Genomic DNA, 144,179 nt, shown 5'->3' with positions numbered 1-144,179 from the left:
ACAATTTTCAAAAGTTTCCCACACATGATTTCGTATAATCCTATAATAACCCTTTTTTTCTCCTACTGCTATATTGTCCCTCCCGCTTTCCCTCTCCCCACTGGAAACCACCAGTTTATTCTCTGTATCTGTGCAGACTGCATCTATTGACTTTGAATTTGTCTCTAGTTATACTTGTCAACCTGAGAGACTCACAGCAGTCTCTGAAAAATAATGTAGAATTAGAAAGACCAACTATTACTCATATTGTTTTCAAAAGGAGAATAACTGAAAATCTAATTGTATGGTAAGTTATAGCAACTATTAAAGCTGCTGTCATGGATAATAAATTTAGAGTCAAGAAATATTAAAAAATAGTGTCTAGCAGAAATAGAGGAATTAATTGTAAATTGAGTGGACCTATTTTCAAGGCCATGAATTTTCTACACAGGGATTATTTCCAAGAATTATGACCAAGTAACACCACTGATTGTCAGTGTGCCTTAAAGCCCCAAATTTCAATGCTTAACACAGCAAAGGTTTATTTTTCACTCTTTTCACAGTCTAAATAAGGGTGGCAGTGAAAGTGACGTGGGTTGGGTAGGTTGAGGAATCTTCTCCCACAGTCACTCAGAGACCCAGGCTCCTTCGTCATGCGAGTCTGCCATCGCCCTAGACCTTGGAGACATTCACTGGATCCTGTGCAGCCAGTCAGATCCGGAAGCAGAAGGACTGAGACAGAGAGAATAGGGAAGGTTGTGCAGGGTTCCATTAGCCGGGCCTGGCAACAGTGCAGGTCATCTCTGCCCACATTCCACTGGCAAGGACTCAAGCATTTGGTCCCACTTCATCGCCGGAGGCTGGGGATGTGGCCCAGCATTGCGCCAAGCAGGGGGAGGTGACTATTACTGATGGACCACTAGACAGTCTCTTCCACTCTGTCCCTTCTCATTCTCTTCGACTTCCAATACAAGGATATGACAGTTGACAAAAATGTTTCTCGTTGCCATCATGAGCTCTATGTGGGATACTCTGTGTCTTACAGACCCTAGAATCACCTGCCCATGCATGTAAGGATTGCAGTCCTGTTAGTCATCCTGTTAGGCTCTAGGCTGGCTTCTGCAGTAGTTCATGACTTAATGCAAAAGTTTTGTTCTAGTATTGGAGAATGATACATGTGACAACTCTCTCGATATAGATCTTTCATTGGGTTCCCTTCGCTCTGAAGAGTGAGAGCAAAGAGAAGCCAACTATATGGTGAAACTGGAATTTGTCTTCCATTGTCCTCTGGTGTTGACTGAGCTCCTTCAGAGAATACAATCTAAATGTGTTCTCTTTTTTTTTTATATAGGAATGGGGGTTCCCAATACTTTTAGGATTTTATATGGGCATATTTTCATATTTAAAAGAAAATGTGCATTTTCCTGAAATGCCCCCTCAGGATCTGGGAAGGGTAGATAAATTTAATAGCTCTTCTATGGATGTTGTGTACACACCGATCTCCAACATAACCCAGCAGATAATGAATAAGACGGCATGTGCTCCCTTTTTGAAAGGTAGGTGTGCTGACGGCAAAAAAGTAGTACTGATTTTGTTTTAGATCTTTTTGAAAAAATGTGTACCTTTTTAATTTGAAGTCACAGTTATCCATTATGCTAATGATCTAGGTATCAGTATAGCACACAAATTTGGTCAGTTTTTTCTTTCTCTCATAACAATTAGCCTTTTAAACCCTTTCAGCTTGATGAGGGTCCACTTTAGGTAGACCTACATTTCTACTGGAATCTAAATAAAACAATAGATTTGTAATTTCAGATTTTCAGAATAATACCTAAGAGGAATAGGCTATTGGGGAGTGTGGGTGTTTTAACATGGAAATATAATGATTAAGATTTATAATTGAGGAAAAAACAAATAAATAAAAGAAATTAGGTCATGGTTATTATATATTAATTTCAGAACTATGAAGATTAAGGATGGATAATCTAAAGATACTCTGTCTGCATATGGTATAATTTGTAAGCATCTTTAAAGGTCTTCATTCTAAATGAGGTTTCTGTGTAACTGATATAAGCAGAATGTGCGTTTCACTCATGGGCAGGTTGGGTGCAGTCTGGTGAGCTACTCTTTAGTCCTCGATTTCCAGCAGGTACAATTGCTGGCTGTTACAAATAGAGTCACTTTGTGGCCTTGGTTCCTGCATAAGGCAAAGACCATATGAAGTGCCTTTGCTTTAGTAAATCTAAAACCTGGAGTCCTCTGACCACATAATAACTGCTACGGTTACCTCTGTTTCTGTATCCCAATTCCCTTATGCATACTACCTTGGCAAAATAGTTTTATATACCTAAAACTTGCTCTAATACCTGTCATTATTAAAAGAAAACATTTAATTCTCATGCATGTCTCCTGATTCTAGAATCTAAAACAACAAAAAATTTCCCTTTTTGCCTTTTGGGATAAGTTTAATTTAAAGGGAAAATGATTTTAGTTAATTCCAATGGAAATATGTGATGACAAAGTTGGATATCACAGTCTATTTTGGTGAAACTCTAACAATCCTCTGTGTCTATTTTTCACCATGCAATTCACAGGAAGAAGAGTCATCGGGGCACCAGATCAAAAATATATGGATAAAATACTTCTAGACAATTTCCCATACACCGTGGGAGTCATCTTTAATGACACTTTTTCTTATAAGTTAAAATTTTATCAGGGATATTATATTCCGATTTTGAAGGAAGATCTTTTCACAGGTGACTTTCCATATAAAATATCACTATGGCATTTTTCATGTTTTTAACACATGGAGTAGGATGGGATGGGCAACAAAGATTCTTTTGATGGCACAAGAGAAAATACACAAAACACATTTTATTGCTGAGCTTATTCCAAAGTCAATCATATCTTCCCCCTCGAGGAAGGCTTTCAAAAAGCCATTGAGTCATCCAACAGATACATAGTGAATTCCCAAGTGCATGTTGGAAAGGATGCACAGGTGACCACAACTGATAGGTCCCAGACTCAGTTGAGCGTCCAGGTTAGCAGGAAAGGCAGCCAGTGAACAAGTAACGACCCGTGCAAGACAAGGCGCTTGGGGGACTTAGACCAGGGCTTCCTAAGAAGCTGTGCGACTAGAGAAGTTCTGCCTGGAGAAGTGACGGTTACAGGAACGCCAGAGGAAATGGCATGTGTGGGGTGTGGAGGACATTGCATTCCAGACAGAAGAGGAAGCTGCGGGGGCCCAGGGGTGGGAGAGAGCCTCTGTGAGTTGGTATGGGAGAGCAGCAGTCCTGTACAGCTGGACAGAGCATGCAAAAAGGAATGGGCTGGGAGAAGGAGGCCGAAGTTACTCGAGGGCTAGACCCTGTGCCGTCTTGGAAACCTAAGGCAATGGAGAGCCATTGAGGTACTTTAATCAGGGCAGAGACATGATTAGGTTTCCAAGCCTAAGGGAGTGCTCTGGATTTAGCCCAGAGAACGGATTGCAGAGAATGCAGTGAAACATACTACTGGGCTGATGATGGCTTAGACCAGAATGGAGATTTTTTAAAATTGTGGCGGCCAGGAAAGACCTCTGTGAGGAGTTAACTTTTGAAAAGAGATCAGGATGGAGGGAAGGAGTGAGCCATGGATCTGTCTGGAGGGAGAGCCTTTGAACACAAAAGAAGTTCTAGTACTGCTGTGCGTTTGGCGTTCTGAGGCACAGCAAGGAGTCCAGGATGGTTCAAGCAGAGTGTTTGCTTTCATCTTCTTTTTATTTTCTAAGACTTTCTGTGCATACCATGTTTTCCATGAATCAAATTGCCACATTAGACACTTCATTTGCTCCTTTTATCTATGTGGTGAAGTCTCCTCTAGATCGTTCTCTCTTGGATTCTTGTTGCTTATTTTCCAATTGCCTTCATCCCATAATGTTGGTTCTGCTTTTTTCTTTGTGCTTATAGCTCATTGTTGGGGTGCAGATAATGAGTTTTCCTGTTCACTGGCTAAATACTGGAGTAGAGGATTCGTGACTTTACAAACTGCCATTAATGCTGCTATTATACAAGTAAGAAGAGTTCTAATAACTAATGTGAACTTATTCCAGAGGCATCAAGGTTTTGATCAAAGATGGTGTCTACTCACGTTTTCATGTATTTATATAATGAAGCAGGCATCCAAATGGTGAAATTGAATTTTAGGCAAAGGAGCACATTACTTTTTTTCTTAACCTTAAATTTTCAACTAGTTATAGAATGGCAGGAAATTTCAACAACAATGTACAAGGAGGCCCATGTGCCGTTCATCTAGTGTCTCCTGAAAGTAACATCTTGCATAACCACAGAACAGTATTAAAACCAGGAAATGTACGTTGGTACAATCCCCATAGCTTATTCAGATTTCACCAGTTTCTATACTTTAAGTAACAATTTTGTTCATTTGAACCCTTCTTTAGATCACGACGAATCACTATGTGATGGAGGAGTTGATGTCAGTTACTGCTATAAATATGAAGACATTACCCTTTATTTTTAAAGAGAACCTTCAAAATGAGATGTTCATTTTTTACTGCTTGCTTTACTTCTCCCCATTTATATATTTTTTATCACTCAATGTTACAAAAGAGAGAAAAAAGTATAAGGATTTGATGAAAATGATGGGTCTACAAGATTCAGCGTTCTGGTGAGTGACTGACTCAAGTAGTGCAAATGAGTAAACAGAGAAATTCGGAAGCAGTGAAAATGTGTTACTGTTCCAGAACACAATGATTTCAACTTGACACATTGCCTACTTTGCTGTTGGCGTTGTTCCGAATTTTCAGTTTAGTCTTTGTTAAGTTTTGCTCTGCAAGATCGTGATTATAATTTGCCCGGCACTTTTTCTGTGCCATAAGCATGTTAAGCCAATGCTATGATAGAGGTACCAGTAAGATCACAGAGAATGAAAAAGAGCTGCCCATTGTCAAATGGATGTTGTGTGCAGGGACTCAAACCCAGGAGCCCTAATTTTTTTAAAAATTTTTATTGGAGTGTAGTTGATTTACAGTGCTGTGTTAGTTTCAGGTGTGCAACAAAGTGAATCAGTTATACAGATACGGGTATCCACTCTTTTTTAGATTCTTTTCCCATATAGGTCATTACAGAGTACTGAGTAGAGTTCCCTGCACTCTACAGTAGGTCCTTATGAGTTACCTATTTTATATATAGTAGTGTGTGTATGTCAATCCCAGTCTCACAGGTTATACCCCCCCGCCCCCGCTTTTCCCCCTGGTAACCATAAGTTTGTTTTCTACGTCTGTGACTTTATTTCTGTTTTGTAAATAAGTTCATTTGTACCATTTTTCTAGATTCCACATATAAGCAATATCATATGATATTTGTCTTTCTCTTTCTGACTTACTTCACTCAGTATGACAATCTCTAGGTCCATCCATGTTGCTGCAAATGGCATTATTTCATTCTTTTTTATGGCTGAGTAATATTCCATTGTACCTACGTACCACATCTTCTTTATCCATTCCTCTGTCGATGGACATTTAGGTTGCTTCCATGACCTGGCTATTGTAACTAGTGCTACTGTGAACATTGGGGTGCATGTGTCTTTTTGAATTATGATTTTCTCTGGATATATGCCCAGGAGTGGGATTGCGGGATCATATGGCAACTCTATTTTTAGTTTTTTAAGAAACCTCCATACTGTTCTCCATAGTGGCTGTATCAATTTACATTCCCACCAACAGTGCAAGAGGGTTCCCTTGTCTCCACACCCTCTCCAGCATTTATTGTTTGTAGATTGTTTGGTGATGGCCATTCTGACTGGTGTCAGGTGATACCTCATTGTAGTTTTCATTTGCATTTCTCTAATAATTAGTGATGTGGAACATATTTTCATGTGCCCAGTGCCCTAATGTCAACTCTCCTGCTTGGTCTACCCATAGTTATCACTTGATTTCTCTACACTTCCTCTTGTTGAAGAAAGTATGATCCTATAATGGCAAGCCTCTGTTCCGAGATTGGGTAACTTGGGGTATATTTTTTGGAGCAACTAAATACCATATGTTGGAGTTGAGATAACCTATAAAGGTGCCCAGCACATAGGCTGGCATATAAGAAGCACTTAATAAGAGCATTTGCTTCATAAATTGATATATTTATATCATATCTTGCTCCATTTTACAAATGATTTAAAGTGATTTTAAAACATGTATTTCAACATATTTATCATGTATGTATGTATCTATGCATGTATTTGTATTATAATAAAAATAAATGATGAGTAGAAACAAAGATTTAGCAAAATAATAAATAGGTAATATTAACAGATAAATATGCAAATCATACAAGTTCTAAGCTTCTAAGAGGCCAAGGCAGAGAATTCTGCAATACCATCAGTCACAAAATTCATACTGTCTAGGAAAAGAAAAAAAGAAAAATAATCTGTTTGCTTTACCCTAAAAGAAACCTAGCATTTTCCATTGTTGAATCCTGGGAGATATTTCTTGTATACTCCCCATATCAAGAAAATACTCTTTATGGATGTGGTACTATCTGGAATGGATGAGGGACTATTTATTGAACAATCCTTTGCAAGATACATGTTCCCTGAAATAAAATTAAGGTCTAGGAAATTTAAAAATTCCTATGAAGTATATTTTATTAACAGAGAGAGTTTTAATTCTAATATAACTGAACTGTGAAATAGGAAAAGAGGAAACTGGGTCTTGAAATAAAAAAAGAGAGGAGAGGAGTGATTTTGCGGTGGAAGCTTGGGGAATACAAAGGAATGGTTGGCGTTTGTTAGGAGGGAAGAGAGAGCGGAACGATGGAAAAATGACCCTCTTTCAGCCCAGGGCTTGTCCTGTGGGACAGCATCCCTGCAGCCACCTTAGAACAGGAAGGCACAAGCCAACTCTAGATTAAAATCAGAAAGTACTGGTTATTTAGATGTGGATTCCTTCTCAGGATAAATGCTTCTTAGTATGCATGTAACCTAAAATTTAGCAAAATGAATATATGTCCTTAAAACTAAGAAGGAAAAAAATTCTGAAACGTTTTTATTAAGTACAGAGTGTCTACTGGAAATAAGTTTTGCAGCACACCACCCCCGGTTTTGTTTCGTTTTGTTTTTTACTAATGCCATAAATGTGAAATGTAGTCAATATTTATTCTATAAATGTGATATCTGAAATTGTTTTATCCTGAAGATTTTCATAGATTTATTAACATCCCCTCAACTCTCTGCAATAAGTTCCTTTTTCTAGGTAATGTTTTAACTTCCTTCATTTGTAGTTCCCTTACCCTATGGTTTTTCAGTTCCTACCTATGGCAGTTCCCTTCTTTACTCAGAAAGTGAATTCTGCAGACTGCGGCGTGCTTTTCCAAGAACGCCGATGTTCTAACACAGTCTGAATCATTGTAATGACATGAAATTTTAAAAAGAAGTCAAATAAGGAATAATTAAACATGTTCTATTGGAACATATTAATGCAAGTTCCTGGTTTAATACTTTTGCGGTTTTTTCCAGCAGTTGAATTATTATTAGACAATTTTATGTAGAAGAAAGAGCTCTGGGCTGAACGAAAGCCTACAGCTGCTATCTTAGCTTTGTTATTGATTTACGTTGTTGACCTTGAGTATGCCCATTAACTAGGAATACAAACTGCAGTTTACTCATCTGTAAAATGAGAAGCTTGGACTAAAACACCCTGTAGGCCTCTTAGAATGACTGCTGTTTCTAATAACCACTTCATAAACATGTGAACACTAGCACATTTAAAGCAAAACAGTGCGAACACTTAAGGGTGTGCCATAAGCTATATTGGTTTAAATAAAGCAGTCATGAATAGGAATAGGAAGACTGGAATGGGCTTAGTACAGTTATGAAATTTCAGTTTTCTGCAGCTAGGGAGGGTGGAGGTGCTGCTGGCTGAGGTCGTCAAGAATGGTCAAGTGATCATCTGCCCCCAGTACATCCATGGTTACTTGATTGATCAGAAGTTGTTAAGTTTCCTTCCAATTTTATAATTAGAACACTTTGGTAATATAATAAAGCTGAAGGTACAAAAATGCTAATCTCCTTTATTTCAGCAATTTCACCTTAAAGAAATTATTTTGTGTACTTTCCCCAAAAAGGCAAATACAAGAATATTTTTAGCAACATTGCATTAGAAATAAAAATTGGAAACAACCTAAATGTCCATGGGCAGGAGAACACTGAGATATATTTATACAATGAAATGTTATACTGCAGTGTGTAATAGTGTACATGTTGTGGATAAAGGCAAGTTGCAGGAGAATACAGACAAGATGATACTGTTTATGTATGTTCACATTATTTATATAATACTTGAATAGAGAGCTGATACCTAGCCATGGCACCAGCACAGCCATTGTAATATTAGTAATATTCTAGTTATTAATCTAGGTGGCAGGTACCATGGTAATCATTGTATTATTCTTTAGATATTTTTGTATGTTTTAAATATTTCATAATAAAGTTAAAACAACTGAAATAATATTTGTCTTTATTTAGGCTCTCCTGGGGTTTAATCTATGCTGGTTTCATCTTCATTACTTCTATAATCATTACAATTATCATAATATCTACCCAAATTATCGTCATGACGGGCTTCGTGGTTATATTTACCCTCTTTTTCTTATATGGCTTATCTTTGGTAAGTTCATACATTTATTACCATTTTCTCTGCTTTAGGTCTTAGTTATATATAGCAAAAATTAATGTCTCAGCAGGCAACTATAGCAGCTTCTTTCATGTGTGTGCATGTGCGTGCATGTGTGTGTGTGTGTGTGTTTGCTTGAGAAAGTCTTTATGAGTATGAGAAAATGATGTAACCTAAATAAAATTGGGCCTATTTTTTGCATCAAGGTCTGAATTAATGAAATTATGCATCTAAAAATTATTTTGACTGTAAAACTATCTAGGACTTTTCTAGATGATTAATAAGGATGCTCTTAACGGCTGGATCCATCTTTTTTCCCAGTGGTTCCCCATCATGTGGTAGTTTTTCACACCTCTTTGCCCTGTTCACCCTGCTCTGACTTCCCATGTAACCCCCTCTTCCTTCTCTGAACAAGAGCCTCTAATTTCTCCCACCCTCCAGGGTGTTTTCTGCAGAGCGTATGTAGACGCTCTTTGTTAACATATTAATTTAGTTTCTGTCTGTCTTTCCAAGTCTGCATTTCTAACCTTTCCTCAGCTCTTCCTGCAGCTTTCCCCGCTCTTTCCTTGGCAACAAAAACCCAGCGTTTGAGTAGGGCAAATAAGGATTCTCTTTACAAAGAGGTTGAGAGAAGGACTGAGCATAATTATACCTTAATATTGTTCATCGCTGTCTCCGTGATAAATACTTATGTTACGATATGAAGATCCTTATTTTAAGGTGCTACCAATGACTGTCAGTCTATGTAATGCCTTCTCTCTCTTTCAGATAGCTTTGGCATTCCTGATGACTGTGCTGTTAAAGAAAACTATCCTCACCAGTTTGCTTGTGTTTGTCCTCACTCTCTTTTGGGGGGGTGTGGGATTCACTGCATTTTATAGACAACTGCCGTCACCTTTGGAATGGATTTTCAGTATTTGTAGCCCCTTTGCCTTCACTGCTGGAATTAACCAGGTGAGATCATAGTTAATTGGTTTATTATTGAATTTTCAAAAGAACTAGACACTTCATGATCTTCATAATCAGTACTTTCAGATTAAGAGCTTTTATTCTAAACAATTCTACTCTAAAGCTAAATTTGAAAATGTTATTATTACATTGCAGAAAAATTGTCATCTCACAAGGAAACTTGAAGAAAAAATTCTTTCAGATAATTCTTCCAGATTTTCCTTTCTCAGATGTATTTTCACTTTGAAGTACTTTCTTCTAGCGTTTTTTCCTATATGTAAATATTGACCTTTCTTCTCTTATCACATAATGAAAGCATTCTGCTAGTTTGTTAAGAATTGTTGTTTAAGCCTCTTTTTGAAACCTCAAATATGAAAAACTTTCAAGACATAAATTTACAGTTTAATAAATAATTTAAGTGAATCAAAGTACTCATGAACTCGATCAAGAAATAGAATGTGGACAAAACCCCAGAAGCATTTCTAAACACTCCTTCCTCCTAAATAGTAGAAGGTTTATGATAATCACCACCTTGTTTTTCATTATCATCTAAGTATGTGTTCCTAAATACAATTTTTTAGTTTTGCCTATTTTTAACTTTATATAGGTGATATTGTACAAAGTGATTTTTGAAGATCTGGCTTTTTTCACTCAACATTATGTTTTTACATATACAATTTATGTGTAGCTGTAGTATGGTTTTTATAGTATTCTATTGTGTGAATATACTATTTTCTTTTGATGGACAAAAATATTTTCCAGCTTCTGACTGTTATTAATAACTTGCCAATAAATTCTTACACATATTTCCTAGTAAATATGTGTATTCAATTCTGTTTGGTATATGTTTGGGAGTTGAACAGTGTATGTATATCTAGCGCTAGAGTATGAATCTCCTAATCTTCATAGTTACTATCAAATATTTTTCCAAAGTGATTGCAGTTCTTTACTTTTGCACCAACAGTGTTTCAGAGTTTCATTTGCTCCAAATCTTCACCAACATTTGGTATTGTTAGTCTTTGAAATTTTAGCCATTCTGACGGATAAGTAATGATATATCATTGTGGTGTTAATTTGCATTTTCCTGATTGTTGATGAAGTTGCGTGAACTGCAGTATTTCCTTTGTCACAACTGAACCAATCATGTCCTGACCCATCTGTCTATCCTTGCACTGATACCACATTGTCTCAATTGTTTTGCTTTATAATATGTCTTGATATCTGGTGGTAACAATTTTACTTTCTTTTCTTTTTAAAAGAAAATCTTATTTTCTTTTTCAAGAGAGCGTCTTCTAGGTTCTTAGAAATGATGAAAATTTTAGAATTAACTTAACAAGTTATATATATATATATATATATATATATATATATATATATATATATACACACACACACACACACACATATACACACAGTAGATGTGCTCAAAGCTGTTGGGATTTTGGTGCAGTTGAATTTTTCAATCGCTTTGAGGAAACTGACACTTGTTTTTGGTCATGAACACATTTTATCTTCACATTCATTTCTCCTTAGTAACTGTTTCAGTTTTCTGTATAGATCCTTGCCCTTTTTTGCTTGATTTATTCCAAAGGTTGTTTTTTGATACTTCTAATGCCATTATAGATAGCGTTTATGTTTAAATTCTTACTTTTAAATGTTTGTTGCTAATGTAGAGAGATGCAATTGATTTCTGTACATTGGTATTGTGTCCACTATCATTGCTATATTCTTTTTTTTTTAACATCTTTATTGGAGTATAATTGCTTTACAATGGTGTGTTAGTTTCTGCTGTATAACGTAGTTCTTTTGTTAAATCTAGTATTTTTCTGGGTTTTATCTTGGGATTTCCTTATTTTTAGTCATGATGTCTACAAATAATGATGGTTTATTTTGTCCTTATGCCATTTATTTATTTTTCTTGCCTTACTGCACAGGTTGGGACCTTTAGTATATACAACATTGAATAGAAATGCAGGGGGGAAAAAAGATTTCAACATTTCACAGTTAAGCATGGTTTTTGGTGTTGGTCTTCCTACATTGAATTCACCAGATTAAAGAAGACCTCCTATCTTCTTAGTTTGTAAAGAGACTTTATTATAAGTGGACACTGAATTTTGTCAGTTGCTTTTTCTGCCGTTATTAGATTAATTACATTATTTCTGCTTCAGTCTGTTTTATTTTGAATTACATTGATTGATCTTCAAATGTTGATCCACCCTTGCATTCCTAGAATAAACTCAATTTTGTCATGAAATGTTAACAATCTTAACATAAACTGAGAAGTTGTAGAGTATCTAGGGTGAGGAACTAGGCTTGGGAGCTGGACTTCCTGTATTCTGAGTCCAGCTTTATCACTCTTCACTATGTGATTTTGACCTCATCTGGCTAATCTACCCAACTTCTCTGTGCCTCAGTTTCATCATATGTAAAATGCAGATGAGAAATAATAAGTCCTATCTTATATGATTATAATGAAGATTAAATGGGATAATATAAAAAGCACTTAGAACAGTGCCTAGAACATGGTACTATTATTACATGGCAAAATTATAAATACAAATCTTTATTTATAGTAATAACTAGAAAAAGAGATAGATCTCTTATCATCCTAATAAGAAACTTCAAAGAATTCTTCATATTCTTTCTAAAATTTATATTTCTTTGTTGCATGGAGTAGATAGTTTGCAATACTGTGATGGCTTTATGAAAAAAACAAAGGTATTATAAATTAAATTCCTGTTACTAAAACACCGTATTTTTAAAAATCGGTATTTCCTTCTAATATTCCTTTGATTACTGTAAAATAGAAATAGTTTCACTAATAGCTTCATTATGAGGGCTTCTTGAAAAAGCTACTTAATAAAATGATAATTCTTGCTGCTACACTGAATTATTTTTATTTAATTTAAATATTTATTATTATTCTGTTTGAATCTTAGATTATCCACCTGGATTATAATATGAATGGTGTAATTTTTCCTGACACTTCAGGGGACTCATATATAATGATAGCAACTTTTTCCATATTGGCTTTTGATGCTCTTTTGTACTTGGTGTTGGCGTTATACTTTGACAAAATCTTACCCTGTAAGTAATAATGGGTTTTACTCTGACATCCTCAGATATTGAGCACATTGAAGATTTTTTTGTTAAGGTTATATAAATATATTTTAAGAAATGAAGAATGACAAATATTTCCCATCACAGGCTGAATGAGTTCTTTCTACTTCTTAGTTTTAATGGTCTGAAGGAACTGTTATATAAAAATAATTATTCTTCTGAATGTAATATAGTGGTATACAGTAGTGATAATTTTAATGCATATTATAATTATATAGTGTTAAATAATGTTAATCTTTTCAAGGATCCCTGAAAGTGTTTTCAAAGAATGATATTTAGGATTTGTATCAGAACGAGTGGAAATAAATTAGTTCTTAAGATGATTTTGATTAGCGTAGGGCCATTGTATGGTGAAATTGCTTCCTAATAAGAATTTGTTCCTCTTACAAGAAGAAGGGTAGATTGTAAACTAAGTGCAGCTGGACAGGACCTAAGGTGGAAAATAATCAGTGTTTTCCTCACTCGCCTCTGTTTATGGGAGGGCCATTTGTGCATCATTTATTTTAAGGAGATAACAAATGAAAATTACAGAGGATGATTTCATCATTATTCTTTAAACTTTCCATATATTGCTCATATTTACAGAAGTATATTACCCAGTTAGATTTTCTTTATCTTGTAAACAACTAAAAATTTCACATAAGCCTAGAATTCCTGCACATATACTAGAATCAGAATGCTTTTTCCTTGCAAAATCTTACTTATATATCTTATTTTTTATGTTCCTTCCACTTTGACTGTATTTAAGTTTGTCGTATGTATTTCTGTCTTTTTATCACTTCTGGTTAATATCTGAAAACCCTTAATAATAAATACTATTTCATTTTTTAAAATCTAGAGCATGACCATATATTCATCCTGAACAAATTAATTTCCCCACGTACTTTTTATTCATATACCATATAGATTTCCGTATTATGTTCAATCATATTGTTGGGTCAAGTGATTTCTTAAGTTCACAAACATATTTAAAATTATTTTTATGTGCCATATTAAGGCTTTTCCCGGCCAATGTTTGATTTAATCATAATTCTAAACACCTTTTAGAACACATTTTATTCCAACCTTTGATTTATACTTCATCAAAAGTTCTATTATATTGTTTAACTTTTGTAATAATTTTAATTTTCATTGTTTTCTTCACTCTCAAGCTTTCTTCTCAATAATAGGAAGTTAGAAAGCAAAGAATTTCTTTATGATGCTTAAACATCCAAGACATTCTATACTGTTCTGAATAAGGCTTCCTTGCTCATTGTTTTCATGTTACTGAACAAACATTTTATTGCCTCTTGATTAATTAGATGGAAATGAGCACCGTTACTCTCCATTATTTTTCCTGAACTCATCATCTTGTTTCCAACACCAAAGGACTGATAGTAAGGTCATTCAGAAAGAAGTAGATCCTGAGTTCCCCTCTGATGATTATTTTGAACCAGTAGCTCCAGAATTCCAAGGAAAAGAAGCCATCAGGTAATCACACATACACTAATATACGGGCACAAGGTGAATGAATTTTTCAAAAATTTTATTGAAATCTAGTTAATTTACAATGTTGTGTTAATTTCTGCTGTACAGCAAAGTGATTCACTTCTACGTATATATACCCTCTTTTTCACGTTCCCTTCCGTTTTGGTTTATCCCAGGATATTGAACATAGTTCCCTATTACCACTTCACCCTCCGTCTTGTCTCCTCCCTGTTTCTGTCTCTTGTCCCCCACCTCTGTTTTATTGCTGCTCTTTTCTTTCTCTGAATCCCTTCCTTCATAGTTTTGTCTGGCTTATATGGTCTAATGGAAGAAGTAAGAAATTTGGAATCAACATTTCTTAGATCTTAATACCACGCTCCCCTCTCATTTGATGTGGAATCTTGTAGAAATGAGTTAGTTTCTCTGAGTCTCTGTGTCCTTTATGAAACAAGAGTAACATCTACTTTATAGGGTTGTTTGTAACAGACTTATATGAGGAGCTTTTCACGTATCTCTGCTGTCAGACCCTACCTCCAGGGATTCTAATTCAGGGACAGTGGGCTTGAACCCAAGTATCTGTGGATTTTAAAGAGCCCTGTAGATCTTCCTAATGTGCACTGAAGTTAAAGAATGAGAACGTTTTAAACATTAAGCATTTATTTAGCAGATATTCACATAGTGCTTACTATGTACTGGACATGCATTTAATTCTCACAAAAAGCTTATAAGGCAGGCACTTCTATTTTGCCCATTTTACAAATGAGAGAAGTGAAGTACTGAGAGGTTGACTCTTGCCCAATGTCACACACTCTGTCAACCTAACAGAGGAGCTGAGGTTGGAATCCAGTCAGGCTCCAGAGTCTATACTCGCAAGCTGTAGCTACTGAGGAGATGTCCGGAGGCAAAGGAAGATGAAGAAAAGGGACTATAGCTGGGAAGTGAAGTGTTTCTAGGAGCGTGGTTGAACCTATGTATCTAAGCTTCATCCTTCTAATTCTGAGCCTATTGTTTGTTAAGTGTTCTGCGGGGCTACAGCCCCTCCCAATCCGGGCTTGATGGAAAGCATCCATCCAAGAGAAGAGCCAAGTGAGGGACAGTCTCCCCAGACGCGGTGTCATCAGTCCCTCTCTACCAGTAGAGAACACAAAATATAAAATTATATTACTATTCAAATGACAATAACTTTCAGATTCAGTCTCCTAAGAGAGCCTTAAGGTTAGTTTACATAGATCAAAAAAATGCTTGTTCTTTGACTTCTGTGAAGGAGAGCAAAGCAAAATGTCCTCACCCTTACCCCGCAACCCTGACCAATCTGTGTGGTGTTGATTCTGGACATCCTGTCTGTTTGCTGGATTCTTCGCTAACATGGAGGTCTGGGGCAGGAAGGGAAAGTCATCTGATCCAAAGCCTGTTCACTCAAGCTTTTGGCTCCGTTGTGCAGCTGCTCACCCCAGATCCACACCAAAGCAGCAAAGTCGGGTTCGGTGCCCCACAGGATAGCTCTTCCGTGACCAATGCTGCATCTTCAGTCACTGCTGAAGCAGGTTCTGGGACTGCAAGACGGCCTGCAATTGACCTTCCCAATCCACAAGTCTTACCACGTCTTTCTTCACAGAGACCTTTTCTTAGGAAAATCATTGCCCTTCCCCTCTGCTAGACAAGTGTCAAGTCTACTGCAATCTATCCCAACACGTGAATTTGATTTTGCACGGATATAGAAGGTACTAAGATACTGATTCCCTTTTTCCCAGGCGTCCCTGCTTTATATACTAAGGACCTCTTCCTCTTTCCTGAGTAGCCCTTCAGCTCTGTGTATCTGTAAGTGTGGAGGAAAGCTTGCAGAGTTCTAACCAGAATCAAGATCTTCATTCTGTAAAAAAAAATCTATTTTTCATTCACAACTTGCTCCCTCTCACCCACAACCCCCACCCAGTCCTTCTTCTCTGGGGGCATTTGTTTGCACATCTGTCCATTTCTGTAACTACACCATTCATGCAACATGCCCAGAACACAGGCAGGATGTCTGCTCCAAACATGAATGGCTACCGTCATCTCTGAAATCCAAAAAGAGCCAGCCGCTCCCAGGTAGAAGTTTATTATTTAAAATAAAACACTAAAGCCTCACTTCAATGGCGTCCCACTACACAAAGAAAGGCAGAAATAAAATACCCTGTCGGATTTAGCAGTTTTGAAGCCTTTTTCTTTTAAATCTCCAGACTCTTGGCTGTAACCCTGCCCATCACCTGCATCCTGATTGAATAAATGTCCTTACCTTTATTCTGATTCAGGCTCAGAAAAGAGGGTGACTAAACTCTGTTTCCCTTTGACTCGAAGATTCATCGTATATGATCTTACATGGTTGTGACATCGCTAATCTGTCTGAGCCTGGTTCCTGCTTCATCCTGTATCAGTTTCTTTTGAAATTCCAATGTGCATTCAACTTTGGTAGTCATTGATTTAGAGGGGTGTGTATGTGTGTGTGTGTGTGTGTGTGTGTGTGTGTGTGTGTATGTTTGGATGAAGCAATCCAGCAAACCTTTAGATGTGTGAGCCTAAAGCCCAGGGAAAAGGATGGTGTCAGTTTTAGGTTGGTGTTGAAACCGTGAGAACCAATGAAATAGCCCATCGACAGAGTCTAGAAGGAGAAGACCCATAATATACACAGAGAACCCCGTGGAATAGCAAGGTGCTGTCTGGTGAAAGAAGAGTACTCTACAAGGAAACAGAGAAGGAACTTTTGGAAAAATAGGAAGAAAAAAATTAAAGTTGAACGTTACCTTGAAAGTAGACACTTTCAACAAGGAAAATTAGGAGTCCTCAATAGCGACCCCTACTCCAATAAGTAAGGATGGAAAAGTATTTGTTGCATTTGGCCATCAGGAGGACATGAATGTTTTCAGTAGGAAGAGGTTGCTTCCCACTGAAGCAACCAGGGGAGTGGGGTCAGAAGCCAGCGTGACCGAGGAGGAAGTGACACGTGAGGGAGAGGAGATGGCAAGTTTACATTTTAGCTTGAAAAATTGTCTTAAGGGGAGGCGGGAGATTTGACTGTATCTAAAGCAGAGTTTGAAGCCAAAGAGAAGCTCTCAGGGAGGAAACTATGGAAAATGCAGGTGACAGAGGGTCTGATTAATGACCAAGATTGAAGGGGATGGGAGATGATGCTTAAAGAGTGCAGATAAATGAGTGCCTCTTGCACAGGGGAAGAAACACCAAATGTTCTAAGACTCGGGGAAGAAAGTGAGGGTAATTACAGAGCATTCTACTTTTCCAAGTGAAACACTAGTAATTTAATTGTAACTTTCTAGAGGGACTCTTAATTTTCTCCCCCAGGGGAAACGTTTAATTAGAAATGAGTCTTGGTCTTTCTAAGTGGGCTGTTATATGTCATCCCTTATTTCACATAAAGTTGGCTGCATCTCTCTCACTCGGGGTGTTCACGAGCTGTACTATTCTTACTTTCCTGTTGTCTAAGTAAGTGCCCATTTTGTTATTTCAGAATCAGAAATGTTAAAAAAGAATATAAAGAAAAAACTGGAAAAGTGGAAGTATTGAAAGGTAAAGAAAAACATTTCATTGACTTCTTTATTACAAAAAATGGAGAAAATTCAATGTGAATAATTAGAGAATATGGATAAGCAAAACAGAAAAAAACACAAACAGCCTAACTCCACCACCTGGAAATTAACCATGATTAAGAACTGGAGGTAAAATCCTTCCAGATGTTTCATGGATCTATTAATCTACAAAAATGGAATCATACAGTGAAAAATGCCTCTTCATTTTTAAAGAAGAATTTGCTATAAGCAATATTTTATTGTATTTGCACTATGAGGAACTAATGTTTAGACTTAAAATGGATACATTTTTTTTATACTAGCCAGGGAATTTACATAGTTTACGTGTACTGGTGAGATTAACACAAAGACGTGTAACACCTTTGACCATGAATTAAATTTCACAAGTCAATACCCTACGACAAACATGGTTTATAATTTCTAGTGAACCAACATATTTGAAACTGAGTGTTCTCACAAATGTAGTTTTTTTATTTAAAAACATTTTAAGCAAGCATCAGAGTTAGTGGTTATATTTCATAGAGGACAGCTTGCTCTTATGAATAATGATTTTTAGAAGGAATGTAATGTATTTTTAGAAGAGACAGAAACCTTAAAATTTAAAAAAGGAGGAGCCATAGACCCTCTCAAAGGTTGAGAGTTCTTTGGTCCATTTTGCTTACATTGCAATTATTTTCTAACAAGTGCAGATCCCTTAACTCAATTTTACTTATTCCTTTGAGATTACGTCTTTCCTTTGGGAATTTAATGTACTTGTGTAAGCAAGTTGGTTTTTGGGGTTTTTTCCTAGTTGATAAAATTTTATTATTATTCACATTCCCTTCTGCATCTTTTAAAAATGTCACCTTATATTATGTATTTAACATGGATAAGTGGAAAGACTCCCATATGTATTTCTATCTGACAGTTTAAATTTAAGTTTATTCTTATCAAATACTATCTAGGTCTGTGGTTTCATTTTTTTAATTTTAGCCAAAGATACGTTAAATATTTTAAAATATATCATTTCAGTTTCCAGAGCGCGTTATGAACTACTTTTGCCCTCATCAATATGTCTAAATAGTTTCAACTTCTGCAGGATTTCTTATATTTTTAAAAGTAGCAGAACCTTAAAAACTTTAAAAACATTGAGCATCGGTAGATGTGAAAACATGTGAAACAACCAGCTGGAGTTACTCTTTGGAAAGTAAGGACGGGAGCTGCCCCCTCACCCCGTGAAGCTGGTGCCTGTGGCCACTTGGAACATTCTTGAAAATGTGCCTTTGAGTCCCTTGTCTGCAGCCTGTTAGCTAAACAGGGCTAAATAGCACTCCATTGTATGGACCCCGTGATTTAGTTAACTAACACGCTGGTATAGGAAATTCCGTTTGTTTCCAATTTTTTCACTCTCATAAAAAGAGCTATAATGCACCTTCTTGCTCAATCTTTGTAAAGATCATTAATTATTTGCTGAATAAAAATTTCTAGAAGCAGAATTATTCAAATGGGGCTATATTCTTAAGATTCTTGGTTCATATATCAAATTATTTCCTTCCAAGGTTATAAAAATTCATACTCCCATAAGCAGTAATTAACAACAACAGTAAGAATAGCAACAAACGTTTAACGTTTATTGAGTACTTAGTGTATGCTGGGAACTATGCTAAATGACATACATGGACTTTTTTTCCTTTTTTCCCTTTAATCCTATGAGATCCATAATGTCTCTCCCACTTTGCATATGAGGAAACTGAGGCTTATATTTCTTTTTTCAGTTAATACATGTCATTTCCAAGATAGCTAGTGTCACTTTTCTCTTATCCTTGAAAACATTTTTGTTTCCAATTTAAAAACAAACATAAAAGTCGTTAATGTAACTTGTTTAGTTGTCCCAATATTGTTTATTAATTAACTCATCTTTTTGATGAATTTGAAAGGTTGTTTCATTAATCTTTATTTCTTATCTTTACTTTGGTTCCTTTTAGGTTTCTATTCTTGTTCTATTGGTCAGTGTATCCTGGACCAGTAATATATTATTTTAGTTATTATATTTGCTCCACTGCTATGGCTGTTACTAATATTTTAATTATCATGGTTTTCCAATATATTTTAATATCTTGTAGCCAAGACTGATTTCATACTGTTCTTTAAATTTTCTTAATTATTTGAGTTTATTCTTCCGATGATCTTTAGAATCTTTTAGTCCAATTGTAAACGAGGGTTTTAATGCATTGGATTACAACAGGAAGAATTTTCCCTTTACTTATAATTATTTTTACTAGCACATTTAATAGCTGAGTAAACCAAACCTTATAGAATTTCATTTATCCAAGATCATCCAGATAGAAAATAGATGAACTGAAATTTCAGCCCAGTCATTAATTTCAATAACATTAGAAAGTAGGTTACTTAATTTAATTGAAAGGATTTGATCGTTTAGATATAATGTATTATAAGATTCTTAAGAATTTCATCTTACTCTGTTCAACAACTTTCCATAACAAAGTTTGATTTTTCACTTGGTGGTAAGACAAACGAACAAAAAATAATACCTCAAAGTATTCTTAGCTAAATGATTTTTCTATTGACATGTAAATGCAAAACATTTATAACAAAAGAATAGAAAAATGGGCTCAGGGAGAAATATAAATTTTTGGTGAATATATTTTAGAAGGTAATTAATGCCATGGAAAATGTTTATGATTTAATATTTGAAAAGGTAGGCTAGGAAAAAATAGAGTATGATCAAAGTTTATGAATATATATTTACATATTCATATATGCAAATGCAAGGATGTAAGTTTATTACAATGTTAATATTTGGAATTATCCTTGATTTTATCTTCCAAAGTGATTGTATTTATTTCTCAAATATTCTACAGTAAGCATGTTCTTTTAGCAACCAGGAGAATACCGAATATTATATATTTTAAACTATTGAAGTGCTTCAGAATACACAATTAAAATAAATTGTCTTGTTCTGTTTTTAGAAACAGCCCTGTCTATTGCCCTCTTGTTTATAATGTTAATATTTTATTCTAAAAACAGGCTTGTTCTTTGACATATACGAAGGTCAAATCACAGCAATTCTGGGTCACAGTGGAGCTGGCAAATCTTCCTTGCTAAACATCCTCAATGGATTGTCTGTTCCAACAGAAGGTGGGCAAAAAGATATTTCCCAAAGGCAAGATGTCTGATAATAGAATGAGGGCATATGTATGCCTTTCTCATTTTAAGGTTTAAATTTAACTGCTTAAGAGGAAATAATGTTTGTTTATCTAAAGCTGTTTATCAGATCTGTAAGGTTTTATATATATTTTGTATTTCCCAAATTTTTGTGGAAATCGTTATCTTTATTCCATTGCTGTGTGATACTCCAGGGAAATATACACTATTCTGAGCATCTATTTATGTTAAGACTAATTAGTAGTTGTTAATAAATTACAAAGTCATTATTTTAGATATTTCTGAATATATGCCAATATATTCCTGAATAAGATCTCCAAACATTAATAAATCGTGTTATCTTGCCAATGTTAAATTATTTTTAACTTCCATTCTTAGGATCAGTTACCATCTATAATAAAAATCTCTCTGAAATGCAAGACTTGGAGGAAATCCAAAAGATAACTGGTGTTTGTCCTCAATTCAATGTTCAGTTTGACATGCTCACTGTGAAGGAAAACCTCAGGCTGTTTGCTAAAATAAAAGGGATTCCGCCACAGGAAGTGGAACAAGAGGTAGACGGGTGTGCTCGGGGTTCACTGAACTGTCAACCATTTGCCATGTTAAATCAGTGATTTACTGCCCTGTTATGAATAAAATTTAGGCAATGAGGTCCTTTAAAATGTACATACTACTTTAACAGATGGTTAAAATTGCATAATATGCATCATCTTGGATTACAAGGTTTATATCTTTCTGGTCTAGGTACAAAGAATTTTATTGGAGTTGGACATACAGAACATTCAGAATAATATTGCTACACATTTAAGTGAAGGTCAGAAAAGAAAGCTGACCATTGGGATTGCCATTTTAGGAGACCCTCAAGTAAGTGCGATTATACATATGGAGGAATGCAGACTGAGTATCAGGAAAAAGTCCAGCTCTTCTTTGTGTGTGTGTGTGTGTGTGTGTGTGTGTGTGTGTGTGTGTGTGTGTGTGGTGTGATAAAAACATTTTATTGTATACACAGGTGATGAAATTACATGCCCATTTATTATTATTATTATTATTATTGAAATCCAATTGACCTACAACACTGTGTGAGTTCTAGGTGCACAACATACTAATTCAATATTTTTGTGCATTACAAAAGATCACCATGGTAAATCTAGTTACTGTCTTTGTACAAAGTAATTACAATATCATTGACTATATTCCCCAAGCTGTACATTTCATGCCCGTGACTCATTTATTTTGTAACTGGAGGTTTGTCCCTCTTAATCTCCCTCACCTATTTCTCTCGTCCTCCCACCCCCTCCCTTCTGGCAACCACTGGTTTGTTCTCTGTATCTGAGTCTGTTTCCATTTTGTTCTGTTTGTTCGTTTGTTTTCTTTTTTAGATTCCACGCGTAAATGAGATCATATAGTATTTGTCTTTCTCTGTCTTATTTCACTTAGCATAATACCCTCTAGGTCTATCCCTGTTGTCACAAATGGCAAGAGTTCATTCTTTTTTATGGCTGAGTGGTAGTCCATTGTATATATACACCACATCTTCTTTATCCATTCACCTGTCGATGGACACTTAGGTGGCTTCCATGTCCTGGCTCTTGTAAATAGTGCTGCTCCGATCATAGGGGTGCATGCATCTTTTTGAATTAGTGTTTTGGGGGTTTTTTGGAAAAATATCCGGAAGTAAAATTGCTGGATTGTGTGGTAGTTCTATTTTTAATTTAAGTTTTTGAGGAACCTCCACACTGTTCTCCACAGCGGCTGCACCAATTTACATTCCCACCAGCAGTGCACGAGGGCTCCCTTTTCTCCACATCCTCACTGACACTTGCTATTTGTTGTCTTTTGGATAAGAGCCATTCTGACAAGTGTGAGGTGATATCTCATTGTGGTTTTGATGTGCATTTCCCTGATGATTAGTGATGTTGAGTATCTGTTCATGTGTCTGTTGGCCATAAGTATGTCTTCTTTGAAAAATGTCTGGGGTTTCCCTGGTGGCGCAGTGGTTGAGAGTCTGCCTGCCAATGCAGGGGACACGGGTTCGAGCCCTGGTCTGGGAAGATCCCACGTGCTGCAGAGCAACTGGGCCCATGAGCCGCAATTACTGAGCCTGCGCGTCTGGAGCCTGTGCTCCGCAACAAGAGAGGCCGCGATAGTGAGAGGCCTGCCCACCGCGATGAAGAGTGGCCCCCGCTTGCCACAACTGGAGAAAGCCCTCGCACAGAAACAAAGACCCAACACAGCCATAAATTTAAAAAAAAAAAAAAAAAAGTCTATTCAGATTCCTTGACCATTTTGTAATCAGATTTGTTTTTTGATGTTGAGTCGTGTGAGTTCTTTGTTTATTTTGGATATTAACTCATCGGTCATATCATTTGCAAATATCTTCTCCCATTCAGTAGGCAGCCTTTGGTTTTGTTGATAGTCTCCTTCCCTCTGCAAAAGCTTTTTAGTTTGATGTAGTCCCATTTGTTTATTTTTGCTTTTGTTTCCCTTGCGTGAGGAGACATATCCAAAAAATATTGCTAAGACTAATGCCAAAGAAGTGAAGGTCTTCTTTTACCACTAAAAGTAGTAGAGTTTTCATTATAATATATCAAGAGAGAACCTCCTATGTTTAACCATGAGTGTAAGTATATTGGATATACATGCTTGGATAGTTACTGTTTTGCTTGGTTTTGATTGTATCCCATGCTCTAGTGTGGAAACAATTAACATGGAAGAGAGGCACAGCTTATGTATCTTCATCGTCTGTAGGTTTTGCTATTAGATGAGCCAACTGTGGGATTGGATCCCTTCTCAAGGCATCGAGTGTGGAGCTTCCTCAAGGAGCACAAAGCAGACCGCGTGATCCTCTTGAGTACCAACTTCATGGATGAAGCTGACATCCTGGCTGGTAATTGTTGGTTTTATCTCAGTAGGACAATGAAGAATGTGCGAAGTATTTACTCCCAGAGCAAGACCCCTGCTCTCGTTACCTTGGTGTGTCTGTACTGCATAGGAATATGGGGGTGACCTTGGTGTGTCTGTACTGCGTAGGAATCTGGGGGTGACCTTGGTGTGTCTGTACCGCGTAGGAATCTGGGGGTGGCAGGCCTCTAGTCTCACTGTAGAATTCCTCACCAGCGGGACATATGTTGGACTCTGAGTGCTAATAAAAAACTGATGTTTTTTCACATCAGCTTTTGATTAATGTCAACATCCCAATCTTCCTTCATGTACACTTGGTTGAAAAATATCCACTTGTCCTTTAGCATCCAGAGTAGAAAATATGCCCGTGGAATTTATGGTGTGTTTGTTTGTTTTTTCGAGTGTCGGAGGGCACGGAAGTGACTGGGATGCAGAAGCTCATTTAAAAAAAATTTTTTGGCCACACCACATGGCTTGTGGGATCTTAGTTCCCCAGCTAAGGGTTGAACCTGTGCCCCCTGCAGTGGAAGCGTGGGGTCTTAACCACTGGACCGCCGGGGAAGTCTCGCCTAAGCTCATTTTAAATGCATCCATTTTAATGCATGTTTCAAATGTGTGAATGCCCATTAGATGGAGTTATGTCCCCATAGGACACGTCTCGTCTGGAAATCTGAGCTCTGGCACCTCCTCCGTATTTTCTAGAGAGGGAAGAAGTGACTCCTCTCATCTTTCCTCTCTCGCTTCTTTCTCCTCAGATAGAAAAGTGATCCTGTCCAGCGGGAGGGTGAAGTGTGCGGGCTCCTCTGTCTTTCTGAAGAGAAGATGGGGTCTTGGGTATCACTTAAGGTAAAGCCTTCAGGCACAGATGGGGTACCTTGCTGTATCTTCAGTACTGGTGTATCATAACGGTAGAGCATTCTGAGAGAGGACTGGCCTTCTGCTTCATCTCCGCTCAGCTGGATTGGTCTGCTTCCCAGTGCTGTTCCTGCACCTTCACTAACTCTAGGGATCGGCCAGACTCCAAAAAGAGAAGCCCGGGCTGACTAATGACAGCAGGGCTGCTTCGTGGGCCACTTTCCAGGCAGCCGCCCCGTGCCACCTACGCCTCGACCTTCTTCCCACCGTCCATCGCCTCAGCTGGTCCATGCAATCCTGCAGTAGACTTTCATCCTTTCAGAGGGCACAAAGTCAAATACCCTCAGAAGCTACTATCCACAGGAAGTAAATCTGGTGGCAAAGAGTGAAGAGGACCATGTCTAACAAGAAAGTGTGTCCAGGGGCTTCCATGGCGGCGCAGTCGTTAAGAATCCGCCTGCCAATGCAGGGGACACGGGTTCGAGCCCTGGTCCGGGAAGATCCCACATGCCGCGGAGCAACTAAGCCCGTGCGCCACAACGACTGAGCCTGTGCTCTAGAGCCCGCGAGCCACAACTACTGAGCCCACGTGCCACAACTACTGAAGCCTGTGCGCCTAGAGCCCATGCTGTGCAACAAGAGAAGCGACCACAATGAGAAGCCCGCGCACCGCAACGAAGAGTAGACTCCGGTCGCTGCAACTAGAGAAAGCCCGTGCACAGCAATGAAGATCCAACACAGCCAAAAATAAAAATAAATAAAATTTAAAAAAAGAAAGTGTCCAGGCTAAAAGAATTTTATGAAAAAACCTTGATGGCCACACAAAACATGCATGAAGGGCAGATTTCCCGATTAGACACTAATTTTCTGGTATCTACACAGTCTGGTGTAATAATTATTTTCCCTGAGAAATCTCTTCTGCCTAATATTCTCAACTCCCTCTGTTTATCTTCATACTTGATATATAGTTTTAATTACGTTATATATTTGTGTATTTGTAGTTGTTTTGAGCTGATATACCTTCTCTATATAGATCCTAAGATTTTTCAAACTGATGACATTATTATTTTTATTCTTATTATTTACTCATTTTGTTTGTTCCCTAAAGCCGGGTAAAGTAATACACAAAGGCTAGAAATCCAATAAAAACTCTATTTTTGTGGTAGCAGTAGAGAAAATACAAATGAATTGTCTTTCCTTTTATGTATTAGTTTGTACAGAAATGAAACATGTGATCCAGAAAAAATAACATCCCTCATTAATCATCACATCCCTGATGCCAAACTGAAAACAGAAAGCAAAGAAAAGCTTGTGTATACTTTGCCTGTGGAAAGGACGAATAAATTTCCAGGTAATTTAAATATGAATACGATGGAATGAAATTTGGGAAAGTGTTCACGTTCTTATTACAGTTTTCATTGTTTAATGGATTTGGATCTTGCTCTGGGGTTGGGTTTTTCAAAAAGCTGAACTTGAGATGAGGCGTTCAGTGCAGCTAATCTGTTTGGTAATTCATGCCTAGACGCGTCAGTGGGGAAAGGGGACATGAGACGGGGGAGGGGAGGAAGCCAGGAAAGTCTGTGTGACCGTCATCGGGCAGGTTATTGCAATAGGCAGTTGCGGTGTGAAACCACTGAGAGAAATAAATCAATAAGTAAGAAGGGTTTAGAGTTGTCACCGGAGGGTGAGAAAGCTGGGGTATTTATCCACCACTCCTTATCCGTCATTGGTTGAGAGATGCTTCCAGGAGCATTAATGTTCTGACCCTTCTGGCTTGTGCTCCTTGTGGCCTTAGCAGAGCCCAGAAAAAATGCCTTCAGGCAGGTGTTCTCTTTTTCTCTCTCTCTCTCTCTTTTTTTACTGAAATATAGTTGATTTACAGTGTTGTGTTCATTTCTGCTGCACAGCAAGGTGATTCAGTTATACATATATAAACATTCTTTTTAATATATTCTTTTCCATTATGGTTTATCACACGATATGGAATATAGTTCCCTGTGCTTATACAGTAGGACCTTGTTGTTTATCCATCCTCTATATGATAGCTTACATCTGCCAGCACCAACCTCCCACTCCATCCCTCCCCCATCCCCCTCCCCCTTGGCAACCACAAGTCTGTTTTCTGTGTCTGTGAGTCTGTTTCTGTTTCGTAAGTAGGTTCATTTGTGTCATAGTTTAGATTCCACAGGTAAGTGATATCATATGGTGTTTGTCTTTCTCTTTCTGACTTACTTTGCTTAGTATGATCATCTCTAGTTACCTCCGTGTTGCTGCAAATGGCATTACTTCGTTCTTTTTTTTATGGCTGAGTAGTAGTCCATTGTATATATGTACCACATCTTCTTTATCCATTCATCTGCCGACGGACATCTAGGTGGCTTCCATGTCTTGGCTATTGTGCATAGTGCTGCTATGAACATAGGGGTGCATGTATCTTTTTGAATTAGAGTTTTGTCTGGATATATCAGGCAGGTGTTCTTCGTAAGCAGATTTGCTGTGTACAGGTGAGTGCAGACAAGATGGGCGTGGGGCATTGAGGCATCGGCTACACGTTCCCTTTTTTATTTTAGTTTAATTGTGTATGTAATTATTTTGCAGAGAAAAACATGATTTATTTCTTCTACAGAAGTATTAGCCATGTGTTCGCAGTCTGCTGGGTAGCACTGCCCACCTCGGATGTGTTTGATAATCATTCTAACCATCACCACTCTTCATACGGTGCTTACCACGAGCCAGGTGCTGTTCTGGTGGTTTCCGATGTATATAACTCATTTATCCCTCACAGCTGTTCTGTGAGGTTGATGCTGTAATTTTCCCTGTCTTACAAATGAGGAAATGAATCTCAGTCTTTTCTGATTTAAACAGCTTTCTTTTTGTTAAAACATTTAGTTTATTAAAGGTTTAACTCCCTACAGGCCTGATTAAACAGGCTCATTTGGATGATTCCGTCTCTTTAGGCGAATACTCAGGAATTCAGATTTAGTCCCACTGTGCAAATACGGCAGCTCTCTACGTCCTTGTGGCAGCAGGGAAGATGGTGCCCTCAGGTCCATGGGCTGTATGGTGCTCTTCTGTTCCTGGACTAATGTCCAATGAGGTGCAACTAGCTTACCTTCTTTTTCGGTTGGGTAAGGGGAGTAGTGAGGTATATGCTGATACCGCCGCTAGAATGTGTCCCTTAGCCAGATTCCCTGGTGTAGGTGTGTCAGCCCATGGCAGCCTTGAATGCACACCCCAGGCCTCTGCCAGCCCAATGATGTACTTATGTCCTGTAGGACATAAGGGGACTCCCAGGTCCCCCGCATGCCGCGTGCAGGCCACGGGGAAATGCAGTGCCTCTCCAACCTCAGGGCTCCTCTAGCTCATCTCAGTAATGCTGCTGGCCTGTCACCCACCCACTGTAGAACGTGGCAGGTGAGAGGCTTCTCAGCAAAGCTTGCTTCCTCATCCAAGTGCCCACCGTGAAAGAGATGCACAATCAGTGTTTATCAGGGACTTGTTATATAAAAGGCACTGCTCTACGTGCAAGGGATTAAATAAGACATATGTATCCCTACCCTCAAGGGGTTAAATAAGACATATGTATCCCTACCCTCAAGGGGTTAAATAAGACATATGTATCCCTACCCTCAAGGGGTTAAATAAGACATATGTATCCCTACCCTACAGGCCGTTGGGTGAGGAGAAGTGGACACACACAATAAACCAGACTGTATTACAGTTGTATCATAAAGTAATAAACATATGGGTTTGACTGGTGTCGGGCTGGGGTTTATGTAGAGTGGTCACCGACAGCCACAAGAAGGAAATGGTCAAAGCATTCCAAGCAGAGGGGAAAAGGGGTGTCTGGGCTGCGGTGAGCCGGGGGAGGGAGTGGCTGGCGGATATGGGTGCTGTCATAAGGGTAGAGACGTGCTCATGTGGAGCTTCGGGGGCTGCCGTGTGGTGTGTGAATTTTATTTTAAATGCATTGAGAAACCACTGAATGTCATGAAACGGGACATTGATGTGATGTGACTTATAATTTCATTCTCTGGACATAAAAGAGCACACAGGGTAGAGAGGAACAAGAGTGGAGCCTAGGAAACCAGTCATGGGGCCGTATCAGAGGTAAAGGTGATCGGTTGCCATGGTGCCAGCTGAAGGGTGAATGGAAGTGGTTGGGCGTGAAATATGTTTGGAGATAAAGCCAAAGAATCTGGTTGATGGCCAGTCTGAGGAGCACAAGAAGTGAAAAGTCAAGCGGGACTCCTGGCTTAAATCACTGGGTGGAAAGGGTGGCATTTAGTGTAAAATGATGACAGGTACAGTTGGGTAGGATGGAGACAAGGGAACTAATGTTCTATTTTGGAAATGTTTACTTTGAGATGCTTTTAGACTCCCAAGTGGAGGTGTCAAACGGCCAAGTATGTAGTTGGATTATAAGATACTGGAAATCAGAGAACAAAGTGACAATCGAGTTTGGGAATCATTGGCATATAGATGGATTTAATGCAAAGGGGTTGGGTTAATGAGAAGGACCAATGAGAAAGAGTCAGAGGGTGGTGGAAATCAGGAGCCCCCAAGGAACCTGAAGGAAAAACAGGAGGATGTGTTCTTATCAACTCAAGGGAGAAAACGTTTCTAGAATAAGGGGCTAGTCCGCAGTTTTGAATGTCACTGAGTTAAAAAAAAAAAAAAGAAGAGACAGACAGACATACCGAGTTAAAAGAATAAAAACAAACAAAAACCCCCCAAACCTATTCATTGAATCAAGAAATCTGGAATCGCTGATTACCTTGAAGAGAGTACCTTCTGTGGAGGCATAAAGGTAGCATTTGGATTTGTGTAGGTTAAGTGTGAATAGGATGCGACTAATGAAAGAGAACGAAAGAGACAAATCTTTGGAGCAATGTGTGTATGTGTGTGGGAAAGGAGTAGATTTGTTTTGTTTTTGCTTTTGCTGTTGCTTGTGTTTTTTAAAAATTCATTTATATTTTATTTATTTATTTTTGGCTGCATTGGGTCTTCTTTGCTGCGCGCGGGCTTTCTCTAGTTGCAGCGAGCAGAGGCTCAGTTGTTGTGGCGCACAGGCTTAGTTGCTCTACGGCATGTGGGATCTTCCTGGATCAGGGATCGAACCCATGTCCCCTGCACTGGCAGGTGGATTCTTTTTTTTTTTTTTTTTCCTAAAGTCTTTTTCTTTTTTTAAATTATTAGCACCTTTAATTATTATTTATTTATTTATTTATTTTTTGGCTGTGTTGGGTCTTCGTTTCTGTGCAAGGGCTTCCTCTAGTTGCGGCAAGCGGGGGCCACTCTTCATCGCGGTGCGCGGCCCTCTCACCATCGCGGCCTCTTGTTGCGGAGCACAGGCTCCAGACGCGCAGGCTCAGCAGTTGTGGCTCACGGGCCCAGTTGCTCCGCGGCATGCGGGATCCCCCCAGACCAGGGCTCGAACCCGTGTCCCCTGCATTAGCAGGCAGACTCTCAACCACTGCGCCACCAGGGAAGCCCTGGCAGGTGGATTCTTAACCACTGCGCCACCAGGGAACTCCCTGCTGTTGCTTGTCTTTGTTCAGTGGGTGATCTTACAGCACTTTTGCCTCTGGTTTGGGATGACCCAGTACATGTAGGAGAAGTTGATGATGCAGGAGAGAAAAAGAAGAGACTATTTTGGGAAGTCCTTAAGATGCCCAAAGGGATGGAATTCAGGACACAAGTCAAAGAGGTGGGCTTTGGTGGGAGCAGCTACAAATCACACAGAAGGGAAACCAGGAATAGGGGTAGACATATACATTGATTTGTGGTGTGAGAAAAGGATGCTCTTTCTGACTGCTCATCTTTCCTCAAAGAAGTTTGCAGGCAATTCATGAGCTGTGGACAGAAGATGGAGTGCAGAGGGTTTGAGGACAGAGGGAGAAGCCTGACATGTTCAGTTCAGAGAGGGAGAACATTCTAGTGAAATTTTGCTTTTGCTTACTGTGATATTCCAAAGACATAAACTTTTTGCACAATACCCTGCATCATCTTTTAGATAAGTATTTACTTACTAGGTTTAGTTGTCGATGTGGTATTTCAAATGTATCTATTCCCCTCTGTTACCCTAGACCTTTTCAGTGATCTCGATAAGGGTTCTGGCCTGGGCGTGATGGGCTATGATGTTTCCACGTCAACTCTGAATGAAGTCTTCATGAAACTGGAAGGAACATCAACTGCTGAGCAAGGTAAATCCGTCTGTATACTTCATGGAAGATCAATTTCCAAATGCTCATGTATCAACTTAGTATTTATAATGTCTTATGCATGATTCACACTAACGAATGTGACAACTTCCAAATCTGACTCTGCCGTTTGGGAAAGGCTGTCACTGTTTCTTAGCATCGTTATGAGGACCGAACACAGATCCCTTCTTGGAGTATCCCAGATTTCCCTTTGGAAATGATTTGCTTCCTATTTCAGCAGCTTTCTCCTACCCCCAGATGCTCACTGCTTCTTGGATACTTTGAGGATGTCACAGCCTCTCAATCGGGGTCATAAAGTCTGAGCAGATGTTTCTTATAAAAATCGCCCTTAGCTTGTTCATATAAGATTTCCATTAAGGTCTTAATGAGGAAAATGATTAAATAATCTCCTAAGGCGTATTTTATTTTATTTCATTTCATTTTACTGTATTTTTACTGATTCTTTTTTTTTTTTTTTTTTTTGACCGCACCATGCGGCATGCGAGATCTTACTTCTCTGACCAAGGATCGAACCTGCACCCCCTGCAGTGGAAGTGCAGAGTCTTAACCACTGGACCGCCAGGGAAGTCCCTCCTAAGGTGTACTTTAATGGGTGATAATAATAAGAACTGTCATTTTGCAGCCTCTGTGCCAGACACTTTGATCGATGTGTGGCTATATTGCAATTACCTTCTTATAATAACCTTTATAACAAATGCCATTGGCACGCTTTTACGTATAAGAAAATCGGACAAACCACAGTTAAGTGATTTGCCCCAAATCATGCTGCTTGTAAGGCATATATTTGGGAATCAGGTACCGATCTGATGGTTTCAGAGCTGATAATCTTTCACATATACTTCTAAATTATTGATAGCTCAACAGTAGATATTTAGGCATCCATGATTGGCTGTTCCTATGGAGAAGATTTCTTGAAATCCCTCAGAATATTTTCACTTATGGGACCTTCTCTGCCTTCTCAAAGACTGGGCATAGTGAGATCATCCTTTCTTGAATTCCACTTTTGGTATGAATTCAGCGTATTTTCCCCACTGAGTTTATTGAATGTGGACATCATACACATAATTCTTTTCTTATGTTCTTTGCTTTGTAACCACGAACATTCTAAGACAATTTATAGTATTGCTAAAAAGAGAAAACTGTGATGCCCATGGTGGCGTTAATAATGTGTGTGTATTTGTGTGTGTGTGTGTGTGCAAATTTTGAACAAGCAGAGATGATGGGGGACACAGGACGCCTACCCGAAATGGATCCACCTTGCTCTTCTCTCCCTGAGACGCAGACGGCTGTGAGTGCCATGGGCCTCTGGAGACTGCAGTTCTGTGCAATGGCACGGCTCCGTTTCTTAAAGTTAAAACATGGGAAGAAAGCATTTTTGACCCTGTGAGTATCAGAGCACGTGGTTTGTTAGATAGCGAGTGACAAGAGAGGGTTAAACCAGGAGAAAAGTAAAAACTAGAATACAGTGGAATATTACTCAGCCATAAAAAAGAAAGAAGAGAATTTAAAAAAGAAGGAGAATTTAAAAGGAAGAGAATTTTAAAAAGAAAGAAAGAAAGAAAAGAAAGAAAGAAAAGAAAATTGTTATCTTGGATCTAAAAAAAAGCAAAAACAAACAACAACAAAAAACTAGAACACGATACCCAACCAACATTCCTGCCAGAGTTGGATAAATGTAGCATTTGATCTTGCCAAAGGTGGGAACACCTGTACGTTAGGTCTGTTTAATTCTCATAGTTTGATAGCCGTGTGTTTTATTGCAATGCCTTTTAGTACTGTGTGGCGGGCAAAGGTGTGACTTTCAAAATTTTAGCGTCTATTATGGATGCCACTCAGCAAATATTTGTGAAACGTCTGGCTGAATAAATAACATTGTTATAGATTCATATGGTAATTTTTCTTTATTGGTAGATTATTTGTATTTGGAATTGCAATGTTCCCTCTGATTGTGGAAAGCATACTCTATGCTGTATTAAATCAAAAGACTGATTGGGACTTTAAACCCGAACTGTATTTCCTCTCTCCTGGACAACTTCCCCAAGACCCTCGTACCAGCTTACTGATCATCAACAACACAGGTAAACAAAAAACAAAATTTAAATCCAGAAATAAGTTAGTTTTATTGTTAAATAGCACAGGTAGAGTGGGGGAAAGCAAATTATAAGGGAATAAAATGTGTATTTAAACCTCACTTATAGAAAACAACTATGAGGAATGATGCCCGTTTGCTGTGACTTTGGAGATGGTGGGACAAGACAGATGAGGCTGAGTCACTATATAACCTACCTCCCTATCAGCCTGTCTGCCTGACTGTCCTAAGCTCTTACGTGAGAGGGAAATAGAGTCCTATATTTACGGAACCACTCTATTTTTACATCTCTTTGTTACAGCTGCCTAACCTATGCTATAAATGTTATACATACTGATTGATATGTAAAGATGGCATTTTTATACCCTATGCCCCTCCAACAAGATCTAGGAAGATTCCTTAAGACCATTTGGAACCCGTGACCTTGTTCTCCTAAATGATGGGCAGTTCGTTTTGCCTAATTGCTTATTTCACTGTAAAGAAGAAGCTTTTATGTTTCTCCCTAAGATGTTAAAAAATAGATTCAGAGTACGAGTCCTCTCTTGATGACGTCCCCCATGCGTTCCAATTTTTGTATCAATTCATGGCTCAGAGGTCTAGATGCCTCCTCTTTAAACCAAGGTGGTCTTTTCGTTCCTGTTTCTCATTCTTCTTGTTGTTTTCCATTTGGGTTTTAGAAAGCAATTTTATTCACTCTGCTACCTTAAAACTGAAAGTCTTGCTAATTGCATATTGGATTTCCAAGATCTAGAATTGTTCTTTACCTTTCAGTTTGTTGTTGTCTCATGTATGTGTTTTCCTCTCCAGTTACTCTGAGATCCATGTACTTGTGTTGACCTCCTCATGTTTCTCTTTTCTGTGCTCAGCTGTCAGCTATTTTGTGATCTAAGTGTGGAGCTTCTGTGCCATCTTCTTCCTCTTTTCTCGGAGTCTGACGATTATTGGTTAGATGTTCCTCTTGCACTGAAGCATCCCTGTTTGCCGAGGTGAATGTGGGTCACCACGAAGGTGTGCTACTCCAGCGACTGTGGAGATGGAGTGGGATGTGTGCATGCCCCAGGATGCACGGAAAGGTTACGTTGTGTGTGTGCGTCCCTTTCCCACCCGGTGAGAATCCTGTCATCCAGGGCTTGGCCCTATTTTTCCAATCCTAGTATGAATTCCCATTTCAAAGTTCAAATGAGCAAAGAAACACGAGTCCTCCTTTTTCCTTTTTCACTCCATCCTGTCCTGTCCTCCATCCTCCAGACATCCCTAACTGTCTGGAGTTACTTTAGGTCTTGCCCTCAAGTAACTTCCCCAGATAATGTCTCTTAGAAAGTAATTCGCGGCAGCCGCTGCCTATTCTGTGTGAAACGCGAGGCGGGGTCGCCTTGTTCAGGTGTGGTTAACCGGTCAGTGAGTCTGACTATGGCTTCAGAGCCCAGTTTGCCCCTTGAATTTGTCCACTCTGGGTTTAGATATCCTGGAAATTGGTTTTACCTCTGTAGCTGTTGGCTCCCGGGTGCTCTAGGCTGCACAGTTTTCTCAGCTCTTATTTCTGTCAAACAATCCTGTCTGCTTTCTTCTTTAGGGGTGTATTGAACGCTTTGATTGGAGAGTGGCACTCATTTCCCACCTCCAAAGTGTATTTATGGCATATATATGTAAATATGTAAAATATGTGTACCTAGTATACATATACATATATTTGCTTTTCTGTTATTGTGGAGAATAAGGGAGAGAGGGGAGTTTATTACTGGCCGTTTTAGGATAGCTAATCTAAAGTACTTCTCATACAATTATTATATTTTCACAAATTAATGAGTTCAAATGTATTTTTTAACCAAAAGTCAGAAAATAGAGTTATCGTGTTTTAATGGTAACATGTTAGCGTGCATTAAGTAGAATTATAAAGCTAACTCATCACAGCATAAGATTTGATAAACAGAAGATAGTATAATGGGTTCTCTTTCATGGGCGAATATTATTATTTTGATGCCCAAAGGCACATGCCTTTACATGATATTCTATAAATATTGATTTTCAATTGTGTATGTGGTTTATTTTTTTAAATTGTCATATATGTTCTTGCTTTATGTGATGACCTTCTGTTGTTGATTTCATACTAGAATCAAATATTGAAGATTTTATACAGTCACTGAAGCATCAAAATATACTTTTGGAAGTAGATGACTTTGAAAATAGAAATGGTACTGATGACCCAGCTTACAATGGAGCTATCATAGTTTCTGGTAAAAAAAGGGTATGCTTGCTACTTACCTCTTGTTTTTGCTTTTATGAAAAAAGTTAACGTGCTACATTTTAACTGTTTTAAAAACTGCAGAAAGTCAATCCAGCTAGTATACAGCGACTTGACTTAAAAACGTTTGGGGTTATTGAATAAACTGTGAAGTTTAAATAAGTTGTTGTAAAACATTTTTATCTTAAATTCTGAATTAGATGATTTTTTTACATTTGAAACTACCTAAATGTCATTGCATTATTCATACTCAAAAAAAATTAGACCTTAAAAGTACCAACCCATATAATTATGAATTTAAGAAATCCTATTTAACGACTACCCAAGTGATATTTTTATATATTGAGAAAATACATTAAATACCATAATAGCCAGATGAAATCTCTGAGAGAAAAGTGTTCTCAGTTTATTATTTAATATGTTTCAATTTGGGTAAAAGAGTATAAGCAGTAGAGATCCTTTCACAGGAATAAAACTATTGAAAATACATCCCAATCTTGAGTAAAACTCCGAGTCTTACTTAAATTCCAGTGCAAAGCTGGGGGCCAAATTAAATGAAGCTACCTGTTTGTTTCTTGCTACAAGGGAAATAAAAACAGAAACAAAAGGCTTTGAAGATGTATCACTGAATTCAGTTCTACCTAAAGTAGGCACATCATAAAAGACGTAATCTCTTTGTGCCAACTCTAGGAAACTACGTTGCTTGACATTTGCTTTACTTGTTACTTATCTGTGGTATTTCTTGCATGAACTCTTGGTAATATTGAACAATATTGAGCCTCTTGATCAATGCATGAACATTTTTATAAACATGAAGATCATAAATATTTTCTTATAAAGTGTGAAAACGCTTCACTGGCAGTGTAACCGTGAATATTTTATTAACCCCATGCATATCTCCCACCCAGAAAATCAGGATTCCTTTGCTTGCTCACTGTAAGCTTAGTGTCTCCTTTTCAGGGCCACTTTTAAATCTTGTTAGATGAAATTTCCTCATAAGCAAAATGAGGAATTAGTAATACTAATAAAATTAGTAATACTAATAACTCCTAATATCAAATTATAAATAAATAATAAATTACTTATAAAATTATAAAATGAGTAATTTTATAATAATTTTAAACTATAATAACTTTATACTATAATATAATTTTATACTATAATATATTGTTAGTATAATTAGTATAATAATTAGTAATTTGAAAATTACTAATAAATTAGTAATCCTAATAAAAATTCATATTGCCAGCTGTGCAGTCCACTGTGCTAGGGCCTAATATACATTATCTCATTTAAACTGTTTAACAACCCATTTATTCTCCCCTTTCACAGAAGAGGAAGCTGAAGCTCAGAAAGGCCAGTTAACTTAAAGATGGCCACACAGCTAGAATGTGGCATTGTTAAGCTCTTAAACACAAAACCTTTTTCTTTGTTCTTTAATGATTTAGGATTAACATTACTTTATGTCTTTGTTTATTTGAAGGATTATAGATTTTCAGTTGTATGTAATACCAAGAGACTGCACTGTTTTCCTACTCTTATGAATATTGTCAGCAATGGGTTACTTGGAATGCTTAATCATACACAGCATATTCGAACCGAGAGAAGCTCATTTCCTTTTGTAAGTATTGGATTTACTCATTTTCCCTCTTTAGCTGTTAAATATTCATAATGGATTGTTAATCCTAAAAATTATTGTGTCCTAACCTTTCAGACAGACTATACCTAACAAAATATGATTTTTTTCTTAAGTTATTATTAGAGAATTTGCATGGGGGAATATTGTTCAATATTCTGTCATAGTCTCCTAGGGAATCGTCTGAAAAAATACATACTCGATTGCAGAAGTGTATTGGAGAGAGTGAGAGAGAGAGAGTGTATGTGTGTGTGTGTGTGTGTGTACAGTGAATTGGAAATCAGGAGCACTTGTAACCTGGCTTTAGAATCTTATAAATCCAATGTAATTTGTTGGTGGACCCTTCACTGACTGAAATGAAGGAGAATTTGCCAGTTCTTGGGCTATCTGCCATCTGATTAATTCCTTTACTTACCCATCATTGCTCTGCATTGCGAGGGTGCCTGGTACCCACAGGCTAGCTTTCGGGATTCTTTGTCCGCTGGCTGTAGGCTGGACTTAGACCACAGGGAGCAGTGATAGATGCTGGGACAGCAGAAGCATCCCACACCCTGGGCTCCAATCACACCACCTCCTTCCTTCCTCTTTCTAACCCAGAAGGGACAGTGGCTTCTGGCTTCACCACCCTTGTTGGTTCCTCCACTCTTCCCACCCGTGTAACCATTGCGTGGTTAACTTCTCTGTATTTTAAGTACGGAAGGTAGTTAAGATTCTCTGGTTAGACCCTGATTGATGCCCAAGAGGGATCTCTCCAAGCTGACTCCAAACTGTTCCACACCAGGAAGTTGGAAGAGCAGGAAACCCAATTAGAAATGGCGCCATCAGAAAGGGAAGCCCACATTGTGACAAAGAGGTTGAATTCACTTTGGGGCTTCCCTGCCTTAGTGGTGCTGGGAGTACATGCGAGAGCAGGTGGATGGGATATACTTGAGCTGCAGCCAGCACTGACCATGAGAGTGGGGATGGTGCCTGAAAGGAATGCTCCAGAAAGTGGGACCAGCTGGTAGTAGAAAGAGGTAGATGTTAGCCCCTCTTGGTCCTTTAGTTTCCTCATTTTATTGCCTGTTTGTTTAGGATCAAAATGGACCGAGGCCCCATGGTTATTCTCTTAGGAACCCCCAGAGGCACACACCTTTCTTCTTTCAGCCATTCTTATAAAGACAGTGATGCATTTTCCCATCTGGTGAAAAATTAGAATTTGTAGATGCAGCCTCCAAAGCCTTAAGTAAAGTTTGAGAATTATTTTGAGACAGGCTACTGCACTGGTCTCCTGTACTTAAATCCAAGAGGCAGCTCTGTACCCCACCTGAGCATAAACCCAGCCGCAGACAGACATTGATTTGGGGGTAGTGACTTGAAGTTCATCTCTTTGAGGATGGGCTTGGTGCAGTGAGTTTTCCTTTTAAGCCTGTGCTTCAGAAGCATCCACTCAGCTGCCAGTATCTTCACATCTTCATCACTAGGTTTGCTGAGAAAGACGTGCTGCTCAGGCCTGAATAATCTATTTCTCTTGGATCATAATTCCTGAATTATCATTTTTATAATTGTGATAAAAAAAACCCCACATAACATAAAACTTACCATCTAGTCATTTTTAAGGGTGCACTTCAGAAGTGTTAAGTGTATTCACATTGTTGTGAATCAGATCTCCAGAACTTTTCTATCTTGCAGAATTAACACTCTGTACCCATTAAACAAGAAATCCCCATTACCCCCTCCTCATGGCCCCTGGCAACCACCATTCTACTTGCTGCTTCTGTGGATTTGACTCATACAAGTAGGACCACATGCTAGCATTTGTCTTTTTGTGACTGGCTTAGTCCCCATTTCCCTTATGTCCCCACAGTTCATCCGTGTTGTAGCGTGTGACAAGATTTCCTTCCTTTTAAGGGTTAATAACATTTCATTGCACGTGCATACCACATTTTGTTTATCCATTTTTCTGCCCAGGGACATTGGTTGCTCCCATCTCTTGGCTTTTGTGAATAGTACTGCTGTGAACACATGTGTGTGGGTATCTCTCTGAGACCCTGCTTTCATTTCTTTTGGATATACACCCTGAAATGGGTCCTGAGTTATTTTTCACTTCTCTTTTTTCCTAGGCGTTGAAGCCTCACGTTAAATGATCAGAAACTATTTTCCCTCCCACCTCCATGTGCAGAGGTTGATAAACTCGATGTACACTTTTTTTTTCTACTTTGTACTTTAATGTTATTTTTTTTGTAGTTGATTTACAGTGTTGTGCCAATCTCTGTTGTTAGATGTTTGCTTTTGATTTTTCAGTATTTCTAAAAGCACGTACTTTTATGATGATCAGTATTTCATTTTTTTTATATTTGTTTATTTTTTTAATTTATTTATTTTTGGCTGTGTTGGGTCTTTGTTGCTGCGCACGGGCTTTCTCTAGTTGCGGCGAGTGGGGGCTACTCTTCGTTGCGGCGCGCGGGCTTCTCATTGCGGTGGCTTCTCCTTGCAGAGCACGGGTTCTAGGCACACGGGCTCAGTAGTTGTGGCTCGCGGGCTCTAGAGTGCAGGCTCAGTAGTTGTGGCGCACGGGCTTAGTTGTTCCATGGCATGTGGGATCTTCCCGGACCAGGGATCGAACCCGTGTCCCCTGCACTGGCAGGCGGATTCTTAACCACTGCGCCACCAGGGAAGTCCCTTTCTTCATTTTTTTTTAAAAAAAAATTTTTTTTTTAAATTATTTATTTATTTATTTATTTATTTTTGGCTGTGTTGGGTCTTCGTTTCTGTGCGTGGGCTTTCTCAAGTTGTGGCAAGTGGGGGCCACTCTTCATCGCGGTGCGCGGGCCTCTCACCGTCGCGGCCTCTCCCGTTGAGGAGCACAAGCTCCAGACGCGCGGGCTCAGCAGCTGTGGCTCACGGGCCCAGTCGCTCCGCGGCATGTGGGATCCTCCCAGACCAGGGCTCGAAGCCGTGTCCTCTGCACCGGCAGGCAGACTCTCAACCACTGCGCCACCAGGGAAGCCCCCTTTTCTTCATTTTTAAAAATATTCACTGGTTTAAAGTACTTTAATGTATTGGATATCTTTAATTAATTAATTACTTCTGTTGTTTATTGATTTATAACATTATATAAGTCTTATGAGTATGACATTATATTTTCACCTCTGTGTACCCTACAAAGTAAAGAGTACCTTTTATACTTGCAGAATTATGCACTGTTCTGGACTGGGTTGCCAGAAGGGTCCTTTTTCTTATTTTTCGTCGTGTGCAGCATTTCTCCTTACATCGCCATGAACAGTGTCAGCGATTACAAAGTAAGAAACGGGGGAAAAAAGAAAAGAAACTCGGGGACTTCAGTAGTTGTATTTTAAATGCTGTGTGTTGTCTCACAGGAAAACCTTTTAACATATGTTTAAATTAGATAATGTACTTAAACATTATTTCTATCAAGTCAGAAATTTTACTTCTAAAAACACAAAGTACTTTTTTACTTCAAAATGACAGGAAAAGTGCAATAATCTGGTAGGGACTCAAATTAATCTAAACCTTCAAAGGGGAATATTACAAAACTTTCAACTACATTATTTCCTAACTACAAGGAAGAAATCATCTATGTCGTAATTGAGGACCAAAGTTAAGACTTGAAGCCACTTTCTACCGTGGAGAATACAGTTTTTTGGTTGTATTTGTATTGGGTCATGCTCATTAACCAGGCAAAACAGTTACATCGAATTCAGATAAGTCATCTCTTACAATTCTGAGTCATTAACTCTCCCCGAGCATGTTTGGATAATGAAGAACTTGCTGTTCTTCAGATTACAAAATACCATTTCTTTTGAAGGAGACTTATGCCTTGATCATTAGGAGGTCTACTGCTCTATTTGTTCTTCATGAGCTGAAGTGGTTTTGTGACTCAAATCTATCAAATAAAATAATACTCAGTTTCAAAATGCCCACCTTGATGGAATTGGCTCTTTAGACCTCAGCTTCCTAAACAACGTGCACAGAATTAAAATTATTAAAATTTAAAAATATTAGATTTTTTAAAATAGGTTTTAAAATATTATATTAACAATTTTTAAGTATTCGAATATTAGATTATATTTATCTTTGCAAATCTTCTGATGTGTTTGCTTTGGATTTGGATTTCAACTGAATCTATGTATACGCTGTGTTTTTCCATTAGAAGAGAACTAAGTCCCAGCTGTGGATTTCAGGACTCTTCCCTTCTGCTTACTGGTGTGGTCAGGCCCTGGTGGACGTTAACCTCTACAATTTCATTCTCCTTTCAATGTATTCAGTTTTCTACGCAGCAAACATGGTGCACATTCATCTCACAAGTCGAGCTGTGCTTGCTTTTGTGAGTAGTACATGACATAGACGGTGTCTTATACGGGAACTCATAATAAATTTTAATATTGGTGCAATTTCATATAAGCATGAGGTTTTCAGTTTTATTTCGTCATACACCCAAACAAAAACCATGCAAAGTGCATGTGTAATGAGAAAGATAAAAATTTTTGTAACCTTGCCCTCAGTTTAGATTTCATTTTTTGACTTTGATATTTATTTGTATTATCTTCAGGCTGTCATTACGCTTGGTTACGCAGTTTCTCTTGTCTTCCTGACATACGTGATATCATTTATTTTTCGGAAGAGGAGAAAAAATAGTGGCCTTTGGTCATTTTGCTTCTATATGGTAAGTATTTGCACAGAGTTCTTTTTTAAACTTTTAATGTTACATTAAATATAGTCACGTTTACCTTGAGCGATGGGGAAAATTAATACCTTAAAATTACACCCTAGAAAGGGGAGGGGATGTAACATGTTACTGAGTCAAAGATGTTCCCGGAGAATTCATGTACAGCCTTGACTAGAATTGATGGAGAACCTTGCAGAGGACCTGATGCCCCAGATGCTATCACTGAGTTACTGGATCCTTCAGAGCACAGGGCTTCCTGGCAACACTAGAACCAAAATTGGCTTTATAGCGTTTGACAGTACAATCCATTTCTGCAGTCTTCACGAAGGTCTCTCTTAAACTCAGACTCTAATAATTTCAGAGATCAAAGAGGTTTTTATACCTCTGCCAGAGAAAGTATTTGTAAATATAAATGAAAGATTACTGAAAGTCCAGGATTACTCAAAACTTGGATGGAAATGTTTACCAAGACTCTGGAGATGCCTAATCTCAGCATTTCTGGTGCTTTTTAGCTGAAATCCCCAGCTGGTGGTTAAATGTCTGTCTTGTAAACACAGCTCCCAACTCTTGGGAGTGGGAGTCCTGAAATCATGAGAGGAACCCAACCAAAGCCCATCTGCTAAGAAAATAGGTATGACATCATCCATCGATTTCTATAAGAAATTAGCCTTGGACTGTTCTGGTCAGCAGTTAGCTGTTGACTTATCCCTTCTCAGTGGACAGTATTCTGATTTGGTGTCTCTAGATTGTATTTCTTGGTATTCAGCAGGTAGTGCCTATAGAGATACGTTACTTGGAAGACTGGCTTTGAGGCAATCATGAAGATTTGGTGCACCCAGAGTCTTTGTATTCATGCTTTGCATTGGGAATTTTTTTTGTTCAGTCAACAGACTTAATGCTTTTGCCTAATGTAAACCCAGATTCTGGGTAAGCAGAACAGATATCAGTCTGACTAATAGTTGATTTCTTTTCAGTCCGTACTCTTGAATATGTCCAGAAAAGGTGGACGAAGAGTTCGTGTCCACACTTTGTGTATTCTAGTAGTTTCAACTCTGAACAAAGTCTCTTTTGGAGCCGATGTTCAAGCAGTGTCAGTGTCATTGGCCAGTACGGCTGTTGACAGGTCTGTTACTGTCAGGATGAGTGAGGGATGAAATATCCTAGTGAGTGACCTCAGAGACACTCTTTGAGCGTATTGGTCTTCAGTCCTAAGTCATCAGTAGCCTGGAGTCATGGTTCCTTTTTCTCTACTCTTTGTTTGGGCTCTCCTTAAACAAAAACCACTCCAGGCTGAGATAGATGGGTGTCTAGATTAATGCCTTTTTGCTATGTGTCAAGCGAGAAGTCAGCCCTTGGTTTACCGTACACTCACCATTCATCCTGGTTTGTACAGATGTGACAGTTTCTCAGATGAGGGCACACTCAGCATCACCAGTAGAACCACACCTTCCTTGCCCCTTTATCCTTCAGCTTTCAATGGAGAAGCAGAGTAGGGGCGGAGCTTTCCTTATGAATGCGGGCTCTGGAGGGATGTTTGGGTTGGAAAAAATGGGAAAGAATTTTCTCAGCCAGGTTTCAAAGTGCATCACCTCCAACAGGATATGACAGACCTTCCAGAACTTGATACACCAGAGTCTGCCAGAGCAGTAGCTTTCATCTCTTGGCTTAGAGAGCAGAGACCATTTTTTCCCTAATTCTTTACATAATAAGGGATGAAAGACTAATGAGGGCAAAGTTCCTTCAATTCATGGTAGAAGGCAGAATCAAATCTGCGTTATCTTATCGTGAATTCCTCCTGTGTAATTCCTCAGCTTCCAGTGAATAAATGAACAAACGAAGAAATTTGACTTTGTTATTTCTAAGGAAAGTCATGATAATACAGACATCTTTTCTATTAGGTTTGTGGATTAATGTGATGATTAAGATCTTCTTACTGTGACATGAGCAAGCTTTAGCAAATAAAGGACCACGGCAGAGGAGTGAACATTTGACTCTCAAAAACCCTCTCTTTCAAATCGAAATATATCTACAGATGATTGGATACCTTTTTTCCTTTGCTGCTAATTATTTTTGAATTATTATGGATTAAAATAAGAAAAAGCAGTATTGCAAAACCAAAGTAAATTTTGTAAAATAAAAATTTCTTTGTTCAAAATGTAAAAAACACACCATAGTATTACAGTATAATACTTATTTATGTTTTCTGATTATTTTCCCTTTTCCTGTCTCATCTTTGTCTACTCCAGCATACTTGCCCATTTCATTTTTATAGCACTGAAGAGAAGCTACATAGTCATGGAATATTGAAGTGTCAGATTTGAAGAAAAGTCAAGATTTTCTAGTATAATTCACCTCATTTGATGGAGGGAAAAAAGTTAAGAAACCTGTATAAAGTCACACAAAAATTAGTGACAGACTCAGGAATAACATTGAGGTCCAGGAAGTCTATTTGGTCATTTTAGCTTTCACCTTAATCTCCAGATGTTTCATCTAAAGATTTTCTGTTGGAAGCTGAAGGTCATATATATTCTCATTAACAAAAGCTCCTCCCTTCCCCTCTCCCTTTGAAAGGGGTGTATCTGCATATGGAAAAATTCTCATGCATTTGATGAGAACACCTACATCTTAAGTATTTTCTCAAATATCAATGGACTGAGTATGTATGACGTGTAATATATTTCAACTTGCCTTGTAGACTGCAGTCATCACGTTTGGCATCATTATAATAAATCAATTCGACTTCCGTGTCTTGATGGTTTGCATGGTATTAGTTCCCTCAATGACCTTGGGTGGATTTATAGGTTTTTTGGAAGAGGTAAGAAATGTTACCATGTCATTAATTTTGAATGTGCGGCCTATTGAAGTGCTTTGCCTAAATCTGTAAAGACAGAAAAGAGGCTAGTGTTTTCCTGGGGCTGAGGTGGGAATGGGGGGCGATATCTCTTTGGGGTGATAGAAATGTTCTTAAGTTGAATTGTGGTGACGCTCTCACAACTCTGTAAATTTACTAAAAATCCTTGAATCGTACACTTAAAATGAGTGAATTTTATGGCATGAAAATTTAACCTCAACAGCGCTATTTAAAAAGCCTTTTATTTTTTGTCTTTGCAGAGAGCTCACAAATACCAAATAAAATATCAAGACCCAAACTATGACCTGAATGCAACTGATCTTCTAGTATGCCTAATAGTAAGAAGGTTTTTCTATCTCATCGCCTACTTTTTGGATAGTTATCATTTACTGTAATAACTCCTTGTTCTCGTCTGAAGTGTGCCAACTTTGAAAGTGTTTTTAAGAAAGTCAGATAAAGCAATTACATTCAGACACGATTCTAAATCCTAGTTATTTTTATATGCCTGAATGGACTGCGTAAGTCCAGAATTTAGTATAAAATTTGTTTTTCATGGTTATTTATCCTGTCTGCTGCCCCCTCCAAATTTGAGAGAGCTTGTAAAAAAACACATACACTATAACTTAAATCCTTTGCATTAGAGATAAAAAAGCAAGTCAAAAAAAGAATGAAAGGGAAAAATGATTATACTAGTATGTTTAGGCTGAAGAAAACTACTGTCTTTGCATATGTGTGAGTACTTTTCTAGGCATAGAGCAAAAATAAAAGTCCTTGCCCTCGTGGGGCTTAAATTCTGGTGGAAGGAGACAGGTAATAAACTAAATAAATAACACATGCTGGGTAAGATGGGTGCTCAGGAAAGGATGAACTTTGAAAATAAAGACCTGAAAGAGGCAAGGAAGCAAGCTGCAGAGATATCACGGGAGGAGCGTTCCCATAGGAGGGGAGAGGGTGACCCTGGCTTGTTTCAGGGTCAGCCAGGAGGCCAGTGTGGTTGGGGCAGAGTAACCACGGGGGAGAGTGGTACGAGAGAAGGTCACAGATGTAGCAGAGACAAGTGCGGGGCGGACAGAGGAGTTACACAGAGATTCTGGGTCACGTTAAGAACCTTGAGTTTACTTTTCATAATCAAGGAGTCATTGGAGGGTTTCAAGTGAAGCGATGTGCTGTGACATGGTTTAAAAGAACAGCTGTAGTTACTGTGTTGAGAATAGATGTTTGGGGCAAGGGAAGAAGAGGGAGACCCAGTAGCAAGGGGCTGTAATATCAATATTGAGCCATCACAGCGACCTGGGCCGGGGCAGGAGCAGCGCCAGGAGGGGTGAGGGGCCCTTGGGTTCTGGATAATTTTGAAATTAGGAGCAGATAACGTTTGCTAACGGACTGGATGTAGGCTGTACAAGAAGAAAGAAGGCCGGTTCCACCAAGCTGGATTGTTGCTGTATAACTGGAATCCTCCCCTGATTTTTAAGAATGATTCACATCTATTTTATCCAAAGACTGAAAGACCACAGATTTGATTCGAATGTTTCAATAATGTTTGTGAACTTATGCCTCAATGTAACAGTGTTTCTCTGCTCCTAGCCTTACTTTCAGGCTTTGCTTTTCATTTTTGTTCTACGATGCTTGGAAATAAAGTGTGGAAAGAAAATAATGCAAAAGGATCCTGTTTTCAGGTTGGCATAAAACTTACTTTCATACTTAATACCGTATTTTCATATTCCTAGATAGTGGCTGCACCACTGCCCTCAAATTACTGATTTATATTGACAATTTATATTGACCGTAAACAGCATGATGATTTTCATGATGGTCAGTGGATTTCTGGCTGAACTGCCAGGAAATAGGAAACCCAGGCAGAGTTCTGCCACTAATGAGCTGAAGGGAGCTTTCAGCCTCTCAAAAATCTAATGAGTACTCAAATATGCCATCCTCGCATTCAAGAGGATTGCACATGCTTGACCAGAAGAGATGGGATGGAGTTGGTTTAGCAGCATAGCTCAGAGTGCTTCACCACTGGAGGGAATCCAGGTAAAAGGTACTAGGCAGATACTGGGTGTGAGTAACGTGGGCTCACATTCTACAGAGAAAATGCAGGTGACCTGACTTTTAAGGAAGCAGCAGGACTTGCTGACAAATTTGAAAGGGTCAAAGATGCTTATTAGGAGAATGGCAGCAACACTGAGAAAGGGATTTGGCTGCTGGGACGGACCTTCTTGGCAAAAGCAGAAGCCATATTCACAGAGCCATCATCATGACCAGTGTATTGAAAGAAAGGTCCATGGTGAAATCACCGAGAAGCTGATTTTTGATGCATCTTTGACACCTAGAAAAATCACATGTTGTGTATTTCATTTTCTCTGCAGAATTTCCCCTAAAAGTAGAGATGGTCGTCCAAATCCAGAAGAACCTGTAGATGAAGATGAAGATGTTCAGGCAGAAAGAATAAGAACGGCAACTGCCCTAACCATTTCCACAGAGGAGGTAGAAAAGCAAGCGACAGAATGGGTGTTAGCGGAGCTCTTCGAGGGCGGTCAAGAATGGGGGTTGATATGCTGGGTTTCGTTTAGAAAGTTTGCAGTTTGGTGCATTCAAGTAATTCTTAAACATGCAGGCGCCTCTTTTGAGGGTCCTGGATGCTCAGAGAACACAAATCACAGTGGTTTTATTTTTCTGAGAAAAATGGGCTTGGATATGTAGAGCTATAATTTCAAAACCAAAATTTTCATGAGTTGAAGAATTTATGTGACATTTGTTATAAAATGCCAGGTAGAGACTAAGATTTTAAGGGTTACTCTTCGGTTCGATTTTGATGTGGCGGTGTTTCTGTGAGCTCGGATACTTCTGCTCCGGGAAGGCAAAGAGGCGGCATGAAGCTATGCTGTTATTTAGAAGCTAAGCTATGAAGCTATGCTGTTTACTCCGTCCATTGAGAAGCGAGAAGTATTGTCGGTGTCCATGAATGCATGTTACGTTCGAAACAAGCAATATGGATGACAGGCAACTCAAAATGTGGTTTGGTTCATGACATAGGGCAGGAAAGGTTCCAGCAGGGGGAACAAAGAAACGTAAAGTCTCTGGAGTTTAAGAGGAAAATCACGCTGTCATCTATTCCAGAAACCAGTCATAATTGCTAGCTGTCTACACAAAGAATATGCAGGCCAGAAGAAAAGGTGCTTTTCAAGGAGGAAGAAGAAAATAGCAGCAAGAAATGTCTCCTTCTGTGTTAAAAAAGGTTTGGAAGAGTCACTTTTTAAATTCGCCATTATTTTGAGAAAGGCCCACTGAACATCTAGGTTACAGGCACCGTTGTACTTGCTGAAGCATTCATTCATTCATTCATTCAACATATATTGTTTGAGTGTGCCAGGGGCTCTTTTAGGATCTGGAAATATAATTATGAAACAAACAGGCAAGTTCCTGACCTCATGGATTTTACATCCTCAGGGGGGTCGATAAACAAAAATGACTTATCAAGAGAAGTTTCAGATGTCATGCTGGCAAGTTCTGTGTGGAGCATTCAAGTATGCGAAATGACGGGAGTGACTTGGGCTGCATCCACTTAGGGTTAGGGGAGACGTTTCTTGAGCAGAGACATTTAAGCCAAGATCTAGGTGATAACGAGGTGCCAGCTACGTGAGCATGAAGAGATAAGAGAACCTCAGGCGGAGGAGACAGCAAGGGCAGGGACTCAGACACAGGCCCGCCTTTGGAGTGGTTAAGGCACAAACGGAGGTCAGCGGATGCCCCCGTGAACAGAAGGGGTGCAGTCAAAGAGGTGAGCAGGGTCCGATGAGGTGCAGCTTTGTGAAAAACAGCAGAGTTTAGACTTTATACCAAGTTAGTGGAATGCCACCAGAGGGTTTTTAGAGGCTTTTTGCCACCATTTAATTGGTACTTTGAAAAATATTACACCCTGGTTCTGTTTGTTCATGAATTTGGGTGGTGGACAAGTCAAGAGGCTTTCATACCAGTTGAGATGAAAGATGATAGTGACACAGACACAAGTGGTGGAATTTGGGATGGAGAAAATGTCCCCGACTTCCCAAGTTTAGGAATGCATTTAGGTACTCAGCACATCAGCCATCTGCTATAAAAAAATATCTGGGCACGTTTTTTTCACTGAAAATGTAATCTGAAAAAAAAAAAAAAAAAACCTATGTATTGATAGCAAATATCAATCACTAAGCTTTTTCAAAAATGTTTTATATAATTATAGGGGTTAAAGAACATGTTTTGGTGACATGGATTACATATACATTATAAATTTCAAAGTGGTACCGAGGGATGCACATATATCTCAGAAACTTATTGAAGAAACATGTTTATGTTATTCTTTTACTTCCAATATTGATAATGGGTAATTCTCTTTCAGGTGAAATTTTGGGATTGCTAGGACCTAATGGCGCTGGTAAAAGCTCATCTATTAGAATGATATCTGGGGTCATGAAGCCAACAGCTGGAGAGGTAGTGAAAATGAAGAAATGGTTTCCATTCCCAAAATAGACATGTTATAATATATATGGGTTATATCCTTGTAAGACTGTACTTTTAGTAGTTTAAATAGTTTTTTATAATAAACATATGAAGTAATTTCTGTAATATTTCTCAAAAAATTTGGGTGATTTTTAGCTACAAGTCAGTTTCTTGAGTAATCATGTGATTGGAGAAAAGCTTGCACGTTTCTAAAACCAGTCCACTTTCTTAGGTGGAACTGACCGGATACGGTTCGGTTTTGGGTCATCAGGGGGACGGCAGCATCCGGTTCCTGGGGTACTGTCCCCAGGAGAACGTGCTGTGGCCCATCCTGACAGCGCGCGAACATCTGGAGGTGTTCGCCGCGGTGAAAGGGCTGCGTAAAGCGGACGCCAGCGTTGCCATTTCACGGTACTGTGCGGTCATGAGGTTCCTCTGTGCCGAGATGCAGGGAGGCTGTACCATCACGAATAAAGAGTGGAGAGTAGGAATGACGTCTGCACCTTTCAGGGAGCATCAGGGGTAGAGCAGGGATGGAGGACAGGGTCTTGTTTCCTGCATCCCTGACCGAGGGATCTTTAAAAAAAAATAATTCCATAGAATAATTATCAATGTCAAATGATACCATATGATATCACTTATATGTGGAATCTATCAATAAAATACGACATAAATGAACTTATCCATGAAACAGAAACAGACTCACAGACGTAGAAAACAGACTGGTGGTTGCCAAGGGGGAGGGGCGAGGGGGGAGGGATGGAGTGGGAGTTTGGGGTTAGCAGATGCAAACTATTATATACAGGATGGATGAACAACAAGGACCTACCGTACAGCACAGGGAACTGTATTCAATGTCCTGTGATAAACCATAATGGAAAAGAATCTGAAAAAGAATGGATATATGTATATGAACGGAATCACTTTGCTGTACGGCAGAAATTAATACATTGCAAATCAACTATACTTCAATAAAATACATTTTTAAAATGTTAAATGAGTGAATAATCATGAATAATCATCTATTTCAGTTAGAATTCTAGTTAGTTTCAAAATTTTTTTATGAGATGAAAATCTCTCATGTTCAAAATAAACTTTTTTCTTTGATCATCAGTTTTGAGAATAATAGTGCCAAGGAGGGAACTCCAGTGCTGTAACCCTTGCATGTGATTTGCCTTTCCCCAGATACTCTTGATCTCATAGTCTCATCCTGTTTCCCATCAGATTGGCGGACGCCTTCAAACTGCACGAACAGCTGAATGTTCCAGTGCAGAAATTAACAGCAGGAGCTACTAGAAAGGTCTGTGCGGTGCGGGATGTTATTCTGAGAGCTGATGGGCTGGTGGCAGCAAATAGCGGCGTTTCTCTGCATTTCAGTTGTGTTTTGTGCTGAGTATCCTGGGAGATCCGCCTGTCCTGCTTCTGGATGAACCGTCTACAGGCTTGGATCCAACAGAGCAGCAGCACATGTGGTGAGAAGTTATGACCCTCAGAGCCAGGAGGACAAACCTTATGTACAAGTAGCATTTTAAACTGATCTTGGAAAAGCAAATCCACTGGTTCCTAATTGAGTGGAAACAATCCATGTTATTAGGAAAACAAATATTTAACAGGTAGACTCTCTAATAGTGCTTTATACGCATGTGGTATTCACATGGGAAAAAAAAAAAACACCTCTCGGTATTTTGTTGAAGTTTTAGGTCTTGCAATTTGGAATGTATTTTAATTTTGCCAATTATTGAGACGTCTGTAACAGTTGCCTTAGAAACTATTAACTTGCTGATATCTTTTCCTCATTTCCTTTTTTCCCGGCTTTCACCAAATCTGTCAAATTTGTTGACCCAGGTTTTCTTAGTTTTTAAATTCTTTTTACTTTCCTATGTAGGACTTTCTATTTGGAATTATAAAATTCTCCAGTCCACTTTCATATTTGTGACCGTCCAATATTTTCCCAACTTTTTTTTTAATCAAATTTTATTTCTTTATTTATTTAATCTTTTTGGCCATGCTGCACGGCAGCATGTGGGATCTTAGTTCCCACGGCATGTGGGATCTTAGTTCCGCGACCAGGGATCGAACCCGTGCCCCCTGCAGTGGAGGCACGGAGCCATAACCACTGGACCACCAGGGAAGTCCCTCCCAACTTTTTTTTTTTTTTTTTTTTTTTAAATTCACGTTCTTTTATTTATTTATTTATTTATGTATTTTATGACTGTGTTGGGTCTTCGTTTCTATGCGAGGGCTTTCTCTAGTTGCGGCAAGTGGGGACCACTCTTCATCGCGGTGCGCGGGCCTCTCACCATCGCGGCCTCTCGTGTTTCGGAGCACAGGCTCCAGACGCGCAGGCTCAGTAATTGTGGCTCACGGGCTCAGTTGCTCCGTGGCATGTGGGATCTTCCCAGACCAGGGCTCGAACCTGTGTCCCCTGCATTGGCAGGCAGATTCCCAACCACTGCGCCACCAGGGAAGCCCCCTCCCAACTTTTTAAAAGAACTTTGTTATGGAAATTTTATACAAATGGATAGAGAATTGTTTATGAATCTATTAAACCAAGAGTTATTTGTATAAGGCCAATCTTCCTTCATCTTTACCCTCTGCCCCTTCTTTTCCCTACTCTCCCGTTATTTTGAAGCAAATACTAGGCAGTGTATCCTTCATGTATAAACAGTTCAGTTAGTTTCTCCAAAAGAAATGGAGTTTTTTTTATTAACTTAACCAGAATACCATTAGCACACCTAAAAATATTTTAAAACTTTTATCAAAACCTTCTCAGTATTCACATGCCCCTGTTTCTTTTTTAATTAGGATTCAAATATGATCCATAAATTGTATTTCATCTATAAAACTTCCCTTCTATCTCTTTTTTCCTACACTTTTTTTAAAAAATGGTGTTAATATTGGGGCTCATTCAGGCAGACGATCCAGGCAGCCATTAAGAACACGGAGAGGGGCGCCCTCCTGACCACCCACTACCTGGCCGAGGCCGAGGCCGTGTGTGACCGTGTGGCCATGATGGTGTCCGGAAGGCTGAGGTGGGTGTCTTTCCAGAGCCTGCACTTGACTTTCAGAACGAGATTTGCTATGAAAATGGCAAAACTCCCTGTGATCCGCTGGAGCCCTTCCTTTCCTCTACCTCAGGGGCCCCCTTTCCCTACATTTGAAATTTAAGAATAACATGAAAAAATTTCAGGGGCAAGAGTTTTTCCAGCATGTTTTCCTTTTTGCTCACAGATGCATCGGTTCCATCCAACACCTGAAAAACAACCTTGGCAAGGAGTACATCCTCGAACTAACAGTGAAGGAAACTTCTCAAGTGCCATTGGTCCACACCGAGGTTCTGAAGCTTTTCCCGCACGCTGCACAGCAGGAGAGGTGAAAGGAGCTTTTGATTGTGGACGAACGTGTTGGCTTTTCCCATCAGTGGTTTTTTTCCTGCTCTGTGAGAAGTTCAGGGCTACTTGACTTCACAATCAAGTGAGGGACCTCAAAAATGGATTTAAGTCTTCCAGATTATGATATTTGGGAGCTACCCAGAAAGCTGTGCCCCCTAGGGAGACTTGGGGACACCCAACCTGGGCCTCCTCGGCCATCCAAGGCTGGTCCCCAGCTCTGCAGGGGAACTTGGGAAAAACGGGGGAAGGGATTTCTGATGACTTGGAGCTACACAAGACTGCAGCGGGGCCCATGACACCTTCCTTAGGCTTCTCTAAAAGATGTAAATAGTTACAATTTTAAAGACGCAACTGTTTAGGATGAACCATCCTCATAGGAAAGAAACAGCAATTGAGACCATCAAAGAATGTCCCTTTCATGGAGTTTTCATGCCTCAAAATGTAGAATAGAAAGGCATATGTGTGTGAGCACATAGGAATATGGGTGTTGTTTTTTCAAGGGGAGGGCAGGGGCGTGGAGCAGGAACTGAGTTTGAAATTCCTTGGAGGGATAAGCACAGCAAAAAAGCAGGGCGTGACAGTGGCTGTTTGCCTTTTGGCACAGTTCAAATGTAATGGAATTATCTAAGGGATACGCCAGGGCACATAATTCAGTCCTATTCCCAGACCCTCAGGGTCACAAATCCAAGAAGCGGTTTTGATGAATAGATGGAAAGGTCATGAGAGGGGGTGCTGGGCTGAAGAGGGCCCGACCGGGAGGTCTGGCAGCTTTAGGGCTGCCTGGGAGCATGGGGCCTGAGGTCATACAGCCAGGAGTAGCACAAGGAAACGATGGCAAAAATCAGTTCCGGCTCGTCCTCTCCTTTGAGGCGTCAACTACAAATTGGCACTTGCCATCTGCCTCTACAAGGGTTAAATCATGAACTGCTGCAGCTGCTGACTTTCAGCACCCCCTGAAAGGAATTCAAGGTGGAGATCAGGAATGAGGTGCTCTGTGCTCTGGGAAAAACTGGCAGAACAGGTCTTGAGATAGAAATTTTCAGGTTTTATGAGCCCAATTCTTGTATCTCCTCCTATCTAGAAAAGCACTAAAATCCTTCATGGTGACGTCTGCTCCTCGTGACTAGCAGAAACCTGCAAAAAGTATGTGCTTGATTGCATGTACTCCCCTTCACCAAAATCACATACATACTGACCTTACCCCCTGCCTCTTTGGAGCAGTTTCTCAGAGCTCTCTGAAATACTGTCTCCCGGGCTAGAGTCCTCATGTTGCCCCAAATAAAACTTAACTCACAGCTTTCACGTTGTGCATTTTTAAGTCAGCAGATGTCAGGAAAGTTTTGTTTAAAGGGATTTGAAATCCCTACACTATTATGACTCTCAGTCTCAACTTTGTATCTTTCCTTCACTTTCGGGTGACAAGGATGAAATATTAAGTTGGGATTCGTTCCAACCTAATTTGAACTAACCAAAGGGATTCGTTCAGAATATCTGTGTTCCACAAGAAAAAGGTTTGCATAGACTAAGCATAAAAGTAATTATACTGGATCATTTCCAACCACCAGCCACCAAAGCCACTGTAAGAAATGTCCATTGATAAATTATTTTATCTGTTTCAGATTGAAGCCATACATTAATTTGCATTAATTTTATTTTTAAAAGGAAATTGCTGTTAATGTCAACATTTATTTTGATGGTCATTTTTTTCCCTTGAAACTCAAGGTCAAGTATGACATTTTTCTATTTCTAGGTATTCCTCCTTCTTGGCCTATAAACTGCCCACGGAGGATGTTCGCCCTCTGTCTCAGGCCTTTCACAAATTAGAAGCAGGTAAGAATGACCGTTTTTAAATAAAACTTCTGAAGAATTAATCAAAAATTAGATAATATTTTTGGATTTAACTTTATTTTTTTCATTTTTTAATTGAGGTACAGTTGATTTACAATATTATGTTAGTTTTAGGTGTACAACATAATGATTCAAAATTTTTATAGATTATACTCCATTTAAAGTTATTATAAACTGTTGGCTATATTCCCTGTTCTGTACGATAGATCCTTGCAGCTTATTTATTTTATACATAGTAGTTTGTACCTCTAATCCCCTACCTTTATCATGCCTCCACCCCCCTTCCCTCTCCTGACCGGTAACCACTAGATTGTTCTCTAGATCTGTGAGTCTATTTGTGAAATGTTTCGTTATGTTCATTTGTTGTATTTTTTAGATTCCACACATAAGTGATAACATACAGTATTTGTCTTTGACTTACTTTACTAAGAATAATGCCCTCCAGGTCCATCCATGTTGTTGCAAATGGCAAAATTTCTTTTCTTTTTTTTTTTTCCTGTGGCCGAGTAGTATTCCATTCTGTATAGATATGTACCACATCTTCTTTATCCATTCGTCTACAGATGGACACTTAGGTTGCTTCCATATCTTGGCTACTGTAAGTAATGCTGTTATGAACATTGGGGTGCATGGATCTTTTCGAATCACTGTTTTTGTTTTCTTTGGATATATGCCCAGGAGTGGGATTGCTGGATCATATGGTAGCTCTAGTTTTAGTTTTTTGAGGAACCTCCATACTGTTCTCCATAGTGGCTGCACCAATTTATATTCCCACCAACAGTGCAAGAGGGTTCCCTTTTCTCCACACCCTCTCCAGCATTTGTTATTTGTGGTCTTTTTGATGATACCCATTCTGACAAGTGTGAGGTGATATCTCATTGTGGTTCTGATTTGCATTTCTCTGATGATTAGTGATGTTGAGTATCTTTTCATATTCCTGTGACCATCTGTATGTCTACTTTGGAAAAATATCTATTCAGGTCTTCTGCCTATTTTTTAATCAAGCTGTTTGTTTGGGTTTTTTTGGTTTTATATGAGCTGTTTATATATTTTAGATTTTAACCCCTTTTCAGTCATATCAAAAAGACCCCAAATAGCCAAAGCAATCTTGAGAAAGAAAAATGGAGCTAGAGGAATCAGGCTCCCTGACTTCAGACTATACTACAAAGCTACAGTAATCAAGACAGTATGGTACTGGCACAAAAACAGAAATATAGATCAATGGAACAGGATAGAAAACCCAGAGATAAACCCACACACCTATGGTCACCTAATTTATGACAAAGGAGGCAAGGATATACAACGGAGAAAAGACAGTCTCTTCAATAAGTGGTGCTGGGAAAACTGGACAGCTACATGTAAAAGAATGAAATTAGAACACTCCTTAACACCATATAAAAATAAACTCAAAATGGATTAAAGACCTAAATGTAAGACCAGACACTATAAAACTCTTGGAGGAAAATATAGGAAGAACGCTCTTTGACATAAATCACAGCAAGATCTTTTTTTGAGCCACCTCCTAGAGTAATGAAAATAAAAACAAAAATAAACAAATGGGACCTAATGAAACTTAAAAGCTTTTGCACAGCAAAAAAACCCATAACTGAAATGAAAACACAGCCCTCAGAATGGGAGAAAATATTTGCAAATGAAGCAACTGACAAGGGATTAATCTCCAAAATATACAAACAGCTCATGCAGCTCAATATCAAAAAAACAAACAACGCAATCAAAAAAAAAAGGATGGAAGACCTAAACAGACGTTTCTCCAAAGAAGACATACAGATGGCCAAGAGGCACATGAAAAGATGCTCAATATCCCTAATTATTAGAGAAATGCTGATCAGAATTACAATGAGGGGCTTCCCTGGTGGTGCAGTGGTTAATAATCCGCCTGCCAATGCAGGGGACACAGGTTTGAGCCCTGGTCTGGGAAGATCCCACATGCCACGGAGCAACTAAGCCCATGTGCCACAACTACTGAGCCTGCGCTCTAGAGCCCGTGAGCCACAGCTACTGAGCCCGCGTGCCACAACTACTGAAGCCCGCATGCCTAGAGCCCATGCTCCACAACAAGAGAAGCCACCGCAGTGAGAAGCCTGCGCACCGCAACAAAGAATAGCCCCCGCTCGCTGCAACTAGAGAAAGCCCACATGCAGCAATGAAGACCCAATGCAGCCAAAATAATAATAATAATAATAATAATAAACAAATAAATAATTTTTTTTAAGTTTAAAAAAAAAACTACGAGGAAGTATCACCTCACACCAGTCAGAATTGCCATCATCAAAAAATCTACAAACAATAAATGCTGGAGAGGGTGTGGAGAAAAGGGAACCCTCTTGCACTGTTGGTGGGAATGTAAATTGATACAGCCACTATGGAGAACAGTATGGAGGTTCCTTAAAAGACTAAAAATAGAACTACCATATGACCCAGCAATCCCACTACTGGGCATATAGCCTGAGAAAACCATAATTCAAAAAGACACATACACCCCAATGTTCATTGCAGCACTATTTACAATAGCCAGGACACAGAAGCAACCTAAATTTCCATAGACAGATGAATGGATAAAGAAGATGTGGTACATATATACAATGGAATATTACTCAGCCATAAAAAGGAACAAAATAGGGTCATTTGTAGAGACGTGGATGGACTTAGAGACTGTCATACAGAGTGAAGTAAGTCAGAAAGAGAAAAACAAATATCGTATATTAATGCATATATGGGGAATCTAGAAAAATGGTACAGATCAACCTATTTGCAGGGCAGGAATAGAGATGCACACGTGTGGACACGGGGCTGGGGGGAGGGGGGATGAATTGGGAGATTGGGAAGGACATATATACACTGCCATGTGTAAAATAGTTAGCTAGTGGGAACCTGCTGTATAGCACAGGGAGGTCAGCTCAGTGCTCTTTGGTGACCTAGGTGGGAAGGATGGTGTCGGGGGAGGGAGGTCCGAGAGGGAGGGGATATATGTATATGTACAGCTGATTGACTTCATTGTACAGCAGAAACTAATACAACATTGTAAAGCAACTATACCCCAATAAAAAAAACAATAAATAATTATAATATCAACAAAAAAATACGTATTTATATTGATGCTATGACTTTTCACTACTACATTCTTTCACCAAGCATTTGTTCATTCAGCTCTATATTCCGTTTATATCAATTATTGGCAGTTTTGTTTCAGATGACTTTGAAAAGATGGTTGGTAATAGATAAATTGTAAGCATCTACTACTAGTCTTTTTTTTTCAGTGAAACATAACTTTAACCTGGAAGAATACAACCTCTCTCAGTGCACCTTGGAAAAGGTGAGTCAACCTGTATGGTTTGGTATCATTCCTGTAAATTTCACATGAAAGTAGCATGCATGCTTTCTGTTTATTTAGAAGACAATCAACAGCTTGCTAATTCTTTGTGCTTCTTCTTTGGCACATGTTTAGGTGTCCTTAGAGCTTTCTAAGGAGCAGGAGCTGGGAAATTTTGATGAAGAGGTTGATACAACCATGAGATGGAAACTCCTTCCTCATTCAGAAGACCCTTGAAACCTCAGACCTAATCATTCTTTGTTGATGTCTTATAAGCTTATGTCATATGTAATAATTAGCAGTGTATATAATTAAAAAATTATTAACATCAATATTAGGTATATTTTGTATATTTAGTCAATAAATGAATAAATTTAAAAAATTATTCTTCCCTTTAACTTTTGGAGTGGTAGAAGATCTATAATAAAGGCAATACAAAGTACTAGTAGAGATACCTGAAGAGCCATGCATAGGGTGTTGTGAAAATAAAGCCACACATTTGGAATTTTTTGAAATATGACTTTTTTAGAAGTATGACGACTTTCTAAAATTCCCTTGCTGACAAAGGTGAGGGACGTATTCAACAGCTAGAAACTGCATGATTGTTGCAGACCAGTTTGTGATACATTGGGTGTATGAGTTTGCTTTAATACACAGGTACAACCCAGGGTCTTCCTCTGAAACCTCTTCAGAAATTGTTTTAAAAGTCACAGGATTAGGAGTTCCTTGTATTCACAAATGAACAAGCATGTGCTTTGGAAAAGTAGTTCAAATATACCTTTTGAAAACAATGAGAATCACAGCAGTATTTGTTCAGATTTTCAAAAATTTGAGTATGTTCTTATGATTGTGGGGGGCACTGATTTCCTGTATCACCTGATCAGTAGTTTTCTGTGTATTTACTGCTATTTTAAGAAGATATATGCACACATGTGCGCATATCTTTTGTATTACTCAAAGTCTGTGCTAGCTTTACATATTATTTTATTTTTTCCCTTAAACAATAGCTATTTCATTTTGAATATCATCAGAAAATTTTTTGAAGACAAAGCAGTATTCTTGCTGCTTTCTGAGGGTGATACGTTGCATAACTTTTAAAAAAGTTGTTATGCTCATAGAAGAAAATGTGTATAATAGAGGAAAATATAGAAATTGAATGTACTGAATAAAAGAGTCACTACCATTTCTCCATACCCCCCAATCAACTATTTCCTTTTTTCTTTAGTGCATTTTTTACATGGTTAGAATCATGATAGTACATATAATTTCCTGATTAAATACATATGCATATTTGCTGATATAACATTGAAATTGTTTTAATTTACTTTTAAACTTATGGTGAGGTTGCAGCTTTATATGTTTGCATTTTATTTTGTGTTATTTGTATTCTTTGTTCATTTATGATTGTACTTTAATCTTTTTCTTATCCATTTTATAAACTTTTTACATGGTTAAATATTTTATCTGTGTATTTTACATATATCATAATTATATCTGGAACATTATATTTCCAAATCTATGATAAATGACTTATAGTTTACTGTTTATTCAGGAGCCCTTAGTACCCTACAAAAGTAAATCCATATCACAATGAGAGCTGATTTTAAATTATTTCTAAACTCAAGCAATAAATAATCCTGTCTTGCTCAACTGTGTAACATGACAACATATACAATCATTTTACATAACAGTATGATGAAATCTTTACTTACACTCTTTATAAATGATATATTTTCTTAACTGTTATAGAAATATGTTTACAAAGTACTGAATAACCAATATCAGATGTAGTACTATGAATATTTTAAAAGATTAATGTGGATGTAGTTTGCTAAAACCATCATAATACAGTTGTTTTTGAAGATATTAACTTTTGTTTTTATTAGGATTGTGTTGAAGAGCAGGTGATTGGGTTCCAAAAGAGAAGGTCATTAGAACAAAACAAAGGAAGGGATTTTTTTTAAAAAAGGATAGAGAGTTTGTACCATCTCTAATTTTATTGTGGACAGGTCTTGTACTGGGTTTGTTCTCTGTTTTCCTAACATCCCCTTGCAGGGGAAGCTGACTTCCCCTTCTTTGCCTCACAGTTCCCTTCTTTGCCTCACAGTTCCCTTCTTTGATGGGTGGCTTCCAGTTGGGTTTGACCAACCCAACAGAAAGTAGCAGCAAGAGATGGGAAGAGAAAGGTCAGAGGGTCTCTCTCCTCCTCCCGCTGCTGTAGTTTCAGATCTCAAGCAGTAGATGCATCTTTCCAGGCCTATAATCTTTGTCCCCCTCCGGTTACACCCACTTGCTTCTGCCTCCCCCCTCCCCGTACTGTTGACCCCAGGACCCCTCTCTCACCTAGTCCACACTCAGCCACCAGCAATTCATCAAAATCCCCATTTAAGTGTTTGCTCCTACCAGCTTATGGCTCTAGTGGCTTCTGCTCTGCATAAGCTGATCTTGGCTGTGATTCTCTGTATTCACTTGTGTAAAAAAATAAGAAATATATACCTTGATCTCTGCCCCTAGTTTCTGCTAATATTTGGTCTTTGACTCTGAGCTTCTAAACCCTCATAATTTCCTGAGCAATAGGAGTGTCTGACACAGAGCTCCTAAGTTCCTTGGAATTTCCTGGGCGATAAGTGCATCTTTTATTCTAACGTGGCAATTCTTGGTGGGCTCCTGGATGGGGCTAGTCACCAGAAAGACTAAGCTATGATGAAAAACTTGGTACTTTCAGCCTCATCTCCCATTCTCGGGAGAGGGGAGTGGGGTTGTACATTGAGTTAATAATTGATCATGCCTACCTGATGAGGCGTCCGTAAAGACCCCGGAAGTGCTGGGTCCAGAGGACTTCCGGGTTGGTGAGCACGTCCACATGCCAGGAGGGTGGTACACCCCAGCTCCTGTGCTCGGGGCCCTTCCAGACCCTATGAATCCCTTCATTTGGCTATTGATCTGAATCCTTTATCACATTCTTTTTATATAATAAACCTGTAAACCTAAGTAAGTTTCCTTGAGCTCTGTGAGCTGCCCTGGCAAATTGTTGAACCCAAGGCGGGAAGTCACAGGAAGCCCAGTTTATAACCAATTGGTCAGCAGCACAGATGACCAGCTGAGGACTCGTAATTAGCATCTGTAGTGGGAGTAGTTTTGTGGGACTGAGGCTTAACCTGTGGGATCTGACAATAACCAGAGAGCTAGTGCTAGAACTACACTGAATTGAATAGAATTCTCCAACAGCCAGGTGGTGGTGGAGAGTTGCTCACTATGGCTCAAAACCCACACATATGGTGGCCAGACGTGATGTGTGCGGGCAAAAGAAAACAGGGTATTTTTCCTAGACATTTGGTGTCAGTGAAGTGGAATTTGCTAGAACGGCTCTGGCTCATGGAAATATGCAGGTTGGGAAAAGAAAGAATGCAAGGGCAGGGGATGGGGAACCTTTGGTCCCTGATAGCTACCCCCATCACCCGCGGTATAAACATCAGCTACCAAAGGTAACACTTACCAGTGGAATTAGAGATGAGAGTAGACGCAATGGTTCATTGGACATGCAAGGAAATGCAGAACAATAAGCATGCTAAACATACAATCCCTATGTCATTATTATCTATAGCAGCTAAAGTGAGAGAACGTGCTGAGCTGGACCTTGATGCTGGACAAAGCTCAGTTTTGGGTCAGTCTTAGCTTTGGCCGCTAACCTCAAAGCTGCCTGCAAAGGGAAAAATCATGCCAGGAAAGTACCTCTGTGGCCTCCAGTCTCCAAAAAGGAAGTCAGTGTGGTGGAGGGAAAAAAAAACAAGAAACTACCGAGGCAGGGGGTATAGTGTGAAGTTGTCTCATTTTTTGGATTAGTATCATCAACTTCCTGAAGAACCTTGACTCAAATGGATTGTGAGAGTGACTAATTTGGGGGCTGTGTCTGGTTTTGAGGGCTGCAGAGGGGAAGGGCATGGTGGGGTCTTACAGGACCTGCAGCTCACAACTGGACAGTCACAAATGGCTATATGTGATCCAGACACACAGAGGGTTATTCTTGAGGGAATGGCCAGCCTGGTGGATGGGATAAAAGCCACCGTAAAATGCATTTATCCTGAAAAGGATGACTGCCCACCTGCCCCAGGAAATGCCTGGTGGAATCTCAGATGAGACAGTTGATATGCTTCAAAGGCTAGTGAGATTGGGTGTATGAGGACTGGGGCATTCACCCACTGAATATGCCTTTTACCAGGTTACGGTAAATGCGGTGATTAAGGGGGTGTCTTTTACATGGGCACCCCATGTGACATTGCTCTTGCGAAATCCAACAGTTTGAGAAGCTTTATCAGATTTGCTGTCTCATTTTCCCCATAGGGATCTATCTTACTGATACCAAGGCCACTAAAGAGAAAATGAGGAGAGACAGAAAGAAGAGTCAAGGTACTTGACCTAGGAGGGGGCAAGTTTTCAAGAAGGTTAATGAGAAATGGGATGAATGTGGTGGACCTGGGTGGTGTCAATGCAGCACTGCGGAAGGTTGGGTGGACCAGTGGCACTCCAACGTCAGAAGGCCCCAAAGAAGTTCACTCCATTTACCCCAGTTTGGAAGAATTAAGAAAAACAGAAGGCAAACATTATGATCAGATACCCAACCCAGAATGGCCTGGGGTAGTGGCTAAGCAGATTAATTATCATAAAGATTGAAGGAGAGGCCAGAATCTTCTGGTCCTACATGGTGGGGATCCAAGGCCACATGCACATGTGTGGGTTACTGGCCAGGAAGGGGGAGAGGCTTTTCTGGGACTCCTTAACCCAAGAGCCCGGTGTACTGTGATTGGAAACCTGTTGGTGAAGTCTTAATGGCAGCTAAATTTAGATAGGATAAGAAGATGCAAAGGCTGATGGGATTAAGGTGAAAATGTAGGCAAAAAGTAAATTTTTAAGCAAAGTTCATGTGAAGTGATCAAGTCTCCGTTACCTGAATATATCAATATTATTGGGATGGATATTATGTCTGACTGGAGATTGCTTTGTCTACCTAATATTGTAGACGGAAAGCACGCAAGTCCACCCTCAGGCCTGTCTTAACTGGATGCACTGAATGGGAACCAGTAGAACTGCCCAAACCCACACAGGTAGGTAATTTAAAACAATATAGAGTAGTTGGTGGCCAAAAAGAGATGACCACTTTAACTAATGACATGCTAGAAGCTGGAGTTCTGGGACCAATGAATTCTCTGTCCCGTGACAAAGGCTGGTAGCTCATGGAGACTAACAGCAGAGGTCATTCTAAATAAAGTTGCACGGCGATAGCCTCAGCAGTTCTGGACATGGTTTCAACCACACACACACACACACACACACACACACAAAATACAACAAGCTAGAGGAGACTTGTACTTAGTAATTGTTTTTGCAAACACTTTCTTCTCCATTTCAGTCTTGCAAAAGAGCCCGTTGTAGTTCAGGTTCACAGGAGAAGGATCCCAACTTGTTTGCTGTGCTCTCGTGGGTTATCTAAACTCACCAGCTTCCTGTCATAATTTGGTCAGAAGGGATTTGGACTTGATGGGGGTCTCCAGTGTAATAAGACACCATATTGATGACGTTATGATAATACTGGAAATGGAAGACACCATATTAATGATGTCATGAGTTCAATGTAATGGTGACTCATATAGCCAACCAAGGCTGGATTAATAAATCCAGCAAAAGTCCAAGGACCTGCCCTGACAGTAAAATCCTTAAGAGTAAGTTGGGCAGGAGCCACCAGGATAATCCACGAGCAACTAAAAATAAACTGCTGCCGTTCCCCACCCCTAGGACCAAACAAGAAGCGTGGCGTTTGGTTTACTGGATTTGGGGAATGCATATTCCATGTCTGGGAATATTGCTAGTCCTATGCGAAAGACCACCCTAAAGAAAGCCATATTTGAGTGTAGACCCAAACAAAAGCAGGCCATGTCTGAATTTTAAAAAGCAATTCGTCTCTTAACACCTTTGGGCCCCTATGAGTCCAGATTTCAGGGCTGTGGTTTGCCCTGAGACCTCACTCTTGACGAGTCCAAGGCACATCATTGATTTTCAGTTTGCTTAACTTTTTCTTGTCGTTAGGATGGGAATGCTGACTTCCAAGCTCTCCACATGTCAGAGGTGAAGGAACTGAATCTTAAATTTTATTGATTTCTAATGAAATAACATTTAAATTTAAATACCCACTGGGGGCTAGTGGCTGCCATATTGGACAATGCACTTTTAATCAGTATTTCTGTCCTTATCCTGAACTGTAAGATCTCCAGAGAATTTAACCCTGATCATGGCTCTCTCTTCTACCATATAATTGCTGGTTGATATTTTAGTCCCATATCATGTTTAACACCCTCCCTCCCCCAACTCTAATTAGTCATTGTCATCATTACTTTGCACAGTCAATATTTATTTAGTTTACCAATGTGTTTATTAGTTTCCAACATCCAACTACTTCCTTTTGGGTTCAATTTCTTTCTTCTTGAAGGAGATCCAATATAAGAGATATTATCCATTATCAGAGAGATCTATAAAAGAGAAATCTCAGATTTTGTTTGACAAATGTGACTATTTTATCCTTACACACAAATCATATTTTAGCTGGTTTATCAATCAGCCTTTGCCAAACCACCTCAGAACTTGCTTGCTTAAGTTTGCACTCTTTTTTTAGCTTTGTTTTCTTGTCTTATTTCCGGTGTCTGGCAGAAATAAGACAAGAAATAATTTTATTCATCCATTTTAAAATGGGACAGAGGAAAACACATCAGCAGTGGTTTGACCGTTGATAGAAATCTTGCTATTGTCTTTAAAATTACACTGTGTGATATTTTAGTGCAAATGATCAATTCAAAGGTAACTGGCCCAACATTTTCTTCAGCTTTTTAAAGTTTTACACTAAGTAAACCAGAAAACTTGCAAAAAGGACTCCTGGGGTTGGCTTTAGAAAAGTAATGATTGTACATTGTAAACAATACTTTTAGATGACTGAATACATTTTTGCTTGAAGTTCTCATTGAATATACAAAAAGGTAATGGGCAGTAATAATTTCTATGAAGAACAAAAAGCTCATGCAAAATTTAAGATAAATGGATTCAATCAAATATCTGAAAAACAAAGACAGGAAAGATTAACAGCCAGAAATGTTATGGGATGAGTCTGGGATTTCCTAGTCTCTGATGGAGAAGGAGCTGAAATTTCCCAGGCTCTGTTCAGGCATCCCACACTGGGTTGGCATCTACCATCACTTTCTGCATTCTGCCCTGAGATGTTAGATGTTAGCCCACTGTCAGCCAAAGTTAAGGAGAATTCAGTGGCAGTATCCTTGATTCTTTCAAACCCAGTGAGCTGTGTGCAACTTTTGTTAAATCTACCTAGAGCTTGTAATGATGTACTTATAGCTGATGGTGAGGACCAAGGAGCCCAAGCTTACCAGTTAGGCATATATAAAGTAAACAAAGAGGGAGAAACCTGTGTAGATCCAATGACTTTATTCTATAAATTCAAAGTTGGTGAATATAAGTAACACTATTAAATGACATTTAGTTGTGCATTTGGCAAGTTACCCTTTGTAAAAAGAATGAAAGAGCAAAAAAACATTGCAAAATGTAACAATAATATGTCAATTCATGCACTTTTTGCATGGCTGCTTTAGTCACTGGGCTACTAATGCTGAAGCTAGCGTCCTGAGTTTGAGTCCCTCAGTTTGTTTGATAAATATGTGTTTTTCTTTCTTGTTCATTTTAAGCATTTTCTTGTCAAGTAATTCATGATTTATCAGTTTCTATAGCCATTGGTGCCTTTCTTGATCCACCAATGATTTCAGTCAGCAATAGAGGATTTTTTTTTCTTACCCATTCTTTTTTTTTTTAATTAATTTTTATTGGAGTATAGTTGCTTTACAATGTTGTGTTACTTTCTGCTGTGCAGGAAAGTGAATCCGTTATATGTATACACATATCCCCTCTTTTTTAGATTTCCTTCCCATTTAGGTCACGACAGAGCATTGAGTAGAGTTTCCTGTGCTATCCAGTAGGTTCTCATTAATTATCTATTTTATACACAGTATCAATAAGCAATAGAAGACTTTTTTTTTTTTTCACACACACACACTGTATTTTATTTTTACAAGAGATAAATAGACTGACACCAAGCATTGTACATGGATGACCACAACAAAAGCAACAATGATTGCAATTACCAAACATGAAACACACTCATACTATGTCATAATATTGACATTCAGTCCAGGAATCCTCCACTGTAACAGCTCCTTTACTTTGCAGTGAAAATTGATTTGTATATTCTTTGCCTCTGAGTCCTTGTGGGATTTTTTTTTTTTTAATTCAGACAGAAAGTCACAAAAATTATACTCATCCTCATCAGTTCACTCAGTCCCATGTAATTAATTTTTTTTTTATCTTGATCTTTTGTTAGCACTTTTATGAGTTCATCAGTTTTTCATTAGAGTTCTGAAAATGCTTATTCATTCAGTTCAGCAGTACAGTCAGTTACCAGAAACCTGTACTTGTCAGAGTCTTTACCATGAATTTCTTGAAGATGAAAGCCTTTTATAGGAACATATTTGCAAAAGCATCAGAGTACACCCAGAACTGTCTGTAAATGACAAAAGACTTAAAAATGACCACTGTTAAAGATTTGATGAAAGTTCATAATAATGCAGTTGACAAGAAAATTAGTTATTTCTGAGATATACATTTTAAAGTAATAACTAGGATTATTACTTATAACATTATACCAGAACATATAAGATTTTTAGAAATTTCATGTAATGTCTGAAACATTTATATTAACATATTTCCATACATATTTCCATACAAATACAAATATAAGATTTTTAGAAATTTCATATAATGTCTGAAACATTTATATTAACATATTTCCATACATATTTCCATACAAATACAAATATAAGATTTTTAGAAATTTCATGTAATGTCTGAAACATTTATATTAACATATTTCCATACAAATAACCCAATGAAAGTTTAGTATTAGTTGTTTTGTTTGTTTGTTGTTTTATACTGCAGGTTCTTATTAGGCATCAATTTTATACACATCAGTGTATACATGTCAATCCCAATCGCCCAATTCAGCACACCACCATCCCCACCCCACCGCAGTTTTCCCCCCTTGGTGTCCATATGTCCATTCTCTACATCTGTGTCTCAACTTCTGCCCTGCAAACCGGCTCATCTGTACCATTTTTCTAGGTTCCACATACATGCATTAATATACGATATTTGTTTTTCTCTTTCTGACTTACTTCACTCTGTATGACAGTCTCTAGATCCATCCACTTCTCAACAAATGACTCACTTTCGTTCCTTTTTATGGCTGAGTAATATTCCATTGTATATATGTACCACTTCTTCTTTATCCATTCGTCTGTTGATGGGCATTTAGGTTGCTTCCATGACCTGGCTATTGTAAATAGTGCTGCAATGAACATTCGGGTGCATGTGTCTTTTTGAATTACGGTTTCCTCTGGGTATATGCCCAGTAGTGGGATTGCTGGGTCATATGGTAATTCTATTTTTAGTTTTTTAAGGAACCTCCATATTGTTCTCCATAGTGGCTGTATCAATTTACATTCCCACCAACAGTGCAAGAGGGTTCCCTTTTCTCCACACCCTCTCCAGCATTTGTTGTTTGTTGATTTTCTGATGATGCCCATTCTAACAGGAGTGAGGTGATACCTCATTGTAGTTTTGATTTGCATTTCTCTAATAATTAGTGATGTTGAGCATCTTTTCATGTGCTTCGTGGCCGTCTGTATGTCTTCTTTGGAGAAATGTCTATTTAGGTCTTCTGCCCATTTTTGGATTGGGGTGTTTGTTTCTTTAATATTGAGCTGAATGAGCTGTTTATATATTTTGGAGATTAATCCTTTGTCCGTTGATTCGTTTGCAAATATTTTCTCCCATTCTGAGGGTTGTCTTTTCGTCTTGTTTATGGTTTCCTTTGCTGTGCAAAAGCTTTGAAGTTTCATTAGGTCCCATTTGTTTATTTTTGTTTTTATTTCCATTACTCTAGGAGGTGGATCAAAAAAGATCTTGCTGTGATTTATGTCAAAGAGTGTTCTTCCTATGTTTTCCTCTAAGAGTTTTATAGTGTCCAGTCTTATATTTAGGTCCCTAATCCATTTTGAGTTTATTTTTGTGTATGGTGTTAGGGAGTATTCTAATTTCATTCTTTTACATGTAGCTGTCCAGTTTTCCCAGCACCACTTATTGAAGAGACTGTCTTTTCTCCATTGTATATCTTTGCCTCCTTTGTCATAGATTAGTTGACTATAGGTGCATGGGTTAATCTCTGGGCTTTCTATCTTGTTCCATTGATCTATATTTCTGTTTTTGTGCCAGTACCATATTGTCTTGATTACTGTAGCTTTGTAGTATAGTCTGAAGTCAGGGAGTCTGATTCCTCCAGCTCCATTTTTTTGCCTCAAGACTGCTTTGGCTATTCGGGGTCTTTTGTGTCTCCATACAAATTTTAAGATGATTTGTTCTAGCTCCGTAAAAAATGCCATTGGTAATTTGATAGGGATTGCATTGAATCTGTAGATTGCTTTGGGTAGTATACTCATTTTCACAATGTTGATTCTTCCAATCCAAGAACATGGTATATCTCTCCATCTGTTGGTATCATCTTTAATTTCTTTCATCAGTGTCTTATAGTTTTCTGCATACAGGTCTTTTGTCTCCCTAGGTAGGTTTATTCCTAGGTATTTTATTCTTTTTCTTGCAATGGTAAATGGGAGTGTTTCCATAATTTCTCTTTCAGATTTTTCATCATTAGTGTATAGGAATGCAAGAGATTTCTGTGCATTAATTTTGTATCCTGCAACTTTACCATATTCATTAATTAGCTCTAGCAGTTTTCTGGTGGCAGTTTTAGGATTCTCTATGTATAGTATCATGTCATCCGCAAACAGTGACAGTTTTACTTCTTCTTTTCCAATTTGTATTCCTTTTATTTCTTTTTCTTCTCTGATTGCCGTGGCTAGGACTTCCAGAACTATGTTGAATAATAGTGGTGAGAGTGGACATCCTTGTCTCGTTCCTGATCTTAGAGGAAATGCTTTCAGTTTTTCACCATTGAGAATGATGTTTGCTGTGGGTTTGTCATATATGGCCTTTATTATGTTGAGGTAGGTTCCCTCTATGCCCACTTTCTGAGAGTTTTTATCATAAATGGGTGTTGAATTTTGTCGAAAGCTTTTTCTGCATCTATTGAGATGATCATATGGTTTTTATTCTTCAATTTGTTAATATGGTGTATCACATTGATTGATTTGCGTATATTGAAGAATCCTTGCATCCCTGGGATAAATCCCACTTGATCATGGTGTATGATCCTTTGAATGTGTTGTTGGATTCTGTTTGCTAGTATTTTGTTGAGGATTTTTGCATCTATATTCATCAGTGATATTGGTCTGTAATTTTCTTTTTTTATAGTGTCTTTGTCTGGTTTTGGTATCAGGGTGATGGTGGCCTCATAGAATGAGTTTGGGAGTGTTCCTTCCTCTGCAATTTTTTGGAAGAGTTTGAGAAGGATAGGTGTTAGCTCTTCTCTAAATGTTTGATAGAATTCACCTGTGAAGCCATCTGGTCCTGGACTTTTGTTTGTTGGAAGATTTTTAATCACAGTTTCAATTTCATTACTTGTGATTGGTCTGTTCATATTTTCTGTTTCTTCCTGATTCAGTCTTGGAAGGTTATACCTTTCTAAAAATTTGTCCATTTCTTCCAGGTTGTCCATTTTATTGGCATAAAGTTGCTTGTAGTAGTCTCTTAGGATGCTTTGTATTTCTGCGGTGTCTGTTGTAACTTCTCCTTTTTCATTTCTGATTTTATTGATTTGAGTCCTCTCCCTCTTTTTCTTGATGAGTCTGGCTAATGGCTTATCAATTTTGTTTATCTTCTCAAAGAACCAACTTTTAGTTTTATTGATCTTTGTTATTGTTTTCTTTGTTTCTATTTCATTTATTTCTGCTCTGATCTTTATGATTTCTTTCCTTCTGCTAACTTTGGGTTTTGTTTGTTCTTCTTTCTCTAGTTTCTTTAGGTGTAAGGTTAGATTGTTTACTTGAGATTTTTCTTGTTTCTTTAGGTAGGCTTGTATAGCTATAAACTTCCCTCTTAGAACCGCTTTTGCTGCATCCCATAGGTTTTGGGTCGTCGTGTTTTCATTGTCATTTGTCTCTAGGTATTTTTTTATTTCCTCTTTGATTTCTTCAGTGATCTCTTGGTTATTTAGTAACGTATTGTTTAGCCTCCATGTGTTTGTCTTTTTTACGTTTTTTTCCTTGTAATTCATTTCTAATCTCATAGCGTTGTGGTCAGAAAAGATGCTTGATATGATTTCAATTTTCTTAAATTTACTGAGGCTTGATTTGTGACCCAAGATGTGATCTATCCTGGAGAATGTTCCGTGCGCACTTGAGAAGAACGTGTAATCTGCTGTTTTTGGATGGAATGTCCTATATATATCAATTAAATCTATCTGGTCTATTGTGTCATTTAAAGCTTCTGTTTCCTTATTTATTTTCATTTTGGATGATCTGTCCATTGGTGTAAGTGAGGTGTTAAAGTCCCCCACTATGATTGTGTTACTGTCAATTTCCTCTTTTATAGCTGTTAGCAGTTGCCTTATGTATTGAGGTGCTCCTATGTTGGGTGCATATATATTTATAATTGTTATATCTTCTTCTTGGATTGATCCCTTGATCATTATGTAGTGTCCTTCCTTGTCTCTTGTAACATTCTTTATTTTAAAGTCTATTTTATGTGATATGAGTATAGCTACTCCAGCTTTCTTTTGATTTCCATTTGCATGGAATATCTTTTTCCATCCCCTCACTTTCAGTCTGTATGTGTCCCTAGGTCTAAAGTGGGTCTCTTGTAGACAGCATATATATGGGTCTTGTTTTTGTATCCATTCAGCCAGTCTGTGTCTTTTGGTTGGGGCATTTAATCCATTCATGTTTAAGGTAATTATCGATATGTATGTTCCTATGACCATTTTCTTAATTGTTTTGGGTTTGTTTTTGTAGGTCCTTTTCTTCTCTTGTGTTTCCCACTTAGAGAAGTTCCTTTAGCATTTGTTGTAGAGCTGGTTTGGTGGTGCTGAATTCTCTTAGCTTTTGCTTGTCTGTAAAGCTTTTGATTTCTCCATCAAATCTAAATGAGATCCTTGCCGGGTAGAGTAATATTGGTTGTAGGTTCTTCCCTTTCATCACTTTAAGTATATCATGCCACTCCCTTCTGGCTTGTAGAGTTTCTGCTGAGAAATCAGCTGTTAACCTTATGGGAGTTCCCTTGTATGTTATTTTTCGTTTTTCCCTTGCTGCTTTCAATAATTTTTCTTTGTCTTTAATTTTTGCCACTTTGATTACTATGTGTCTCGGCGTGTTTCTCCTTGGGTTTATCCTGTATGGGACTCTCTGCGCTTCCTGGACTTGGGTGGCTATTTCCTTTCCCATGTTAGGGAAATTTTCGACTATAATCTCTTCAAATATTTTCTCTGGTCCTTTCTCTCTCTCTTCACCTTCTGGGACCCCTATAATGCGAATGTTGTTGCGTTTAATGTTGTCCCAGAGGTCTCTTAAGCTGTCTTCATTTCTTTTCATTCTTTTTTCTTTAGTCTGTTCCGCAGCAGTGAATTCCACCATTCTGTCTTCCAGGTCACTTAAGGTCATCTGTTCTTCTGCCTCAGTTATTCTGCTATTGATTCCTTCTAGTGTAGTTTTCATTTCAGTTATTGTATTGGTGATCTCTGTTTGTTTGTTCTTTAATTCTTCTAGGTCTTTGTTAATCATTTCTTGCATCTTCTCAATCTTTGCCTCCATTCTTATTCCGAGGTCCTGGATCATCTTCACTATCATTATTCTGAATTCTTTTTCTGGAAGGTTGCCTATCTCCACTTCATTTAGTTGTTTTTCTGGGGTTTTTTCTTGTTCCTTCATCTGGTACATAGCCCTCTGCCTTTTCATCTTGTCTATCTTTCTGTAACTGTGGTTTTTGGTCCACAGGCTGCAGGATTGTAGTTTTTCTTGCTTCTGCTGTCTGCCCTCTGGTGGTTGAGGCTATCTAAGAGGCTTGATGGGAGGCTCTGGTGGTGGGTAGAGCTGACTGTTGCTGTGGCGGTCAGAGCTCAGTAAAACTTTAATCCACTTGACTGTTGATGGGTGGGGCTGGGTTCCCTCCCTGTTGGTTGTTTTGCCTGAGGCAACCCAACACTGGAGCCTACCTGGGCTCTTTGGTGGGGTTAATGGCAGACTCTGGGAGGGCTCACGCCAAGGAGCACATCCCAGAACCTCCGCTGCCAGAGTCCTTGTCCCCACAGTGAAACAGAGCCACCCCCCCGCCTCTGCAGGAGACCCCCCCAACACCAGCAGGTAGGTCTGGTTCAGTCTCCCCCAGGGTCACTGCTCCTTCCCCTGGGTCCTGATGCGCACACTACTTTGTGTGTGCCCTCCAAGAGTGGGGTCTCTGTTTCCCCCAGTCCTGTCGAAGTCCTGCAATCAATTCCCACTAGGCTTCAAAGTCTGATTCTCTAGGAATTCCTCCTCCCGTTGCCGGACCCCCAGGTTGGGAAGCCTGACGTGGGGCTCAGAACCTTCACTCCAGTGGGTGGACTTCTGTGGTATAAGTGTTCGCCAGTCTGTGAGTCACCCACCCAGCAGTTATGGGATTAGATTTTACTCTGATTGTGCCCCTCCTACCGTCTCACTGTGGCTTCTCCTCTGTCCTTGGACGTGGGGTATCCTCCTTGGTGAAGTCCAGGGTCTTCCTGTCAATGATTGTCCAGCAGACAGTTGTGATTCTGGTGCTCTCGCAAGAGGGAGTGACAGCAATAGAAGACTTTTGAAAATGTGTTATTTTGAGTCATCGGTTCAAAGGCAAACTTCATATTTTTTCCTTTTGTTTTGAGGCGTTCTACCTACCTGGGCAGGGCTCTCGGCGTGACTGGAGAATCCCCATCAAGTGTAAGGTAAATGTCTTCCGTTCTCCTGAGAGCTTTTTCAAGACTTCTCACCCTCTCTTCAGTTGCCAAGCACATCTGTTGGTCTGTGCTTAGAATCTGCAGAAAAATATCTTAACCCTCAGTGGGGAAATCTTTACTGGATGTTGTCATATTTAGACATTCTCTCAGTTCTCACTTTCCCCTCCTTTTTTTCTTGTGACAAAGAAACTCTCTCTTTTCCTTTTCAAGGCTGTCTTCTCATCTTGGTTCTGATGCAGTCCCTTCTTACCCGCCCCCAAAGGAAATGTTCTCTCTGTTACTTGATTACTTCTATATTTTCAGTATTTCCCTTTTCCCTTCCCCTTCTAAATACCATCTTTTAAGAAACCTACCCTTGATCAAAACAACTCTTTTTGGCTACCACCCAAGAAAAACTTTTCTTTCATAACCAGGTTTCTGGAAAAAATAAATGCTACTTTTTGTGTGTTTGTTTGTTTTTGCTTCCCTACCTCACATTCAACATGACACATTTAAAACCCAAAGTAAAAGTATTAAACAACTTTCATGTCCCAGGCTCTGTGGTGTGTACAGCAGTGAGGGTTCTGTGGTTCCTTTCAGAAGTTTACAATCTATGATGGGAGAGAGATGAGCATGATTCGTTTAAAATATTGTGAAGTACACAGTAACCATGGTAATGCTCCAGGAGCACCTCTGAGGGGCATCTAAGCCACATGGGAGGAGGGTCAGGAAGCCTCCTCGGGGAGCAGAGGCCAGACCTGAGACCCGAAGACAAGTAAGAATTAGGCAGATCGATGTATTGTATCTCCGCAGTGTATTCACTTAAAAAAAGTAAGCATGTCTAGGTATGACCGGAGTTGAAGGAAAGGTTAGGGCAAGGTAAGGCTGCAAAGAGAAGGGACCAGATGATGAAAAGTCTCGTGTATCCCTGCAGAGAAACCAAGACACTGTGAATGGAACAATGTGAGTGATGTTATACAAACTGTGCGGTGGTTATTTATGTGTGGTGTGAAATGAATTGCTCTCCAGTTTCAAGATGGTAGACAGGCAGAAGGTAAAACAAGGAAAATAGATCTCAAATACCTAGTGAACTTTCAGGAAACAAAATAGAAAGACTAGAAGGGAGGCAATATTTGACCAATGTGTAAGCTGAAAATTTCCTAGAGCTTAAAAACACACGCAAGTTCTTTGACTTTTTTTAATGGAAGTATAGTTGATTTACAATATTTATTAGTTTCAGGTATACAGCATAATGATTCAAAATTTTAGTAGATTATACTCCATTTAAAGTTATTGTAAAATATTGGCTATATTCCCGGTGCTGGTCGATATATCTTTGCAGCTTATTTATTTTATACATAGTAGTTTGTACCTCTTAATCCACTACCTTTATCTTGCCCCTCCCCCCTTCCCTCTCCCACTGGTAACCACTAGCTTGTTCTCTAGATCTGTGAGTCTATTTCTGTTTTGTTATATTCATTTGTTTCTTTTATTTTTTAGATTCCACATGTAAGTGATAACATATGGTATTTGTCTTTCGCTACCGTGCCCCCCAAATCCTAAATTTTTAAATTCTATATGACCCCATTGGATACTATTGTATTCTTTGTCTCTTACAGGTGAGGAAGGTGAGGGTTCCAGAGTAAATCACTTGCTCAGCATTGGAGTAAAGCTAAGGTTTCAAGGTCAAATGTGCTGAAGGACTTATCCTGTCAGGGGTGGGAAGGAAGCACGTTGGTCCATAGCAGGCCATGGAGGGAGGACAGGTAGAGATACGGCTGATTTTTTACATCGCCAGAGTGACGTAGGTTCAAATACATTTACCAGCATTTACAGCATTTACAGGTGAGCACCAGTAGAACGAAATACCAGAAAGTTCTCACTCAGAACTTTCCAGATGAGAGGAGGAAAAAAGGCAAGGGGAACCTAAAAAAGCAACAGAGAAAAAAACATGATCGGTGTAGGAAAGGGGAAATGGAAAACCACAGGAAAGCTTAATTTAGAGACTATACAATCAGATGACTGGATCAAATGGTCGGTCATCCTAGGGACTTACATCCCGTGTGGAAAGTAAGAGATTTGCAGAGGAGGTGCAAGAAAAATAAAATTATACCGTTCCAAGAGACATCCCATAGGCAGTGCAGCTGGGCCTGATTTAGGATGAAGGGCAAGAACAGAGAAGACCCTGGGGCACGAGCAGACATTCCCCATCTCTCTTTATCAGGCTGCTGGGCTGCTACGTTCTCTCTTTGCAGATCAGCTTCTTACACTTTTGTATGATGCTGCACACAGGTCCCACGGGGTCAGGTACTCTGTGCAAGTGGCCAGGAGAGAACCCAAGAGGAATGTTTTAGCTCCATGCAGAGTATCAATACGTCATTTGACATCTATAAGGCTTCTGGCACTGGAGAATATTGCTGCAAAATATATGAGGCAAAAGTCAAGGAGAATTGCGCAATGCGTGCACCTCAAGTGAGAATCACTGAGGGAACAGAAACATACACAAATCAGACAGCACAGCATTTGTTATTTGAGCTCATGTACTGAAGGTGGGGTTTAACCCAGATTCGGTTATTCACCAGCTGTGTGAATTTGGGCAGGTTATTTAAACTCAGGGACTCACTTTTCTCATCTGTAAAATGGGAGTGGTTATAGTAATGCCTATCTCATGAGGTTATTATATGGATTAAATGTGTTAATATTTCAGTGTGCCGTGCATGTAATAAGTACCATGTGTGGTTGCTTAGTAAGGACATTATGCTATAAAATCAGTGCTATTCCACTTTTGAAATCCCAATAGGACTATTTTTTTTTAATTGGCAAGCTGATACTAAAGCTTATTTAGAAGAGTAGAGACATATGACTAGATCAAGAAAATGTTGAAAAAGAAGATTAATGAGGGCGGGCTTGCTCTGTTACAATGTTACAGAGATTACTGTGTGGTCAAGAAAGAGGCCAACAACATATTGAAAGAAAAGAATACTGTCCAGAAGCTGACTAGGGCCAGAAGGCGTAAGCTCTCTCCTAGATATGAAGCTCTTCTGAAAAAAATTTCCTACATTATATTCTCTGGCAGTGTTATTAAATATGATAATTTTGTATCTTCTACAGAAGGCAGCAGACATACAGAGACAATCAGAGGTCTTTTTTTTTTAAGTTTGACAGTCTTATGCATTAATGAGTTCAATCTGCCTCTGTTTTGCTAGTTAAGCAATTTTTGGACTCACAATTAGCAAAAGAATAAATATTGAGAAAATGGGAAGCAGATGAGGAAGATTTCACGCAATTATCATGGCCAATAGGACACGGATGAGTCTCTTTGATTTGGAATGACACACCAGCACATCATTTCCCTTTCAGTCAAGTATGTATGTATGTATTTATCTATTTATTTATCTATTTATTATTTTTGGCTACGTTGAGTCTTTCTTGCAGTGCGTGGGCTTCTCATTGCGGTGGCTTCTCTTGTTGCAGAGCATGGGCTCTAGGTGTGTGGGCTTCAGTAGTTGCAGCACACGGGCTCAGTAGTTGTGGCTCACGGGCTCTAGAGTGCAGACTCAGTAGTTGTGGTGCATGGGCTTAGTTGCTCCACGGCATGTGGGATCTTCCTGGACCAGGGCTCGAACCCGTGTTCCCTGCATTGGCAGGCAGATTCTTAACCACTGCGTCACAGGGGACATCTCCTTCAGTCATGTATTTAGGAAGTAATTATAGTGCAGAGGAATTTAACAGACTGATTGACAGCAAACAAAAAGACGCTGGTACCTTTTCTCCTTTCTTCTCCATGAATTACAAGAAGTTTTGGAACTGCCTTGTCTTCAACTTACCTGAAATGCTCAAAAAAGATAGAATGGCAGCTCTTACCTGTTAAAAATGTTTCTTGAACAATATGGAAAACAGGACATACTAAAAACCAGTGGTTGCTTACAGAGAAAGTAGTTTGTTTTCTGGGACTTATTGCAAAAATAACAAGCCTGTAGGTTTTGGGATTGCAGGTATTTTTAGGTGACATTGCTCTAAGGATTCTCCTATTTTCCACTCCAAGAAAGATGCTGCAGGTAGCTTGCATGCAATGCAACTGAGATGCAGATGAAAATCAGAGTTCATTTTGTTACCCTGAAGCAAATTACATTACTGTCTTTCTGTATTTTTGTATCCAGGTTTTAAGAAGTAAATTTCAGTGGAAGCTTTTGAGTTACTTTCTGGCCTGTTTGTTCATTTGCAACTGTAATTAAAAAAATTTTTTTTCTTTTCTACTTCTCTCTGCTCTGCTCAGAACAGTTTCTTTACTTATGTCTCTTTAAAAGACTGTGCTGGGGGGGCAGCTCTCCCATGAGGGCCTTGTATGAAAAAGCTAATTGACAAAGATTAGGTTCTCCTTGATTTGATAGTTCCTAATGTTTTGCTGTGTCCAGCCAGCCATCTGCAACTACAAACTCCCTGCTGAGGAACTGGCAGGGAGACAAAGAAACGGAAAACTGTAAAGAGTCGCCATGTGATGTGAGCAAAGAGTTTTTGGCAGCCTGGCTGAATTAAGACCGTAATCCTTTTCGGAAGTCATTCTAAACGGAACTATTCACAATAAACATGAAATTAAAAGCATGATGTAGTAGTGACCCAAAAGGCATGTGAATTCTTCTCCAGGACATGCAGAGACCTGTGGATGGACTGTTTCTAGATTCTTCTCCAGCTTTCCTGAGAGTAAGTTAACCTCTAAACTTGTGGTTGTTTTGCATATGAGAATATAATATGCGACTTCATACAGGGAATGCCAAACATTTGGATCGAAACTATTAAATGCAGTACGCTGTTAGCAAGTCATTTTGATTTTTCAAACCATCTGAGTATTTTATATTGTCTGGCTAAATAACCAGTTGGAGAACTAAGATTTTTTTTCATTTTTACCCCATGACTAAAGCATGTTTGGACAAATAGCATATCTTATCTAATAAACTATTGGATAAACTGAAAGGAATGTGACTTTATGTTGCCTCTTTACAAGTATGAGCTATTTCCCAAGTTATAGGAATTACTTATTCTTTTTTTGTTTGTTTTCAGCTTTGCTGCCAGAGGATTTATAAGCATTGGAGCATACATGATTTTCTGAGTTTTTAATTGATTTAACTGGCTTGGGAATAGTTTCATCAAGAAATCTTAAGGCAATATTTGTATTGATTTTATCATCCTAAATTTTGAAGAATTCTGATCTAATTTGTTGTTGATGCACCTGTTCTCTGAATACTGGGAATTCTGTCTGACTAGGAAGTGACTGGCTTTTTACAGCCAAGTTATTATTTCTAGATCCCATGACTTCCTATTCAGAGCAATTTCAGCGAATTAGAAGTTTTGTGTTAACTACAGTGAATAGTATTTTTTTTTTCTGATCTTTTTTCCTGTTCAGGACGTGCCGTGGGAAAAGAATCAGTCTTAACAGCCAGAAACAAATAGCCACAAACATGGCAATTAGATCACGTTAATTATTGTTTATTCGTAAATATTTTCCAGTACACACATTCATCCACAGAAGAAAGAAGAGTAGACCCTGGGCAGTATGTTTAACCCTTTCAGATACCATGGTTTATAGCGGCATTGATTTCCTAACTGGCAATGTTTCAGTTTGGTTTTATTCGGGGTCTGCAGCTGTCACAGTCTGCTCTGATGACATCCTTATCAGGAACTCACCCACATTGCTTCTGAAGCCCTTCATTCCTGGACACTTTTTAAGCCTGAATCCATGCCCTCTTGTGTTCCATGAAATGAGGCACATCATAAAAGGAGCCTCCAGCAACTATTTTTGTCCCAAAGCCCTTGTCCTAGACCGACTTCAGGATTTCTTCTGTCTTGTTCTCCGACCTCAGGCGGTCAGACCCCTCTTCTGCTCCTTGTGTTAGTTTTTTTATTGCTGCTGTTAACAAACGGCCACACACGTAATGGCTTACACAAAACAGATGTGTGATCGTATAGCTTGGGAGGTAAGAAGTGGGACCTGAGTCTCACTGGACTACAATTAAGGTGTTGGCAGGGGTGAGCTCCTTTCTGGAGGACGTAGGAGAGAATGCTGTCTTCTTGCCTTTCACGGCTTCTAGAGGCATCCGCGTTCCTTGGCTCAAGCCCTTCTCTCTCCATCTTTGAAGCCAGCAACTGGCTGAGTCCTTATAGCATGGCTTTCCTCTGACCTCCTCTTTTCTCCCTTTTCCACGTTTAAGGACCGTTGTGATTACACTGGTCTGCCCAGATCATCCAAGCTTATCTCCCTAGTTAAGTCAGTTGCTTGGCAACCTTACGACCAGCTGCTACCTGAATTCTCCTTTGCCCTGTAATGTCATATATTTGCAAGTTTCAGGATCAGAACAGGACCATTTTTCTGCCTACCACATCCTCTTCAATTATTCCTTGCCTCTCAGACTTAAATAGCAGCAGCACAGGGTTCCCTGAAATAAACCACGCTTAGACTCTACCCCGGAGGTGCCCCTGCCCGCTGAGCGTGTGGCGTCCCATCTGAGCTGCCTCGTGAACGCCAGCTGGGGCAGCGTGTCCATGGCTGCGCTCCTGCCCCAGGGGGTCAGGTTAGGCTTTCAGGCCATGGACCTAGTAGCCACAAGTAACCTCACTGGTCAAATGATGGAAGAGGCAATAGCAGCGCTACGATTTCCATCCTCTTCCATGTGAGTTCATCTCTGGCTGGACCTCAGAATCCAGGCATCGTAGAGATGCAGAGCTTCCAGGAGTCTCTATTTTTCAGGCCCTTTTTCACTGTGGCTTTTTTGGTGGGGGGGTGGTCAGGGGAAAGGGAATCCAACGTGGCTATAGGGTGAAGGAAACATTATTTAGGCTACTATTTTTTTCTTTGCATTTTGTACTCTTCTAGATTCCACTTTTCCCATCCAGCCCATACTGGCATCTATGGGTTGGTTTTTTTCTCCTCATCCTTGCAAATACTCTTCCTAGTAGATGTACCTTCTCTGTCTGCGCACACCCAGATGAGATGCTTGAAACCCACTAAAGGTGGCTCTCTTTCCACCTGTCATGGGCTTGTTTTTCTTGGGAATTCAGTTCATCAAGGGTTCCTCGCATACACTGTTTTTAGCCAGTGCCATGGGAAATAGGATTTTAATTTTGTGTGGGTTATTGTTGCTTTTACCATTGGTGTAAAACTGTTTCACATTCTTCTGTATCCCAGCCTTGGAACTGAAGAAAACAGAGGTATTGTCTCCATGCAGATTTTGTTTCCCCAAAAACTCCTTGACTTTCCGTGATGTAGAATCAGACCCCATGGGTCTGTCTTCACCTTTGACATTACAGGTCATTTCAAGTGAAGGAATATTGTGTGGGTTTCAGTGCTTCCTCAATAGTTGTAGATTAAATTAATGTTCTCAATTAATTTTAGATTAATATGCACATTTTGGTCAGAAGAGTTGAAAATCTCCTTGGTCTATTTTCCTTAATTAGAGGCAAATTTTACTAATTTGGCTGATTTTTGGTGGGGGGGGGGCAGAGGAAAGTTTATGTGGTTTGAGATTAAATCATAGTCTAGTTTTATCACACATGAATATTTCTTCAGAGTTCTTTATTTTTGTCCATTTTGGTAAAATTTTCAAAGGAAATTGAGAAAATCAACTTTTTTATTTCCACTTTTAAGATATCGGGCTAGTTTTTCCCGTTATAAACTGTTTACCCCTTCTGAACTATCCCGCCCTGCCATCAACTTGATTCTTATAGACTTTCCCTTTATCTTTTCATTTCAAACATAGAATTTTTATCATTATATTTGGCCCTTGAAGAGCCTTTCTGGTAAATATACATGTCTTCCCATTACCCTGAAAAATTAATTTCCATTGTACTTTTTACCATGAATTTTCTTCAGTGTATTTTCTATAATGTATTTTCTTGCAACTGTATTTTCTTCTTTTCCAATATCTCTTTACCAAATACTTTTGATCATATATTTTCTCCCCTTCATGTATTTTTATCTATCTCATTGTTTTCAAATGCCTTCTAATTTTCTTTCGATATTTGGAGGATGACAAAATTTTCCTCTGTACCATGGAAGATTTTATGTTCTTTACTGACTTCAGTAGGAATTTTAAGCATGTTATTTGCTTTTCATTTCTTTTTTTCTTCTTGAATATTATTATGGTCATTAAGTGGAAGATTTTAAAACTTTTCTTCAGTTTACCATAATAAAGTTTTCTCTTAAAAATTATGTATTTTTCTCTACCTATGGAGGGTAATCTAGCTCCCCTTATGTTCTAGCATTTGGAGGCTCCTGGTAACAACTGCACAAAATGAAGCCTGTGAGTAAATAGCTGAGTGGATCCCTCCTAGGTCTCCTCCCTGCCTGGCTGGATGCCGGTAGGATCTCTGATCTTGCACTGAGGAGAGAATTGATCCCTGGGCGCACTGGTTAATCGTGAGGTCTCCAGAACATGGCTATCTGGGTTAAACCCCTGGTTGTGCCACCATTAGCTGTGTTTGATGAGTTTGCCTCTTTCTGCCTCAATTTCCTCATCTGTAAAATGGGGAGAATAATATCCCAAAGGTTTATTGGGAGGATTAAACTAATTTTTATAAAACACTTAGAACTACCTGGAACATAGAAAAGCATCATTAAATATAGTTAGTATTATTTTCTTTCCAATATCCTATATTCAGAGGACTTCCAATCTCTCTTTGTTTCAGCCATAATGAACAATATGAAATTCTCTAAAATTTCATGAGATTTTCTATCTACTTGCCTTTGGGTTTTGTTGCTGTTGGGCTTATTGTTTGTTTTCTTTTTAATGGTTGACTTGGGACTTTTTTGGACTTTACGTATAAAAGGTTGATAAAGATTGAGTTACTCATACTTTCGATTTCTTGGCAAATGGAATGATTGGTTCCAACAAAGCTCCTGTCTTGTTCTGGTTATTTATTTTCTGGAGTTTCATACTCCACCTCCACTCCCATTCCCACTACCACTGGTCACCTTTTTTTTTTTTTAATTGAATGAAAGATTCTTTAAATTCCATAGTGCTTTACAATTTTTAAAAGTTTCACACACATGATTTCATATAATCCCACGACAACCCTTTTTTCCCCTACCTACCCCTATATTGCCCCTGCCCCCTTCCCTCTCCCCACTGGTAACCACTAATTTGTTCTTTGTGAGTCTTCTTCTTTTTTGTTTTATTCACTAGTTTGTTGTATTTTTTAGATTCCACATATAAGTGATATCATTCAGTATTTGTCTTTCTCTGTCTGACTCATTTCACTTAGCATAATGCCCTCCAAGTCCATCCATGTTGCTGCAAACGGCAAAATTTCATTTGTTTTATAGCTGAGTGGTATTCCATCGTATATGTACCGCTCTTCTTTATCCATTCATCTGTTGATGGACATGTAGGTTGCTTCCATACCCTGGCAATTGTAAATGACGCTGCCATGAACATTGGGGTGCATGTATCTTTCCGAATTAGTGTTTTTGTGGGGTTTTTTGGATATATACCCAGGAGTGGAATTGCTGGGTCCTATGGTAGTTCTGTTTTTAGTTTTGTGAGAAACCTTCATATGGCTTTCCACAGCGGCTGCACCAATTTACATTCCCACCAACAGTGCACGAGGGCTCCCTTTTCTCCACACCCTCTCCAGCATTTGCTATTTGTGTTCTTTTTGACAATAGCCATTCTGACAGGTGTGAGGTGATGTCTCACTGTGGTTTTGATTTGCATTTCCCTGATGATTAGCGATGTTGAGCATCTTTTCATGTGCCTGTTGGCCATCTACATTTCCTTTTTGGAAAAACGTCTGTTCAGTTCTTCTGCCTATGTTTTCATCTGGTTGTTTACTTTTTTGGTGTTGGGTTGTAGGAGCTGTTTATATATGTTGGATAGACATGGGTCACCGTTTCATTTTACCTGGTGGAAATCCTTTAGTTCCTGGATGTCCTTGAAAACTGTGTATTGCATGCAGTATTAATTAATATAAATGATATTGTGGTATCACCCTCAACCTACTTTTATTTTTTTTTAAATTGGCACTGTTTTAAGATCTCTTCATGTTGATGGGTGGGTACCAATCTGTTGCTTCTGAATCCTACCCAGTACTCTATGGACTGTATCCATTAAAATTTGTTTGACGACACAGTGCCACAGTACTCTACGTTATGAAGAACATCCTGGTACAGGGCCCCTCATGGACACGTGTGGGAGTTTCCTTGGCATACATACCCTGGAGCAGAACTGATTGACGGCAAGATATTGCCAAGTAGTAATGAGCTGGTGATGAATCACCAAAAGGGCTGTGTCGTCACCCCCACTGGCAGTACATGAAGTTCCTTTATCCCTGGTAGAAAATTGGATACCCAGCTCTGTTAAATTCTCTGATTTTCTCAGTCTGATGAGGAACCAATATAAAGTACATGTATCTCATAATTATTTTAATTTTTATTTCTTTTGGTACCGAGCTCGAACATGCCTTCATGTGTTTTTCAGCTCTTTGGCTCCCTTCTTTGCTACCCACGCAATTGGAAACAGCTGTTGTGATGCTTCTTTTTGGTTGGATTGCACAGTGTTTTCTATTTCGGACCTTCCCATTTACTTCCTTTACTTTCTCCTTTTAAAATAAACAGGTCGGAATGAGAAAGAGGAACATCAGTGTAGGTCAGCAAATGCGGGCGCTTCTCTGCAAGAATTTTCTTAAAAAATGGAGGATGAGATGAGAGGCCTTGTTGGTATGGTTTGGAGTCTATGTCTCATATTTAGAAGAGGAAAGAGTAATTTCTTGGGCAGCACAAACACTTTATCTTCATCCTTTAATGTTTCATAGATTTTTCTATTTCTAACTAGCAGGTTGGATTTTTTTTTTTTTCAAATTCTGGGCTTTGCTATTACTACAAATAAGATTACTTTAAAATATATCATTATGGCATGTCTTACTGGAGGCAAAGATGCTGGGAGATCCCTAAGAGGCCAGCCGTAGCCTACACGCCTGCTTTCCCCTGACCCGTGACCCACTGCTCCCTGTGCCCTAGCACAATTCTGGTTTTCAGGTAGCTTTGGGGCACTTGGGTACAAGGAACAGAATCATTTATTATAAACCATGGCAACGTAGCCTAAGCAGCAGGAGCTGTGGTTACAAGTGGTGGGCATGCATGATAAAAAATATATTTGACAGAGACACACAGGACAAGGCAAAACATGGTTCTCAGCCTACAGAGAAGAATTTGTAACCGTGTCTGATGTGGAAATGAACTTACTGGGGAGAAAAAGGCACGGGAGTGTTTAAAACTGAAGCGTTCCTGGTTCAAGCCAGATACCAGCAAGAGTCTGCCTTCCTGAATGCCCTTGAACCAAAACAGTGCTGTTCATAGAAAAAGGACCCAGATTAAGACAATGAATTACACGGACACATTTGATCTCCTTTTCTCTGGCATCTTCCAATAATATCTATATAACAACCCACAGATGAGTACATACACAGCTCGGTGCTACCACCAGGAACTCAAGAAGGGTCCCACTCACAAGCCAAAGCCTCAAGGGATCGTTTCGAAGACAATGACACCATCTTAGCTGAAACAAGAGAAGTCAAATCTGGCAACTGTAGAAGGCTTTATTGTAAAGATATTGGAGAACTCACAGAAATGCTGGAAAAGCTAAAGACCTGGTCTCAGAAAGTGGTCAGGAACCAGAAAGAGCTCGGCAATAGCAAAATGCAGCTGTCACGCCTCAGAAACAACCTGGGTCGGGCTCACCGGACCAGCACCACTGCTGCAAGATTGTTGATGCCAACAGCCATGGTCCCAGGTCACTGCCCCATGAAGACTAGCTCTGTCATCTCTTCATCTTTACCCCACTTATCCTGGGTTCAAAGACTCAAGCCGGGGCACCCTGCTGGTGGGCCGAGAGGGACGATGGGTCCATCTGGCTTCCGTAGTGAGCAGCCAAGCTCTGCCTCCGCCCAGCCTCAATCTTTATCAGTTGCTCAATTCGGTGTTCGAAAGAGTTGTACTCAGTTTAAGGAAGGTTGCATGAGGATCAGAAAAATGGCTTGACTGATGGAAGTAATGCTTCAGGGAATGGAAGAGACTGATTCATCCTGGAAAGAACACGTACCTTTAAAAGACAAAGCTTCACAGGAGAGAACATCTGGAAAATCAGCAGCTGTGAAAGTATGAAAGGAGAAAGATCACTCAATGACACACAGAAAAAAAATTAGATTTATCACAGGAGTTTCTTGCTGTAGTCTTTTTTGTGGTTTTGTTGTTGTTTGATTTTTTTTCCTTGCCACTGCTCCAGGACGTCTACACTCTTCTTGATGCTCACCAATCGATATCTATCTTAAATTTAAATCTTTTACATATTTAGACTCCATGTGAGGTTGCTTCCATATCCAAATAAAATACCCTGGATCAAAATTAATTTACTAAACATAGACTCTTGATCTCAGAAACCTTTCTACTTTAATGATGGAGAGAAGGGTTACAAAATCATGGCAGTGGTTGACTCCTTAGGTTAACTGATAGTTCCCAGCACGTGGACCCAGGGACCTCAGTCAGTAGTTGGTTGTATCTACTTTGTTGTAGCTGTAAACCACTTTGCTGCTTGCTTTCGAAGTATCCCAGAGATTTCAAATAACTTCCTGTATGTCGACAAGATTGATGACCAGTTCGTTCTGGTCCTGAGCCAACATTCATGATACAGTGATAAGAGCTGAGACTCTCCAGAATCACCAAAAATTTTATTGGATTCCAACGTCCTATTTAAGCTGTACCCTGGGGCTTTTCCCTCTTCTTTTGTCAAGTCCAAACTTGCAGTGTCTGTACGTTTTTGAGTCAACTATGGCGCATTTTCTTCAACAAGGGATCTTCTACAATTTGGGTAGTTTCCCAAGTGCAGCTATTCAAGGTCAAGAGGGGAATTCAAAATTTCACAAACTTTGGATAAATATTAGAGACCGATGAAAGAAAATCTTCACAGTACTGTTTGCTTTAAACTTACTGGGAAGCTCAGTAGTCACGTCGTTAAGGACTGAGTATGACTTATTCTGTGCCTTTTCCAAGTCAGAAGAGTAGGCTCAGAGCTGAACCTATTTATCTTTGATAAATGCTGGAAGGAAAACAAACCCTTTGGGCCCTTACATAAATCATCTTTTTAAAAATCAATGAAAATCAAGTGCACTTTATCTATTTGCTTGTTCTTGAGACTTTGGTGAGAGTAAGTCCAGTTTTCACCACCCCATCCCATGATGACTTGAAGAACTTCTTCCACACACTCAAGGTTTTGCTTCAACAGGATAATGGAGCCTCTCACTACTGTCACTGGTTACCCCAATGTCCAGTGAAGACTTTATGGAGAGTGACATGCCCATTCTTTCTCAAATATACGAGAAAGTGCTGAGTCTTGCGTGAATGAGAAGCAGAGAACGGAAGGAGGCTGTTGCTTGGTTTCTTTGTTACTTGTTATCTCAATCTTAAATGCAAGATTTCTGTTTCAAAATAAATATATCCTTCCCTCCCACTCCAAATCCTTAGAGATTGTGAAAAAGATGAGAAAAACAAATGTATAATGAGTATAAAAAAACGAGAGAAATAGACCCTTGGTGGACCAGAAACTGTAAAGAATTTGTAAAAAAAAAAAACAAAAAAATGAAAAAAACTGAAAGCTACCAAGAGTACATTGAAAAAGCAAAATTACCCCAGAATGAAGATCATAGCAGACTGTAAGGAAAAGTGGGAGCTCCACACGTAACAGGGGTGGATACCAGGAATAACGGGGGCCCAAGGCCAAATGACAGATGAATTTTTACAAAGGTTGACCCTACATAACACCTTCCATGGGCCAGTAGCGTTCATCCAACAAGGCTGGGAAAGGTTAGAGAAAAGAGGGCAATGGGGGATAAAACAAGAAAGAGGTGAAAAGTTGTATTGGCACCAAAACTGCGTTTCTGATAAACTAGTCCTGAATCCATCATCCTGAGAGCTTTGCACTTCATTTGATATTTACTTAAATGAAGCCACATCTGTTCTCCACAGTCATGGGTTGTTTATGCTACATTAGTGATAAATTCTTCCTCACTGAAGTCATTAAACTTTGCCATTAATTTTTCTCTCCCCAGCCTGATTCTCTTTCCTTTTAGCTAAATCAGGTCTGATTTATCAAGGGTTGTTTGATTCATCAGGGATGTTCCAGCTTTGATTTCCCTGAGGAAGCTCACAATACATCACTTCCTGACCTGGGCATGTTGACCTGGCATGGTACCATTTTGCCTGCTAACATCTCTGGCCCTGGCATCCCCAGGGGCTCACATTCTTGGCCATGTGTCTGCCACTGCCTTCTACTCCAAAAGTGTGAATTTCCACGGAATTAATTCCCTGTTATTGGAATTTTTTATGCCTAACAGGCTCAAGTAATACAAGGACACAGATAGAAACATGGTGTCTATTGGGATAAACAGATAGGAGAGAAATGAGCTAGGAAGACCCAGTGGTGTGATATTTCCTGTCAACTGTGGCAATGGGTATGATTTGAAAGATGTTTGTACTAAAACAAAATCTCTTATTCAGACATAGTATTTTTGTTTTGTTTTGTTTTACTTTTTGTGTTTGTTTGTTTTAAATTTAATTTATTTTATTTTTTAAGTTTTTAAATTTTTATTTTTTTATTGAATGAAAGAGTCTTTAAATTCTATAGTGCTTTACAATTTTCAAGAGAGAAAATATTTTTAAGCACATGATATTGAAAAAATATATAAAAATATAATATTCAGTGTGTTAATATTATAGAAATACAGCTGTACAGCAGAAACTAACATAACTTTGTAAAGCAACTATACTCCAATAAAAATTAATTTAAAAATGTTCCCTTCACTATTGATGCATAAAATAGGAAAAAAAAAAAGAAGTGCCTGTATTTCTATGATATTAACAGACATAGTATTTTGATCAAATGCAGTCATTTTCGTTAGTATGTCAATTGTGACACTGAACAAATAGGTTAGAATTAAAGCAGTCTAGAGCTCCTAAGAAATATACTCTCTACTACTATGTAATTAGACAAAGAATAATTTAAAAGCTGGTTTTCTTGAGGACATGAGCAACGATCCTGATCAAAGGGGAATTGATTTGTGATTAAGCATTGTATTAGCTTCATCAAGAATTTGGGCCCTTCACTTATTTTGAAATAATCTGGGTTCTGGAATATTAAGTGACCATATTACATAATCAAATGTTAGACCAGTTCTTTAGGTTTTAATGATTTGCCTTAGGCCGTGTTAGTGTGTGGTTTATAGAAGAACTTTGTTTTTAGTAAAATGTAAATTATATATTAAAATATCCAGTGCCATTATTTAGTTAAGTATTTAAAACCCATCAAAGATTTCTGGGTCTCACCCTAAGAGTGTTACCATCATTTTATCTTTCAGATGATGAAGAGTAAAAGATCTTTTTCTTTACAATGGCAAAGAGTTTAATTTTTCATAACTTTATCAAATAGTTATAGTTATTTGAAAATATTTACCAATTTTAACAGTCCAATTATATTTTCAGTAATTTTATTTCAGAATCCAAAGAAAGAATGGAGGCCAGGAAGATGGAGAATTAGCAATCATTGGAATAAATGCCGAGGTCCCACACAAAGCCTTGACTTTCAGGAGGTTCATCATAAATCTGGGGGTGAGAAACCACATCACACAAGCAGTACCAGTCTTTATACAACATATAAGTATCAACTATGCCTATTTTTGCAAAATCACAGCACAATTTTAAAAGACTCTCTCTAACACATCAGGGCATTTTTACAAGTTTCTTATTCCACGAAATCTTCTATTCTCTATGCTTACATGTACATCTACCATTATTTCTACTTCTGCCATGTTTCAACCACTTCTTTCATTAATTCAATTAATCTTTATTGGGTCACTAACATCTGCTAAATTCTGGGGATGTAAGGATGAATAAAATATACTCTCTACCCTCAAGAAACTCAGCTGAGTGGGAGAGAGAGACAAATTATATGACTCCAATAAAATGTAATAGGCGTGGTAATTAATGTGTGTCTAGTGTGTTGTGAAAGCAAAGAAGAAAGGGCTAATAGTTCTTCCTGCGAGCCTTTCCTCTCCCCCTCCCCCATCTCTCTCCTAACTGGCTGTACAATCGAAAGAGAGTGTGAATCTTATTACACGCTATCTTATTGAATACAGTCTCAACCCAAATTAAAAGAAAAAGTGAATTTAGAGGTTATTTTTTACTTATACAAATATCTTTGAGAACTAATAGCCTAGGATTTTTTTAAAAATCACCAAAGCATTTGGGGCAAATAAGTTAAATAATTTTACTACCAGATGTGATTATACTTAAGTTTTATCTGTAGTTTTTGCCTAAAAAAAATTACCTACCAGCTCCCATAAAGTATAGTTACTTCAATTATTATAAAATAGTAAATTCCAATTTTGTTAACTCATTCTTTCTTATTAACTTCTTCTTTCTCCTGTGTATCTCTAAGCTAACACCACCTGATATTTTTTGCACAGAACATACCTACCACTCACAATTAATATTCTCTGTTAAAATGTGAATCCAGTTACATTTGAGCTTTGGGGTATGATGAAGTACTTGCTTAGAGAAGATCACAAGAGTCTGTGGTTGTCTTATTGGATTCAGAAATCTAACTAGGTTTAAATATTGCCTCCATCTTGCAAGAAATAAATGAACAACTTGGCCTCTGACACTCGACTAAATTGCTATGCAACCAAGAGGAGCCTCGTTTTGGCTTGGAGTCCTAAATCTCTGAACTGCTTGGGAAGGCAGAGGCTAGCAGCTGCTTTGATTCACAATGCTTGAATCGAAAAACGTTTTGTTGGTCTGTCTTTTGGTGTGGGAATTTAGTGCCGTGGTCACCCTGGGCAGATTAAACACTTGTGATGTTTCCCATTAAGCTGTTGACTTCCTGCAACTGTTGAAAAAAATCTCACATTAACACTGGCTCGAATCATCAGAGGTCGGGCCCCTCTCTTAGTAGTTTGTGTCTCAGTGCTACATGGAAGTGATAAGTAAATCCACACCTCCAGCCAGTTTGGCCACTTGAAAGTTTGCAAATCCAAATTCATGTCATTCCAATTAAACAAGGCAGTTGAACAAAATGATCATCCCATTTTGCTTCAAAATTAACTTTAAGAAAGTTTTGCTTGGAGAACGGGAAAATATGGCCTCTGTGTTCTACCATCGGGAATGTGAGAATAAAATGTAAAGGTACTGAAGGGAGTAATGCAGTTACATCCGTAGTGATGCCTAAAGGTCATGTGACCAAGGCTTGTTGGAGCATCTGTAAAAATAAAACAAAATCCCCTAAGGAAAAGTAAAATAAGAGGAATTCCCTGCGGAAAGAACGTAGAAAACGGAGCCAGTGCGGCTCCAAAATAAAATGGAGCTGGGCAGTCATGACAGATCTGGGGTTTCGTCACATACTCTGTGTTCTTAGCAAAGCCACGAACAGACAACTATAAGGACTTCTAATTCTGCTAAGAATCCTACCTGGAAACGCCCCTAAAGAGAAGCTCCGATGACAGCCAATCATCGAAAACTTGAGGTCAAGCTGCCGGGACTTGTGGTCAGGCTGAGAGGGTCATTCTGTTCCCTTTTCAAGTCTCCCAACTGTGACTTCTGTGGTTTTGCTTTTAAAAATCCCTTCCCTCCTTCCCCTCCCCAACCCCAGTTTGCAAACCTTGCAAACAATAAAGCTCTCCTCTTGCTTTAAGACAACATTGACTCTTTTCTGGGATTTATTTTTAATTTAGGATGACACAGCCCTTAAGGAAAAGCATTTATCATTTGCTGTTAGTCTTTGTTCTAAAATGCATGTGACCAACATTCCTGGGATCAGTATCCTCTGAATTTACCAGCAAATACCTACCTTTGCCAGTTAAATGTTCTTCCAAATGTGGCAATTATGAATTTTTGTCAGTAATAAACCTCATTCATTGACACCTTAAGCTTGTGCCACTTAACTATAACCCCACTGAGGTCCTGGATGGGGCTTGTTCATCTGTGTGTCTCAAGCGATTGTTGATGAAGATTAAACACTGTTGAAGACACTTGATGGACCAGACAACACAGTCAAAATCGTGTTGAAGGATGGACACTGAAAACGTGGAGGTAAAAGAAGGAACGCAGAAAGCTGATCCAAAAGAGTCCTGACCATGATCTTATACAAGATCAATTCTCATCCAACCACACTGTCGCCCCAGCCAGGACAGATCTCTGGTCTCCATCCTCATCCCTCAGGTCCTCACCCCAGATCAGACTCCAGCTCTGACTGCCCTTCTCTTATGCACAACAAGCCTCTTTGGACTTCTTAGCTCAGTAAGCCAAAGAGGTATTTTCAAAGTCCTTCTTTATGTAAAGCTCAAAGTGTGTCTTCCAAATGGTTGTCGTCAAAGAATGGAGGAAAGAGGGCATCTATCTTAGGGGAAATTTTGAGACCATATCATTGCCATAGTTATTATATTAGTTATCTTTAGAAGGTTGTTCTAGGACCAGAATTGCTTTTTTTTTTTCAGAATGGTACAACTAAGAACTGGGCTTCATTCATCCAAGAAATAGATTCAGTGATGTAATGGGATCCTGAATTGTTTCTTTTCTTTTTTTTAATAAATTTATTTATTATTATTATTATTATTATTTGGCTGCATTGGGTCTTCGTTGCTGCACGCGGGCTTTCTCTAGTTGCGGCAAGCAGGGGCTACACTTCATTGTGGTGCGCGGGCTTCTCATTGCGGTGGCTTCTCTCGTTGCGGAGCACGGGCTCTAGGCACACGGGCTTCAGTAGTTGTGGCACGTGGGCTCAGTAGTTGTGGCACGTGGGCTCAGTAGTTGTGGCTTGTGGGCTCTAGAGCGCAGGCTCAGTAGTTGTGGCACACGGGCTTAGCTGCTCCACGGCATGTGGGATCTTCCCAGACCAGGGCTCGAACCCGTGTCCCCTGCATTGGCAGCAGGATTCTTAACCACTGCGCCTCCAGGGAAGCCCTGAATTGTTTCTTAAAGACCATTTTTTCCTCTCCCTACCTGGATTAAAACCTCATTAGCATAAGAATCATGTTTTGGGCTTTGTTATAGACTCAGAGAAAATCTTCCTTAATATTCCTGCAGAATGGCAACCAGCTCTTGTGCTCTTTGGCTTCTCCTTCACTAGTTTATCTTTGTCTTTTTCCCGCCCGATTGTACATTTTCCTCAAAGTCGAGCTCTAATGTCTAACTACCTAGCAAAAATCTTTGTCAGTTCTGCCTGCCTCATGATGGAATTCTCTTCCTAATATTCTCACCGATGGCACACTTGATGGTGTGTTGTTCTGCCCTCTTCTTTGATTTACACTAAGTAGCTATAATTTGTCTTCTTGATAAAATTGTGAGGAAATTAAGGGAAAGAACTGGGTTTTCTAGGTCCACTGTGTTCTTATTCAGTGCTTGGCAAGGGCTCAGGAAGCTTGGGGTGGTGGGGAGACCATGGTCTTGATGTGAGGTCAACCTGGCTTTTAATCCTGGCTGGGCTAATTAGTAGTTGTATGATCTTGGTTACATTACTAGTCTTCTCTGAATGTTGATTTACTCTTCTGGAAAAATCTATCAATCAGTCAATCCATGTCTGAAATCTGCACAGTGGGAATTTGAACACTTCGTGAGCTGTGACCTGTTTGACAGTGAAGTTTAGGTTCTATTAGACTGTGTTTAGCCCATTTCAAACACTGCACACAGCGACACATGGCTTTCTGCTTCTACAGGCGCTGTGTGTAAAGAATGCCAGGATTCCCAAGGGCTCCTACTGCAGATTTGAGCCCCATAGCAACCCTTCAGGGGAGGAGGATGTAGAAGGTAACTAAGGCTTGGCAAGATGGGGGGATTTGCTCAGGATCACAAAGCTAAAAAAAAAGCCAGTCTCAGGTTGTCTGGGATCCAAATTCCCCGGATTTCAAGATGCAAGAGGAGGGATGGGGAATTAGCGTTTAATGGGTGCAGAATTTCAGTTTTGCAAGATGAAAAGAGTCGTGGGAATGGATGGTGGTGATGGTTGCACAATAGGAATGAGCTTAATGTCACTGAACTGTGCACTTAAAAATGGTTGCAATGGCAAATTTTATGTTACATGTATTTTACCATGATTTTAAAAAATGTTTTAACAGGCATGTAAAACGTCTGGAACACGTGTAGTCTGTGCTCAGTCTGTGACAGCTATTTGCCACCTCTTTCCCCTCATTTTGATACTCATTCTCCTGAACTTCCCGTAGAGCTGAGATTCTGTGAGACCCAACTTTAGTGAAGGAACATTTCATTTTATAAAATTATTGAATTTAAATTCTCTACCTAAAAAGATATTTTTCTTCACTTCTAACACCTTGAGGGAGTACTAAGAAAGCTAAAATGATGCAATAGGCTGTACCAGGCTAGTAGCCTTGTTCCCAGGACCTAGCTCATTAAACCACCTTTCACAAGGAGTCAGGCAGCCTCTGCGTTTGAATTCGGAATTCAACACAGCTAGAACACTTTCTTTAGTTTCTCTTACTACAGGAAATAGGATCCTTACTCCTACCAATTGATGTGTAAAATATCTTATATTTTATTAAGAGCGTCTGTGTATTACTTGATTACCCACATCACCTAATAAGCAATTCTCCTTTAGCAATGAGTAAACTGAGGCTTGGCTTAACAAGTTTTCATTAAAGTTTTCCCTACAGTCAAAAGCTAAGTGACAGAGCCACACTTGTATATAGCTGAATTTCAAATCCCTATATGTTTCCTGGGATTCACAGATGTTGCACAGATGTTGCAATCTGTAAACCATGAACTCTGCCCTAGCAAATATGAAGATAAACAGTATTCTCTCTGCCAACGACATAGTTTTACTGTTACAAATCCTAAGGAACATCAAGAACAACTGAAGTTGTGATTTTTAAGGAAAAAAAAAACCCAGCTCAATACAAAATGTCAAATTTCAAAATAATGCCACTTGGCACATCTATACCACCGTTTAAGAGCAGTTAACAGAATTAATATAGTGTGATTTTTAAAAGATATTTACTGTCTATGTTACCTCCAATTGCATGTGTTATAAAAGGTAGTGCTATGGTCTGAATTGTGCCCCCCCCCAAATTCTTATGTGAAAGCTCTAACCCCCAATGTGATATGTTTGGGGACAAGACTTTTAGGAGGTAATTAAGGTTAAATGAGGTCATAAGGGTGGGGTCCTAGTCAGATAGGACAGGTGGCCTATAATAGGGAAGAGCAAATCTGACTCCATGTTGGATCTGTTTCTTTTACTTCCACCTTTGTGCTCTGTGCCTGTGCTTGGTCATGCTGACTGCACCTTTGGTAAAAGAATGTTGCCTAGAGCCTGAAATATACAGAAGAGCCCATTCTCAAGGCTCTGACCTTTAAAAGGTATAACACTCTTCCATTCATATAAAGAGTTGCAGAACAGAGAATAACATTTGTCTTTTTGGAGTGACCTGACCTACGGGGACAGCTGCAAGAACAAAGGATTCTGACACCAAGAAGTCTGCAACAACCAACCACGCCCCCGCCCCTTTTAGTATAAAAGCAGCCTGAATTCTAACTCGGGGAAGAGGGTTCTTTGGGACACTAGCCCACCAGCTTCTCGGTCTGCTGGCTTTCCGAATAAAGTTGCTGTTCCTTGCCCCAACAACTCATCTCCAGATTTGTTGGCCTGTCGTGCGGTGAGCAGAACGTGTTTGGATTCGGTAACAGCTAGAGCCCAACCAGGCTGGTACCCTGAACTCAGACCTCAGGCTCTAGAACTCCAGAATGAATTCAGCTGAAGAATGGTGAGTCAAGTGAAGGAATGCTCTCACAAAGCCCCAGAAAAGAATAAACAGATAAAAGTAAATAAAATGAAACTTGGGAGATTTGTAAGATGAAAAATGTCAAAATAATATAATTGGGTCCTCAAAAGAAGGAAAAAAATAAATGGGATGAAATATTTGGAGAAATACTAGCTGAAATTTTCTAGAATTAAGGAAAGGTGAAAGATTCAAATTAAAGTGCATAAAGCATTAAACAGCAGAGAGATGAAAAATGAACTCACGTTTAAACACATTGTCATGAAATTTCAGAACATCAAACACAAAAAGAAAATTTTAAAGCTTCATGAGAAGAAAAGCAGATCCAACACAAGAGTATAAAGACCCTATTGTCAAGGATCTTTTCAATAGGAATATTGGACATGAAATAAGAATGGGGTGATATTTTCATTGTGTTGAACATAAAGAACTCAGAAGCTAGAATTTTATACCAGCTAAACTATAACTTAAATGTGACACTGAAATAAAGATATTCTTAGTCATCCAAGAAAGTCTACCAGCAAACGGTTTCTTGAATCATTCTTGGACAAAGGATTAGACCAGAAGAGAAAAATAATACAGGATGAAGCAAAAGGTATCATAAGTAAGAAAAAAACAGTAAATTCATGTGATTTTTTAAAATTTAAATAAGCAGTAACACCCTCACCCCAACAAGTTTATTCATAACATTGCAGAACTAAAGTCAGAGTGCCAATGAGGCAGGAGCGGGAGGAGGAGGAGACCAGACGCAAGAAGGGGTAGGTGAAGATGCTTATCATCTTTAGCAGAGAACATAGAAATGACAAGCTTAATTGGTAGTAAAAAATAAAGATACGTTTGAGTCATATTGAGTTACTGCTAATTTGTTAGCAAACAAAACAGAATGAAACCCTGGATTAAGTCAACAAAACCTTGGAAAAATCATCTAAAATACCAAAATTGACACACATAAGAATCAATAAAACAAATTGGATAGAACAATAATAATTAATGATATTGAAATAATAATTGAATCTTTCACACCCCCAAATCCCCAGATCCAGATAGTTTTAGAGATAAATCATATTATATTTATAAGATGCAAATAAAGTTTATCCTTATTTTATGCATATCATGTTAAGATTCTTTATATACATATTTATATATAGTATGTATAAATTATATTTTATTCTTTGGACTTAGATACCCATCTTTTTTCCTAGTGACAATTTAGAATTGTATCTCTGTTACAAGATATATAATAATATTTGTGTAATTATTTATAATATATTTGGTATAATTTATATGTAATTATATATTTATATTTGTATGTAAGTATATATTTATAGTATACAATTATAATTTATATATTATATAATAGCATATAAATATAAAGATGGAGTATATGTTTATACTTAATATAATTAATAATAAAATTATATATATTATATATCATTATATATATATAATTCTAAGTTAGAGGAAAAGAGAGATGGGACCTAAATTCAAAGAATAAAATAGAAGAAAGATCATGAAGGTCAGAACCTGGGCGATTGAAGATGAGATGAGGAGGGTAAACAGTTTGAAGGATGGAACAGGGCCTGTGGCTTGATGTAAAGGGGGCCTTTGTTATGTGATATGAGCTGTTATCTGGGTCATGTGCTTGCATGGGGGGGGGTGTCAATTTCAGGTCCCCGCCAGCCACTCAGCCAAAAACATGGATGCTGAGGTAGCAATGCCACGGGGTGGCTTAGCTCAAATTTCGACAGAGGAGGGAAAGAGGGCAGAAGAGGGGAGAGAACTAAGCAAGGATTGTTCTCAGCTGGAGAACAGATGCAGCTTGCTTCCAGGAGGAGTTCTGGAGAATGAATTGCACCACCAGAGCTGGTGCCGTTTGAGCCAAGCGTGCCGGTCTTTTGTACCCCGTGTCAGTTAGCCAGTGGTTGCTGGCCGTCCCAAGGGGTAGTGGAATGGCTCGCATTTGGCCAAAAATAGTTCTTGGGAGAAGAGAGTAGCTGTGAGCCAGAGGCAGACAAAACTCACCGTCGCTGGGAGATGAGAGCACGAGCTCATAGAAGGAGATCCGGGCAGGTACCAAGACCGTCTATTACACAGTTTGTAAAAGCGGAGCCAAGATTCCAACCCAGGAGATTGGTCCCAGGGCCTCTGCTCTTTGAACAAAACACACATCCAACTTCATGTGACTGCAGAGGATGCAGCATGGTGATTTCTTGACTTTTAAAATGAAGAGATAACAGTATTATCTCTTAAGCTCATTTTCAGTTCAAAACTAATTGATGATTTTCTATTTTGGACTAAAATACACTCACTTGCTTGAGCTTGAGAACCACTGTGCCCTCCAGATCCCACAGGAAGGTTCTGTTTTTCACTATAAGCAGATTCTGGCCTTCAGAAACTGTCTTTCATGTTTATCTGTTGTGCAAAACAATTTGGATCCCTGTACCCTCTTGTAAATATTCAAAAAGATATAAACTTCAAGATAAGTTATCCCATCACCTAAAAATATTCCTTCTAATGGAACAATAATTATTGCCACCATTTTCTAAATTTTTTTTATTGAAGTATAGTTGATTTACAATGTTGTGCTAATTTCTGCTGTATAGCAAAGTGACTCAGTTACACACATATGTACATTTTTTTAAATATTCTTTCCCATTAGGGTTTATCCCAGGAGATTGGATGTAGTTCCCTGTGCTATACAGTAGGACCTTGGTGCTTCTTCATTCTAAATGTAGTAGTTTGCATCTACTGACCCCAAACTCCCAGTCCAACCTTCTCCCTCCCCCCCTCCCTTGGCAACTACAAGTCTGTTCTCTATGTCTGTGGGTCTGTTTCTGTTTCATAGGTAAGTTCATTTGTGTCATATTTTAAAGCATATTTTATTTTATTTATTTTTTATTATTTTTAAATTTTATTTATTTATTTTTATTTTTAGCCACGTCAGGTCTTAGTTGTGACACGTGGGCTCTTCATTGCAGCGCGCGGGCTTCTCTCTAGTTGTGGCGTGCAGGCTCAGTAGGTGCAGCGTGCTGGCTTAGTTGCCCCACAGCATGTGGGATCTTAGTTCCCCGACCAGGGATCGGACCTGTGTCCCCTGCATTGGAAGGCAGATTCTCTATCACTGGACCACCAGGGAAGTCCCTGTGTCATATTTTAGATTCCACATATAAGTGATATCATATGGTATTTGTCTTTCTCTGAGTTACTTCACTTAGTATGATAATCTCTAGGTCCATTCATGTTGCTGCAAATGGCATTATTTCATTCTTGTTATGGCTGAGTAATATTCCATTGTATATATGTACCACACCTTCTTTATCTATTCCTCTGTTGATGGACATTTAGGTTGCTTCCATGTCTTGATTGCCATCATTTTTTAATTATTTCAGGCAATCAATTAAATAAGCATAATAAGTAAAGTATACCTTAGATAGTGATAAGTATGAAGAGAAAACAGGAGGCAGAGAAAGGGGGATTGAGAATGAAGAGCCAAGAGAGAGTGAATCGCCCTTTTAAATAGAGTGGTTAGAGCACCAAGCGCGATCTGGGCCAAGACTGGAAGATGGTGAGGAAATTAATCGCAAGCAGGACTCTTCCAGGCAGGAGAAACAAGAGTGGGGGAAGGATGTCATCATGGGACCATGCCGGGCATACGCAAGGAACAAAAGACACAGCTGGGGGGCTGAAATGGACGGAGCAATGGAGAGAAGCAGGAGCCAAGGTCAGGGAAGATGCGGGAGGAGGGGCAGCTGTAAGGGCTTAGACTTGGAGAGGGGAGGGGTGGAGAGTCACAGGAGAGTTTGAGCCCTTACTCAAGCTGGCACATGTTTTGAAAGGGACCCTCTCACTGTGGTGTGAGCAGTAAACTGTAAGTCTCAAGGGTGGAAAACTCAACTCCTTTGATATCCAAGCAAAAATCGTTTGAAACAGACAGTAACCAGAGACTCGGAAAATTGCCTGATATCGATGGGAGAGAAGAAAAGTATTCCCCGGCAAATTCTATCTTTATAGTCAACCTGTGGCAACATATGGACATGAACTGACCTCATCATCCTACTCTGACCTTCCCACCTTGAGCCAGATAAGCGCCCTTGAGAACTTCTTGCCTGTATGCCAGGGTCCAGGCAACTTATAAAATCTATAAAGTGTTCCTACATCCAGACAATCTCTCCAAGCTCTAGCCTTCCACTCTTGACTTCGGACTCTGTCTTTTATTTCTTAGCTGCATTTCCCTCTCATCCTTGTCCTTTGCGATCAATGACCGAGTTGGACTACGTGCCCCGCTTTCTCTTCTGGTTTCTTCATAAGATATCCTGTTCCCTTCGCTTTCAACACACATACTGTGAGCCGTCAGCAAATAACGCTTTGCTCCCTGGCAACAAACAAAGGTAGGTATTTGGGTGAAAGGGACGTGGATTTATTTGGAGAAGGAATAATAATGAGACTAAGATTCTCTTTTCCATGTGCTGATGTCCAAGCAAAGCCAGAGGGATTCCTGGAGCACAGAAGGATATCTGAAGACTATAAACTGAGAGGGTGGGTTCCCAAAATTTGGGAACAACATATCACTTTTTAAAATTTTCTCCTGGGTCCCGGAAAAATGGTCGATGAGGCGGAGTGCCCTAAGAGATGAAACTCCATCATCAGAAATAACGTCAACGAAGAGCACCGTTAAGGCTAGGAATATGGAAATGTGGAAGAACGAAAACATTTTCCAATTTTCTATAGCAGCAACCCAAATAAATGTGAAATTCTGTGTTCCTGTGTTTGGGACTTATCGTATTTTCAAGATATGGGTGCAAAATATGAATCCCATCTGAGTCAGAGCAAAAGAAATTTCACTGTGTTACAGCTTCTAAACATGGCAGGATTTTAACTGAGTTCTTATACTGGCCAGTCTTGGTTCCTGATGGTAAGAAGCAATTAACCTTAATGCTAGGTATTGTTGCTAGAAAGTCAATTACCCCTACATGTAACATTAGTACAAGAAGTCTCAGGGCTGACAGCTTTATTTCACTTCCTGCCTCTTTAGCTAGTAGCTATTTTTCCCTAGTAAAGAGAGCATGAAAAAGAAGGTGCCTCTGACTTCATCCTGTTATTTACATAAACAAAAAACTTTCCTTTGAAACTTTCTTTAGAGCACGGTGAAATGTCTGCAACTTTCCCAGAAAGCACATGAGATTCTGTTGCCAATTTTTTCAAAACCGAAAACAATTTAACAAGAAAAATCCCTCAAACCATCATTAAGATGTCATTTAAGGTCATTAATAAAATGCTGTTCTTTTCCCAGCTTGCATTACATTTTGGAATTGATGGAATACCTTTCTGTATTTTTTCCTTTTATTTGCCAAGCTAAGTTTTCAAAGGGTGCCATCTTCTGGTTTGATTTTTTAAATATCCATGGACTTCCACTTTGGAATGCTTCTAGAAGCTTACTATGCATTGTCCCTGCACTAACAGAGAAATATTTGCTTTCTACTTCCCGCCACCTGGGTGGCATCAAATGTCTCAAATCTTCTGAGAATCTGACCCAAGCTTCTTGACAAGCACGGGCTGGAAATGCATTCCTACAGGATGAGCATTGCAAAAGTGTAATGCTTGCAGATTTGAAGGCGCTTTTAAGTGTCAACATTATGTCCTACAAATACAGTTAGTCTCCACACCGGGGACAGTTTGCTGCCCCGTAGTGCTGTTCCCTGCCAAAAGGAACGAAAAGTCCACACACCATGTATTTTCCAGCTCTCATACATATTCAAAATGGCATCAACCCTGGAATCTGAAGCTTATTCCAACACAATATACTGTAATTTCTCTTATTTATTTGAGTCCCTAAATAATTTATCATGTCAAATTTTCTCTTGCAGCTTTTTTTTATTGAAGTACAGTTGATTTACAATGTTGTGTTAATTTCTGCTGTACAGCAAAGTGATTCAGTTATACATATATTTATACATTCTTTTTTTAATATTTTTTTCCATTACGGTATATCATAGGATACTGAATATAGTTCTCTGTGCTCTACAGTAGGACCTTGTTGTTTGTCCATTCCGTGTATAATAGCTTACATCTGCTAACACCAGACTCCCACTCCATCTCTCCCCCAACCCCTCCTCCATATCACGTCAAGTTTTAAAGTCCTGTCTTACTCTTCTGAAGGCAATGTACACTTAAATCCATACAAGAGTGTGCCAGATCCACCATGACAAAATAGTTTTATGTCAGAGTAACCCTCCTGATGATAACCTTTACAAAACTTGAGGGAAATTATTCAAAAGCAGTGGAGAACAACCAAAGCATACAAAAACTGGATAGAATATAATCCTTAAAAAAAGGGACCCATGCTAGGCAAGCTCCATATGTATCCAGCTTTTCTCCTAAGGGACATTTCCAGTACTTACCAATTCTGAGAATACAGCCTAAGTGGAAGGTAGCAGTCACACTGGATTCAGGAGACAGAGCCCAGAGTTCATGGCTTTCATAGTGGCTGGAAATTAATCCTAGAAAGGAGGGAACCATAAAATGTGAGCCCCAAGTTCTACACACAAATTTCCCTGGAATATTAATAGTTGGTGTATACCTGAACAGCTTCTGTGTAGACTGGAACTCCAAGAAATGTAGTGGAAAGGAGCAGAGGGGGGTGAAATTGCTCACAGAGATTTCAGAAGCTGCCTTATACTTGCAAAGTCTGCCAAGTTAGAGGGGTTTTCTGTTGAAAAACAGAAAGGCAAAACTTAAGTAGACAAGCCCTTACACAGCTCATGGTCAAGGGGGGACTGCTGGGTCTCTGCTGCCAAAAGAAAACATAACCCATCTGGAAGGAAAACCAGAGCCCTTATAACTTATCATTCAGTCAATGATAAAAAGGGAGTCAGTTGACTATCAGCTAAGTGAGACAGCCAACAAGAGAACTAGAACCTCAGGAGTTTCAGATACTGAAGTTAGCAGATGAGGACCTTAATGTCCACCCTGAACTGAAAAAGAAAAGAAAGAATAGACAAGCAAGAGGAATGGATAAAGAAGGTGTGGTGTATATATAATGGAATATTACTCAGCCATAAAAAAGAATGCAATAATGCCATTTGCAGCAACATGGATGGACCTAGAGATTGTCATACTGAGTGAGGTAAGTCAGAGAAAGACAAATATCATATGATATCACTTATATGCGGAAACCAAAAAAAAAAAAACTGCACAAATGAACTTATTTACAAAACAGAAATAGAGTCACAGATGTAGAAAACAAACTTATGGGGATTTCCCTGGTGGTCCAGTGGTTAAGACTCCGCACTCCCAATGCAGGAGGCCTGGGTTCTATCCCTGGTCAGGGAACTAGATCCCGCATGCTGCAACTAAATAAATAAATAAATATTAAAAGAAAAAAAAGAGAACAATCTTATGGTTACCGGGGGGGGGGGGGGGGGGGGGGAAGGGGGAGGGGTAAATTGGGAGATTGGGATTGACATATACACACTACTATATATAAAATAGATAACTAATAATGACCTACTGTATAGCACAGAGAATTCTACTCAGTACTCTGTAATGACCTATATGGGAAAAGAATCTAAAAAAGAGGGGATATATGTATATGTATAACTGATTCACTGTGCTGTACAGCAGAAACTAACACAACATTGTAAATCAACTATATGCCAATAAAAATTTTAAAAAAAGAACATAAACAAATCGCAATTTATATAGAGAACTAGAATTTTTTGATCAAATGAATATTTTGTAAATAAAAATATAATATCTGAAATTAGTAACTCATTGCATAGGCTTGTGAAAGGAAAATCAAAACAGAGTCTGTATTGCAAAAAGAGCTCTCTGCACGGAGCCTGGAGGCTCTGGAGGTAGTGAGACTCATGCATGTCTCAGCCCAGATGGAATCTGAATTATGACCATTTATTGTCTTAACGTAGGATCCAGAACATCTGCATAATGTTCCAGAAACTCAAGATACTTATTGGACCCTTACCCTAAATAACTCATGGTCACCTGTCCCTTAAGGATAAATATTTCCTTTCTTGTGTCAGAGTCGATCACAATTCTCACCAGACAGTTTTAAATACCTTGTGACTTTTACCTTTATAAGCCACTTTCTCTTCCCTGAAATCCTCTTTCAGTTTTACCTGAGTCTGTGTCTCTCGAATTGCAATTCCTAAGACCCTAAATAAAGTTCTTTGTTCTTTGCAACCTTGATACTGATTATTATTCAGCAGGCTTAACAACAGATGAGACACAGCAGAAAACAGGATTAGTAAACTCACAGACGAGTCATCAGAAAATATCCAAACTAAAGCACAAAAAGAAAAAAAGAAAGGAAAGCTGGGACAGAGCACAAGAAATACGTGTGATGTAGTCAAAAGGTTTAACATACATGCAATTGGAATTCCCAGAAGGCAAGGACAGACTGAATGGGGCAGAAGCTGTATCAGAAGAAAGACAAGCAGAGAATTTTCCCAAACTGATGAAAGTATCAAACTACATTTTCAAGACCCTCCGGAAGCGAAAGCAGCATAAATACGATGTAAACACATCTACGTAGTGATAGACATTTAAATTAAGTTCTACTTTTTATTATGACAAAAATAACTGTTATGAACATTCTCTTACACATATTTCTGCACAAACAGGAGTATTTTGTTTGTGGAGGAGAGAATGATTAATAAATGGTACTGGAAAAATGGAAAGAGTTCCATTTCAAAAATTTTGGGGAAAGGAAATATAGATCTATACCTCACATTTTTCAGAAATAAAAGCCCTAAATTGATTACAAACCTATCCACAAAAACCCCACGAATTATAAAAATATTTAGGAGAAAACCTAACATTTTGATCATGTTCCAGACGTAGCTCCACCACTGCCTTCCACCTTAAAGTCACACTGGACACGTCCCAGGCTGACTATTGATCCAGCAAAGGGCACATGAGAAGCCTCCTGACTATCAGTGTTTGATCCAACCTGATTTCATCCAGTAGTTCTTTGGATGGGTCATGTGCTCTTTCTTTCATCCTTTTCAGAAATCATGCACAGAAGTAGATTGAATGTAGGTCAATGCTACCTAAATGCATTAAATGGACCATTAATTACCAGAGTACCTAATGAGCAGACAACCAACAGTACTCTGGGGGGGAAGGGCTTGCCTACAGTAACTGCTTTGCCGGGCTCTTGATTTTTCATTTTTTGCTTTTTCTTTTATGCAGTCCTTATCAGAACCACCTAAAGCTCCCAAACTCCTAGGACAAAATAATCACTAATAAATAATTTGGTCAATTGCTGAATTAAACATTAAGCAAGATATGCTGGCACAGCAACTGAAATTCAAATGAATAAAAAGACTTCATTTGCTTAGAAAATTAATTTCTCTCCCTTCCTATGCCCCTACTTTACAAACCACTAGCTTGTAGTTTGTCTGAAACTACATGTCATCGTGTCTGAAATCACACCAGGAGAAGGAAATCGTATTACATTTTCCACTGGCAGTGTCAGGTCCTTGGGTTCAAATCCCTGCTTCAAATCTTCCCAGTTGTGTAAAATGAGGATAATAATAGTACCTACTTGCAGAATTGTGTTAGGATTAAAGAGACTAACATATACGTTTTTAGAACGGTGCCTGACACATGGTTGGTTAGTCCGCAATAGTTACTAGGTTGTGGTTACCATGATAAAAGAAAAACAAAATAGATATTATAAGACAAAATGAGATAAAGCAGTGTGGGTTCTGGTCCTTCTGGGGAGTTTATTGTTCACAACATTTTTCTGTAAAGGGTCAGATCATAAATATTCTAGGTGTTGCAGGCTACACATGATCTCAGTCGCATATTCTTTTTTTTTTTTTTCTACAACCTTTTAAAAATATAAAAACCACTCTTAACTGGCACACAAAACAGGCCAGATTTGACTTACAGGCCAAGTCACCACCTTCATTATGATATTTCCTAGGAAGAAGTTAATCATTGTAATAACCAAACTGGTTAAAATCAGTTTGTGACGTGTGTACACATTCTATACCCAACCTTGTCTCGTTGGCAGGAATATGAGTTTGAACTGTATGAAGTTGCCATTTCTGTAGATCAAAAACCGTCAAATATTGGCAATTTCATGTGGTTCTATCTAATAGTAAAGACACACAAGCTGTGACATGGATTTCCCATCGTCTTCTTTCCCCTTTGTGCTTGCATCTGTAAGATGTAAATAAGTTGTTTGGATGGAAAATTAAAGCCCATCAAGCCTAATGATTTGCATAATGGAAACAAAATACATGAATAGTTAGGGTTTGCAGGCATTATTTGCTTTTTGTTTGTTTGTTTGTTTTTTACTTTTCAGCCAATTATCTTCACCAGGCGTAAACATTTCCTCTGCCCTGTTTCCAGCTTTTTCTGACATCTCTTCCTTCCCTACTTTTGGATTTACCAGCTCTTTACCTCATTTCCATCCTCTTCTTTCTAGTTGGCGTGTGTTTATTTTTTCTACATTTAAGGGATTGCACAGGCTTCCAGGTTGCATGGTGGTAAGAATACTGGATTGTTCTGGGTAAATAATACGGAAAAACAGAGCGTAGGTGGGAATTCTGGAAACAACATGTGCTTGGGCCTCAGAAAGCTTTCCGTGCCCAAACCTCACAACGAGAACATCTAGTGCTACGCGCTGCTGTAGAAAGAGCTGTTTTTTAAAAATAGACAAAGCCCTATTATATAAAGGGAAAACCATGGTTTTTGTCATTATAGAGTTACAAGCGCTCCCTCTCCTGTCAGCCTGTAGCATGTGCTCTCCTGGCCGCTCTGTACATCCAAGGAAAAGGTCCTTGATTTAAGTGAAACAACGCTGCAGAATGAAGTTCGTCGCTCGCAGAAGTTTGCGTGATGTGAGCCCTAGGAGAGAATCCAGGACAGCCCAGGGGTAGTGACCCCGTATTAAAATGCAGTGTCTCACAGTGCTGGTGACTGCCGTAGTCCTGTGCTGTTTGGATGGCCAGGCCAATCTGTCACAAGCGTGGCCAGTTTCCTGGAGTGAGTCTCTAATTGTAAAGGCTTCAAATAATTCACTGTGCACGGAGTCCTAGCTCTGTGACGACTTGTTTGCAAAGCCCTGAAACACAGCAGGATGGGCCCACAGGCTCCACGACCCTGATCCAAATTCACCCAAAGACGAGTGGCTTAGAATGGGATGATTCACGTTTCCGCTTTTTTGTTGCATTTCCCCCTTCTTTTTTTTTTTTTTTTAAAGGCCAAGGAGCATTTTTACTTGCAAGACATCTCGAAGCACATAGCTGGCGTCTTCGCTTTGGAGCTCCACACTGCAGACTTACAACGTTAGGCTCTCACACGGGAATCAGATAACCTGTCAGGTGAAGGTCCAGGCTCCCACCTTCTGGTACATCTGAGAGACTTGGGAACAAGGAACAGGGAACTATTAGGGTGGTTGGCACATGTTTTAAACATATTCTTACTGGGATGCTCTGTACCCTTTTTTTTTTTTTTTTAATTTATTATTTATTTATTATTTTTATTTTTGGCTGTGTTGGGTCTTTGTTTCTGTGCGAGGGCTTTCTCCAGTTGCGGCGAGCGGGGGCCACTCTTCATCGCGGTGCGCGGGCCTCTCACTATCGCGGCCTCTCTTGTTGCAGAGCACAGGCTCCAGACGCGCAGGCTCAGTAGTTGTGGCTCACGGGCCCAGTTGCTCCGCGGCATGTGGGATCTTCCCAGACCAGGGCTCGAACCCGTGTCCCCTGCATTGGCAGGCGGATTCTCAACCACTGCGCCACCAGGGAAGCCCGCTCTGTACCCTTTTGCAGCCAGAATCCATAATGAGCCATGCTGCACTGGAGAAACACTCAGGGGAAAGAATTCCCACGTGAGGGAGAAAGCAGCTCTGGTGCATGGACATTTGTTGTCTTCTAAAAAATAAACCAACATTGCACGTGCTTAAGTGTTATGCTCAAAGGAGGGAAAATTTGTTTTGCTTTTTAAAAAAGCACTCAGTATTTTTCTTTTATAGACTTTTTTTTAAGTATTTGTTTATTTATTTATTTACGACTGTGTTGGGTCTTCATTTCTGTGCGAGGGCTTCCTCTAGTTGTGGCGAGCGGGGGCCACTCTTCATCGCGGTGCGCGGGCCTCTCACTATCGCGGCCTCTCTTGTTGCGGAGCACAGGCTCCAGACGCGCAGGCTCAGTAGTTGTGGCTCACGGGCCTAGTTGCTCCGCGGCATGTGGGATCCTCCCAGACCAGGGCTCGAACCCGTGTCCCCTGCATTGGCAGGCAGACTCTCAACCACTGCGCCACCAGGGAAGCCCAAGCACTCAGTATTTTAATGTCTTGCTGTGAAAAGGCAATTGTGGAAGTTACCCATTCACCTTCCTTTTTTTTAAATTTTAGAAAAAAATAAACTTTTAATCTATCATTTATTCTTAAATTTAGTAATACTAGTTGGATGTCCTTTTTACTCCAATCGTCACTGTGAGAAACCCTGAGATAAGTCAAGATGACTGACGAAAAGCTTGGGGAATCTGAGGGTGTGACCTGATGTTTATGGTTTTGGCGAAGAGTGGTAAAGATGCTGAACGTGGCTTCCGTAGCACGCATGATCTGCCCAGCAATGGGACGAGGTCCATGGAACAGCTGCCCTTTGTAACTTTCATTTATTATGCTTTTCTTGGCGTGGCTGGTTTAAGTAAAATCTGATGGAGGAGGAAATATGAAATAGAATGAACAGCCCAGGTCACAAATGAACCTACCTACAAAACAGAAGCAGACTCACAGACGTAGAGAACAGACTTGTGGTTGCCAAGGGGGAGGGGGGTGGGCGAAGGATGGAGTGGGAGTTTGGGGTTAGCAGGTGCAAACTATTATATATAGAATGGATAAACAACAAGGTCCTACTGTAGAGCACAGGGAACTCTATCCAATATCCTTTAATAAACCATAATGGAAAAGAAAAAAATAAATAAAAATTTAAATTTAGAAAAAAGAATGAACAGTCCAGGGTTTCATCATACAATGTGCCCCAAGCCCAAGAATGCAGAAAAATTAACAAGATGTGTATCGTCAATTTTTTTTTTTGTCAACTCTATTTTATGAGAGGAAAGACGATGGCAAAGAGTATGGTTAAAAATTTTGGGTTTTCCTTCAAGATTTATCACAGAGATAAATTTGTCCAGTGGTCTGTGAGCCACAAAACAAAAGAGGAATACACAATCCTCTGTTGTGTTTCTAATTACAAATGAAAGCCTTTTGTTGACAACACTTATGGAAATAACAACACAAAATTAGCCACTTACTATTATTTATAACACCGTGGCAAATGGGAAAAGCATTTTTGCTTGCGTCTTTGCATTCTGAGTGTTTCAACTGCCGTATATTTAAGTTCTACATAGATGAAGCACTAGACATTTTATTCTCTTTCTCTCTGCTTTTACCTTTTCTTCACCCACTTTTCTACCCTTTCTTCATCTAACTCTGTGTGAGAAAAAGATAAGCAATGTTTGTAAATTATAAAACACCCCAGATGGCTAGGCTTCCTTATCTGTTCTCTCCCTCCCTCTGCCCCTCATTGTATGGCCATTCCTGATCCAGTTTTTCCTAATATTATTCAATGCCCGCCCCCCTCACATGACTCAAGCAGCTGCTCTGACTCTTGGAGTGATATTAACATATTTGTTTTGAAATGAGGGAGAAAGGATAGGAAAAAAAAAATGGCAGAAGCTGTTGACTTTCCTATAAATGTTTCCATAAAACATTTAGTATTTTCTTCGATGTCTCATCTGAGTCTCAAAAATATCAATCACGGATAACAAACGAAATTCCTTACTTGTCGTGTGAGGACTAGTTCAATATCCTGCCCGGCAATGGCACATGAGTCCATTTTCTTTGTACCTGGTCACTGGGATCTCTGTGTTGAGCTTAGAATTTAGTATTTTGCACATTTCTTCCAGCCTGGACATTTTAGGTAGATGTTTGGTATTATTTGCTGATTTCCTGCGGCTGTTGACACATTTTTAGACTTTAGAGATAAATCGCCAAAAGGAAGGACTTCCTCTCATCTCTCAATTACCCACTTTGCAGTGCAGCGTCCAGGGGCCCATGTGCTATTGTTGCATAAGCTGACGTCTCTGGCGCGTTTCGAGTCCTAGAAAATGTCACACAGGGAGTGGGAGACCTACCTCTGGCGGGGGTCACTCCAGGAAAGCTGACAGGGTGGGTGATCCACCAGCCAGGACTGCCCCAAGCCGGATGTTCCCAGGACTTGGGACTTCACGTTTTGAAAGTGGAAAAGTCCCAGTCACACCAGGACAAATCTGTCCTGACTCAGTCAACGGGGAGTGTCCCAGTCTGTACCCTGGGTCTGACACAACAGTCCCATTTCCGGTCATTCTGTCATCCTTGTGAAACATATTTCCATCTTTGAATATGAATTCTGCTAGTCATTTATCCTTTCCTTCCGCAAGCGTTAAAATCCTCCCAGCCAAACACAGGACTGAACTAGGATTCTGAGTGAGATGGGTGGGGATGAGTGTCTCTACTTAAGCAGCTGCTGTGTAGACCTCATTCCGTCAACTGTGGACGAAGCATCTCTTGCCAACATTGTTGGCCCTCGTTGCTGTCCGAGAGGCAGGTTTTGAAAAGCTGGCTGTGGACCTGCGTTCAGAGGGCCGACCCCATTGTTCAGTCCCCTAACATGAGAGGCATAACTTCCAATCCCAAGTCTACCGTGAGCAGTGCAGCCTGCAGCCTCGAGCTGCCGGAAAGCCCTCATCCTGAAGGCAAGCTTTTGGGAGCCAAGATGGCGCCAGCCCAGCTTCCTTCCTTGGTGCCCCAGCACATGACCCACAGAAACTGCATATTTGACACAAAAGGGATGGGAGTGCAGCTGCCCCCCATCGCTCATCTTTACTAAAGATTCTCTCTTGAGGACCCTCTTTCATTCTCGGCTTTAATGAGGGGAGGGGACAGGAGAAGCTCCTCTCCACAAGCCCTACATTTCTCACCTGGCCAATGACAGCATCCTTCCTCCTCTCCTTGAGAGAGGGGGTTCAGTGGTAGGGCTGCTTCTGCTGTCTGTTTGGACTCTCGGGGGCAGTTTAGGGTATTTATGGGTCCACTTTGGATCTGTTTGCTTGTGCCGAGTTCCAGCCAGGCCTCCACAGCTGATGCTTTAGCTCCAAGAATTGCTGATCCCCACGTTGGAACATTCCATGAACGACTAGACAACTTGAGAGGATGAAACCTGACTTCCTGGGCACCATCATGGCTACTGGAGTGGGGTCCTCCTCCCGTGACCTGCAAATCTGTGTCTCCCCAACCCAATATCCTCTGCTTATTGCTTTCTGATGACGTCTGTCTTCATCCCCTACACGCTCCCTTCCGGCTGAAGGTCTTCCCCTTTGGGAGCCGCCTACACACTCGTCTGGACTGTATGACCATCTTCTGGCCTTATTTTGCTATGGGGTAGCATTTTCACGGTGACGTAGGCGTGTTACAGTAATGACTCTCTCCAGCACAGGACCTGCTGCTTCACACCTCCGGCCGCCCCCCTTCACCTGGCCGCCCCTTCTCCCTTCTTCTCTTCCTCTTCTCATTCTCCCCCCTACTCCAGCTCATTCTCCGCGATTCGCGCTGAAGGAGGCGTCCCTGATTCCTTGGGCGGGGTTCGGCCCCGTCCTCTGGGCTCCCGCTGCACTTCACACACCGGGAGGACGGTCTGAGCTACTCTTTCTCCCTGTCCCTCTCGGTTGACTATCCGATTCCTGCAAACGCCAGTGTCTCTCACTGCATGGACGTGGAGGGAACGTGGAACTAAATAGTCCTCATTTGAAAGAAGGAGGTTTGCTGTGTACGTTAGATTTGTCATCGAGAAAGTCTGTTTTAGGAAAAGCATAAGGAAGAAACACGACTGATGCACCGGGGATGGTCCTGTTGTGTTCTTTGAAGCCTTAGTGAGGCGGGTGAGTCATTCCACATTTTGCAAATAAGGAAACTAAAGCTCAAAGAAGGAAAGTTAGCTCATGAGCGTGTGAGCTTGAGATGAATAGAGGGCTGGCTGGCTCCAAAGACTGGGATCCTTCAACTATGTGTTTTGAAAAAATAAAGGGGAGAGAAGGAGGGAAGAAGGAAGGAAGGAAGGAAAGAAGGAAGGAAGAAAGGAAGGAAGGAAAGGAGGGAGGAAGGAGGGTAGGAAGGAGGGAAGGAAGGAGGGAAGAAAGGAAGGAAGGAGAGAGGGAAGGAAGGAAGAAGGGAAGGAAGGAAGGAAGGAAGGAAGGAAGGGGGAGGGAGGGAAGGAGGGAAGGGAGTGGGGAGGGAGGGGAAGAAAGGAAGGAAAGGAAAAGAAAAGAAAAAGCGAAGTCTATATGCCTGTGTATTTTGCCCTGGCTTGGCTGATAAGAATCCCAAAAAGAATGTGGGCTGGGCAAGGACCGTCACCCGCTGGCCACACGCACTCTGCAGGAGATGCTGGTAGATCTCCATCCCCAGGCAGGGCTGTGGAGGTATCCTCCTCACACACTGACATTCATGGCCCAGGATGCATGAGAGCCATGAGACGGGCACCAGTGTCCCCTCTAGACACCTGGACATACTTCCAAACACGGAGACGAAGCTTAACCCAGCCTAGCCTGCCCGCTCAGTCCTTCAGACGACTTTTAAGTTTCACAGGACAGTGTTCACAAGCCGAGGTGGCCTTTGCCTTCTCCAGCTTCCGTCCGGCTTGGTTTCCTGCCGTCCAGGCACAGGCAGCTGCTGGACGTTGGCAGGGACCTCTGCGCTCTTCCAGGGTGCTACAGGGGAGCAGACGCGGGGCTGGGTCACCACCCGAGTCCTGCCCAGAGGAAGCTCAGCTGGCAGACAGTTCGTGGCTTATTGGAACAATTCCTTTTCTGTAATTGTTTGATTGGTAGATACTTAATGGGGTTTCTGGTCACCAGTATTTCCTGACACAAGGCCAAACATCGTCCTTTGTCAAGGGCAGAATAAAAGAAGAGAGCACTTTATAAACTAGAGAGTAAGTCGAATACCTAAGGAATTGGTGCTTAAGAGGTCAGGCCCTGACTTCAGACTCCCTGGCCCGCTCATTTCCTCCCTGGGCAATTGGGTCAAGTTCCCGTGGCGGCCCAGCCTCAGTTTTCTCGTGAGTCACAGATGACGAATAAGAGTCCCTGCCTTCTAAGTCAGTCACAGTGATTCAGTGAGATGAGGGCCAGAAAGCCTGCTGTTGAGCATGTACTTGGTCCCCGGTGAGCATTCAGTAAACGTCTCCAGAAGCCACCTTCACTACCCCCTGGAAGAACAATTCACGGCAATTCAGACACTTCAAGCTTTTACCCTGGAAACATCATTACCGCGGACATACCGCAAAGATGTTACTGCTCACCAACTGCCTCGGATGTATTTCTTTGTTGTCAGGTGCTTTTAATTCGTTTTGATTTCATTTAATAAATCTGTTAGAGTTAAATGGAGGAAAATAGAGCCCGAAAAAGGGAGGAAAGCATTTCAAGCTGTTTGTAATCAGGTGGACAAATTATAAACATTAAACTTGGCTGCATGTGGCTTGAGAGCAGTGAATTGTAGCACAGGATCTAAAATTCCAAAGCATAAAAGAAACTTATATGAAGATAACCTAACTACCTGTGACTAAAGTATTTTTTTAAAAAGTGATAGTTGGGGTCAAAGATCTAATCTGATCTGCATAGAATAGATCTTGGGCTTTGTTTTTCAGACAGGCTGGAAAGGGGATTTTGGTACTACGAGTGCTCCAGGGGGAACGAAATGCTGGTTGGTAAAACGGAAATTCAGATTCGCTTCCTCTCGGCGATAGTATGGGTCTCTGTTCACATTTTTATCTATGAGTATCCTATTTCTAAATAATGTGCTCCCTGCTCAGAGCATGCTTTTTCTTCAGTAGCCTCACTTGTTGGAAGAGGGTTAGGGGGTGAATGTGCATTTTAGCCCAAAGTGCTATTGTGTTTCTCCTCCACTGGAGAAGAACGGAACTGTTATTCCTGCTGCTTTACGCCCCAAATGGCAGTGGCGACCTCTGGCCTCCATGTTAGCATCCAGGACCAGAGGCTGTCTTACAGTACCTCGAATAAAGATAATGAATAACTTGAAAAAGAATAGATACGTGTATATGTATAACTGAATCACTTTGCTGTACACCTGAAACTTACACGACACTGTAAATCAACTATAGTCCAATATAAAATTTAAAAATTATTTAAAAAGATAATGAACACTTATTCCACAGCGGTGGTTTCCTGAAGCTGCAATTCTGAGTTTTCTACCAGGAACCCAGAACTGTCATCAGAATAAATCCCACTCCGATGTTTGTTGTCTTTCAACCCCTTGCAGTGAACAAACAAGTGAGTGGGATAAATAGGGTGGAAAAAAGTCTCCGCACCAAAGGGACAAGTTCTCAGAGTGACAGGAGCTTCCTTTGCTTTATCTGAAAAACATCTCTGGCCCCTCATTCTGTTGCATCCTTTCCATCCAGTGTTTCAAGCCAGCGTGCTCACGGGCTGCTCACAAGAGGCTGGCCGCAGGTGTCCTGGACACTGTCCTACAGGGACACGTTTGCTCGAGTGCCACTGGACACTGGCATACAAGGCCACACAAACACAGCCTCGGCTTTCTCCACACCAAGGGAACAAGCAGTCCCTTCTCGGAGGAGGTTACATCCTTAGGACTGGCATTTGGTGACAGACGGGCAGTCTTCATTACATGGAAACCCAACTCCTGTCACCTGGAGGGGTGACACAACATTCCATTCCAGACTGTCGACACGGGTCAGGACAATCCACACTTGTTTCCTACGAAACACAGTGACTCCCAGCAACAAATAACCCCTTAACCTAATTCAAAGGATCTGTCTGTGTGGGACTTTTTGGCCCAAACCTCAGGGTCAAGGGGGCTTCACATTTTAAATGTTCTCCAATGGCAATTCTTTTGCCAAGAGAGATGAAGGGAGCGTGTCACAAATATTGATCCTAATTCAACCTTTGGACACTTAATATTAATCAAATCTAAAAGCGGAGAGATGGTCCCAAAAAGGAGGCACCTCGTGAAAGCGCTACAGAACCTGGCTTTTCATTAGGGGGTAAAAAAAAAAAAGTGTATCCATTGCCAAGTAGGAATAAAAACTCTCCATGCTTCTCATTTTAATCTTTGAATCACCTTTGTGGAAAGCATGGAATTTTTAGCATTTCAGGGGGTCTGGTATGTCTCATATTTTTGAGCCTATGGCATACAGGAAAAAAAGAGAGACACTCTCTAGAGGAAATTGGACCTCCCTGAAACTGGCCCTGAACTGACCCTGTCATCACATTATCCATTTTCAGACCCAGAACTCAATGTTGCAAGATCCCTGGAAGCAAAATTCTATTAACCAAGTGCTGTTACAGCCAAAATCTCCTTCTGCCTAAAAGATGTCTCCACCTTAGTCAATGCCCCCCGCAAAGGGACATAATCTGAAGCCTCAGAATTTTATATAGAAAAGCTATATGGTCATTTAAGAGTCTCTTGGGATTTGTTAGAATGTGATTCTCTCCCTAACAGTTGGCATTCAAATCACGGCTCCAGCTACACATAATCGCAACTGGAATTAAGTAGTCAGTTTCCTGATTTGGAAATTGTATAATTGCCAAGACTTTACTGGGCCTTTTCCAACATGAAAGTATAAGACAAGAGTACATTCTATGATATTCACATGCAAAAGAATGAAACTGAACCCCTACCTCATACCATATACAAAAATTAACTCAAAATGGATCCAAAAAGTAAATGTAAGAGTGAAAACTATAAAACTCTTTAAAAGGAACATAGACGCACTTCTTAGTGACCTTGAATTAGGCAACAGTTTCTTAGATATTACACCAAAACACAAGCAAACAAGGAAAAATGGATAAATTGGACTTCAAAATTAAAAATATTTGTGTGTCAAAAGACACTATCAAGAAAGGAAAAAGATAACCCACAGAGTAGGAGAAAATTTTTGCAAATCAAACACGGCCAGGATCAGTACACAAAACAAATATTTTAAAAATCTTGCACTCAACTTAAAAAGATAAATAACTCAATTTAAAAATAGGAAAAGATTTGAATAGACATTTCTCTAAACAAGATAAGCAGATGGCCTATAAGCACATAAAAAGATGCTCAGCGTTATTAGGTATTAGGGAAATGCAAATCAAAACCACAACGAGACACCACTTTATACCCACTAGGACGTCTGCAATTAAAAAGGAAAAAAAAAGAGGAAAGAAAAACACAAAATAACAAGTGTTGGTGATGAGGTGGAGATACTGGAACCCTCCTACATTCCTGGTCAGAAAGCAAAATGGTTTAGCGTCGTGGGAGTTTGTTATTTCCTCAAAAATGTTACACATAGAGCTACCATAGGACTCAGTAATTCCACTCCCAGGAGTAGAGATTTGAAAATGTATGTTCAAACAAAACCTCGAACATAAATGTGCATAACAGCATTATTTATAATAGGCAAAAAGTGCGAAAAAGCAAATGTCCATCAACTGGATAAACTCTTTTTATTTATTGAGAACCTGTTTTGTGTTAGGTACTGTGCTAAGGTACCTAAAGTGTAAAGTGTAATATTTAATTTAATCTTCACAATTACCCTATCCTATAGACCACCCTATTGTATGAGTTTGCTGTTTTGTATTCATAATGAGGACATCCAAGCTTGGGAAGCCTAGGTGACTTACCAGAGGCCACTGGCTATTGAGCATCAGAGGTGGGACCAGAAGTAAAGCAGTCTGGTCCCAGGGTCCATGTAATAACCTCCACGCTTTACCATCTCGTAAAGTCCTGAGTGTGCTCTGTGGGTCCAACTGCATGTCACTGTCTTCTAGGGTAAAAGATCAGGCAAGATCCTGGTCAAGTAACTGATGCTGATTAGGAAAGACTCAGGGACCAGGCTGCCCAATTTTGAGGGGGGGCACCTGGAAGCTCCTCTCTATTAAGTGGAGTGTTAAGTTGGAGATTAGACTCAGCCCAGTAGGGTTCCTGGCATAGAGCCCCCGACCGTGGCTTAGGAGCAGGGAGACTTGGGTCCAGCACTGTGTGAATGCTCAAGAAAAAAACCTTTCGTATCAGCAGATGGGCAGAACTGGGCTCTGGTCCTGGAGGGGTCAGGGACTGAGTCTGTGGTCTCGGGACTAGGACACGGTAGGCAGGGGTGAAGACCAGGGAAACTGAGAGATCCGCCCTAAATAGACTAAGTCTCCTAAAGTGCACTGCTCCAGCTGCCTCTTCTTCCTGTAAGACAGATCACAGGACTACAAGATCCTGCCTGGTGGGATCCCTCAAGGGAGAAGCAGAGTAAAACAATAGAGTTCGCCATAGCAAAGGTGATGCAGACTGGAACGGAAACTCCACGTTTCCCTTGGCATGACTCTGGGCCAGGTGCGTGAGTTAAAGATGTCATGAGTGGTGGGGAGTGTGGGATCCCCGGGGCTTGGAGCTTGGGTGGTCACAGCCCCACCTTCTGCAGAGGGACCAAAGCAGAGTTTCTGGGGTGGAAGGAACACTTCCCTCAGCTCAGGTGGCTTTCCCCAAAGAGGTAGCTTCCTTGACTATGTTGGCCAAACTTAAAGGACAGAGCCTCCATGGCTGGGCAAGAACTCCATGAATGTGCTTTAGGTATCTAAGGCACTAAAAATCTTCAGAGTGTGGGCAAGGCTTATATTGACCTTTATGATTATTGTTGTAATAGAGAATCCTGAGGCCTCATTTAATATCTGCATCTCAGACACAGATTACAGGAAGGAAAGAGACATTTTTAGCCTCTTTCATTTTTGCTGAAGAATTTTGCAAATAGCATATGTCTAAGAATGAAGAAGTCAAGATTGGAAACCAATGTATGCACAGCAAAGAAACCATAAACAAAATGAACAGACACCCTATATAATGGGAGAAAATATTTGCAAATGATGCCACCGACAAGGGAATAATTTCCAAAATATACAAACAGCTCATACAGCTCAATATCAAAAAGCAAACAACCCAATCAAAAAATGGGCAGAAGAGCTAAATAGACATTTCTCCAAAGAAGACATACAGATCACCAACAGGCACATGAAAAACTGCTCAACATCGTTAATTATTAGAGAAATGCAAATCAAAACTACGAGGTACCACCTCAAGCCAGATGGAACAGCCATCATTGAAAAATCTATAAATAACAAATGCTGGAGAGGGTGTGGAGAAAAGGGAACCCTCCTACACTGTTGGTGGGAACGTAAATTGGTGCAGCCACTACAGAAAACAGTATGGAGGTTCCTCAAAAAACTAAAAACAGAGTTGCCATATGATCCAGCAATCCCACTCCTGGGCATATATCCAGAAAAGATGAAAACTCTAATTCGAAAAGATACATACACCCTAATGTTCATAGCAGCACTATTTACAATAGCCAAGATATGGAAGCAACCTAAGTGTCCATCAACGGATGAGTGGATGAAGAAGATGTGGTACATACACACAATGGAATATTACTCAGCCATAAAAAAGAACGAAATAATGCCATTTGCAGCAACATGGATGGACCTAGGGATTGTCATACTGCGTGAAGTAAGTCAGAAAGAGAAAGATAAATACCATATGCTATCACTTACATGTAGAATCTTTAAAAAAATGATACAAATGAACTTATTTACAAAACAGAAACAGACTCACAGACTTAGAAAACAAACTTATGGTTACCATAGGGGAAAGAGGGGGGAGGGATAAATTAGGAGTTTGGGCTTAACCTACACACACTACAATATATAAAATAGATCATCAACAAGGACCTACCGTATAGCACAGGGAACTATAGTCAATATCTTGTAATAACCTATAATGGAAAAGAATCTGAAAAAGAATATGTATATATAACTGAATCACTTTGCTGTACACCTAAAACTAACATAACTTTGTAAATCAACTATACTTCAATTAAAAAAAAAATTAAAAGCAAAAAAAGATTGGAAAACAATGGGTTAAACAATGTTATATTGGCTTCTTGACAGTACATTATAAATCTCCCAGAAGGGCACATAACAGACAAGTCTTTTGTGGAGAATCTAACTTGATAAAGTTCCATGTAACACATTTGTAGGAAACATTAGTTAAGTTGAAAAGAATTTCACCTACTTTAAAAGACTTCTATTGAAAAGAATACCATCATCATCAGTATCAATTTCTCTTAAAGTCTTTACTTTTTAGGCTCCTTTCAGCCTAAAATGGAAAAACTCCTCTAGGGACTGATTACCTTCAATCATGATAAAAAATTTTCCCTGGTGTAATTAAATCACTTTAAGCCACGCTTTCTTCTTCTTCATCGGTAGAAACAGAGTAAAACACGTCAACACTTTCCTGTATTTGAAACAGGCTCTATAGCCTCTTCCACCCACATGATTTTTTCCAGCAAACAAACAAAAACAAACACATGGCTTTCATGCATCTAACTAAGGCAAGGAGAAACCCAGTTAACTCACTGCATGTGTAATACAAGTAATATGTTGAGACTGCACACATGTCAGTGATATAAGTAGATGGAACAATAGAAAAAGTGCCAAAATTAGGATCAAGGAAAGTAGTGTAACTTGAAGAGAGAAGAATTTGCTGAGCTTATAAATAGGATTTTAAACTAAAGTACATTATCTGAGCACATCGTAGACTCTTAATAAATAAAATAAATAAAGAAGGAATGACCAACTGCATACATTAAGGAATAAACTGCCAGGGAGACTTGCATTCCACACAAGTCAGCAGTAGGACTTCTTTAAAAAGCATATATGATGGAGTTTCTTGGTAATGGTAGCAGCAGCATTTTTAGGAGGACAGAGAAATTTTACATGCATTTTTTCATTTGTTTGCTCAACCATCCAGTAAAGGAGGAAAAGAAGGTATAATTATTCCCATGTGGTTGATTCATTGTTTTACCAATTAAACAGCTACCCGGTGCCGGGACCTGAGCGAGCCCTAGGGGTTCAGTGGTGAACAGAGCAGCCCTGGCTTCTGTCCTCACAGAGCACTGTCTAACGCGGACGGCAGACGCCCAGCAAATGAGGAATAGCACACCTCAGAACGGTTACAACGGGTACAAAAGAGGCCTACACATCAGGAAACCGAACCCCAAAGGGACTGACTGGTTTAATGGGTCAAATGATAGCTGGTTTGGTTGTGGGAATGTAACCCAGAACCCATATCCTCTTACCCGGGACAGAACCCTAGGCTGATCAAGGGAAGCAATCACACCCACTGCTCTCTAGCCTGGTGGCACCATTGTGGGCACCTTTTTTAAAGAGGAACTTTGACAAAGGTTGACCTTAAGAGAGAGTCAACAGGATAGAGGTCGCAAGCCATGTCTCTTAGGGAACAGTTAGAACGCTGGGTCTGTTTAGCCTTAAGAAGGGCCAGGACGCGCTCTTAGCACTCAAATATTTGAAGAGTTATCATGGGGAAGAACGGGGAGCCGAAGACCACAAGATGGACCCAGGCGCCCTGTAAGGCACGTGTGTCTGTCCACGTTCAAAGGCAGACGCTCAGATGGCAGAGCGAGAAGACAGGACCCCTGAGGGGTCACTACGTGCGCTTTGAGGGACGCAAGAGTGTGGTAGTTCAGGGTATGAAGTCGTTCAGGCAGACTCAGTTGTGAGTAAGTCCCCTGCCGTGAACACCTCCGCTTACTAGCTTTGTTTCCTTGGACAAGTTACTTAATCTTTCTGGGTGTCAGCTCCCTTCCCTGCAACGGGAGATGCTAACGGCATCTGTCTCAGGTGCTAGCTGTGGGGTTCAGTAAGGTAAGCCGTATATACCACCTGTTTCATTCAGTGCCTGGCACATGAAGCCATGGGTAAATACCAATTAAATAACTGAATATTCATTTAATAAGTGGACTGAGAATGAGAGAAGTACTCAATAGGCAGTCCTAGGAGTAGTAGTCATGGCAACAGCCCAACTAAGACAACAACCTCACCAGTGGGTCCAAGGGTGAACCGGAAACATGAGTGAATGTACTACCCACCTTCGTGAGGTCTGCAAATAGACGGAGTTTCTACCGTCGACTAAAGAGATCGATTGCTGTGCTGGGTAAAGCTTGGACAAAATGTTCTCAAAACTCCCTTCCAATTCTTAAATTCCATGGGAATAAGAATTGTCAAATGGTCTGATAGTAGAAGTCAGGAAGTTTCTATTCCTTCAGGGCAGCAAGAAAGGTCATGGAACTGGAATCATGAAGCTCTTTCTAGAAGAGGAATGAAAAGTTTCTTCTCCCCATCTGTACCCCAACTTGTTCTTTACAACATAAAAATGCTTTATTTCTGTACCTTTCTCTAAAAGAGCATGGGAAATTGTCTTTAAAACTCCTGGAACGTACATATGAGATTTCTTTTGTCTGCTTTTTTCCCCCAAGCCCTCCCAAAGAAACATCCAAGGAGAGCAAGAATCTTCAGGATATGAATTATGGCCTTTTACAATATTTGGTCTTCTTCCAGTTCTGCTTTGGATCTTTGACCTCAATGTGAACAACAGAAACGCCTTGCTTCTACTGAAATGAGGAAATAGGCTTTCGGATTGTGCCATCTTCTGGTCAAATGTGGACACCAACATGGCAGATGCCTTACTTGCTTTTAGCGTGGCACCGAGTCCATGCCATCAGGGTAGCAAGATAGGAAAGGCCCATCTCCCCAGAATTTAAACGGGGCCTCTTGGGAGGGGGCAGCTTGAACTACATTCACATTAAACCATGGGACAGTTTCAAAAGTTCAATGTTTATTTATTTGGAAGCACCTCTTTCCACTGAAGAGCAATTACTCATTACGCTGTCATGTAGGTTTACCCTCGGGAAAGGGGGCTCGAATCAGGGCCTTTCTAAAAAGCTCCAGCTTCAACAGATGTATAAGCCACTTGGTTTTTAGTTGTCTGAACACACTTAAAACTACTTCTGTGACTCTGATGAACAGAGATTGAGAGAAGGAGGGAGAGAGAACCAGGATCTCAAATCCCCCATCTGTTTATTATGCCCGAAGGTTCACCGAGGCTACATGTGAAGGAGTCACTGGAGAGAAACCTCGTTGCTTATCAACACAGGCTTTGGGTCCAAGCCCCTGCGTGGACCACTTTCTACATATAAGCCCCCAGGACTCCATTTGTGCCTCTGCCCTGAGCCCAAAAGACAGAACGTGGAACGACCTCCCTGACTCACATCTTTTGTTTTAATAAATGTATTTATTTTGTTTATTTAGTTTTGGTTGCGCTGGGTCTTCGTTGCTGCGCGCAGGCTTTCTCTAGTTGCGGTGAGTGGGGGCTACTCTTCGTTGTGGTGTGCGGGCTTCTCTTGTTGCAGAGCACGGGCTCTAGGCGTGCGGACTTCAGTAGTTATGGCACATGGGCCCAGTAGTTGTGGCTCGCGGGCTCCAGAGCACAGGCTCAGTAGTTGTGGCAAACGGGCCTAGTTGCTCTGCAGCATGTGGGATCTTCCCGGACCAGGGCTCGAACCCGCGTCCCCTGCATTGGCAGGTGGATTCTTAGCCACTGCGCCACCAGGGAAGCCCTCACATCTTAATCTAAGCCAAAATGTGGGTGAAAAGAGGCAAGAAAAAATGAACCCAGGTTCAAGAGTCACCAAAATAACAAACTTTCTTCCTGGAGCTCAAAAAAATCTAGATGAAACCATCCATTCCTGGTTCCCAGGATGGAATAGAGCTAATAGTTCTAAAGAACACAACACAGAAAACATTGCTCATAAAGAAGCAGGTATGTGAGGGTTTTGTTGCTGTCGATGATAATTTCCCAGAACCAGGAGAGATGGGCCTTAACACGGACCCAGTGCATGGTTGCTATGTGACAACGTAAACAACCCCATGACTTGAGAGCAGAGAGGGGAGACTGAATCAGTAAGTCCTTGAGTTGCTGAGGACCCATCTTTACCATCCTACTAAGCTTTGCCCATAATCAGTATCTGAGTTCCAGGAAATGAGAGCACAACTGTAGTTATGACAACAACAAAATCAGCTTCCCCATAAACCATTTAGGAAGTGAATCAACCCACTGGTATCGGAAGAGCTGTATTCTAACCTGAGTATTGTAATATTCTGTCTCCACTAGACCTGGTAGAATTCTTGCTGTATCGATCACTCTTCCCCCCAGAATTGGATCTTTATTTCTTCTCGGTACAATGAGAATGCATGGGCTGGGGTGGCTTTTAAAGGCTCTTTCAGCCTTAAAAATTCGTAGCACAAACAGTAAAAAAGAAATTCATCATGTTCTCCTGTTTGATGCCTTCCTAGAACTTTAAATTTGAAAAGAACTTCTTTGTATGTTTTCCATACTAAACATAACTACTTTAAATATTTCTCGGTCACTGTTGTGGGATATTGCGCTTCCCGGTTTGGAAGAGAGCAAAAGGGAGAATTATGTGCTGTAATCATCGTCTGGGGATTTGCAGATGGGTTTCTCTGGCTGAATTCTGTGGAGGGTTAAGCAGATCTTGGAGAAATGCAATTTGCTTTGCCCTCAAGAGTAGTGAATTATAAACTAGCTACATTTCCCTTTCCACTTGACCTTCATCTTCCACAGAGAATTCTTCTGCAAGGATTTGGTTCCCTTTATTTTGCTACTTTAAGCAAAAAAAAAAAAAAGGGGGGGGGGGATTAAGCACCATGCCCCAGAAACCTACTCTCCCCCTTCTGGGTTTTTTAAGCACTTACATTTCCACTAAAAGTCATCACAGACCCTTGTCATATGCTGTTGGGAGCGAAGATACCATCTCCTCTCTCCTGAGCAGTTCAGCCTAAAGTGTCGTCTAGGGACTTCCCTGGTGGTCCAGTGGGTAAGACTCCATGCTCCCAATGCAGGGGGCCCGGGTTCGATCCCTGGTCAGGGAACTAGATCCCACATGCCGCAACTAAGAGTTTGCGTGTGGTAACTAAGACCCGGGGCAACCAAATAAATAAATAAATAAATAAATAAATATTAAAGTGTCGTCTACCAGATGCAAGTGCCCATTTCCATACAAGTCAGAGAGAAATTTCACTTCAGGTTTCACGCAAGGATGCTGGACCTGGTCTTGCCAATCCGTTTCCACTCTGCTATGGGAAAACCTATCTGCAATCAAGGAGATGTCCATGGTTGCTTCTGCCCATGCTGACCAAAAGGGCAGGTGATTTCTGGTCATAAATTGCTACTAGCCCGCAGTGTGACAAAGTCAGAAATTTGAGGGGTGGAAGTGAAAAGGCCAGGTTGAAATTCAATGACCTTATCTTGGACTCCCTACAAAGAAGACCCATTGCCACCTGCAACTCAGTAAGTCTTGTCATGTTGTGTATTTAAGGTACTTTTCGACTTTCCCAAAGAAGTTTCTGCCAGTCTGATCGCGTCCCCACCTGTGTCCAGGAACTTGGGCAACTCCAAATATTTTAAAGGGCAGATACGCTCATTTAACCTATGATAACTTTGCTGGCCTTTTTCTTCATCTAGCTATGACTACAGTGAAGAGAAAAGTCTGAGAGGACTTAGACTCAGGGTGTTTGGAGTGCTTAGAAGTACTGTTTGCTTTTCTCTTTAGGATTCTGAAAAAAAAACACCCAGGATCTGAAAGTTGAAGGGGTGCTCTGGAACAACGTTCCCCCAAGTAAATTTTCCACTTTATTCCCCCTAAAATGTCTACTCTCCAAGAGCTCCAAAAGGCTCCGTCTCAGCTACCAGGCTCTAAGTACTGGGACCACCAGAGTCCCTTCTCAAGAAGGTCTTCTCCTTCAGACTTGAAATCTAACCCTTTTCTGGCTTCAGGTATGAGGCAGGCATCCCACAGAGGGTGAGAGAATTCTCATCCAGGAATGGGCCAGCACACTTCTTTACCGGAAATGGAGATTGTGGTAGTTGCTTGGCCTTATGAGAATTTGAATTCCCAACTCTCACTATGAAAATCCCTCTGCTGCTTCCTACAGGTTACTCTCTTTTCTCACCACTCCCCTGCTCTCACACCGTCTCCATCTTTTCTTAATGTGCCACCCTCAACTCTAGCCCAGGGAAGCTAAAGAAACGAATTCTAGCAATACTCAAGTGTATCACTGATGGTTTCTCCTTTCCAGTGGACATTTGTGGTCAATACAGAACCCTAAGGTTTTCCTAGTTTCTGCCCTCCTTAGATGTAGCTACTTTGCCTAATTAACACGTGTGAAATGTTGAAAACATTTTAGGCAAGGAGAAATACTGGGGGCAAATGAATCTCGGAGTTTAATAGGTGATCATTTCCAAGCAAAGAACATCTTTTTTAAAGGAAGTACTCATTCTTTTCTTCTTTGACATCGAGGTTAATATAGCCAGTGGGCAATCTTGTTTCTACCATTTCATTCAACCCTCAAACAGTCTTGTAAGGAAACCAACGTATGCGTTTAAGGAACTTGCCCAGGGCCTCCTGGCCTGGCAGTTGCGAAGGACAATGAACCAACATAGGTCCGTGTGACTCCAAGTCCATGCTTTTCTCGGTTTCACTCCACCTCCCAAACAGGTCACTACACAGAGCCACGTGCGAGGCATCATGCGAACGGCGGCAGCTGTGTTTTCGCAGTCCTGCTCCTAAGTTAGGTCATGTAATTTGCAGTTGATAAAAATAGCCCTACAACAAGTCTTTTTACCTCTACTCTCCTTCAAGCCATTGATATAACCCCTTTCAAATTAACCTTACTACAACATAAGTCTGTGCTTCCCACAAGCCATCAGATTAAGGACAAACCACTTGACCTCAAACCATGAAGCCCTCTACATCCTGGCATAACCTTATCATTCCTGGCATTGCTTTGCAAACCCCCCACTAAGGCAAATGGGAATATTCTCATTCCCTAAGCATGTGGTTATGCCCTTTCCAGCTTTGAGCAAGTGCCCTATACTGACAGAAGTAGCCTGTAGCCTCTTCTTTTCCCTCTTCCCAATGTTCACAGCAGCACTATTTACAGTAGCCAAGACATGGAAACAACCTAAATGCCCATTGACAGGTGAATGGATAAAGAAGAGGTGGTACATATATACAATGGAATATTACTCAGCCATAAAAAAGAATGAAATAATGCCATTTGCAGCAACATGGATGCAACTAGAGATGATCATACAGAGTGAAGTAAGTCAGAAAGAGAAAGACAAACACCAAATGATATCACTTATACGTGGAATCTAAAATATGACACAAACGAACTTATCTACGAAACAGAAACAGACTCACAGACACAGAGAGCAGACTCGTGGTTGCCAAGTGGAAGGGAGTGGGGAGGGATGGATTGGGAGTTTGGGGGTTAGTAGATGCAAACTATTATATATAGAATGGATAAACAACAAGGTCCTACTGTGTAGCACAGGGAACTATATTCAACATCCTGTGATAAACCGTAATGGAAAAGAATATAAAAAAGAATGTATATTTATGTATAACTGAATCACTTTGTTGTCCAGCAGAAAGTAACACAGCATTGTAAATCAACTCTACTTCAATAAAATTTTTTAAAAAAAAGAATGACTTCAAATGCCAAGGGTCCACCCTTGTGATTCCCAGGATCCTGGAGTCAGACTCCATTCACCCCAGCTCTGCCACTTCCTAGCTGGGTGACCTTGGGCAAGTCACTTAACCTCTCTGTGTTTCATTGTCCTCAACTATAACATAAGCATAATATAAATACCTTCCTCAAAGAGTTGATGTGAGAATTAAGTTAATATGATACTTAAAACAGTATCTGACACGTAGTAAATGCTCTCTAAATTTAACTGTTATCAAAAGTTTCATCATCATCAAAAAAAAGTTTCACCATCTGTATCATCATCATCATCACTTCTTGCTCAAAATTTCTTTAGATCTTTTAGCACCTCAGTATATTTGCTGAAAATATATCTATTATATTGTGTGGAGTTTTCTTTAAATATTTTATGTTTTTGTCCTATCTCTCGTAGCAAATGTTGTATCTGTTTTTCTATAACCTACAGAAGTTCAAACAGAATAAGCCAGGCTAAGACAGAATCTACTAAGAGAACCATTTTCTTGGTTTCTCCCACTATGGGCAGCAGAAGCTTGACTCAAATGATACTATAAACTCTTTTATTGAGCTGACATTTCTCAGCACATATTTCGTGCTGGGAACTGTGCTAAAGACCCTACTTATACCTTCTTATTCAATGACTACAATAACCTTATGAGTTATTATACCTATACCCATTTTATAGATAGGAGAACTGAGTCTTAGGGAAGTAGGCTGCAGTTAGACAAAAAAGCATCACCGACAATTAAGGCACCTACGTAAGTTCCCTTGCAGTTATAGGCACGAATAATACCATTGACGCTGACAGGCCATCCTTGAGTTCTCCCGTGAACTACTGAGCCTCCTCATTAGCGACTAGTGAGACCCCCTTCCCCGAGAACCTCTGTTCTAGAATCTTCTTTTCCTTATGTTGCCTCTCCTTATAGTCATTCCCTTGCTAATTTTATCTAAGCTCATAGTTTGAAATGTCATCGATATACTGACATCTCCCCAACTTTTATCTCCAAATCAGGCCTTTTCTCCCAAACTCCAGACATAGATAGCAAACTGCCTTCTCAAGATCTCAGAATCACATGTAAAAAGCTAAACTTCTGAGTTTGCTCCCTCGAACTTGCTCCAGACACACTCTTGCCCATTTCCACTAAAGGAAGTTCCATCCTTCAGGATCTTTGTCTCAAAATCTTTGGAGTCGCACTCAGCTCTGCTTTTTCTCTCATCCCCCATATTCAGTGTTTCAGAGACACAGGTGGCTTCGCCTCCGAGATGCATCTAGAATCTGAGCACTTCCCACCATCGTCCTGGTCTGAGACACCACCATCTCTTACTTGAACTGCTGTGATCCTGACTGGTCTCCCTGAGTCCATCCTCTCCCCTCCCCCAACCAGTTCTCATCTCATCACAAGTTCCAGGTCAAATCCTGCTACTCCCCTTCGACGGCTCCCCATCTCCCTTGGGATAAAAGCCAAAGTTCCCCTTACAATGGTCTATAAACCCTATACAGTCAGCCCCTAATACCTCCTTGGCCTTAAACCCTACAAATTTCTCCCCACCCCTAATCGCTCAGTTCCTCCATTCCAGCCTCCCTGATGTCACATCAGACACTGTCTTACCTCAGGGCCTTTGCACACGCTGTTCTCTGCGCCTGGAAAACTCTTCCCCTGAAGGTCGCATGGTTTGTCATCTCACCTCCTCAGGTCTTTGCCCAAATGCCGGCTTCTTAAAGAGTCCTGCCCTGTCCACCCTACTGAGCATTGTAAACTCATCCCTCCCCGTGACCTGTGCTATATTCCCCATAGACCTCATCACCTTGTCACACAATAATTTTCTTACTTATAACACTCACTGTTGGCCTCCGCCTGCTATAACACAAGTTCCATGACGGCAGGGATTTTTTCTTTTCTATTAGCTGGTAAGTCCTCAACACAAAGAACAGAACCTGACATGAGGCAGGTGCTCACTTAATACTGAATGAATAAATTAGTAGAGCTGAGATTCAATCCGGGCCTTCTGAGTTCTTACGAAGGCACTATGGTCCCTTCAACCAAAGGAGAGCTACACAGCCCCTCTGATGCCAGCTTAGGCTAAAAATGAATATCCAGTAGCTAATATTCCTGGGGACCACCATCACCCATCCACTGACTGTCTTTGCTGAGAACATCACAACTTACTGATGTCTTGCCCAGGATGACCTGTTTCATATTGGGGTAGTATTCGGTAGAGAATGTAAACAGGCAAACATTTGTTTGCTTCATGGTAACATGAGCAGAGTCAGAGGCTGGAGAGAAGGCAAGAGGCCAGACAGGGACAAGTCACCGGGACAGGCCAGCCTGCTAGAAGCCCCTCGAAAGAGCACTTCAAATGTGGGTTTGGCTTGATTCAGCCTGTCCTTTGCTGCCGAGAACCGGCTCAGGGATCTGATCAGCTTTTGTATTAGGATAATCCAAGTCGCAAGAGCGGCCGTCATTAACCGGGAGCCCCAAACTGATGATGGAAATCAAAATGGCAATTTCGAATTTAAGATTTCCAATGAGTGCTGAGCCTTCCAAGGGCCTCGGGTAATCAGCCTCGGAACTGCTTTCAAGTAGGGACTGCAGTACTCACGTACCACTCGGGGTGGCGCTCTTGTTCTACTCGAAAGAGCCACGCTTCCCTGTGGCAGGCCAGGCCTCACGGGCTTTTCAAGTCAGACTGCCCGACAGCCCAATGACTCAGCACCGGGAGGGAGGAAGCATACCGTTTGGACACCGGATACTGCTACACGCCCAATGTACACGAGCTTGCTATCACCACCAACACAAAAAATTACTTTTGGATGTGTCCTGTCTTGGGAGCCCCACGTCTTTGGTAGGATTTAGGGGTTCCAAGCAGATAACCACTTGGGCACTCCCATAAAACCCCGAGGCTAATAGAAAAGGACGGTGCCGTATTGGTTGAAGGTTGGCTGGGCCATTTTGTCTTGTTTCTGACTGCAACAGGAGACAGGCCACCGGCTCATTGTGCTAGGTTTTCTTTCTTTTCCAGTTTTCAGGGCTGTCTTTGGGGGAGGTAAGCCACTACAGCCCCAGGGCGCAGCAGGCGTGCCTGCTTGCATGTTGGGGCACACAGGGTGTGACTCACCCTGACCCCAGGACGTCAGCTGCCCGCAGTTCTGGCGGAACAGGCTCTGTGCCTGCCGGGCAAACCCCTCAGTTAATCCTGCTGGTGGCCAGGACCATATCCTGTCATTAGCCCATGTACTTGACCACAGGGCTCCAAACATTTTAACAGCACGGGCTTGTTTAATCCTTGTAATCTTTCGTAAGTCTGTTATGCCCTTATTTTTCAAATTTCTGCTTTGTGTGTGGGGGAACAACCAGATAGGCCGAGTGACCCTGCAAAGGTCATCCGGGGATTCAGAATTAGAATCATGGACCCTTGACCTTCAATCAGGGGTGCTGACTTTTCTAAATCTCTGCCACAAAGAACCTCTTCCCCCCCCCCCCCCCCCCCCGCCGACTCCATCCTCACCCACATCCCCCGCCAATAATCCTATCCTTGTATATAAGGCATTGGTTTGGTTCTTTTCTAGAGTATACACATTCACACAAGTACACAAATCCATGTCTGTTTCTGCAGCTCTAAGCCATGTGCCAATGATATTCTGTTACTGGTATAATCCAAAAGTAAGGAGAAGTATCACCTAACTTTTACGTTGAAACCTGATTTTTTTTTTGAAATATACACACAGTCTCCCTCTTAGAGATACACAATTCAGGATAGCAGATGAAAAGCCCTGAGAAACCATGTAGAAAAGAAATGGTTTAACTCATTTAACCACATATTTTCCAAACTTCCTTAAACATAGATGACTTTTCCCCACAGTACCCCTCTGTTGACATCATTGAGATCATATTCCTTGAAATACCCTTTTGGAAAAGCTGTATAAAATTATAATCTCTTCATAGCCTAGGGTTGGGTGTGTAGGCAATGACCTCCACTCATAGTCTACTTTGCTATGCCAGGGAATTCCAGAGTTCACAGAATTAGTCTTCTTAGAGACAGTGAGATTTTTGTGGTGTCCCCCGGCATCCTGATGGTTGACAAAAGCCAAGTACCATGGCAGTTTTCCAAGCTTGAGATTATGGAGCAGAAAGTAGATCAAATGCCACTCTCTCCTCCTTCTGATGGGCACCATCCCATCCCTTCCAAAGCACCAGACATCTCCACTCAAGGCCACCCTGAGCTCCCTCCTGCTGCCCCACTGTTGGCATCAGTGGGGACCTCCCATTTCCAGCCCTTTGGAAGTGTGTCCTTCAGTCCCTTGAAAGCTGGATTACCAGGATAGTCCTAAAACACCACTCAGTTCTTCATCTCTCTCCAAAACAAAGCCATAACCCCGAGGCAGTAATTCTTTTCTCTACAATGACAAGAGCTCCCACTTTCTTCTAGGAGCATACCTCTCATCCCTTTTATTTGTCCAGAAGAGCGGGAAGCTTTGCCCCATAGCTGAAGTCCCTACACCACCCCTGGTAGCCTTTCATAGTCAGAGGAGCTAAGAAAAAGCACATACTTAGTCTGAAGTCTTTGGTGGGGGGACAAAGACCTTACAGCAATGACCCTATGTGCCGCCATTTGTTGTTGAATGTAATGTTAGTTTTCCAACTCTGTAGAAGTGTCCTGGATCATCTCCAAGAAAAATATACTGACTTAGAAGGAATTAAAATGCAGGGCTAGGGTGATCACCCCATGCCGGGCCATTCTCTCTAGCTTCTTCCTGAGCTTTGGGACCAACGACAAGATTTGTCTTCACTTTGTGGCTCTTGCAGACATTGGTATCAGGATAATCATCTTAGTTCTTCTTTAAACAATTACAAGCGTTAAGCTAAGAAGGGCAAGGGAACCTGATAGAATCAGCCCTTTTCTGTGGATCAGATATATTCTTTTAAGAACCAACCAATCCCCCAAACTCACACACCCCCCCAACGGAAAAAAAAAAACAAACCATATCACTTACAGGACTAGTAACTTCTACGTCTAGAGACATTCAGGATAACTGCCTGAGTGTGACACCTCATTAATCAGATTAATTCCCTCAGTATTGCATTGATGGCTGGCAATGCTGTTCCTTTACATATTTAAGTCAAGCCTTGCAAAGGGTACATTCCTGTTTTAACAAGTATTTTTAAGCTGCGGTTATATATCATCACCCAAACTCATACCAGGCACCGTGTCAGGTGTTTGTGACCAAAGAAAGTTGATAATTTATGGCAAATGGATGGACAGAGGGACAATGTTTCTAACTTCAACATCTTGCCAGGAAGGAGGGTAGGAAGGACGGAAGGAAGGAAGGAAGGAGGGTGTTTTTTGTTTGTTTTTTAAAACATCTTTATTGGAGTATAATTGCTTTGCAATGGTGTGTTAGTTTCTGCTGTATAACAAAGTGAATCAGCTATACATATACATATATCCCCATATCCCCTCCCTCTTGCGTCTCCCTCCCACCCTCCCTATCCCACCCCTCTAGGTAGTCACAAAGCACTGAGCTGATCTCCCTGTGCTATTTGGCTGCTTCCCACTAGCTATCTATTTTACATTCGGTAGTGTATATATGTCCATGCCACTCTCTCACTTCGTCCCAGCTTCCCCTTCCCCCTCCCCGTGTCCTCAAGTCCATTCTCTACATCTGCGTCTTTATTCCTGTCCTGCCCCTAGGTTCTTCAGAACCTTTCTTTTTTTTTTTTTTTTTTTTTTTTTAGATTCCATATATATATGTGTTAGCATACGGTATTTGTTTTTCTCTTTCTGACTTACTTCACTCTGTAGGACAGACTCTAGGTCCATCCACCTCACTACAGATAACTCAATTTCATTTCTTTTTATGGTTGAGTAATATTCCATTGTATATATGTGCCACATCTTCTTTACCCACTCATCTGCTGATGGGCACTTAGGTTGCTTCCTTGTCCTGGCTATTGTAAATTGAGCTGCAGTGAACATTGGGGTACTTGACTCTTTTTGAATTATGGTTTTCTCAGGGTATATGCCCAGTAGTGGGATTGCTGGGTCATATGGTGGTTCTATTTTTAGTTTTTAAGGAACTGGAAGGAGGGTTTTTAACTGAATTAAATCAGATTCCACTCTTGAAAGAGGTTAGTGATTTTTGTTTGTTTGGAAGAATGTAAGACGACCACATCTCCTAACTTGTAAGTCTAGCTATTAGAAACTGTCTCATAGGGACTTCCCTGGTGGTCCAGTGGTTGAGAATTCGCCTTCCAATGCAGGGGGTGTGGGTTCAGTCCTGGTTGGGGAGCTGAGATCCCACATGCCTCGCGGCCAAAACACCAAAACATAAAACAGAAGCAATATTGTAACAAATTCAGTGAAAAGTTTAAAAATGGTCTACATTAAAAAAAAAAAAATTAAAGAAAAAAAGAAAAACTGTCACATTGAACTTACCAGTTCAGTCGGTTCAGCTGACAAACATTTATTGGTTATCAACGGCGGGCCAGCAGCCAGGCGCAGGGATACTAAATTCTAATAAGACGTGGACCCTCTCTTTCGGGAACTTAGAATCAAGGACACCCAACAAAGATGTAGCTGCTGCTCTTGAAGAAATATCTTCGTCTAATGCTTCTCTGAGTCCTGTTAAAAGTCACAAGTTCTTAGCTTCATGGTTAAAGAGTACAGCTTCTAAGGTCAGAGGGTCTTATTCAAGACCCAGTTCTAACAGCCACTATGGAGAACAGTATGGAGGTTCCTTAAAAAACTAAAAATAGAACCACCATATGACCCAGCATTCCCACTCCTGGGCATATATCCAGAGAAAACCATAATTCAAAAAGATACATGTACCCCAGTGTTCATTGCAGCTCTATTTACAATAGCCAGGACACGGAAGCAACCTAAATGTCCATTGACGGATGAGTGGATAAAGAAGATGTGGCACATATATACAATGGAATATTACTCAGCCATAAAAAGAAACGAAATTGCGTTATTTGTAGTGAGACAGATGGACCTAGAGTCTGTCATACAAAGTGAAGTAAGTCAGAAAAAGAAAAATACTGTATGCTAACACATATATATGGAATGTAAAAAAAATGGTGCTGATGAACCTCGTGGCAGGGCAGGAATAATGAGGGAGACGTAGAGAACGGACTTGAGGACACGGGGAGGGGGAAGGGTAAGCTGGGACGAAGTGAGAGAGTGGCATGGACATATATACACTATCAAATGTAAAATAGATAGCTAGTGGGAAGCAGCCGCATAGCACAGGGAGATCAGCTCGGTGCTTTGTGGCCACCTAGAGGGGCGGGATAGGGAGGGTGGGAGGGAGACGCAAGAGGGAGGAGATATGGGGATATATGTATATGTATAGCTGATTCACTTTGTTGTACAGCAGAAACCTACACAACATTGTGAAGCAATTATACTCCAATAAAGATGTATTAGAGAAAAAAAGACCCAGTTCTACTAGCTGTGTAAACACAAGCAAATTATTTAACCTCTTTCGGTTTTGGTTTCCTGACCCACAAAATGGAAGTGATCCTAGCCCCTGTCTCTAACTTGCCGCAGGATTAAATGAGACAATGCACCCAAAATACTCTGTGCAATACCTAACAGAGAGTAAGCTCTCAATAGAAAGTAGCAACTACTCTCATCTCCTCCTCCTCCCACCCCAGGACATGAAAAAGCACAGCCACTTTCTTAGCTTTGTCTACATCTCCAGGCTCTTACTGTGAAGCCACTTCCCTATCCAGAACATGCAAGAAAACCAGATCCCTTAATTCTCTGCCAGCCTCCATGGTAATCATGACATTGACCAAAAGACAAAAACTACAAAAGGACTATTGGAAGGGTAATATCAAGGTCTGATCCATCCCAGATACCTTTAAAAGGCCAGTTGTCCATCCACATATCCTTGTGTTACTGTGCTTTACTCTCCAAGGGGAGAGCTGAGCTTCTCTGGGAGGGACGGATGGCCCTGGACAGCTTGGTCAGTCACCCAGCAGCCCTTCTCCAAGTACATTGCACAGACATTCTGCGAATCACCATCTATGAAATTCAAGGGCAGATTCTCAGCTATTCCAGGGATGCAGTGAGAGGGCTTTGCTTTCACCGGCTCTGGCTGTCCATGGAATATGCCTGGTGTTCTTCCCGCAGTGAAGAGAGAGTAAGATGTCTTCTTTTGGCTGTTTTCCCTTAACAGAGAAAACCCTGCAACTCCCTCTTTTAGGGTGTGGTGCCTTAAGCGCATCACCTGGAGACACATAGCTATTTATACAAACAGCAGCAAACCCTGGACAGAGCTGGTGCCAGGATTCCCAGGCTCATTGCTCATCACCCTGATTCACCCTCCTAACACCAGTACAGCCGGACAGTTGATTGGAACTTGGCTCCAGGGCAGAAGAGATCCCGGTTCCATTTCTTAACCGTGTTCTATACCCAAATGCCCTTAAAGAGAAGTAAAAAGGTCTGAAAATGAAATCAAGCCAATAGGACGTTTTGAAGACAGCGAAGGGTACAGGATCGAAGAATCACAACTAACTGATAAAGATTTTTTTAAAGAAACCTCCATAATTGTTTATCATTGATCAAGTTTTTGCTGTGTTCTAGGCACTCTGCTAAGCACCTTACATGGATTTTCTCATCACATCCTCTCAAAAACTCTTTGAGAGCGTGCAATGATCATCCCCAATTAAAACTATGACAATGCCAAGGCTTTAGTGGGGTTTAGCAGCTTACACAAGGGCATATAGTAAGTTTTTGGACTCTTTTCATTTCTTAAAAAAAACACACACACACACAAAACAAAAAACAACAACAAAAACTATATCTGGGTAAAGTCAAGTTTTAGCAACCTTGAAGAGAAGAAAAAAAAAAACCCCATAATCTCTACATTTCTTGGATTGCCTTTGCAGTAGAAGGGTGTTACGGGCTGGTTGAAAGAGTATGATCTCAATGCCTTTAGGTGTTTCTGGCTGAACCATTTTCCTTTGCAACCAACTATTTCTGAAGCCTGGATTGATGTCATCAACCAATTCTGAAAGTCAACACATCGTCTACATGGTTTTACAGTGGTTCCTCTTCCCACCTCCCAGGCTGGTACAATCTTCTGCCAGAACAGAGGAGGAACAGGGGGTCTGAACAGCCACAGAACAGAAAAACTCGGCCACCTTCCCTTCCTCCTAAATGGACTTAAGCCACCCTCACGACGTGACCTTGTTTTCTTATTTGAGGTGTAGACACAGTTCCTTCCTGGCAACCAGAGCCCTCAAAGTCTTGCTGATTCCAAAATAGAGTCATGCTATCATCACAGGTTACATTCACATAGGCTTCTCCTCAAGTTAAACCCTCTACACTTGCATTCCTCTGCTGAAGATCACTTACTGGGCTTAAGAGGTAAGTATCCCCGAGGTTACGTACTGCGTGGGCAAACGAAAATGATGATGGAGAACATACTAGTGTCACGGGAAAGAATCTGCCGTGTCCTCCCTCAGAAAATAGAAACACACTGTTGAAAGAGATTGCTCAGTTAATGAACTTGGCAATTAAGAAAAAAAAAAAATCCTAGAGGCTACTTAGAAATGCAGCCTTTAAACTCACTGACTAGTGAGATGCAGCCTGTAGGGGCTCAGTTTTGACAGCAAAGGGGCCTGGGTTCTAGTTCCAGATGTGCCACCCACTGAGAGGGTATCATTAGAAGTTACTCAGCAATCCTAACCTTTTATATCGCAGGGCTGTAGAGAAGAATAAAGTCCCGTGGAACACGTTGGGTGAATGTGGCATTTTGCTTTCATTGTTGTAATTATTGGTTTGAACTGTCATGACTTCCCTTGTTATCAGGTGTACACATCGCTCTCTCTCAACTGATGGTCTCACTTTGTATTTCTCTAAATAGAAACACGCAAACTAGCGCTAGTTCACCTTTCCAGTTGTCTACCACCAGGTCCCGCTAACACTATCCTTGTCACCTCAGGCCCATTCTCCGATCAATAACTAGAATGGGTCTTCCAAGTCCTAAGTCAGATCACGTTCTCTCCCGCTCGAATACAACAGAGGACTCCCTTCACTCTTAGCGTAAAAGCCAGGCTCCTTCTCTTGACCTACAAGGGTCCCCGGGATCTCCCCCAGCTCTGACCCTTTCTTCTCCAGCTGTCTCTCTCTTGTTCACCATGTTCCAATTCTGCTGACCTTTGGCTGTTCCTTGGACATACCAGCTTACCAGCCATACATGCTTGCTCTTTTCCCAAATCTCTGCTTGGGTGGCTACTTTTTTTTTTAATTAATTTTTATTGGCGTATAGTTGATTTACAATGTTGTGTTAGATTCTACTGTACAGCACAGTAAGTCAGTTATACATATACATATACATATATCCACTCTTCTTTAGATTCTTTTCCCATATATTGAGTATTGAGTAGTGTTCCCTGTGCTATACAGCAGGTCCTTATTAATTATCTAGTTTCCATATAGTAGTGTATAGTAGTGTGAGATCAGTGGTACAGGATAGAAAGCCCAGAGATAAACCCACACACATATGGTCACCTGATTTATGACAAAGGAGGCAAGAACATACAACGGAGAAAAGACAGCCTCTTCAATAAGTGGTGCTGGGAGACCTGGACAGCTACATGTAAAAGAATGAAATTAGAACACTCCCTAACACCATACACAAAAGTAATCTCCAAATGGATTAAAGACCTAAATGTAAGACCAGACACTTTAAAACGTTTAGAGGAAAACATAAGAAAAACACCCTTTGACATAAACCACAGCAAGATCCTTTCTGACCACCTCCTAGAGTAATGGAAATGAAAACGAAAATAAACAAATGGGACCAAATTAAACTTTAAAGCTTTTGCACAGCAAAGGAAACCATAAACAGGACGAAAAGACAACTGTCATAATAGGACAAAATATTTGCAAATGAAACAACAGACATACGATTAATCTCCAAAATATACAAACAGCTCATGGAGCTCAATATAGAAAAAACAAACAATTCAATTAAAAGATGGGGGGAAGACCTAAATAGACATTTCACCAAAGAAGACATGCATATGGCCAAGAGGCTCATGAAAAGATGCTCAACATCACTAATTATTAGAGAAATGCAAATCAAAACTATGATAAGGTAGTTTTGACCACCTCACACCAGTCAGAATGGCCATTATCAAAAAATCTAGAAACAATAAATGCTGGAGAGGGTGTGGAGAAATGAGAACCCTCCTGCACTGTTGGTGGGAACGTAAATTGATACAACCACTATGGAGAGCAGTATGGAGGTTCCTTAAAAGACTAAAAAGAGAACTACCATATGGCACAGCAATCGCATTACTGGGCATATACCCTGAGAAAACGATAATTCAAAAAGACACATGCACCCCAATGTTCATTGCAGCACTATTAACAATAGCCAGGACATGGAAGCAACCTAAGTGTCCATCGACAGATGAATGGATAAAGATGTGGCACATATATACAATGGAATATTACTCAGCCATAAAAAGAAACGAAATTGAGTTATTTGTAGTGAGGTGGATGGACCTAGAGTCTGTCCTACAGAGTGAAGTAAGTCAGAAAGAGAAAAACAAATACCATATGCTAACACATATATATGGAATCTAAAAAAAAAAAAAAAAGAAAGGTTCTGAAGAACCTAGGGGCAGGACAGGAATAAAGACGCAGATGTAGAGAATGGACTTGAGGACACGGGGAGGGGAAGGGTAAGCTGGGACGAAGTGAGAGAGTGGCATGGACATATATACACTACCAAATGTAAAATGGATAGCTAGTGGGAAGCAGCCGCGTAGCACAGGGAGATCAGCTCGGTGCTTTGTGACCACCTAGATGGGTGGGATAGGGAGGGTGGGAGGGAGGGAGACGCAAGAGGGAGGGGATATGGGGACATGTGTATGCATATGGCTGACTCACTTTGTTGTGCAACAGAAACTAACACAGTATGGTGAAGCAATTATACTCCAATAAAGATCTATAAAAAACAAACAAACAAAGCTTGTTTTAAGCAACCCACATTTTGGAAATTTGCCATGGCAGACCCAGAAAACTAACACAATTGTGGTTTTGTCATTTTCTATGTAAAGCTATTAACATCTTGGTTAGATCTAGCCCTAGACTATTTTTTTCTGTTTTGGGTGCTAGCAAAAAGATATCATTTTTTAGATTTTATTTTCTTTTTGTCTGTTGATACTAGGTGGAAATACAGTTGATTTTACAAACTAACTTTGTATCCAACAACCAAATCCAAAACCTAAATTTACTTATTAATTAGAACTGTTTACTGGCAGATTCTTTTGAATTTTCTACATACCTGTAAATTGTGTATTTGTGTGTATATGTATATATATCTTCTAAAAATAATGATGGTTTTATTCATTTTTTGCCAATTTTCATGGGTTTTTTTCATTGTTTTATTGCACTGACTTCCAACAGAGTATGGAATAAAAGCAGTAATAAGAAGCATCCTTGGTTCATTCCTAATCTCAGGGGAAAACTTTCAATAATTTACCATTAAGTACCATGCTTGCTATAAATTCTTTGTAGATAACCTTTATTAGATTAAAGAAGTTTCTTTGCTTCCTAGGTTGTAAAGAGTTCTCATCACAAATTAGGTATTGAATTTTATCAAATGTTTATTCTGCATCAATTCATACGACTCTATGTTTTTCATTCCTTATTCTGTTAACATGGTGAGTTATATTATTTGATGACCAAATGTTAAAACAAATTTGTATTCCTGGGTGTAAATGTGCATGATAAGTTATCCTTCAGCATCCCTGGATTTGATTTGCTACTATTTTGTTTAAACTGTTTACACGTATTTGCAAAAAAATGGCCTATAATTTTCCTTTCTTGTGTTTTGTCTTAGTCAACTTTGAGTATCATGGTTTCATAAAATGAAAGCTGATGAGTCATCTCAGTTCCTTTTTTAAATCTAACGTGTTTCCTCTGATATTTTTCTGGAAGAGGTTATGTCGAATGGGTGTTATTTCTTCTTTAGAACTTCAGTGCTAATCTCCAGCAAGATCATCTAATTGAAGACCTCTTTTTATGGACTTTCTAAATTACAAATTTAATTTACTTAAGAGGTATAGAGCTATTCAAACTATTTAATATTTTGTGATACTTGGTGCCTTTTGAGGAATTGGTCCATTTCACCTAAGTTGTCGAATTTATGTGTGTAGAGTTGTTTATAGTATTCTCTTACTTTTTTTTTTTTTGATGTCTTCAGAGTCTGTATCGATATCTCCTGTTTAATTTCTGGTGTTGGTAATTGGTGGTTTTTAATTCTCTCTCTTTTTTTCTCTGAAAATCTTGATAGAGATTTGTCAATTATATTGATTTTTCCAAAGAATCATATTTTTGTTTCATTTATTTTTACCTATTTTTGGATCATGTTTTTTTCAACCACTCTGCCGATCTCTTTATGGAAGGTCTGCTGGTGACAAATTCTCTGAATTTTCCTTCATCTGAAAAATCTCTTGCTTTTTCTTTCCTTCCTGAAGGATATTTTCCCTTGATGCAGAGTAGTGAGTTTACAGCTCTTTTCTTTCAGCACATGAAAACTATTATGCCATTTCCTTCTGGCTTCCTTCCATGGTTTCCAATAAGAAATTATAGTTAAGGTGTTAAAGCTTTCTTGCTGTTTTCAAGATTTTTTTCCTTGTCTTTAGTTTTCTGGAGTTTGGTTGTTATGGGTCTTGGCATAGATTTCTTTGGTGTGGATTTCTTTGGGTGGTGAGCTGGATTTGGCCACAGGACATAGCTTGGCAATTCCCACCTAGATGATTGATACTACATGAAAATTCAGGCCCAGTATTGCCAGATTTTCTGGTTTTACAAGAAAAACTAGAAATATGGAGTGTTTTTAAATTTGAAATCACCTGGTTTTTCAAGTCTCTCAATAAATTCTAATTTGTTTTCACCACAGTGCTGGATAAGGAAAGAAAACAAAAAGAGAAACAATCTTCCCAGCCCCATGGACCTCGGGACATATTTGTTATTTTAAATATGGTTCTCTTTAAAATAGTAAAGCACCTTCTTTGTTTCATTTAATGCTCTTCGCCATGACTTTAACTTTGACACCAAGATGAAGAGTCATACTTTGTTTTAACTTATATTTGCCTGCCATGCTTTTTCCCATTCTTTAAGTTCAACCTCTGTGAGTCACTATGTTTTAAGTGTGTCTCTTTTCTCAGCTTGTAGTTGGGCTTTGCTTTGTAATCCCATCATATTTTGGAAATGATGATACTTAACTCACTTACAGTTACTGACATACTAATCTTAATTTGCTTCCTCTGTGATGAATGTCTGGGCTTTTACACATGCCTTCTGAGGGCAGAGATGCAACTACAGAAGAGACACTCCAGCAGAGACTCAGGAAAGCATGAGGTCAAGATGACCACACTGATAGCGTTTCATATGTTTAATCCTCCTTGGGATGTGTAACTTTTGATATACCCACTACTTAAAAGATCATCCTCACTTTATTTACAGTTACAAAGATTTCCTTGAGAGAAAACCTTTGAAGAAAAAAAGAAACGTATGCTTCCCTTTCTGCCTTCTCTTTGCAGTGTTCAAAGCAGCATAAAGCCAGTTAGGCTGGTGGAGTTTTACACTTCCCAGACACCAGCTGACACCCCCTCCTTCCACAGCTGCCAGCTGTCCAACAGCTGGCCCTAATTTCAAGAAGTGGAGGGGTTTCCCTGGTGGCGCAGGGGTTAAGAATCCGCCTGCCAATGCAGGGGACACGGGTTCGAGCCCTGGTCCGGGAAGATCCCACATGCCGCGGAGCAACTAAGCCCATGCGCCACAACTACTGAGCCTGCGCTCTAGAGCCCGCGAGCCACAACTACTAAGCCCGCGTGCCACAACTACTGAAGCCCGCACGCCACAACTACTGAAGCCCGCATGCCACAACTACTGAAGCCCGCGTGCCTAGAGCCCGTGCAGAGAAGCCACCGCGGTGAGAAGCCCGCACACCACAGTGAAGAGTAGTCCCCCCTCGCCGCAACTAGAGAAAGCCCGCGCGCAGCAACAAGACCCAACACAGCCAAAAATAAATTTAAAAAATAAATAAAAATTAAAAAAAATATATATATATAAGAAGTGGAGAGCTCAGGCCTGTGACACTGAGGACTCAGTCTGCTGTCCAAAGCAAATGGAAAAACCTGCTCTGGTTTTGCAATCCTTCAACTGGAGCTGCCAAAGATCAGAAAGGAAGCATGAGAAAATTCCCTCCTTGTCACAGGCCTTCTGCTTCTCGGCTCTAAACAGGGAAGATGAATACGGGAGACGTGGGTCATACCTGGGTCCGAGTTCCTCTCCTATACCTTGAACCCTGAATTCACGTCCTTCCTCCCTGTGCTCTGCAAACCCCACGTTTAGACTGAGAGAGGCAGGAATAAAGGAGGCGGCAGCTGCCAGGAAATGTTGAGAAGGAACAGAACAGCGGAGCGTCTCTTTGGCAGGCTGTTGATGGGATAATGGACTCCTCAGCTGCACTTCCAGGCACCTGGGATGGAAACGGCACCTCCCCTTCCACTGAAACGGAAGGGCTCAGACGGAAGGACCCAGGGCTGTGATTTCTCAGCCTTGAAGGCCAGCTGTTCTCAGACAGCACCACACAGTGGGGCGGCCAGCCCAGTTCCTTGGGTCTCCAGTAGGTCCCCTATTAGACTCTTCACAGACAGGAAGCCAGGGATCCCAGTTTCAGTTTTTCGAAAGCCCTTCGCTGGACCCTAAGAAGCGAATGATGAGCAGAGTAGGAGACTGGAAGTCAGACTTAGATTTGAATACTGTCTCTGCCACTGAGCATCTATGAGACCTGGAATTGTGCTCCTAAGCACGAAATGAGATATGCACAGAATACCTATTACACCACTGTATCAGTCAGTGTTCTCCAGAGAGAGAGAGAGACAGACTGATTTATTTAAAGCAATTGGATGCACTTATGGAGGCTTGGCAAGTCCAAAATCTGATGGGGGAGGGCAGCAGGCTAGAGACTCAGGAAAGAGTTGCAGTTCAAGTCCAAAGGCAGTCTGCTGGCAGAAATCCCTCTTCTCCAGGGATGTCAGCCTTTTGTTCTTATAAGGTCTTCAACTGATTAGATGAGGCCCACCCACGCCATGCAGAGCAATCTGCTGTATTCAAAGTCCACCAGTTTAAATGCAAATCTCACCCCCAAAAACACCCTCGCAGGAACATCCAGAATAAGGTTTGATGAAATATCTTGGCACCATAGCCCAGCCAAGCTGATACGTAAAATTAACCATCACACACTAGAGATCCAATAAACACAGTTCCCTCCCCCTCGTTTCCCTGATTCCTGAGCCACTAACTCCTGTTTCTCCTGCCTCTCTTATCCTTTTTCTCTGCCCTGGGCCCTTTGGTCACTGCTGAGTGAAGATCCTCTCCCAGAATGCTTGTCATGGAATCTTCTGCGTGTGTTTCCCATTACCATCTGCCACTCTCCAGATAATCCTCTGTCCTTCACCGCCAGCCTAGGCACCCAGCAAATATTGACTCACACTTCAGGCCACCCATCTCACATCACCCGCAGCCCCTCCCTCCATGGCGTTTACCTCCTTCAAAGGAAATTAGGGTGAATGCAAGAAAGAATAATCATGAGCAAGAAACAGCAAAGACTGAATTTAACATCTTCTTGACAGCCCCCCTTTTCAAATATCTCTGAGTTCCATTCCTCTTCTATTTGGCTTCCTGGTCCTTACTACTGAGAAAACTGAACAAACAACCCTCCCTCCTGGTCTCTTTTCCCCTGCTCCTCCCCCCTCTTTTGGCCAAGTCAGTGGAGCTTCTTTTGCAAAGCTCTTCAGGCATTTTTTAAAAACAGCTGTGGAGTGAATGGAGATTTGCTCTATGCCATAAGTGGCCCACTGACCAATTAACAAAAAAAAAAAAAAAAGATTTGGTCAAAGGAAAAAATGTTTCTCAAAACTAGAAAACGTGCAAAGATTTGTATGTGCAGATTAATAGATCTCTAAGAGATAAATATAATGGCCTTATTTATAATTTATAGAACTGGAGAAGCATCCCTTCTTGAATGCACGATTACACAGAGACCTACATTGGGAAGGTCCTAAAGATAATGAAGGCCTGAGAAGCATAGACACACACAATGGAGCTTGAGAACATTTAGAAAACACCTTAAAATACCAAACGATGCATAAATGAAAGAATGCAGAGTGAGAAGCACGACCAGATTGGGTCAACACCCTGAAAGAGGACAGAAGCACCTCCCCTCTTCTCCAGATACCTAATTCCTACCCAAGCTGAAATTGCCAGGTCAAATTCCTCCTCAGCTCTTAAAGATTTCCCAGAGGTCTCCAACCCAGAGGTCTCCAAACTCTTAGAGAAACGTGTTGTCATAACCTTCGTCTGGCCCTGGGTTGTGCGATCCAGTGAATCGGTACAACTTTGCTTTGCTGTGGATTCACTCTTCCACACTTGTATGTCTGTGTTTATCATTGGATGCAACACCCTCGAGGGTTGTGTACACGACTTACTGCTCAGAGAACACAACACAGCGACTGAAATCACTCCGCTAATACGAGTTGATTCGTTAAGATGTGTCATATTTCACCCACATCATCAGCAGACAACCACCGACCACCCACTTCGTCACTCAGCCAAGATCATAATAAAAATCATCACATTAGCAGCTGGCAGCGACTGAGTGCTTATTCTGTGCAAGGTTATATTTTAACCCATTTCATACTTAGCACTTAATACATTTAATGTTTAGAAACAACTCCATGACACAAGCACTTTTATTATCCCCATTTTGCATGTGGAGAAACTGAGGCACAGTGAACCCAGGTCTATAGCCAATAAGCGACAGAGCCAGTTTTTGAATCCAGATTAATCGGCTCCAGAGTCAGGACCCTTAACTGCTCTGTTATATTTAGAAATAATGTCTTCAGGAACTCTTCCAGAACTATTCTATGCACCTGGCACATAGAAATATACAAGTCAGTGTGCGTATTTGGATAACTGGGTTCTGCACTATATACAGAATGAGGTCTGAACACCTCCATCTTCCATCCAGAGCTTTCAGTATTTTTCCCAACTTAGTGTGGAGCCTTCCCAGCATCTTTCTCCCCACACTGGACAACTCATAGGACCCTGTACACTTTCAACACTTTCCTCCTTTTGCAACTTTGCCCAGATCTTTTCACTGCTGGGTGACCCATGCACCCCACAGTTCTCTGTCCAAGTTGTGCCTACTTTTCAAGACCCAGCTTAGATCTGTCCTAGCCAACAACTTTACCCATTCTTTCTTTCCTCATCAGAATGCATTTCCCTCTCCCCATAAAAGATGGTATCTGTGATTATGTCACCATGAATGACCTGCATTCAGAGAAGCTTCCTTGCATTGGCGAGAAAGGCATGGGGTCGGAGCCGGTAAGCTGGTTGACACACATACATCGCCACCCAGCTTCCTTACGTTTCAGCTGAAATGAAGCAACCTTTCTTGTACGGGCCCCCGGGGGTGTGTGAGGCATGTGCATCAGAAGGGGAAAAAATGTTGAAAACTACAAAGTTTCACACATAAATAATGTTAGAAACATGATGAGGGGTTATTATAAAAATAACTCTGAATCCACTCAAACTTATTTTTATTTATTTTTAAGTCTTCAGCGCTTCACTTTATTTATTTATTTATTTGTGTTTGGCTGTGGTGGGTCTTCGTTGCTGCGTGCGGGCTTTCTCTAGTTGCAGCGAGCACGGGCTACTCTTCGTTGCAGTGCGCAGTCTTCTCCTTGCGGGGGCTTCTCTTGTTGCGGAGCACGGGCTCGATACACGTGGGCTTCAGTAATTGTGGCACGTGGGCTCCAGAGTGCAGGCTCAGTAGTTGTGGCGCACGGGCTTAGTTGCTCCGCGGCATGTGGGATCTTCCCGGACCAGGGCTCGAACCCATGTCCCCTGCATTGGCAGGTGGATTCTTAACCACTGCGCCAGCAGGGTAGTCCCAAACTTATTTTTATAAAATAAGTCATCCTCACTCAGTATTTTATTAGTAGTAACAAATTACTGGTGACACATTTCACGACTAATGGTACCCACCAGAGAGTGTTAACAGCAAGGTTGGAAATGCTGCTCTCATGCCTCCCCTGACTTGAAAGGCTCTGGAAGACCCAGGCTGCATCTCAGTCACTTCAAGAGCCTAGCTCTGTGTTCCGAGCATAGGAGGACCTTATTATCCGTGAATGGCATTGACCTGGACTGCCTTGACCGGACGTGATTGAAGGTTTGGTCAGGCCAGCTCCCAGAGCAAAAGGCAGGACATACAGAGAAACTGGATAGTGGGTAAAGAAGCATTTCCCACACCCACTTGGGGCACGAGGCACTCAGGATAACAGATGCTGGAGAAGAGACCCATCCCCAG

The 144,179-nt window shown here is 40.3% G+C and overlaps 1 protein-coding gene, 1 long non-coding RNA gene and 1 pseudogene across 3 annotated transcripts in view; 2 read left to right on the top strand and 1 right to left on the bottom strand.

Moving 5' to 3' along the window:
* Positions 1 to 59,818, top strand: part of ABCA6 (ATP binding cassette subfamily A member 6) — a 61,513-nt gene extending 1,695 nt beyond the window's left edge. The window contains exons 4-40 of one of the 2 annotated variants that reach the window (XM_036835689.1): positions 1,331 to 1,535; positions 2,574 to 2,735; positions 3,927 to 4,030; positions 4,418 to 4,644; positions 8,494 to 8,635; positions 9,410 to 9,595; positions 12,529 to 12,676; positions 14,011 to 14,179; positions 17,676 to 17,734; positions 20,782 to 20,892; positions 21,298 to 21,473; positions 21,664 to 21,783; positions 23,668 to 23,806; positions 24,576 to 24,666; positions 25,887 to 26,026; positions 30,765 to 30,881; positions 32,114 to 32,282; positions 32,811 to 32,977; positions 35,100 to 35,233; positions 36,714 to 36,851; positions 40,040 to 40,147; positions 41,020 to 41,193; positions 41,419 to 41,532; positions 44,231 to 44,350; positions 44,647 to 44,724; positions 45,971 to 46,062; positions 46,753 to 46,894; positions 47,504 to 47,621; positions 48,762 to 48,853; positions 49,095 to 49,273; positions 50,087 to 50,162; positions 50,240 to 50,334; positions 51,775 to 51,894; positions 52,094 to 52,234; positions 54,005 to 54,084; positions 57,381 to 57,436; positions 57,569 to 59,818. In XM_036835689.1, the coding sequence (XP_036691584.1) occupies positions 1,331 to 1,535; positions 2,574 to 2,735; positions 3,927 to 4,030; positions 4,418 to 4,644; positions 8,494 to 8,635; positions 9,410 to 9,595; positions 12,529 to 12,676; positions 14,011 to 14,179; positions 17,676 to 17,734; positions 20,782 to 20,892; positions 21,298 to 21,473; positions 21,664 to 21,783; positions 23,668 to 23,806; positions 24,576 to 24,666; positions 25,887 to 26,026; positions 30,765 to 30,881; positions 32,114 to 32,282; positions 32,811 to 32,977; positions 35,100 to 35,233; positions 36,714 to 36,851; positions 40,040 to 40,147; positions 41,020 to 41,193; positions 41,419 to 41,532; positions 44,231 to 44,350; positions 44,647 to 44,724; positions 45,971 to 46,062; positions 46,753 to 46,894; positions 47,504 to 47,621; positions 48,762 to 48,853; positions 49,095 to 49,273; positions 50,087 to 50,162; positions 50,240 to 50,334; positions 51,775 to 51,894; positions 52,094 to 52,234; positions 54,005 to 54,084; positions 57,381 to 57,436; positions 57,569 to 57,670 (4,791 nt within the window). In that variant the 3' untranslated portion in view covers positions 57,671 to 59,818. The remainder of the gene's footprint in view (positions 1 to 1,330; positions 1,536 to 2,573; positions 2,736 to 3,926; positions 4,031 to 4,417; positions 4,645 to 8,493; positions 8,636 to 9,409; positions 9,596 to 12,528; positions 12,677 to 14,010; positions 14,180 to 17,675; positions 17,735 to 20,781; positions 20,893 to 21,297; positions 21,474 to 21,663; positions 21,784 to 23,667; positions 23,807 to 24,575; positions 24,667 to 25,886; positions 26,027 to 30,764; positions 30,882 to 32,113; positions 32,283 to 32,810; positions 32,978 to 35,099; positions 35,234 to 36,713; positions 36,852 to 40,039; positions 40,148 to 41,019; positions 41,194 to 41,418; positions 41,533 to 44,230; positions 44,351 to 44,646; positions 44,725 to 45,970; positions 46,063 to 46,752; positions 46,895 to 47,503; positions 47,622 to 48,761; positions 48,854 to 49,094; positions 49,274 to 50,086; positions 50,163 to 50,239; positions 50,335 to 51,774; positions 51,895 to 52,093; positions 52,235 to 54,004; positions 54,085 to 57,380; positions 57,437 to 57,568) is intronic. The other variant, XM_036835690.1, reaches the window with a different exon arrangement.
* LOC118886249 lies at positions 41,550 to 43,612 on the top strand (annotated as a pseudogene).
* A 23,521-nt stretch (positions 59,819 to 83,339) lies between the features above and the next one.
* On the bottom strand, positions 83,340 to 132,989 carry LOC118887554. Its single transcript, XR_005018035.1, has 5 exons — positions 132,637 to 132,989; positions 131,204 to 131,389; positions 100,831 to 100,959; positions 100,652 to 100,750; positions 83,340 to 84,571 (listed from the first exon to the last, which is right to left on the bottom strand). It is a non-coding gene; the product is annotated as an uncharacterized LOC118887554 (long non-coding RNA).
* Positions 132,990 to 144,179: the final 11,190 nt, after the last annotated feature.

Source organism: Balaenoptera musculus, chromosome 20, assembly GCF_009873245.2.
Source record: "Balaenoptera musculus isolate JJ_BM4_2016_0621 chromosome 20, mBalMus1.pri.v3, whole genome shotgun sequence".
In the NCBI taxonomy this organism is placed as follows: Eukaryota; Metazoa; Chordata; class Mammalia; order Artiodactyla; family Balaenopteridae; genus Balaenoptera; species Balaenoptera musculus.
The sequence above is the reverse complement of the archived record's forward strand: the minus strand, read 5'-3'. Positions and strand labels throughout refer to the sequence as shown.